This window comes from Tachypleus tridentatus, chromosome 4, assembly GCF_004210375.1.
Source record: "Tachypleus tridentatus isolate NWPU-2018 chromosome 4, ASM421037v1, whole genome shotgun sequence".
Taxonomy (NCBI): Eukaryota; Metazoa; Arthropoda; class Merostomata; order Xiphosura; family Limulidae; genus Tachypleus; species Tachypleus tridentatus.
Genome location: NC_134828.1, coordinates 89,054,702 through 89,198,880, shown reverse-complemented (window position 1 = coordinate 89,198,880; position 144,179 = coordinate 89,054,702). Strand labels below are relative to the sequence as shown.

Below are 144,179 nucleotides of genomic sequence, written 5' to 3'. Positions count from 1 at the left end.
ATGCCATGTATTCAACATACAATTCACCACTACAAGAAGCTTGGTCTTGTTTCTTTTCTCTATTTCATTTTTTTGAGGGTTACTGATGCGAGGTGGATTTTCTCGAAACCGGTACAGCTTAATAACAATTATTCGAATCATAGACTGGGATTTATATTTATGTTTAGTATCTCTGCTTTCTAGTTGATTAGTTAGGCTTTATAGACCAACAACCTAAAGGAATAGCCTTCAAAGAACTATTTTGTTTGAAAGATCATTTTAGCATAAGATTAGAGAAAGAGCACATTGTAATAAGTTTGGAAGAAAAACGTTTGTAAATAGTTCTTGGAGAGGTTGTTTGGTATTAACTCAGAGTTAAAGCATTCTAACGTTAATTTTAAAAGAACAGAAGTCTTGTAAGTGATTCTACTTCTTTAAGTTTTAAATTTCAAAGTTCATCCATCCATATTGTTAAAGTAGCCTATACTCTATTTGATGCCATCATTATAAGTATTTTGTAAATAAACTGTATTACTTTTGAATTCTGGTAACTGTGTGGTTGTTTTCTCTGTGTACAATAAGATGTTAACCCACAGATATCTTTCTAACTTCTTAACTACATGATTTACCTTGTTCTTATTTATACGTAATTGTTAAAGTAAACAAACGTTATTTATAGAAGTTGAATACACGAGTTATTAATACTAATGAAGTGTAACTTTGAAGACATATTAATATTAACGTACGAATTGGCATCGTGACCTTTGCCCCTCAGTGGCGAATTTCTTGTATCTTTGTTTCTGTATACAAATTAGTTATGCTAACCTCCTAGTAGCACAGCTAGCTCATCTGGGCAGAGCACAGATAGCTCATTGTGTAGCTTTGTTCTTAACCTCAAACACAGAAACTGTTACGTTAAAGCTGGTAGCCTTAAGTAATATCATTATTAATCAGAACAATAGAATGTATATTTGAGAATAATGAAGGTGTTCGTTTTACACTTTTATAACTGTTTGTCAATGTGTGGACCAAGCTTCACTATGCAGGTAAAGAAGCCATGCTTTGGATGGGCTGAAATCATTTGTAAAGTTAAGATTCAAGTTGAAAATTATATTTGTTGAAAGGCTGTAGCTCATGATTTTAGTGTTGCCTCAAGAAATGAAATTACGAATAGCCACTTGAACTGAACAACATGACTGGAGTCACTTTAACTGAACTCTCATGGCGCATAAGCTACCCCAAAGCATATAACACGTTTGAACAAGCTACAAACCATAAATTATCCAATTCATAATGCAAACGCATTCACGTCTAGGCCATGTCCTACCAAAATAGTAATTGTTGTTTAAAAAGGAAAACTAGCATAACTTATAACGTGTGTGTTAAAGTTTTTCATATTTTTCTTTGTAAGACACAGTTTTCTACAAGTTACGGTTTCGTCACGTAAAAAAGGGTTTTGTGTAGTGCGTTCCTCTATTTAAACTACAGGTTCTGACTTGTATTATATTCGTTATTCAATTCTGTTTTCTCCCCTTTGTACCAAACATGCTCGCTCTTTCAGCGGGGCGTTATGATGTGTCGGTCAATTTCATTATTCGTTGGTAAAATATTAGCCCAAGAGTTGGCGGTGGGTGGTGATGACTAGCTGCCTTTCCTCCAGTCTTACACCGCTTAATTAGGGACTCCTAGCACAGATAGCCCTTATAGCTTTGCGCAAAATTCAAGAAACAAACAATTCTGTTGTCAATTAGTTTCGTTTTTGGCCAAGTGTGTTAAGGCGTGCGACTCGTAATCTAAGGGTCGCGGGTTCGCATCCATGTCGCGCCAAACATGCTCGCCCTTTCAGCCGTGGGGGCGTTATAATGTGACGGTCAATCCCACTATTCATTGATAAAAGAGTAGCCCAAGAGTTGGCGGTGGGTGGTGATGACTAGCTGCCTTCCCTCTAGTCTTACACTGCTAAATTAGGGACGGCTAACACAGATAGCCCTCGTGTAGCTTTGTGCGAAATTCAAAAACAAAACAAACAAACAAACAAGTTTTGTTTTTTTCATTACGAAAATATTTAGAATGTAGAGTTTCTATGTTCTCTTGATAAATAAGTATTGTTTGTAAATAAATACACGAACTATACACTACAAACAAATGAAATAACACATGAACGTGTGTAACTACTAAAATAATGGAATTCTTTACGCAAATGAAATAAATATTGAAACAAGTATTTCACTGGTTAAACATAAAAAATAAAGCTGTTTTGTGCATTAATTAATCCCAGAAAAGCTGAACTAAATTAAAAAAAAATGCGTTACCTTTTATATATTGAGCAACAAATATTGTAATTTTATTATGTTTAATATGCATAGGATAAATTTTCTATAATTTCGTCACTAGTCTAGCTCTGACAACGTTTTATCGTGGAAATAGACTATGACAAGAACAGTACAAAGAAGTCTGAATAAACTTGTATTTTTTTGTTGTCATTTTCTAAACGTTTTAATGTGATCAAGTCTTCATCGAGACTCAATTCAAAGGTATAACAGTAATAGCCACCGTTCCTGTAGCAAACGATGAACATTAACACTTACAATTTGTTTAAATATGAAAGTACGGAGCATGTTCGTTAACATTACAACGCGAATTTTAGACTTGCCGATTCGCAGACCGAAACGCTAACTACTAAGTCACGCATGTCTACGCAATTATCGAATTCTCTGACGTAAGTTCAACCAAAAAATATATATACTAGAATTATTTACATGATTATAAAATTAGTTTCTTCACATCTATAAATAGATACATTTCTTACAATCATCCTGATTCTATTTCCTTCAATTATTTTCTTCTCTAAATAACACTATTTTGACTGAAGTGTTCCCTATTTCATTGTATAGATTTTGCTTTGTATGAGAACTGTGCTCTAGTCACGATACGTAACGTCTGTTGATAAACAGTTTTTATTTAGTTTTGCTAGTTGTCGAGAGCCAGTTAGTTGGTCGACTCTAAGTACACATTTTTAACCAGCGGCCAAAGTCTATCAACGGCTATCGCTGGATTTTCTACGATGATGTGTTTGATCTCCAGGTTATGAAGCTCTCCCTGTCTCTCCGCATAAATTACATTTTAGCAGAAGGCTGTTCTATAATGTTTTTCGCTGCTGGTATTTTTCAGTTCGTATAAGACTTTGAAAATACTGACTATGGCATTCTTTACAATATCGCTGGTTTTCACACTCTCGTTCTAAATTTCTATTTTAATTGTAAAATAGTTTTGACGTAATTTCATGGAAAGATATTGTGTAATATATTATCTTCACTTTTAAACTTGAAAATGCTAATGTTACGTTGTACTGTAAATTGAGAGCTGATAAGGGTTAGAGAGCTAGCCAGCTAGACGTAGCATGAGACAGAGTGTGTGATATCAGTCTTTTAATTCCACATTGTTTGTCGTTTTTACACTGTACTAATTCTGAGTATATAAAATCGATCTGTAAAAGTCCTGAACTGGAGTGATTATCATCACAATTATTTCTGATTATAGTCAGGTAGTTGTATAAACAAAGTTAAACTGTCAGTACCCGTTTCCATAGAAACGACGACTTGTATACGCTACAACTATCACTGTAGGTTAGAAGAAAACGTAACAACAGGCGCTGTGTACTAGGTGACAAGGAAATCTAAACAAACTTTTATTTGCTATCATTACTTCGTTTAAGTTAGAATAGTTTTTATTTTTCATTGGATACAAAAAAATGTAGTAATGAGATATTGATCTTTGTGATTATATCTTACTGGACAAAATAGTGGGATTATAAGAGTACTCCTAGAAAATGTTTTTGTAATCAATGAAAGACATTAATAAGATATTTAGATGATGTCTAATATCACCAGTACGGTAGTTTAACGATGGAAACCTTCAGAAAATGAAAATTTGCACCAACATTATAAAAAAAAAATCTTTGTCGCATCACTTCTTTTTACAGAAAAACGTTTAACAATTCCCTAGGGCCCAGCATGGCCGGGTGGTTAAGGCACTCGACTCGTAATTCGAGGGTAGCGGGTTCAAATCCCTGCCATACCAAACATGCTCACCCTTTCAGCCGTGGGGCGTTATAATGTGACGGTCAATCCCACTATTCGTTGTAAAAGAGTAGCTCAAGAGTTGACGGTGGGTGGTGATGACTGAATGATTATAACTTACAAGGAAGGTTAAAAGTTTATGGAGTTGTCATCACGTGATATGATGACAAGAAAATTTAACTTCAAAATTTAAAAGTCAAATTTGCAAGACTTTATTTGAGAGTTGTAAGACTTAAATGTAATTAGAATTGACAGCTTAGGACTTTTGTGTTTTATGTTTTCCTTCTTTGTTAAAAAGTGTCTTTTTTTGAAGAAAAAAGAATGCTTTCCACTTATAAACTCACATACTTCAAAATGCATATTAGATTTATTTTCTCATTCTATAACTTATATCATTATTAACCCTGGTATGGTGAGCTTTATGAAATTTTGTTTTAACAGGTCATGGGAAAATCATATTGACCAAATTTGGAGCGACATCAATAAACATTTCTATTCGGTCATGTCCCTGGAGGGGACAGCGGTAATTTTATGGACTTACAACACTATAACAAGGAGAGTGATTCCCTGTGGTGGATATAGTAGATGTCCTAATTTTGCTTTACTTGTTTGCTTTTGTTTCCAATTTCACGCAAAGCTACATGAGGGCCATCTGTGCTAGCCGTTCCTAATTTTGCAGTGAAAGACTAAAGGAAATGCAGCTAGTCATCACCACTCACCGCCAATTCTTGTGCTACTCTTTTACCAACAAAAAGTGATATTGACCGTGACATTATAACGCCCCCACGGCTGAAAGGGCGAGCATGTTTGGTATGACGGGGAATTCGAATCCGCGACCCTCGGATTACGAGTCGAGTGTCTTAACCACTTGACCTTGCCAGGCCGTTGCTTTACGTAAAAACAAACTTATTTCATCTTCATCCCGATGGACATGACACTAGGTTCAAGGATTACTATAATAAACAGATTGGTGTAGGGTACAGTTTAGGCATTCGATTTATTGCCATATGTAAACTTGTAGAAAAATAACAATAGTGCGATCAATGTCACTTACTTTTTCCTTATTGAACGGATAATCAATATGATTTAATGGGTAGTGTAACAAGCGAGTTATTATAGAGTACATTTTAAGCATTCGGTTTATTGCTATGTGTAAAATTGAAATAAACAAACATAAATCAATGTTATTTACCCTTTCTTTATCGATTACATAGTCAGTATGGAGCAGAGAGTGTAGACGTCCGATAAGACTTGGTTTTTTAAAAAGAGTCGCTAATCTACAAAAACAGGCAAAAAACAATTACATATGAATCATAAGGTACAAAAAATTCAATACTTATAAATACACAACTATCGAATTTTTATATGACGACGTTTAATTCATGTCATAATAATATAATACACACACACATCTGTTTAAGATCTTAATACTTTAACAAATTTTGTGCTAATTAACCAAATGAAGTGGATTTTTTCTGTGCGATTTTACTAATACAAATGTGTCAAGTAAGACAGTTATCATACAAATAACTAGTGGTCAAGTTGTCAATTGTGGGAAGTTACAGTTTGTGAAAGATAACCCATGGGTTGTTGTAGTTTTTATGGGAATAACCTAGTAACGATCCCCCTCCACACAAACACATATGGTGGGATTGACCATACAAGCTGGCCTAGGGGAATTACACTTCTTGTTTATAAACGTGAAGTATCTGTATATTGGGGATTATTGATGAATATACATAGTGCCTTTCTGTCAATGGTGCGACGTTCTTCATTCGCACATGATGTCACCATATTTGAGAAATCCTAGACGTACTCCATCTTATCTAATATAAAATTATGTAAGCAAAGTCAACTTCTCTTGTCAGGCCATATTAGTTTGCATTTTTCCAAAATATTGTTAATTTGTGGTCTGTTTGTTTGGAATTAAGCACAAAGCTACACAATGGTCTATCTGTGTTCTGCCCACCACGAGTATCGAAACCCGGTTTTTAACGGTGTGAGCCCGAAACATACCGCTCTTCCACTGGGATGCTGTATGTTCTGTTTTTAGATGTGGATACAATCTCACTAAATAAAAGAAATATAGCTACTTCAAAATGTCCCCCTCTCAAAAGTTTCATCAAGAAAACCAGAGAGAAATATTTTCTAGGTCTTAATGGGTTTTTAACTTAAGTTTTATATACATTTCATTTTCACTTATTAGTCTTTAACAATAATTATTTCTCTTGTCTTTTATCTTTTAACAAGGCCCGGCATGACCAGGTGGTTAAGACGTTTGACTCGTAATCTGAGGGCCCTTTATTCGAATTCCCCTCGCACCAAACATTCTCGCACTTTAAGTTATGGGGTGTTATAATGTGACAGTCAGTCCCACTATTCATTAGTAAAATAGTAGTCCAAGAGTTGGCGATGGGTGGTGATGACTTTTCTATAGTTCAACATTTCTAAATTAGGGAAGGCTAGTCATTTTGTGAGGAGATTTCTTAAATGTGTATGTATATATATATATATTTATGTATACAGGCTTGTTTTGCAAATGAAAACTGTTAATTATAATTTCATAGTAAATGTACATAGTGAAATTCGTGCAACACCCATGACACTTTTACAAGAATATACATCATAAAACTACATGATGTGTTTGCTGTTAGGTTAAATAGTACAAGCGCTTAAGTACAATGTTCAGTTTTTAAAGCTCCTATTGGTTTATAAATAAACACTTAGGTACAATGTTCAGTTTTTAAAGCTGTTATTGGTCCACGAGGAAACCCTTAAGTACAATGTTCAGTTTTTAAAGCTGCTATTAGTCCATGAGTATACACTTGAGTAAAATGTTCACATTATTAAACAGCAATTGGTCTATGAAAACAGCCAACTTAAAGTATTACCTTAACAAGAAGTTCAGCTGGGATTTGATTCTCGAAAAACAGATTTGCATTATTTGCAGAATATCTGCAGAACTGTCAATATGTTGCTATTCCTTCAATATGAGTATTTTTTTTTATGTTCACAAGACAAAGTTAGAATACTCCGCAGGTATATACATGAACTTAAATTAAACCTGTCGCACATAATTATCGACAATTTTCTATTCTTTTATGTCGTTAGTAATGATAACCCTGACAAGAATTACTGTATTACGATACTAAAATAAATACACAGTAGTTCATGTATTGTGCACGTTCGCTGTTCCAACACATTTTCCTCCGAATATTTGAAGATCATGAGCTTTATTTTTTAATACATACAGGTCAAACACATAAAATAACTTTTTGTGGATTCCATTATTCTTGCGAAATGTTCCAAACATGTCAACTAAAGAGTTACCTATCGACATTTTTAGTTTGTATATCTGACGTTGGCGTGAAGATCTTACATCAGGTGATTATAAAGTACCTGTTGTAACAATTGTACTGGAAAAAGATCTATCAGTTTTCTTATAAAAATTGTGTTTCATAGTTTTATTAAAACTTAATCTTTGAGGTTTATTTTAGTCACTTCAATTCTTTTACCACCACTGAGCGAGATGACTTACCACTGGTAATATCTCTTTGTCTTTGTAAATTATAAGCTCGGACAAGTAATAACATAAAAAGGATAATAAGAAATTACAAAATTTCCTATTCACAGCGTTTGTGATGTTGATAAAACATGGGTTAGTCCTACGGTTGAGCTCTGGATATCGGACCTAACGAGTAGAGTTTCAATCCACGTGATACCACAAACTATTAATCTCACTTTAAAATGTATTGCGTTATAGGAATAACAATCGATTCCTTAGCGTTAATGGTAGTATGGTAGTGTGCTACTGACTAGCTTTTTTTTTTCTCTTGTCTGTAGTTCAGTATTAGGCCTGGTGGCACTTATCCTTAGTAGCTTGGCCGTAAATACAAATTATGATGGAAACCCTAATCTTAGTACTATAAAAAAGTTTGCGTTTTAATATAGGCGTAAGTTACTGCAATTCATTGGCTTGTTATCCGATACAACTCATTCACACTTTCTAAGTTACTGCAGTTCATTGGCTTGTTATCCGATACAACTCATTCACACTTTCTGAGCAAGCGATGTTATTTTCGTTATTTTCAGAAATTCGAAAGGTTTTCTCCTTAGAATATTTCAACAATCATTTAAAATTATTTTAGGTTGTTCTAGTTGGTAATGCCTTTTATTTGAAATATAAAAATATTTTAATACTCCTGTTCTAATACGGGCGAACTTACTTTGGTAAGTCGGGCATTTTTTCCATGCGTTGGTTTCAGACATGAAGGATATTTGACAACATAAAAACATATAACAGAACTCGTTTCGCGCCATGAGTGTAAGAAATTAAACCTACGAAAGAATTAATATTGATCATGTTAATCTCATGATGAGTTCCTGCACGAATAATAAAACAATAAAAACTAAAACGAAGATTAAAATTTCAAGGCTTTTTATGAAAATGCAGTCACTCAGATTTTGGTAGAATAACGGTTATTCCAAGTTATATAGAAACATATATAGTTTTGTTTCCGTATAACTCATGAGTTGGTTAACACCCTATTTGAATTTGTATCATATAAAAACTTCCATAATGATAGACAGTGCTAATCAATCGCTCAGTCGTGTTTGAATTAAAGGCTTGACAATCAACCAGTTCAAACTAATAATTTGTTGCTTACCGTTCAATAAAACATGGAGATTACTATCTTGTAGTCCATAGGTGGAAGTCTTAATTATGCACTTAAGTATCTGCTACCAAAGGGTTATATCTTCACCTGTTGTCATTCTGGCAGAATCTCCATGACAATAGCCTCTGACATGATTTATCTACGATTTTTCCCAGTCACACAGAAAATGCTCGCCCTTTCAGCCGTGGGGGCGTTATAATGTTCCGATCAATATCACTGTTCGTTGGTACAAGACTAGCCAAAGAATTGGCAGTGGGGGGTGATGACTAACTGCCTTCCCTCTAGTCTTACACAGCTAAATTAGGGACGGCTAGAGCAGATAACCTTCGTATAGCTTTGCACGAAATTTAAAATAAACAAACAAAGAAAAGAGGTTCACACCGGTCTGAAACAAAAGAAGTTGATATAGGTCTGAGACAAAAGAAAATGACATGGGTCTGAAACAAAACTTAAAAGTGGTAGTATCGTGTCATTGTAATGAAATTTCATAATTTGAGGATCGCGGGTTCGAATCCTCGTCGAACCAAACATGTTCGCCCTTTTAGCCGTGTTATAATGTTACGGTCAATCCTACTATATGTTGGTAAATGAGTAGCCCAAGAGTTGGCGGTGGGCGGAGATGACTATCTGCCTTCCCTCTAGTTTTAAACTGCAAAATTAGGGACGGCTAGCGCAGATAGCCCTCGAGTAGCTTTGCGCAAAATTCAAAAAACAAACGTTATGAAATTTATTGCTAACTCAAAATTATGCAACAGTTTTGTATTCAAAGCGTGTTATTTATAATGTTGAAAACCAATATTCTGACTGTGGTGTCTAATGTTAGTTATTTGTCAACAGATATAAAACTCTGACAAAAAGTAAAAATGTCTACTGAAGGATAAATCTATAAAATAAAATTATAACTAATCAAAGGTCGCAGTAAGATTATAAACTAGGACATTTTGCCATTTCAGGTCACTGGCTATTAGCAGTACATCCAACCTCTACCAATTCCAATATTTAGTAACAGCTTTTTACATATTTAAAATTGCGCATCGAGCTAAAGCAAAAAAAAAAATCAAATTTATAATAGAAACAAGATACAAGATAAGAAGAAATGAATTTGATAAAGTAAACTGTTGCCCATCGAAGTAATATGTACATATCACTTATTAGTCCTCGTTATATCATCTGTACAAACAAAGAAGCAAGACTGATATAAGATATTTCCCAATGTTGCATGCAGCAATGTTTGTTTTTGGGCATTCGTGTGACATTACAAAAGGGTTTTTTGAACTAACGTTTGTAATTTTGAACAGTTCGACTAAATTAAAAGTAGCCAACAATATTGGAATATTCTCGTGTGAACGACTAGTTGCAACAATATTGGAATATTCTCGTGTGAACGACTAGTTGGATTTGACGGTTCCTCTTTATAACATAAAAACAGTCCCAAAGTTCCCGCAATTTTACGGGGAAGGAAGGCGAACGTGTTACTTTGGATTAACACTCCGAAACGATAACCGCTATGCTACACCCACCATACAATGTATAAGATGAAGGAGGTTAATCGACGTTCACAAGGTTATATAGAAAGCCTTATCAGTACTCTTTGGACATTTGTTGAGATCTGCTGTTTACTCATACTCATTAAAACAACTGAAGAGAAGCAGGAGATTTTGTATGATGTCATAAAATGACTCATGCTCTAGAAGAGCTATACTAAGGTTCATGTCTGAAACAACAGAAAGTATATTGTTCTTAAAACGTACAAACCAGAGGGAATGTGTAAAGTTTTGTTCCAAAATTTGAAAGATATAAATTACGCGAAACGATAGCAAACTACCGCAAATGTTGTTAATCATATGTGTACTTTTGTGTCAAAATAAAGCTAAAACGTTTACCGGCTTCAGTGTTTCACGTACTGTACTTATGTGAGATCCGTATAGCAGGTTTCTGGACGAGCTAACTCTCACAACCGATTCTAATTTTGGGTTTTAAAAAAAATTGTTACTTTCAGATATAAGCAGGTTACTAAAGTCCACCTTTTGATTTTAACTATGAAACTTAAGGGTAAACATTGATGCTCAAAAGTCGCGAAGCTGCTGTTTGACCAAGAACTACAGACAAGAAAATGGAAACCAGGTGTGTCATACATGGTTTATGATAGGTTCTCTCTGTTGCGAGGAATATAACTTCCAAAAGTTAACATTGCGTTTTTGAACAGTACTATATGTTATGATATAAAAAAGCTTTTGGGTACAAATTATTAATTAGTTTATCTTGTGAATGAATATTTTATGATTGTTTACTTTTTATTATAATAGAGTTAAAAGCAAACGATTATTGGAAGTTGTGTTCGTAACTCGTTGATGTATAATACATAGCAAACAGACGATTAAGTAATAAACATGTAAATGATATAAGATGAGTGCGAAAAGACAAAGGCAGAGCAGACGAGAAAGTAAAGTTATGAGAAGAAACCCTGCCAAAGTACAGTTAAACATAAAGTTAACTGCTCTAGGATTGAAAGGCCTAACTATTAATATATTAGAAGAAAACTAACAATATAAAAGAGGATTAGAAAAAGAATTTATTAAGTTAAATCGTGGCTCTAAAGTAACTGAACTTGGCTGAGTGCACTTTGACAAAATGAACAGGGGATATTTTGAAGAGAGAAGAATAACCTGTTACTAGAAGAGCGGTGTACAACTGCGGTAACTCGCGCTATAATTCTAGGTGAATGATGCACAGTATACTAGTGCAATAGACATACGAAAAAGTAGTTCGGCTTGTCAGCTGAAATTCTAAAGTAAACTGAACAGACCTATGTGAATTTTGTGACAAAACTATACGGTGTTTATGATATTTCTGTGATCTCTGAAGTGTAAATAATTTGTTGTACATATATTAAACTAGTTCCGAACATATATATTATTTTAAAAACACGTAGAGTGCATGGTGTTCATTTATCTTTGAATGTATCATCAACAAGTCACAGACACCTACCGTAAAAGAATCCTAAGCCCAACAACAATACAGTATATGTTTATACTGTTAGAAAGTATAGATAAAAGCTTTTAATTGACAATTGGCGAGCTTAACATTTGACACTATATTTGTTTTTGGTTTTAGAATCATAATCTGTTATTTTAAAAGCTCAAACTTAATATAGTAAAGGCTTAGTAGCTTGCAAAGTAATTTAGTTTTAAACGCTTTCCAGTGATAAAATGATATATTATTGTTTTGTAAACCGTAAAGTTGTAATTGTATAATCATTACTAAATGTCATTCGTTTGTTTAAATGGCATCTAACATCTATACCCTCGATTAAAACCTCAATTAAAAGTCTTTAATTTTCGTAGATCATAATTTTTATGTGGAGGAAAAATACACGGGAAATAAACCGTATACAGCAATTTAATTCATGTGATCACTCTGGTTATTTAATATTATTATACATGAAATAGCAATTTGTTTACTTGACTCAGATACTTGTACAAAGATATACAAACCAACCGCACTAAACGTCCCTAATTTTGAACTGATAAATTAGACGGAATGTAGCTACTCAATAGCACCCACCGCATGTTCTAAAGCTACTTTAATAAAAAAACTAAGAATTCGCCGTCATTATTATGAATCACAGTTATTTGTTTATTTATTTTTTTTGGCATTGAGACACAAGCCATGAACTCTCGGATTCACAGTTTGGTATGCAAAGAACTAGGTCACACTTGACCCTAGAAACAATTGAACTAGTTTTTTTTATTGTTTTTTTCCAACTTGCATGGTGCTTTATGCAACACATGAATAAAACAGCCAGATTAGAGACCACAAGGCTCAGACAAAACTATCCCTTGTCTGGAACAACTTACCAGAGGAAGGAAACCAGCTGTAAGAAACAGCTGCCTACACGCTATTCTAAATGCAATAACAAGTTTAAATATCAAGTAATCAGCGAGATACCGAGACTCGAACCTTGGACCTTTTTATTCCTAGCCATGGATGTAAATCATTATGTTATGCCTACAGAATGAGTAAGAATATTATATAAACATTTTGGTACGACCAACAAAATATATTATGGGACCTATTTGTTTTTGAATTTCGCGCAAAGCTACACGAGGGCTATTTGCACTATTCGTCCCTAATTTATCAGCGTAAGACTAGTCATCACCACCCACCGCCAAGTCTTGGGTTACTTACTCTCTTACCAACGAATAGTAGGATTGACAGTCACATTATAATGCCCCCACGGCAGAAAGGGCGAGCATGTTTGGTGTGACGGGAACTCAAACCCGGTTATGGGACCCACTCTACCTAGGATAAAAATGTTTTTTGAAGTTACATAACTGATCAGAAGTCTACAGTAAGATGTTAGTACTTACTTGGCTTAGCGACTTGCTCAACTTTTTGAATTATCTCGTCTGTTCTAATACTTTATTTACATATTACTTTACATAACTTGAAAGCGGCAAATGAAATTAATCAGTGAATTAATAAATGAAATTAAAAGTTAAAACCTTTTAGGAGATCCATGCGTCATAATCGCGTATATTATTATAATTTACTGGAAACATAGAAACCCATTTATTCAAGTTAGTTATCTGCTTTTAAACCCTTCATCTTAAGCTGAAAACAAATCTGGCATTATGTGAGTGTCAAGAGAAGCTACTGACATCAGAAAATAATATACCTGTTTTAAATAGGAACGAGCTACAGTCGAAGTACTCGATTTGTAGTAACCAAAATCTTGAGAAGAACAGAGCAAATATTTCGCCAATCTAAGTCGTTTCAGCTGCCACTGAACATTGTTTGAAATAAGAGGCATGCTGACACAAAGCAGCTTAGTTCGTGTAGCTACCTTATATAGCTGTGTTTCTAAAGGATATGCCAAGTGTCACTGGTGTGTTTCGCAAGTGCGCTGCCTAAACGCTATTTACAAGAAAATACGTTCTGGATAACAAATTAAATGCGAAGACAGAGAGATATGCAATCGGAAACTATTTGGTACACTACTGCCTGATTTTTAGGTGTTTGAGGTGTGGATTTATAATCATTTTTCTGCGAGCACCACAGGTATTGTCTTTTCTCAAGTTGTACTTTAGTAATTTCAGGTGTTCCATGTGAAGAGAAAATTTCGAAAACGCCGCTGTATAGGAATTACAGAGAATGAAATGTACAGCTTATAATAATTCTTCCAATCAGTTTACACGAATTAATAGCATTTTTTAAAATGAATATAGTGGATGAGAAAGTAATGAATCTTTCCGTTAATTTATTTATATATTAATTTCTTATCATCATTTTTACATTATAAATATTATTTTAACATACGAAGTAAGAGTTAGATTAAAAGTAACACAGTTAAATTTTGATATACAGCAGTAAGTGTATGGATTGCTGAAATCAAGGGCTTCAATTCTTTTTGTGGACAGAGCAGATAAATCGATGTGGCTTTCCACGTTCTATATATAATGTGCAAATTTTATCTTCTATCCTGCAGCCGTATTCAGGCTAATCCTTTACAAATTAAATAGAGTTAAAATTATGCCCAGACTAATAACAAACAAAGCAAGAGAAGGGTTAAGTGTTTGCCCAATAAATATGGAAAGTTAACACCAAAACCAAAGTTCCTTATTATCATAATTTATCTCTGTTTTACACTAACAAATATATTTTTTTACTTCGCGCCCGGCATGGCCAAGCGTGTTAAGGCGTGCGACTCATAATCTGAGGATTGCGGGTTCGCATCCCCCTCGCGCCGTGGGGGCGTTATAATGTGACGGTCAATCTCACTATTCGTTGGTAAAAGAGCAGCCCAAGAGTTGGCGGTGGGTGGTAATGACTGGCTGCCTTCCCTCTAGTCTTACACTGCTAAATTAGGGACGGCTAGCACAGATAGCCCTCGCGTAGCTTTGTGCGAATTTAAAAAACAACAAATCTTTTACCTCGAATTACTAGATGTCGACGTTTCTCAAAACAAAACAAAATGTATGTTTTTGTGATCTTCCAAGAGAGAAGAAGAACGGTATTTTTGTAAAACATAATAATACCATATTCAAATATATTTCATTTATCGCGGAAATATTTTTGAAAAAAAAAATGCTGTATTCATTTCACTTCTGCCGAACCAAAAAATAAGAACAACTGTGTATTTACGATTATATTATAGCGAATTATATTTCTCCGTTCACGCGCTTTTGAAATTTGGCAGATAAATACTAAAATTAGAAAGAGAAATAAAAGGTTTTTTAATATGCGATATACCAAAATAGAAGTTACATCAACATAATTTCAGCCAATTTGACCTTATGATTGCTATTCCGAAGTATTTTGGTGCAATCTTTAATTATAGACGAAATAGCATTCTATTTCGCTTTCTAACACACGGTAATACATTATCAAGGAACATGAATATAGTGTACGTTCTTTAATATCCTCTTTAATCAAATGTTATTAAGCGTAATGTTAAAAAAATGGAAAGAAGCTATTTTTTCATGATACAATTACTGAAACTGCTTCATCACAGGCGAGGAAGTTAATAGGCCTTGATTTCAAAGTGCTGGAACATTGCATGCTAATAACTTCTAACTAATTAGGGTTAGATAGTCATGAAGATAGGGTAAAACCGTGCTTTAGCAACTGACTAACTCTTCTCAGGTCGAAGATTGAAATTTTGAGCAAAAGCGTCAGTTTTCCTTCTCCTTGATATTATATTGTTCTTATCCTCCGCTGGAACACCAATAAATCTACTGGTTTAGAATGCTAAAATCAGGGATTCGATTCCTCTCGGTGGACACAGCAAATACCTCGATGTGGCTCTGCTGTAAACAAAACATACATACATTGCCCTCTTCACTTGCCTGAAAAGAAAAAAAAAACAGAAGAAAGGCGTAAGAAAGGTTGTGAGGGTAGCTAGTAAGGAACTAAACTTAGAAACATCGTGATCGAGTTAATATTTTACCTCAGTAAGAAAGCTTGTTTACTTTAATTACCTGTTTATTTATGTATTTCATTTTTATTCTATATATATTAACAAATATCTGCTTCTTTGTTAACTATTCCGAATTATTTCAAAAGAATGCTGTAAGATGACTGTGAGGGCTAATATAAGATATTATAATCAGCTGAAGTTTCAAGTAATATGATAACGTATCAAATCGCTGTATTATAATTGCTGAGAATCATTTCTAGCTTTTAAAAGAAATATAATAAAATCATATTCACTGAACGGAAAACTACCAACGTTTATAGAAAAAAAATGCTATTACCGTCGCTACTAAGGTTGTAACTTTTAAAGTAATGAAAAACTTTCTAGGGTTTTCTGTTGACTAGCAGTTACCATAATGTACTGTGGTTGCTAAGAGATGTGCCACTATAGCATATTTTCAGTTGCTAGGAAACTGTATGAGAAAAAAAGCTCATTTCTAACGCTGAAACATTAAATCAAGGAAAAATATTCGCTATAGAACTTTAGCCTAACGACCAACTTCCGTGTGTTGAAAAGCGTTACTTTTCCGGTTGTTTGGAAGCGATTCTCTATAGGAGCTTTATTGTATTGCTCACTTGTGCAGCAGTACCTTATTGTGTTTAACATATATCTTGTTAGTAATAAGTATATAATACTTTCAGTTTACTAAGCAAATATATTTATAAATAAGTGATCCTTTGACCTCGTTATGCCACAAGATAGGAATCCAGTATTCATGACACTTTGTTCGTCGTTTACTAGTAGATGATCTCAGTAAATTAAAATTCTAAAAACAAATCACCAATGTCGGTAAACGCCTAGATTTTGGAAAATACAATCATATATTACAGTTCCTGCCTCATATCCATATGCAGCTTTAAGCTTTGGTCAATGTTCAACATAAAGCGCTTATTGGATTTCTGAATTATTATTTTTTCACTTGCTTTTCTCCAAAAACTTTTTTACCAAAATGTAAGCAGTTTTTACTTACCTCAGACTTAAAATAATGTAACTTTATTACAATTTAATACTTTATATCTCTACTAGGTTACACTGAATCACTCTAAGAGTGTTTAAAATAACTTCGTTCTTACTATTATAAGCAATTATCAAATTAAGTTGCATACCCTCTGTTGATATTGGTTTATCTTTATGGGAAAAATGTAGTAGCGATATATCTTTCTGGACAAATTTTAAAATATACCACTAATTTTATACTAGAATAGAAAACTGTACAGTCTCGAAACGATGCAACCACGGAGAGAAAACCCTTATGGACTTCTATTGACATTGCTTATATCAACATATATAAACAATAAATGATGTATGGAACAGTTTTTAATCCAATAGCAAAGGTACGGACGCAAACCACATCATATCTAATCAGTCATGGTGTATTAGTACGTGTGTGTGGGTGTGTACATACCCATTACACTAAAACAAAATGATATTTACAAAGTGAGTGCTCCCTTGATCTCACATTGTAGAGATGTTCATTATGCTCGAATAGAGGTCATCACACGTTAGATAACATAAACAATAGGTTAAGGTTGTAACGTACATAGGACAATAATTATATGTACAATAACTCATAAAATGTGAGTTTAAGTAACGAAGCAAACCCATACAGAAAAAATATATTTTTGAACATAAAATATGTTTCTTAATGAAACTTTAAAACGTATTGAAAACTAGTTATAGTTGATATGTCGTTTGAAAGAATGCATAACACTTCACACTTAATACCTGTCTTATAAAATTACGTTTTACGTGTCATGAAAAATCATACGTTTTACCTGTCATTGAAAAATACATGATTTGCCTGTCATGGAAAATACGTGTTTTACCTGTCATATAAAAATACACGTTTTGCCTCTTATGGAAAATTACACATTTTACCTGTCAGAGAAAAATACATGTTTTACCTGTAACATAAAAATACACGTTTTACCTATCATAGAAAAATACATGTTTTACCTGTCATAAAAATACGTGATTTACCTGTAATGGAAAATTATTATCCTCGTTCTCGTCTTCAGGTTTGATCATTCGTAAACTTACTGTTTCTGAGATATTTTCTTTGGTTATTGTTTCCCCACAATCGTCTGACAGTGTTAACTTTTGGCGGTGAGTTGTTTAGGTTGGTTTATTGTTTCCCACGATTGTCTGATAGTGTTAGTTTTTGACAGTGAGTTGTTTAGGTTGGTTTGTTGTTTCTCACGATTGTCTGATAATGTTATCTGCTGGAGGTGGTGAGAGAAGGTTTTGATTATTCTTTCCCAAAATTTTCTGATAATATTGGCTGATGCAAAAACGGCTCGTTTGGGTTGAGAAAATATTTTACATAGAAGAGCGAACAACGTTTCGACCTTCTTCGGTCATCGTCAGGTTCACAAAGAAAGAGGTAACTGACCGAAAGCTGACCACATGTTTGAAAGGGGTTGTGTAACTGTGTGTCGAAATGTAGAGGGCGGTATTAGATGTTTGAATATATAATTTTATTTATTTTATTATATTAATATAGGTATAAAGGCGTTCCTTTATATTGGTTTATTTTTGGGTTTAAGTTGTTGTATAAGTAAGGCTTCTTTAATTTTGCGTTTGTTTATGTTTGTTTCTTTATTTAGTATTTGAGTGTTTTCTATGGTTATGTTGTGTTTATTTGACTTGCAGTGTTCGAAAACGTGTTAAGGTGACTTTTTATGTTCTTTGAATCTGGTTTCCATTTTTCGACTTGTTTCTCCAATATAGAAGTCGTGGCAGTTATCACATTGTATTTTATAAATAATGTTGGTGTGGTGTTTGTCAGTGTAGTTTTTACATAGTATAGACCTCAGTTTTGTGCCTGGTTTTTAAATAAATTTGGTATTAACTGGAATGTCATATTTTGTTACTAATTTTTGCCAAATGTTGGTTATTTGTTTGCTGATGTCAGGAATATATGGTATATAGCAGTATATGGTTTCGTGATATTTTGATTCGTGAGCTGTATTTACTTTAGTTGGTTGATTTTGCTTTCTGTCTAGGTGTGTGCGTATAATGTTTTCTACGGTTTGCGAAGGAAACTTATTGATGTTGATGAAGTATTGTTTTATTTTGTCTAATTCATCGTTAATTTTATCTGGTGAGCATAGTTTTATGGCTGTGTTTATTTGGTTTCTTAGTATGTTGAGTTTTTGTTTTGTTTCATGTGCTGAGTCCCAAGGAATGTATAGTCCAGTATGGGTGATTTTTCGGTGGATTTATGTTTTGAATTGTGTGTTAGTTCTTGTAATTTTGAGGTTAAGAAATGATATTTGATTGCTTTCTTCCTGTTCACATGTGAAGTTAATGTTGGGATGTATAGAGTTAATGTGATTGAAAAAATTAAGTATGTGTTCTGTGGATTTGAATCCCGCAACCGTGTCATCTACACATCTGTACCAATATAGTGGTGGATGTAATGCTGTGTTAATTACGTTTCAACTTGTGTCATAAAAATATTGGCTAGAACTGGTGATACTGGGTTGCCCATGCTTAGGCCATATACAAACAAATGGTCAGCTTCCGGTCAGTTACCTCTTTCTTTGTGAACCTGACGATGACCGAAGAAGGTCGAAACGTTGTTCGCTCTTCTATGTAAAATATTTTCTCAAACCAAACGAGCCGTTTTTGCATATAAATGGATTAATTATCGAACATCGTTAATAAAGCTCATTTATTTGGCTGAATGTTGAAAAGATATTCTTTAGTGTCGTAAATGACTTCACACAGCATCAAACATTTCATTTGGATTTGTGTTGGGGCCACCCCGTAATGCATAATTATCACTGAATACATACACATTTCATGTATTATTCAGGGTTGTGGTCTCTCTGTCAGCGGTGAAAGAGTTCGTGTTTGGAAAACCAAAGATGAACTAGATATTCGGTGCAACATCAATGAATACGATCCACTTAGGTGATTGTTCAATCAGTACAATTTGTCTTTATGCAAACTAATGCCTTTTATCACAGTTAAGATAACGTGATGGTCTACTTTTAATAAAAAAAAATTCAGTGATTATGGATTACTCTACAAGAATTATTGATCTGTGTCATATGTAGTATTTCTGTGACCTCTTTGGATTCTATAAACTTCAGTGTCAGAGAGTTTAGTGTTGGACTAATTGAAGTGGGGCAGAATCTGCCTATTTTTACATGTATGCTCAACAGATACAGAGGCTAAGCCAATGACAGAAGGCTTGCACTCCTTATTCAGCATCTTTCCTATTTGCTAAATACGAATCTTTCACAAAAGATCAGTCATAATATGATTGTTTGGGGTTTTGTGATGCTTATAATGCACATCTTTTAATAAGCTCATTCATCAACTATAATCACTAAGCAGATAGTGTTTTTAAAACGTATTCGTATTTCCCACTCAATTATTCACTTGGTTGTAAACTAATGTAACTAAAAAGTCAACCTTTAATTTTTGGAGTATTTTATAAACGTGTGATAACATTTGAAGTGATGAATTTTATATAATGTAATAAATGAAGAAATTAAAATAATTTTAAGTAAATAGGTAATTAATTAAATAGTTTTATAAGGAGGAAATTATATTTCTCTAATAACCTCTGAAAAATAAGTAATGAATATTATAAAGTTTAAATAACCTCTCAGAAAAAATAAATTAATTATTTGCAAAGAAATTAAATCATATAATATCAATTCTGAATGAAATGTGTGATATAATACAGTCTCTGACTTTGAAATAAGAGCTATGCAAAAAGACAATAGAAATTATTTAGTAATTAAAGAAAGAAGCACTGTAAACCCCATAAGCATGAATGGAAGATTCGAGAAACGCAGTCTGTAATCGTTATAGGAGAATGGTGCAAGGACAAAAGTATAACTTCTGGTCTTCACATAAAAGAAAGGTGCGTAAAACACCTACTACCTTTATGTATGCAAAAACGGCTCGTTTGGGTTGAGAAAATATTTTACGTAGAAGAGCGAACAACGTTTCGACCTTCTTCGGTCATCGTCAGGTTCACAAAGAAAGAGAGAGGTAACTGGGTAGATTCAGTCCATATTATGACGGTTCTTCATAAAAGTACGACCCAATAACAAACACAGGTGTGAAACCATGTATAGTGTATAAACACTGAGAAATACGAAAATGTGTTTTAATTATTTTTAGTAATATACATAATCTAACAGGTGGGATTAAATATGCCAAAAATTGGACCAGCACATCCAAGAACTCTGAGAAGAATTAAAAATACCGTTTTCTTTAAGTGAATTAATTATGTGAGAAATTATTTTTATTGTTTTTGGTATTTTAGCGTGTACCTAATTTTGTAAGTTACATATATCACACATAGTATGATTATTTCACAACAAGTTTTAAAAATTTACAAACATGAAAAATATTAGTTCAAATATCTTTATTGTTAACTACTACGAAGTGAATTTATTTTGAGCATCGAGTGTAATAGGGCAAATTACAAAAACTTTCACACAAGCTATTCTTAAATTTTATCTATCTAGGAGAGGATCTTCATGGAAAGGAGAAATTATTTAATGAGAAAAAAAAAGCCAGGAAAAGTCAATTCAGTTGTGAGGGTTTACAAGGGTTTTAATTTTTGTAATTGTGTCTTTTGAATAAATTAGTTTCATGAACTATTAGATTAAGAAAAGTGTTTGTAGATAGAAGAGAAATAATAATGTATAGGAACAAAAAAGTTTTTCAGTAAAGTTTGTTTGTTTTTTGAATTTCTCGCAAAGCTACTCAAGAACTATCTGAGCTAGCCATCCCTAAGTTTGCAGTCTAAGACTAGAGGGAAGGCAGCTAGTCATCACTACCCATTGCCAACTCTTGGGCTACTTTTTTACCAACGAATAGTGGGATTGACCGTCACATTATAACGCCCCACGGCTGAAAGGGCGAGCATGTTTGGCGCGACGGGGATGCGAACCCGCGACCCTCAGATTACGAGTCGCACGCTTTAACCCACCTGGCCATGCCGGGTCTTTTCAGTAAATAAAACGAAACACACGTATTAATATTTTGAAAATGTGCAATAATACATGTACCTTTCCACTTCTCATTATATTTCACAAGACATTATTGTCTGAAAGATGTATTAGTAGTTTTGACAGTATAAATATATCGTTGTTTCTCTTAATAAGCGGTCCCCCCCGCTGGTGCAGTGGTGAGTCTACGGATTTACAATGCTAAAGTTAGCGGTTCAGTTCACCTAGGTGGACATTACAGATAGCCCGATGTCCTTTTGCTAAAAAGAAAACACTTAATAAGTGTGTTACCATATTGTCATGCCAATCGAATTAAAGGACTATAAAAACTTTTAAACTGTCAGTATATTCTGATGATAACCCAACAATTATGAGATGCAAAAGCCTTGTCTCTCTTAAGTTTTTCTATGGTTTGTCCATTGACTCGAGCATGTTGAATGTCGATTATCGACCAGCCAAGTTAGCTTTTTCAAAAGCTTTTCGTTTCCGTCAAAAAGCCATTTGAACGGTAACTAATTGTGCGTGACTGTTCCACACAGACAACAATGCTTCACTATGGACAGAATGACTCAATATAATCTATCGTAACAGAACCACATTCTTTCTATCTCTATTGTTAGGTTATTATTGTTCTATTTGTTCGGTTATCTGCCCATGCCGCTTTCGTTTATTTCTACCTCTATATCTGTGTGTGTTCATCTATTCGTCTATTTGTTCACTTGTCAAATTGTTCAGACGCTAAGTGTTTTATACATTCTGGGGCAAAACTACTAGCATACTTTTCTATCCAACCAATGTCTGTCGATTTCATAATTCGATAAGATTTATGCTATTACTGAGGCCATTTAGTGTTTTATGTAAAGTAACCCGCAGAATACATCTATTGATTACATATTAAATGCCCACGTGCACAAGTTCTCCATTAAAACGCACATCAACCGAACATGTTTATGTGATTGTAATGCCATACTTCGGTACATACTGTTCAGAATGGGTATATAATTCTCTGTAGTAAACACTAGTATACACTTTTTCGCTCCGTGGATTTAAACAACAATAACAAAAACAAACAAAAAGTATTCTTACTGAGAAACCTTCATTATTTTCCAAGGGTTTCTAAGAAACTTTTATGTTTTGTAAGTCTGTAACACTAGTTGATTCGTCGTTATGAGCGAGGGAAAACATACAGGAAGTGTAGTGCTGGTCAAGCCGATCAGGTGGGCACAGGCTTAAGGTTAGTTTCTCCTTTTAGTCTGCGAGCGTTGTCACTGATTGTTCAAATATTAACATTGTGCTGAGAGCGATATTTCTGTCGTTAAGAAACGGATCCAATAGGGCTCAACACATAGATTCAGCATCAGTTATTTTCAAGGCTATTCCGTGTGTTTGTTCCGGAAGATATGAGAGATTCGTGATACTAGACGGTAAACCTTTGTCAAACTTCTCGTGGCGATTTTGTTTTACGATTTTATAAGGAGTGATCCATAAAAAACATATGTTTCAAACCATCGTTACTAGAGAGAATTTACTCTTGTGACAGAAACTTGAAATAAATCAGAAGAAATTGATATACCCGCCTATTAATTCATTTAAAAACATATTTAATTTTCCGAAAATATTTTTTTAAACCAACAAAAGGAAAGAGAGGTTGTTCGCAGGGTATTTTTGTGACAAAAATTTCAGTTACAGTATATATAGCATATTATTTTGATGTGTGTACAAGATTCTACACAATAATTATGTATGCTGCCAAACCAGTTCAACGCACAGGGAAGACATGTACGTGGGTGTCAAAAGTAAGTCAGATCCAAATTCAGACTTTTATATGTACCGAGGAGTGTACAAATATTAAAAGTGTGTACCACTTTCAAGTTAAGCGACCATGAAAGTGTATTCTCAGACTCCCATCATACATAAATAATTTTCCTGATGCTTTTATATATCCCTTTATAGAATGTCACCGAAATATGGATAGCGACACCTCCGAAGGCATTCCGAGTCCTTCTGTCAAGTTTGGCTCTTCTAGCTTTACAACTGTCGGAAGAATCGGCGTACAAACAAATAAATCATAAATGTTTATACTCAACACGAATTAACATAGAATATCAGCTTAACTAGTTTTAACAAAAACTCAAAAGTATTCGGTTTTGTTTTTTAGTTTGATAGATGTTAAAGTTGTGGCAAACTTCTGCCATTTTTTTTCCCAGATCAACAAATATTCACCAAAACTTCATCAGAAATGATTTGATAAAGTACAAATTAAGTCTTCGAAACACCTCTCCCAATGGGTAAGAGGTAAATTCACGAACTTACAATGTCAAGAATTGGGCAGATAGTCTGTTGCGCAACTTTGTAACTAAATCTAACAGAAGAAGTCGTGAAAATATAAAAATTACATCTTTGTCCAGAAAAACATATATAACAATCTCGGCATGCACACCTGCCGGGCATGGCCAGGTAGTTAGGGCACTCTGAGGGTCACAAATCTGAATCCTTGTCACATCAAACATGGTCGCCGTTTCAGCTGTGAGGGCGTTATAAAGTGCCGGTCTATTCTACTATTTGTTGGTAAAGAGTAGTTAAACAGTTGGCGATGGGTGGTGATGACTAGCTGCCTTCCCTCTAGTCTTACACTGGTAAATTAGGGACGGCTAGAGCAGATAGCCTTTGTGTAGTTTTGCGTGATATTAAAAACAAACATAGTTCTTTATATATGTCACGATGTGCATCATTCTGCTGATACGGTGAAATCGCTTTTCTCTTTAACCTTCCAAGTTTGTAGTGATAAACACTGGGAAACATAAAGTTTGTTTGCACACACACACACATATACACAAATGGCACAGTGTAAACGATGATAATTAAAGAAACTGTTATCTGGATACAAAGTTATAATAATCTAAATTTAATAGCTAGAACTACTTCGAAACAACCATAGTACTGTTTATCGGGTACGGAAAATAAGTCTGCTTTTCAAGTGCACAGTAAAAATCCTTGTAAACACGGTTTTTACTTCAAATATTTGCATAATGATAAAATAAGTATGGGGCCTGGCATGGCCTAGCGCGTTAAGGTGTGCGCTTCGTAATCTGAGGGTCGCGGGTTCGCGCCCGAGTCGCGCCAAACATGCTCGCCCTCCCAGCCGTGGGGGGCGTTATAATGTGACGGTCAATCCCACTATTCGTTGGTAGAAGAGTAGCCCAAGAGTTGGTAATGGGTGGTGATGACTCGCTGCCTTTCATGTCGTTTTACACTGCTAAATTAGGGACGACTAGCGCAGATAGCCCTCGTGTAGCTTTGCGCGAAATTCAAAGAACAAACATATATCATAAAGTAATTAATAAAATGAAGAATTCTAGCTACCACATGAAATTATTTACGACACAAGTGAGCAGCGGAAATGACGTTTATTCTCTTCCGTGCCAGTCTTGCTTTGTAAACAAACTAAAAAAATGCAGGTTTTATATTTCGTTCTTTGACAGCCTATACTTATCTGTTAGCGAAACAGAAGTTATTATATGATCCGTTATCGTATTTCTGCACAATAGACACTCTGTAAATAAATACTGCTTTCCTGGATATGCTTTATGCCTGCAAGTAGGTCTGCCGCCTTTTTACGCTAAACATTGTGTTTCCGTACCCGTGGTGAACACAACATAGATAGTTCATTGTGAAGCCATACGTTTAACAACAAACAAACGACCAAATCTTTACTTCCTTAAATAAGCGGAGTAATACCTATCTTAAATAGTTCCTTCATTTCTTGTGTGTGTGTTGTTGTTGTTTTGTAAAACAGTAAAATCTTATATCAAATAATAAGATAATCCATTAAAGATAAGCTAATTAAAAGCACTTTAAGGTGATCTAAATGTTCCAAAGAATCTTGCTGTTTGCACAAGACAGAATAACTGAAACTCCTTACATGGTAAAATTGGTAATGTGCATAATATTCTCAGCACGACAAATTTAACACATTTACCACCTAGCGACTGTAGAGAATATGTACAGTAATAAATTAATCTCGTATGTTGTCAGTTTTCAATCCTGCCGCTTCCCTTATCTTCCTAAAACAGTTGTTTGAAGAGCTAATTCTGGCCAGTATGTAAGGTAGCAGCATACATTTTCAAGCTCCTCTTTGCTTAGCTCTAACACGAGTAAACATTCCTTGCACATTTATCAAATTATGTACTTTAATTGCTTCCATGCAAACTGTTAAAAAAACAGAGAAAACAATGAAGTTAAGATTTGTTTTGTTTTTGAATTTCGCGCAAAGCTACACGAAGGTTATCTGCGCTAGCCGTCCCTAATTTAGCAGTGTAAAACTAGATGGAAGGCAGCGAGTCATCACCACCCATTGCCAACTCTTGGGCTACTCTTTTACCAAAGAATAGTGGGATTGACCATAACATTATAACGCCCCCACGGCTGAAAGGGCGAGCATGTTTGGTGTGATGGGGATTCGAACCCGTGACCCTCGGATTACGAGTCGCACGCCTTAACTCACATGGCCATGCCAGGCATAGGAAGATAAGAATTTATTCACCGAACACACAGCTAACTATATACCTCAATTTTATTTGCAAGTAATTGTTTCTAAAGTATTATACCTTCAGTTTATTTTCTACCATAATAAGGCATGAATTTTCTGTTCACTCAACAAAACAAGCCTTCAGTGACTCGACGGCAAGTGTAAAGGCTGATAACGCTGAACACCAGGTTTAGATACCAGTTATTGACACAGTATACGTAACCTAGTTGTGTTAAACAAAAACGAACTTTATTATTTTTCTTCATCAAATAATTCACTCATACCAAAATTTATCATTTATAGACTGATTTGTTTTCTTCCCGTCTGTCGTCTGTTCATTGTATAATTTTAGTTCAATTTCATATTTACTCTTTCCCATTTTTTAAGCCAAGTCTCATTCAGTTCGATAAACAACGTGTGGATGAAATAGTACATATATATTTCAAAATTTATATGAATTTCCCATTTATTGTATATTTTATAATTTTTTTTTCGCATCAATACAATTTTATAGGTTTCAAACATCGTCTTTTTTCTCTTTTTCCATTAATTGTTTGTTCAGTTCTCCTGTCTGTGTTCTGAGTACAATCTGTACTGTTTATATGCAATTAGTTTTTCACCTGTATCTCCTCCGGTTGTTGCGTTTTTTATTTTGTTTTATTGTAAGTTCTCCAAGTATCATGTATCAAAAACGTACCGTTAGATAAATCAAGACATTTGTTACGCACACACACGTTCTACACGCGATATTTTCCGTCAGAAAGGATTTTATTTGGTAATCACAGCTATCTAGACCCTGCAATATTTCGTTTCGTATATCTGTTGTGCGTTTCCTACCCGTGCAATAATTCACTTTAAAATACGAAATACATTAGCGAAAGGTACAGTACACTTTAGTATACATTGTACACACACTTTTTGTATTATTTTGCGATCTAAGTTAATCATAAAGCAATACTGCAATTCATAACGGTTCAATTGCACGTATAAAGGTATTTTACGACCTATTCCCTATGAAATCATTGCAATACTTGAAAAAAATATTTTGTATTTTCAGACCGCCCTTCGAGACAGATTTAGTACATAGACAGATGTAACCAGTTTATTCAACAAAAGCAACATTCTCTTCGATATAAACTCTTTCTAAAATTCATAAACAGAAATTAGCTTTATTTACAGGCTTCATGGTACTGAAGAAAAGAAAATCGAAACAGCAGGAAAACCTATTCAGAGGTAACGATTGTGTAAAAATACCTAAAAAAACATACATATGTAGTTAAATATACGAGATAATCTGAGAAACAGCTAAAGAGTAAAATATAAATATGTTAAAATGACGAGTTAAATAAAATTGAAATGTAACATAAGTTACTATTAAAAGAGCAAAATATATTTATATATACATAACAATTAATCACATTTATCAAATTAATAATTTATCAATTACGAATCAATAAATACAGCTATCGTACTTTAAACATGCTCCAAGTAATTTTAGAGTACATGTGTGAAATAGCTGTTGGTTGCGACAGCAATGTTTAGACCAATACTAAAATGTTTTGAGCTTTCAGACGTGCTTCGTAATAAATAAACCAAAGGATGATATTTAACTTCCAGTTTATATTGTCAAATCGTTTTAAAACGTTATTTAGAGTGTAAATAATTTCAAATGCTTGACAAGAACCTTTCTTTCAAAGGCATGTCTATGCATAAAGAGTAATTCTTATTTTCAGCAAGTACTGAAAGCAGTGCTGTCTTTATTAGAATATGTCCTAAAAAATACAAAACATCCGAGACAGTAGGATCAGCTATGACTGATATCAAAACTTCTTTCTAGCATCAGTCATAATTTCTTGCATGTTTTAAAGCGGTGTTTGTCTAAAGCAGGTCTGATCTCAAGGGGAACGAGAGAGGAGGAAAAATAATATATGACAGTAATAATTATGGTTTTAGTTGAACCTATAAATGTGTTTTATGAGCTTTGGGATAGTATGCAACACGAAGAGTACATTCTTTTAAGATATGTTTTATGCTCTTTATGGTCCCCCATAGTAGGTCGCCTATAAGTTTATAGCACTATATTCTAGGCCTATACTTCTCGGTAGTGGAAAGATCAGATCACAGATATTTATAGTCTGCTGTGTAGCACTGAGGAAAACAAAAGAACCTTACATGTGTTTAGCCTAACAAAGTGCTTCCCTAACATTTTACAGTTATGACAAAAACTGTTCGTACCCCTGCGTCGTGAGTAGTTTTTTCCTTATAACTTAAAAAGTATCACGATTAGACAATGAAAGTAAGGTATATTATAAATATTATACTAACTCACATCTACATAGATTTGTATGTAAATTGAACGACAAATAAACTGTTTATAAACAAACAACCAAACATAGGAGGGGTAGACAGTGTTCGTGCGTCTACTTTAATGGTCAGTTGGGTAGCTTTTTAGGTGAATTACTTGGCGCAATCTCTCCTCATAGCCCTCCATGATCGTTTGACAGTAAGTGTTTCAAATGACGCTAATGAACCCTGGTCTTCAATTCATGCCAAACGTTTTCAATTGGGTTGAGATCGGGTGACTGTGATGGCCACTCCATAACGCTTATATGGTTCTTCTGCAACCAGGATTGCACATATTTCGATGTGTACTTAGGGTCATTGTTGTGCTGGAAGATCCAACGACGCCCAAGCCGCAAGTTCCGAGCATCATTCTTGATATAAGTGCCTAATAAATCGACATACTCTTCTTTTTTCATGATTCCGTTGACGGTTGCCTACACCAGAAGATCTGATTAAACCCCATAGCATGATCGAGCTGCCTCCGTGTTTAACTGTAGGGACGATGTTTTTTTTGAAAGATTTCGTTCCCCCTTCTTACGGAACATATAGCGGAGCATATATCATTGTGGCCGAAAAGCTTGATTTTAGTCTCATCTGACCAAAGAATACTCTTCCAATAGGTAAAGGGTTTATCTACATGCTTTCTTGTATACTTCAATCTTGAGTGAACAGGCTTTAAATATAGAGTTCTACGAGGACGGCATGCTTTGAACCCAGAAGAGCGTAACATGTTCGTAACTGTTGAGGTGCTCACTTCAACACGTTTCCTTTACCAGTTTCTGCATGTTATTGCGTGTTAAACGAGGATTCCTACTAACTTCTCTGAGAACCTTCCTCTTGGTTCTCTCTGGAATTTTGGTGGGGCTTCCGGAACTAGAGAGGTTAGTAGTTTATTCTGTAAGCTTAAACTTGGCAATTATGCTTTGAACAATAGATTTCGGCACATTAACTTGTGTAGCAATACTGGAAAGAGACACACGAGACTTGTATTTTACAATAATTCGGTTTTTTAAATCACTGGACAGTTGTTTCCTGTTCGCCATAATGAACAAGCAGATAATGACGGAGACGGCGCTAAATTGCCGGAAGTACATTTTTTGCTGGCTAAATTCCAATAACTATGAACCCTGTGTCTAGTTCTGGAATGGTATAATGTAATGTATTCACCAAACTAAACAAAATTTTTATGGGAATATCAGTTTTTTACACGTTCTGAACTGTACGAACACTTTCTGATCCTCCTATTTTTGGTTATTTGTTTATAAACAGTTTATTTGTCGTTTAATTTACATAAACATTTGTATAGATGTGTGTTAGTACAATATTTATGATATATCATACCTCTATTAGCCTAAGCGTGATACCTTTTAAGTTATGAGGAAAAAAACTACTCACGACGTAGGTGTACGAACACTTTCTGTCGTAACTGTACGTTCGAGGCACACTTTTAATGTCCCAATTGTTTTGCAGCACATATAAATACGTCCGTACGGCAGGCCTAATATCACTCCACACCCCCTCTGAAAAAGACAGGAAGAAATTATTGTTATACCATGTATTAAACATAAAAATTTAAAAATGGATTAACTTGATTATAAATTTACGTTACGAAATAAAAATAATTTAATAACTGTAGAAATTCCATGACACACCTGAGATACTTTCACATCACACAGTTTGGGAGGCACTGGTCTAGTAAATAACGAGATGTTGTGATATAACTCAGTCATCGGATAATAAGACCATTTGTCACTTTTTATAATATTTATATAAACTTGTAAGCCATCTTTGTTTCATAGCGGTACGTCTGCAGAATTATAGCGTTAAAAACCGAATGGAGGCGGTGCGCAGGTAGCCCATTGTGTAGCTTTGTGCAATGTTTAGTCGAGCAGAAGTTTAACCCAATAATTACTGAAAACACGTACTGGCAACGATGAATAAACAATATGCTGTCGTTGTTTATCTTAGCACAAAGCTACACAATCGGTTATCTTTGTCTATTTTAACAGCGAATTCCAGAATAGGAAAGTCCCATGCTGTACTAAGTTTATATTTTATAAACGTGTATTAAATGGTAAAGCTAGTAGGTAGGTTGTGGGGTTCTCTCTCCACTTTTGTGGTTATAGTCATTATTTTATTCCAGTTTAATGAGATCTTTATGTAAACTTATGTACATTAGATACACACTGATAAAGTCAAAACATTTCAAAGTGGAAATTCTAATGTTTGATAAAAATGATATGCAGCTAACTGCGAAACACAACACTCTACACACGTAACTAGATGAAGTGAAAAAAAATGATGAAACTTATAGATTTGACAAATATTTTACTTTGTTTTTGTTTCTTGTTAAGCGCAAAGCTACACAATGTGCTGTGTGTGTCTGGGATCTGCTCACTGCGGGTATCAAAACCAGATTTTGAGCGTTAGAAATCCTCCGACGTACCGCTGAGTCACCGAGGAGGCTACTATTTAAATTATTTGTGAAAAGCTACACAATGGATTATTTGCACTCTATACAACGGGAAAATCAAGTCCCGGATTTTAGCGTTGTAATTCTGTAAACTAACTGGTAGTTTCAAATGAGTTTTTAAACACGCTAGTAACTTAAGCGTGCTGGTAATCTAACGTGTCTTTAAGGTAACATGCTAGTAACTTAAGCATGTTAGTAGTGATTTAACGGCTGAAAGGACGAATATGTTTGATATGACGGGAACTCAAACCCCCCACCCTCGGATTACAAGTCGAGCACTTTAACCATCTGAATAAGCCGGGTCTATCGAACAAAGAGAAACTGGAAATAGTTTTTAGTATCACTTTGCGTACATTTTACCAAAATAACGTTAATTGTTTTAGAATTTGGGAAACAATGTAAAACAAAAGACCATTTCGCTATATCAATGGAACAACTTTAACTAAGGCAAATGTAAATGTAGCACAATGATCACTAATAACTGCGATATTGTGGACGTTTCTCTACGGGATAGAAAGATAGCTTATCGTGTAGCGTTGTGCTAAAAAACAACATTCAAATAGTCACTGGTGCCACGTGTTTGGAAAGTCGCTAATCCAAACAATAAAAACAATCATAGAAGTGCTATATAGGGTGACGCAATATCTCCTTTATAGGAAAGTCACAATCATAAAAATATCAATAATGTAAATATTTTTATATAGATAATTTTATGTTGTTACCAACTGGCTAATAACAATGGATAATGACAATATTATTACATTTTATTGATCTGTACCATATAAACAATGACAACGTTATTTTATTGATCTATATCATATGGATAACAACAATCTTATTTTATTTTATTTATATAGATAATGACAATGTTATTTTATTGATCTATATCATATAGATAATAACAACCTTATTTTAATTTATTTATAATGACAATCTTATTTTATTGATCATATAGATAGATATAACAATCTTATTTTATTTTATTTATATATATAAAAACAATGTTATTTTATTTCGTTGATTTGTACCATATAAAGGACAACATAAATGCTCTCGGGCTTCATCAGTAACCTTCAAAAATCGGTACAACATTAGAACCAAACAGTTTTACAATAAACACTGAGCAATAAAGTTACTAAACATATAAACCGTCATTTATATTCTTTAGTTCTCACAACATAATATATAACGTAAAATAATACTATCAATAATTAAATACTTGTGATGGAGAGTTAATGGTTTCTGACATGCATGAGACAGGTTTGGTCACATTTAGAAATATCGATATTGGTTTTTTTATTCCAAAATTCAAACTTAATTATATCTTGCTTGTCCGATTTTGCAATGGAAATTCAATTGGGATTGTGTAAATAAGTTGTGTAGAAATAACAATATATATTGCCTGCAGGGAGGAAACGTATCAGAAGTGTACAGAATCGTTGATTTCATTCAAAGACCAGAACAATTAGTTGGGCACAACGTTTTCAAAATTACGCCTCTTTAGTTAATAACAAAAACAACAACAACAAAAAAAACAGGTTCGTTGAAGACAACTGAGAATTTCCAAATTCATTACGTACGTCTAAATTACTAGATATTTCTTCTTTATAGGAGCAACGAATATTTTATACAAGTATGAACTTTTGTAGCGTCGCAAATGATCTTTGCTGAATCAACTTCTTCCGGCTAATAGTTTATTCACCACTAGAGTGTGAAAGCCGATTCTGTGTAGATTTAAAAACAACAAAAACAGATCAGTTACCATGAACATCATACTGGTAACTCTTCCACACTCATTGTTAGGTAGTTTTTGTTCTAACTTGGTGCTCCAATGATCCTTTAGAAATTGGATGTGACTTATAAGTTTCTTTTGAAGCTTAAAGAAACTAATGTGGTGCAATCGTAATGGAATAAAATATGGTTGCTACCAGAATTACAGACAACATGTAGCTTTAGAACAAACATGTATAACCGGAACTGAATATGTAATGTATGGTGTAGTTTATATATTGTTACACACTATGCTTTCACTCACACGTTCTTAAAAATACTTCATTTCAAAACAGTTAATAGCTTTAAAAAGTGGTTATTTAAACTTATTAAAGATATATGAAAAGTTATATGATATGACGACGGTTTACAATGAAATACTACATACAGTTGGAGGAAAACTGAAATTGTTAATCTAATGAAACTCCTTCTGAGAAACGAACCTATTGTTATTTGTCTTCCATATAAAATTAAAATGTTCCCAAACAGTTCTGAAAAAAATATTAACTTATTATCGTATATTTATTCTAACAGGATGAATAGTTCAATTTGCCAAGATTCTGTTCCAAGTAAAACTAGTAGGTCTGTAGAAGAGTTGGGAATAGTGGAAGCTGTATACTTTATTCTTACGTAAATCTATGCAGTAGGCTATTTACGTTCTTTCCGCCGTGGGTAATCAAACTCCATCTTTCAGTGTTGTAAGTCTAGAAACTTTTCGTTGATCCATCGAGGAAAATGTAGTTAACAAAATCTTAAGAAAAAAGTATACATATATATATATATATAAGTCAGTATTTTTCTATTTGGTTTGTTAAGTATTTGTATTTACTTTAAAACAACAAGCTTCAGTATAATTCCTCACGACTGTTCATTGGCCCAAACGTTTTAATAACATTTTAAACTAAGTCCTTTAAAATACTTTCTGACAAAAAACTTCAAAGCACAAAAACCGGATCAATAACAATAGCTCAGGTATCCAGTGCCCTTTGCTTGTTAAAGTCTACTTTCTTAAAATAAGAACGACTTAAAACTAGCATTTTTAAGTAAATCGACTTACCGCTGTCAGGTGAACCGTTAACGTATAAATATGGGTTGAAACAAGCCAAACTGTAGTGTTGTAATTAATCCTTAAGATGTGTCTTAGAATCATTTCTGCGAGAAAACTATCAATTATAAACTCAAGACTCAATTATTCTGCGCATGAAAGCAGCGTTTATTTGAAGAATTAAACAAGTAACAATGATGTGTGCGATCATTTCTCCCGCTAGGCACCTGACTAAATGCACTCCACTGTTAAACACTTGATCTAAACAACACTCCTTCATAAAACTAACTAATCCATGTGTAATTGGTATACACGTAATTCAATAACGATAAATCCGAGTAAGTTTTATTCACATAACATAATAAAAAAGGTCGTACCTGCAAAAATGCTTAAATATTTAAATTTTGAAAAATATACAAAAATATATAAAAAGTACAGTTTTGTGGTATGTTGAAACATCCATATTGTGACATAAGAAACATCAATAATCGTAAATACCAAAATCTTATCCCCTAGTGCCACATTGTTATGTCTGCGGGCTTACACTGTTAGAAAGCAGGTTTTGATACCCTTGGTGAGCAGAGCTCAGATAGCCTTTGCTTACTACCAAACAAAAACAACAAAATCTTTAGGGTTGTTGTCTAAATTTACATTGAAAGAGTTTTGTGAATTTTGAAAACATGAAAGCAAGGTTAAAAAATGCACGTGTTTAGTACTCATTGTGAAAAGACTGAGATTTTGACATTAATTTTTGTTGTCTATGAAACGATTTAAACTATTGTCTTTTTCTTCGAACAGTTTTTGCTGGGACTCTACTTTACTAAGTAATAAACTCGTGTTTGACGTTAATCATATTTTGAACTAACACTAACACTTCGTTCATTTCAATTATTCATTTTCATTTTCTTCATTTGTTCACTAATTTTATCTCATAGAATCTGTTATCTTGTTGAACTGAATCTTTTTACCATGGTTTGAAATTATCCAAAACTGTATTTACTGTTTAAATGCTATATTATGAAATCTGTGTAGAGCAATCCATAACTGCAGAGGGTTGAGTATGTTGTATCAGCTGTTATAAACTCACTGTGGGATGGAATGTATCAGAACTTTATTTGACATTTGGCATTTACAATGTAATGTGATGCCATCAAAAATGGATTGTTTTGGGGAAGATATGTAGAAGTCCTTTTCGACTCAAAATATTTGTACACTCAAATTATAAAGATCTATAATTATCGTGATTTTAGAATTTTCGAGACGAGGGTATCACTTGTACTTAATATCATTAAAAACAAAGGAATATGTATCAACATAGGACGCCAAAACTATTCTGAAAGAGACCTGCAACAAGTCTTTCAGGGTAAGCAAATTATGGCATCTTGTAATAGACGAGGATCTAGGAACACAATATTCAGTGGCAACATCCCTACCTGCGCCCCAAAACAGTATCAAACGTATAAAAGAGAATCTTTTTTTCTGTAAAAGTAATATAAGTTGTTTCCGTGACGTATCCGTTAAACTGTTGCATACTTCAAGCCGTTGAACAATGAAACGAACAAATCATTGGACACGGTACCTAAGGATTTCTGTGTGATCGGGCTGTTTAAACAGTATTGGTAATCGTCTTCTCCTACATCACTTATAGAAACATTTCAAGAAGGATGAGTACCCTTCAGGTATGACAGCTTTATAACAGGGATTTTTTGACGGAATCTACGCTGCAGGAGTATCATCAGATAGAGCGTATTCGGACATGCTGACATTGATTATTTGTTTGTGGAACTTAGCACAAAACTACTCGAGAGCTAACTGCACTAGCTCTCTCTAACTTTTTAAAGTGATACACTTGATAGAAGGTAGCTAATCGACACCATCCATTGCCAATTTTTGAGTTACTCTAACTAAATAGTAGGATTTGATGGTCACTCTTGTAATGCATCTACAACATCAGTTTGCTAAAACATTTTTTTCTTCGTAACGGGTCACGAATCACTCACTGAACATCAGATCCACAGTCCGGCATACTACCAAATGAACCACGCTCGACCCATGGTTTTGTTTTTATTTGTTGAATTTCGTTCAAATGTATGTGAGAACTATTTCGATAGGCATCCCTAATTTTGAAGAAATAGACGAGAGAGAATGCAACTAGCTAACACCATCCATTAACATCTCTTGGGCTACTCTTTATCAACGCAAAGTTGGATTAACCTTCACGTTATAACGTCCCCACATCTGAAAGGATGAGCAAGTTTGATGATGGAAGTTAAATCAGGGACCCGATTCTTCTTTACTTTAGTTTATAAGTAAGCGTTTAAAGTGAGAAACTCATTATTAATTTGTTTATATGAAAAAACAAACATTCATTTCATCTGTAGAACATCAATCATAATTTATTTATTTGTAAGACTTTTTTTCAGTCTTCCTGTTCAAGGTTTGAGAGGACTTGAAAACAAGGTAAAATTTAATGTTAAGGTTCGATTATTTCTACAAATATCAACTTCGAGATATCATTTCAAGCTTAAATAAACACAGGATATCAATATTAAGTATTCTCTAGTGCTTGTAGCGAATAATCGTGCTTCAAAACTACAAAGGTAAGTACGTCATATTAATTTAATAACTACGCGAAAAGAGCTTTAGATTAGCCTTAGTTCTTGGCGGACAAGTTAACAAGCTTGTTGTCCTGTTAAACGCATTATATATATATATATATATCAAGAAAATCATCTGTTGCATAACCCTTGATTGTACTCACTCACAAAAATGATTACATTATAGCTCGACACCTTAATTATCCTTCGTAACAATCTTTTCTATATGATGATATCATCCTCAGAACTATAGAGTCTCGTGATCTCTTGTCACTTTTAAATAATCTTTATTGTATTTCAAGAAAGGATAAGCCCACTTTCCTTGTATTTACATTTGGGTTGGAGGGTTTTCTTGCGTAATCATAACCTTTATTTTGTGGAAAATGGTTTTGCTCCAGATTGGCTTCTGCGTTCATTATTGTTTTTAACTTTTTTATTTTATTCAAATTTTTCCAGTTAAAATATAGGACGTTGTAAATACCGACTGTAGTAGCACGCAAAATGTGATTAACACTGTTTAACGGTAGACAGTAGATGAAACACATAAAAACATTAAACTTTTTTCATTAGTTATACTAAATACACTTTGATCGTACGAAACATTTAAGTTGCGCATAGAATATACTGAGGATAACAGTATGAAAATTAGCTAAGTTTATATTATTTCCATATTGAACACATTTTTGTGTTTTGTGTACCATACAGTTAAAACGACAATAAAATAGAAAAAAAAAACAACTTGTATCACTAGAATAATTATTTAATAAATGAACTTCAAGGCAATCAGTTGTGTCTTTACTTCAGTCCAACATTTGCGAAGTTAATGAATATAAAGTTATACATTTAGAGTCATTCATTGAATTTTGCATGACCAGGTGAGTTAAAACGTTCGACTCGTAATCTGAGGGTCGCGGATTTGAATCCCCGTCGTACCAAACATGCTCGCCCTTTCAGCCGTGGGGGCGTTATACTATGCGGTCAATCCCACTATTCGTTGGTAAAAGAGTAGCCCAAGAGTTGGCGGTGGGTGGTAATAACTAGCTGCCTTCCTTCTAGTCTTACACTGTGAAATTAGGTACGGCTAGCGCAGATAGCCCTTGAATAGCTGTACGCGAAATAAAAAAAAACATTGTATTTTATCACCATGCATATCATACACACTTTATCTCAATGCATTAACTCAATTATCAGTTTCTATTGTAATAATAGAGTATAATGCATAATTATGTTATAACTTTTCTTAAATTGAAGATAATACAGTATTTATTAACATGTTCCAAGTTAAATGAAAAGGTTAGATGCTTTAAAAATCGACAAGAAGAAGGAAATCTTTATTTACTGAGATCTTATTTATCTATGCTAAGAATGCTGGCAATATCTAATTAGTTTAATGTTTCTAAATATGTAAATATATTTTTACTGTTACAGAGAGGTTAAATTAATCATTAAATAAACCATTTAGTGAAAGTTTATTTTATGTCTCTGGTATTTTCAACTTAGAGGATGTTCTAATGGACAAATAGGATAAACAATCATGTCAGAGACGAGAGCTATTCCTAACTTTGAACTAGTGACCAATTGGAGGACAGCCAGCCAGTGGATGCATCCACAACCTAAACTGCAACTCTTAAAACTAATAACAGGGTTAGCTGTTACGGTCATAACTCCTCCACATCTGAAAGTGCAGGAGGACAGTAACACGTTGTGGCTCTATATTCCAACACGAAACCATTAAGCTTCGTTCAGAAACATGATAAACGGTAATTCATAAGACAAATACAGAAACATGATAATGATAACTTATAAGATAAATACAGAAACATGATAAATGATAATTTATAAGATAAATACAGAAACATGATAAATGGTAATTCATAAGATAAATACACATTTGGGTCATGCTAGTTTTGGCTACAAATCGTAGTACGTAGTGAGAATATATATACATTTCTACCGACTAACAATGAATCTAAGAAATCACTTTATGCTAATAGATGACAATACGATATCGATTACTAGTGTTATGTACTGTTATCCAAGAATTGTATTAAAGAGGAATTATGTGTATAAGTTCCAACCTTTTAGTTGATGTTTATAAGTACATCTGTGCCAGCTTCTTACTTATATAGAACGTGCTCTATAATAGCAGAAATAGTCATGATTCAGGTAAACTTTTCTATAAGGATCGGAATTCTTAAACATTATATTTCGTGTTAGTTGTATGACTATTCTCACTATCATAGCTGTATAGTAACGCTCAGAAAAAGAAAGTTTGATTTGTTTTTCATGTTCATTTCTGTACTTACTAGGTTAGGTATGTAGGCCTAGAGAAGCTGAAATACAATTTCACGGTGAAGTAAACAGCTCAATTCTATCGCCCACACCAGTGAGTAATATTTTGGGGAAAACAGCCTAAGAGTGTTACTACGCTATAGACGTTTGCGAATTCACTGCAAAACTTTAAAGTACTACTAAAAAAAAGTCTTACATAACACTAATGGAATTTTTCTTCTCGTACTAAAATAGAACTTTTTTATTAGAAAACAACTGCCTAGAAATTTTCAAAATAATCCATACGTTATAAATATAAACATTAGATTTGTTCAGCTGAGCTCGAAGAAAGTAATTTCAACACATAAAACTGAATAGTGTTTCGATCATAAGAACACAAGCGATAAATTTCAAAATCGTGATATAATACCGGTAGATTGAGTAAGATAAATACCTGGCTATTGCTTAATTTCTACACAGTAGTTCTGGTATATCACAAAAGTCTGCTTGTATTTTTATGAACACTTTGTTTAAGGTTATATTTCTAAACTGTTTATATGATAACAAGATGGTTTGCTATTTTTTTTCGTAGAAAATATAACATTACGGACATTAAAAAAATGTTGCTTTTTTAAAAATATCATAAATGGTAGCTTGTAGGAATATCATTTTTCAGGCCTATGTTTCTCTAAACTTTAGATATAAAATATGCTACTAAGTTTAATTACTGAGCTTAACCTTACGTAAAAGTCACCGAATTTGAAACCCTGATATAAACAGTGTAGTTTTATGCTTGAAATTGGAGTAATTTCATTCGAAACCTTAAGTGCTGTTTACTAGTTTACTCTGTTTCATTCTTCACGTAGTAAGATAGCTTGGAGTAAACGAACTGTTGTATGGATTCTAAGTGTGATGAAACACAACTTACTTTCACACACCAATTACTAAATAAACTTTGCTAAAGATAATGATTAATGTAACGTTCTGAAAATTGTATGTCAATTAAAATAATAAAATCGAATCAAATTCTAACCAACTGTGCCTGTGTTTTGGAGTGTTTGTTTTTTGTTGTTTTTTAAGTTCGCACAAAGCTACTCGAGGGCTATCTGTGCTATCCTTCCCTAATTTAGCAGTGTAAGACTAGAGGGAAGGCAGCTGGTCATCACCGCCCACCGCCAACTCTTGGGCTACTTTTTACCAACAAATACTGGGATTGACTGTGACATTATAACGCCCCTACGGCTGAAAGGGCAAGCATGTTTGGCGCGACTGGGATGAGAACCCGTGACCTTCCGATTACGAGTCGCACGCCTTAACACGCTTGGCCATGCCGGGCCTGCCTGTATTTTGAATCACTTGTTTGTGGTGTTAAGAGGAATATAGATAAAAGCTATTATAATTATTTACTTCTTACTAACATATAACTCTATATACCTTCTATTCAATGGTAGAACGTGTGACAAATAGTATCTATTTTTCAAAATTGAGTAAAACAGCACAAGATCACAAGCCACTAATTCCCGAAACTAGGAGACAGCCACGTAAACATGGACGCTTTTATAACAACAATAACAAAATAAAACAGTTTTCTAATGTCTCTTAGCAAACGAGGAAATGCAGTAAAATAATAAAGAAGGCCACAACACTTTAATCTGAACCTTCAATATAAAAATGGACTCGTCGTTTAGCGTTTTTATTTTATGTTCTCTAACCTGTTGGCACAAAATCGATTTTGACTTATTCTAAAAAACGAGGTTGGCCTAGAAGGAACGAGAAATGTATTAATCCTGATTAAAGAGCCATTTATGACACTGTAGTCTTTATGGGTTTGTTTCAAAACGCGTAAACATTTTCAACGTAAGTTTAATTTCTTATGCTTACGATCGCATTTATTCATCAGGTAAAAAATACGAGTTTGTCCTATTTGGGCAAAAATTTCATCCACTAAAGTAATACTAAATTTTTTCACAAATTACCTTCTGTAATTCTCCAAGACTTAAATGCGTCTTAAAAAATAACACAATATTTAGTTAAAGTAATAAATTTTCACAGCTTATCTGTATTACAGAATTAGTTTGATGTTTTCACTTATTTCGGTTTGTTTAGCCAACGAGCAAGCGAAAACAGATTTAATATCCAAGAACTCTGTAGTAAAATAGTTAAGTAATAATAACAAAGTTAAATTATTATTGTTTAACATAAGAATAATACAACAATAATTGACAAGGCGTTAACGTCTTTTAGAAGCTGACGAAACATGACATAATTAATTATACTTGCTATAAGACGTTATGTTTCTTCTATTACATTTTTAACACTTCATTTCTAATCTAGGCTATTACGGAGTTTCTAGAATTAGAAGTGATGTGCATTTGAAACACAATATGGATATGACGAATATTGTATGATTAAACTTCCGTTCTCATTCAATTTTCTAATTTTTGAAAACCCATAAGAGTTGTTGTTGTTTATTATTAAACACAAAGCTACACACTAAGCTATCTGTGCTCTGCTCACCACAGGAATCAAAACCTTGTTTCTAGCAGTATAACTCCGCATTTGTCATTTGGAGGAACTAGATTTGGAATGTAGTGTTAAAAATATAGTGTCTTATGACAAGAATAATTTATTATATAATGCTTCATCAATTTCTAGAAGGTGTTCACACATTAGTTTTATTTTCTTTTTATGTAACAACTGGCCTGTACAAATAGTATTCGACCACTATTATGTTCCTTGTGTTCAGCCAACCTGGGCTTGGCATGGCCAAGCGCGTAAAGCGTGCGACTCGCAATCCGAGGGTCGCGGGTTCGTGCCCGCGTCGCGCTAACCATGCTCGCCCTCCCAGCCGTGGGGGCGTTATAATGTTACGGTCAATCCCACCATTCGTTGGTAAAAGAGTAGCCCAAGAGTTGGCGGTGGGTGGTGATGACTAGCTGCCTTCCCTCTAGTCTTACACTGCTAAATTAGGGACGGCTAGCAAAGATAGCCCTCGAGTAGCTTTGTGCGAAATTCCAAAACAAACTTATTAAGTGTTTTTTTTTTAGCAAAAGGACATCGGGCTATCTGCAATGTCCACCTAGGTGAACTGAACCGCTAATTCTAGCATTGTAAATCCGCAGACTCACCACTGCACCAGCGGGGGGGACCGCTTATTAAGAGAAACAACGATATATTTATACTGTCAAAATTACTAATACATCTTTCAGACAATAATGTCTTGTGAAATATAATGAGAAGTGGAAAGGTACATGTATTATTGCACATTTTCAAAATATTAATACGTGTGTTTCGTTTTATTTACTGAAAAGACCCGGCATGGACAGGTGGGTTAAGGCGTGCGACTCGTAATCTGAGGGTCGCGGGTTCGCATCCCCGTCGCGCCAAACATGCTCGCTCTTTCAGCCGTGGGGGCGTTATAATGTGACGGTCAATCCCACTATTCGTTACTAAAAGAGTAGCCCAAGAGTTGGCAGTGGGTGGTGATGACTAGCTGCCTTCCCTCTAGTCTTACACTGCTAAATTAGGGACGGCTAGCAAAGATAGCCCTCGAGTAGCTTTGTGCGAAATTCCAAAACAAACTTATTAAGTGTTTTTTTTTTAGCAAAAGGACATCGGGCTATCTGCAATGTCCACCTAGGTGAACTGAACCGCTAATTCTAGCATTGTAAATCCGCAGACTCACCACTGCACCAGCGGGGGGGACCGCTTATTAAGAGAAACAACGATATATTTATACTGTCAAAATTACTAATACATCTTTCAGACAATAATGTCTTGTGAAATATAATGAGAAGTGGAAAGGTACATGTATTATTGCACATTTTCAAAATATTAATACGTGTGTTTCGTTTTATTTACTGAAAAGACCCGGCATGGACAGGTGGGTTAAGGCGTGCGACTCGTAATCTGAGGGTCGCGGGTTCGCATCCCCGTCGCGCCAAACATGCTCGCTCTTTCAGCCGTGGGGGCGTTATAATGTTACGGTCAATCCCACTATTCGTTACTAAAAGAGTAGCCCAAGAGTTGGCGGTGGGTGGTGATGACTAGCTGTCTTCCCTCTAGTCTTACACTGCTAAATTAGGGACGGCTAGCACAGATAGCCCTCGTGTAGCTTTGTGCGAAATTCCAAAAAACAAACAAACAAACAATCCATCCAACCTGAAGAATCGGGATTGAGCGAAATGCATTGCTAGCAATGGTTATGACGAATGTGGTATGGTTAAATACTGTTATTTCACACTCTTCTACTTCTTAAAAATCCCTAAGGGAACTATATGAGGATTGTATTATTAAAAACATAACAGGACTAGCATAATGTCTTATGACATATATAATTAAAAGAAGGATACCGTTTTAGTTGAGTCAGTTGATAATAAGATATTATTGTTAGGCTTACCATATATTTAACGCGACTTCTTTATTCAGAACTACAGTATCTTCCAAGAAGAAGAGTGTGCAGTGGTATTTCAACCACTTTATGTCCATCACATCCATAGCTGACGACATTTTTTGCTCAATTCAAAGCTCATCAGTAGTAACACATAGTTTGAATAAATAGTCTTCCGACCACAGCTGTATTTGTTGTGTTTCAGCCGACCTGACAAATTCTAAATTGAGCAAAACGTGTAGTTGACAATGGATATGACACATGTAAGATGTTTGAAAAATAATTATAAAATCTAACTCTTTATGGAAATTAGAGTTTATATACCCTATCTCTGTAGTATTCTGCTGTTATTAGTGTGTTATCAAACTGAGATAATGTGTTTAATATTGCAATCTACAAAAGCGAAAGGTTAAAACTTATACATGCTGGATTTAGTTGAAGAACCACACAACCATTTTTTTCATAATGGTAGATATAATATTAGATTTGCAAATGAAACGTAGTACTACTTGTTTTGTATATTTAGTAAGTCACTCACGCATGTCTTCCAGGAGAGGCCTGAGCTGCTTTTATTTTTTGAGGCCACTGGCTATAAAAAAGTGATACACGAACCATGCTGAATTTACTTTAAAACCTCTGCTAAGGCTATTGTGTTTTCAAAGATGTTTTAAAAATAGCTTTTAAAGCAAGTAATATAAAAGATACTTTGGTATGACGCTCTTATCTCGGAAGTTTGCAGTAAAAACTGAATTATTTTGTTGATTTTACTTAGTAAAATAAAGTAAGCCTTTTTATCTGATTTTTCTCCTCAAATATTAAATGGCGTGAAATACAATCCACATAAATAGACTTACAAACATAACTATTAGACACCCGTAAAAAAGACTGAAGCATTAAGGGAGCCATGCATGGAGAAGATTCTTAATCTGCCCAGATCACAGAAGTGCATGTTAGTCGTTGCTTATTACTCGACTCCATCAACAAGTTCATGCATTATTCATTGAAAGGAAATTTGCCTTTTCGGTTAGAGGTAAACTATTAATGGCCTCGTACGACTAAACTAGATTCGATTGGTGGGTCATTGATTTATAGCTCTCTGAAACCAGTTTTAACTCTCTACTAGTTTCACCGATAATGCGTTTTCAGTTTCGACTGCGTGACATATTGCAACCTGTTAAAAATATTTAAATGGTAATTTGGTAAATGAGATTATACGTTATCAGCTGCTACGTTCACAAGGGAGGATTTCTGTGCTAAGTTCGACGTTTTATTTAGACAAACTCAACATTTGCATTTTGGTAAATATTCTTATGAAACTCACAAGTTTTCAGTTAAAAGCTGAAAAGGTTAGAGCTGAACTAAACACTAGTTAACTTAAACAGTACACGTTATATCTCTTGTAATTATCGCCAGTTATTTACTTAACGAATATCTATAAACAATGGATTTCATCTATCCTCTTCCTAACCCCTACTTCCTCCTTAAAAATATTTACAAGATTTATACTTCATTGTTAATTGAAGATATTGTGCATAAATCTCATCAAACGTTTTTTTTTTTTTTTAATTGTGTTCTGTGCACAATGTTCTAGTTGTTTCATATTGTGTTTTAGCATCCTTAGTTTTAGAACATGAGTTACATTTGTGTATGTGTTTTCTTCTGGTTAAACCACGTTGGGCTATCTGCTGAGTCCACCGAGGGGAATCGAACCTCTGATTTTAGCGTTGTAAATCTGTAGACTTACCGCTGTATCAGCGGGAACTATGAGCTATGCATATTTAAGCTAAACTATCTACTGCATGCTGTAAGAAAATTTCAAATTTCACTACTGTTATGAAGCACACTCAAAATCCGATAAAATTGATTACTTAATCAAATTGTAGTAGGCTTCTAAAATGCATTATGCAACGTTTGATTTTTATAATAATAATCTTAACGTATCGTAACCATTTGTAAAATGTTTATTTTAAAATAGTTTGCTTCAAATAACCGTTCTAAAAATAAATTGAATAGAATATAAAGCTTTTTCAAGTTTGATAAAATAAACGAAAAATACTATGCCCTTTTATTCTTCGATTTCCTTTATTTTTACCACCCACTCATATTACATGTTTCAAATTTACAATGCTGTTTTCAGACATTTTCTAAAATTTAGCACGTGACTTTAAGCACAATAATAACATTTGTTATTCCACTCAATTAAGGCAAGAAAGTTGAACTATTAATAAAATATGATAAAAGGTAAAGTAACTACGTACAGAAGAGCTAAAATAATTAAAATGTGATAGAAGGTAAACTAACCGTGTTAGTAGAACTAATATATTTAAAATGTAATAAAATAATGAATCAATATATCACAAAGACTAAAATCTATAACGATTGGAATGTATCTTCCCTGTTAACGATATTTTAGAGTGTTCTTTCAATGGCATTTAAAAGGTTATGCACTCGCAGAACGCACATAAATGTTTATTTTGTGTTGAGAGCTACACCACTTACCAATACACGGAACGTGCACACATGTATAAGCGTTCATGTAATTATAATATTGCACATCAGCCACCTGTTCATTTAATCATACGGATATTTGGTTGCAGTTTCTCAGATAAGCATCACATTTCTAATCAGTTCTTGGGACGTTATCAAGATATCAATAAAAAACTAATTTTGTGATACTCGCTATATAAAGTCAGTTAGTTTGACATCGCAGATAAACGGGTTCCGGAATATGTTACGAAACAAATATCCACTCCCTCCTAAATTATACATGATTAAAACTTCAGGAAGGTTATTTATGCATCGTTGACCCTAATTTTAACCGAAAGACTAGGGGATGACAGCTATTTCACAGCACCTCCCGCTAACACTTGCATTACTCTTATCTGACAATTAATAGGACTTGACCGTTACTTTTATAACACACTGAGAGTCTGAAAGTGTAGAGAGCGTTTTTATGGCGTTATGACACGAACCGTTAATTGTGAGATTCACAGCCCCGTCTCGCTAAATATAAGCCATGCCCTGGCCACTAAAGCTAGCAGTGAACATCTGTTTTTGAAATATATTTTAAAAGATTATGCTATTATTGTAAGCATTCCACGTGGATAGAATTGATCGTGTGCTTTTTCATCACTAAATTATTACTACTTAACTAAACCTCTACAATTTTCTATCTCTGCAACTAAAACTTAATTATATGCTCTTCACGACAAGAAACCAATTGGAATAAAAATGTATCTTAGAACGGCTGGTATGGGTATTAACACTTATTAATAAAGCAGAGAACAACGTTTCGACTTTCCTTGGTCATCTTCAGGGTAACAAAGAAAGAGTTTGCAACTGGCTTTTGCCAGGCACATGTCTTAGGGACGAGAATATAATGGGTACGGGATTGTAGGGGGCGCTGTAGTTAGATGCTAAGTTATACCTATACTAATTAATAGCCTAACATCTAACTGCAACGCCCCCTAGGATCAGATACGCGTTATATTCTCGTCCCTAAGACATGTGCCTGGCAACGGCCAGTTCCAAACTCTCTCTTTGTTAACATGAAGATGACCTAGGAAGGTCGAAACGTTGTTCTCTGCTTTATTAATAAAAATGTTAATACCTATACAAGCTGTTCTAAGATATATTTTTAATTATATACTATATACTAATATTTTTCCAATTGAATCACATTTGCTGAAAAAACATTATTCACTTGTCCTGTTTTTAAATTGCAAAATGTTTTAAGTTGGAAACTGTTTGAAGGGCTTTAATTATTTTAGACAAAGTAATTTGGCTGAATTTGGCTTCATAAAAATAAGTAAATTTACTTCTTAGTGTCAAGTAAAAAATCTCCAGTTATCGAAACCCCTGCCATCGAGCGAGCAAAAATGTAAATATTATTTTAGTAGACAAAATACTACAAAAGGTGAAAAAATAATTCAATTTTTGTAACTTTAAAGCTACAATCTTACCCTATTTTTCAATACAGGTAATCTTGTGGATAGTCATGAGCGAATATTTAATTTTCCTGAATTAGTAGCTGCAAATATCACTCAACTTCGTCATTTAGATTATGAGGTTATCCCTCGTTTACTCCGTGAATCTACAGTTACTGCATTGGTGTTGTTTAGTAATCGTTTATTTTAGTATTTCCTTGCGAAATATATTTATTGTTTTACATAATAATTTTCACCGCCACATGCCGCATCAGTTTTGGAGAAGTGCCGTACCTGCTACCGAGTGGCAGTCTACTTGGTAAGGTCCTTTTGATTCTTTTGTTGGTTATCAGTATTGTAATTTAGATTATCTTATTTTAATTCATGGAGGTTAAGCCCCCTGGTTTCTCCGTCATTTCGTGGAATTGTCAGCATTGTGTCCGCAACGGGAACCAAATTTTGTATTTTTGCACTAGGGGACGCTATCAGTTTAAATTAAAGTTGTTGTCTGTCGTTTTACCTCTATAATGTTTAATTATATTACCCGGAGTTTTACGTTACCGGATGTAATTAACTATAACTTCCAAATCAAACACTCAAAATAGAAAACTTCACGGTTAGCATTCATTTAAGTCAACGAGTGTCTCTTAGTTGTTGAATAGGAATTTTGTAAAAATGATTTCAGATGTGAGAAACTTGATTCTATAAAATCGCCTCAGAATGGTTTGCTTATTTACAATTTGTTATTCGTAACCTATCCGTCAACTCCTGAACCGTGCAATCACCCCTTTTCACATCCATACTAAACGTGTTACATACGTGTAGCAGTACCTCAATCGTTGAAAATATATAACCGATTTCCTGGTTCAGAATATTTGGGCGAAGCTAAACAAAGGACTATCTGTAGTATGTAGCCGTTCCTATTTACGAAATGATAGACAAGAAGGAAAGCAACTATTCCACAGTACTCACCATCGGTTCTTGGTCTATTTTCCCTTAATGAATAGTAGAAATTGAGCGTCACTCTTATAGTGCACCCACAGCTCCAATAAAGCATGTTTTTACGGTAGAGGAAGAAAACCACAAATCCTCAGATCCACACAGCACGGGAACGTTATCCATTGGTCCACGCCTGATCCTCGTTTAAAATGATGCAAACACCACTCGATACGAAATTAACAATAATGTATGTTAGGCACGTTATATTTTATGATATATAAATAATATAACAAATCAGTAAACACTTACATTTACCATTAAAGGAGATGATATATACTTTATATGGAAATCAAATAAACCAGTTTGATTACATATACTTTTGTCATGTAGGACTACATAAGAAAGTTTTGTGCTAATAGTTTAGCTCTTTTTTTTTCTTTTTCATTTCATTTGACGTTTCTAATTTGTGATGTATTTTATTGATTGAATATTTTGTAACACACAAATGTATTTTTAAAACGTTTGTTTGTTTGTTTATGAATTTCGCGCAAAGCTACTCGAGGGCTATCTGCGTTAGTCGTCCTTAATTTAGCAGTGTAAGACTAGAGGGAAAGCAGCTAGTCATCACTACCCACCGCCAACTCTTGGACTACTCTTTTACCACCGAATAGTGGGATTGACCGTACATTATAATGCGCCCACGGCTGAAAGGGCGAGCATAATCAGTGCGACGGATATGCGAACCCGCGACCCTCAAATTACGAGTCGCACGCCACAATCCACCTGGTCATTATTTTTAAAAAAACAACACCATCTTAATGAAGTTTTTCCTTGTGTGATACGATTTTGTTACTAATAAAAATTAGTCTGAAATAGTTGCTTTGCTAAGTGTTTTAAACTATAACTGCATAAAAAATCACAACAAAATAACTCGAAAGTTCAATGATAAAGTGATAAAAATTGTCAACCAATTGAATTTTGAAGTTTTATTTTTAAATAAAAAATGAAATAAATACATAGTACAATATATCGATAAAACATTTAAGAAAAACTACAAACACTGATTTTAATTTGATATCTTTCAGAAACAAATACAAGCAATTTCAATGTTATATTTGCAATAAATAATGAAAAGAAGCGAAATTATTCGATGTGTAATATGTTTTAATATCTCTTGCTAAGTGGATGCTGTTTATCTGAATATTAGGATTGTTCGCACTTACAAATTTAGAAACACATGAACTTATATCTGTTTTCCTAAACATTCAGGTGGGTTGACGGCAAGTTTATGGACCCACAGTGTTAAAATCCGGAGTTCGATTCCTTAAGCTAAATAAACCATAGTTAACCCATTTGTAGTTATGCACTAAAACAAACAAGTAAACATAGAAACGGATCTTTTAACTGTTTTAACAGTAACAGTTTTAACTATAAAAGTAGAGGTAGACGTAAAGAATCTAAACTCAACAAACAAATTTCTAATTTCACATGACGTTTTGCACTTGAAACTTTCTACAGTTAAAAGTGGCCAACAGGAGTGGAATGACGAGGTTTTTATTAGCATAACCGATCTTCATAGTTTTTGGGTCTTGTTTGGAAGTGAAGTGTCATGATGTTCGAACTAAGAGCTCAATTGGAACACGACAGAACTCACTCTCGTCCACATGTGTGTATATATATATATGTCCGCTTATACTCTACGCTATTCCTAGGCACTCGACTTGTTATCTGAGGGTCGCGAGTTCTAACCCCCGTCACACCAAACATGCTTGCCCTTTCAGCCGTGGGAGCGTTATAATGTTACGGTCAATCTACTATTTGTTGGTAAAAAAGTAGCCCAAGTATGCATATGAATCATAAAAATGTCAGTGGTTAGAACGGGAAACATTAGAGGATATACAGATAAAGTTTACAAAACGGTTATTGAAGTGACGGATATGACATTAATTAATATTGTGATGAAAGGATTCCGGAATGCAGAACATGTGACAACTTACGATAAAAAAATCACATAATTTTGAATAAAAGAAAGGTAATGTAGAATGAGAAAGATAGGTTAAAGGTTATTACATGTTAAAAGATAAACAAGAGGTAAGATAGTGGAAGGAAGTAAATGTAGTAATTAAAAGGTTAGGAATTTATAAGTGTTAGAATAGTAAACTGACAAAGGTATAAGAGGACATTGAGTGCTAGGTAAGAAGTACTGGTCGACAGGATATAGAAAAATATAATGCGATGTCAAGTTATATAGTAGAAGGTGTTAGATGATGCAAAAAGCTAAGAAGAGAGGGGAATTAGGGAAATATCTGTGGAAGATAAACCTGAACCGAGAAAATTATAGCAAGATATATATGTTTCAATTATGTAAGGTGTAAAAAATGCTGGTTAAATAAAGATGAAGAAAAGTGTAAAATATGTAGGAAATAGATGAAAACAATGGAACATGTGATGTTATTCGTCCCTGGCTAACTGCAATCTGTCCACTATGAAGAATTGAGCCCCGGATTTCTACATGAATTTAGCGCTGAACTATTTGGATGAAATGGAGAATGGATGAGAAAAAAAACAACTAGAAGTAAAACAGGCCCGGCATGGCCAAGTGTGTTTAGGCGCTCGACTCGTAATCTGAGGGTCGCAGGTTCGAATCCCGGTCGCGCGAAACATGTTCGTCCTCTCAGCCGTGGAGGCGTTATAATGTGACGGTAAATCCCACTATTTGTTGGTAAAAGAGTATCCTAAGAGTTGGTGGTGATGACTAGCTGCCTTCCCTCTAGTCTTACACTGCTAAATTAGGGACGGCTAGTGCAGATAGCCCTCGAGTAACTTTGCGCGAAAATTCAAAACAAACAAACAAACAGAAGTAAAACAAATGTTAGGAAAAGAAGTAAAAGAGGTGGAATAGCTCACAGGTGTACTGAAGGACTGGAAGAAAAGAAATGACGAACTGTTTGATTTTCAAATGTAGTTTGTTATTTATTGCATACAAATATATTGTGTTGTATTATTATATTATTTGTTCAAATCTCCTTACGTGAAATACTAGGGCTCACATACGTTGGAGACAAATTATAAGATACACAAGTGATAGTCTAAGTCTTACAACTGTTTTTATTGAATGAGATGCTCAGCCCTATATATGTCTTTTTGTCTGAACATTTTCTCGTGATTTGAAAGGGATTCTTTTTAGTTTAAGTACTGTACCTGTTTTATAAATCAGACATGTTTCTCATAGAAATATATATACGTGTTTTATTTCACTTTATTAGGCTTTGTAAAAACATTCACGATAGAAATAAATGATAATTCTGGAATATTCTCAGAAATATTAGTTAAATTCTAATAATAAAACACGTGAATGTTACTGGAAAACCTCAAATATATGAAATAATTACTTAGCCTAACATTTATTGTAATGGTAAATTTAATACTAAAAACTATTAATAAAACTTTAATGCATTGATAAGCCACATCGTACAGTATATTGTCAAACTAGAAAAAACAAAACAAAAAGCACTAGAAACTCACCAGATGAGAGCTCCTTCGTGGCCGCATTTGACTTAGGCCTGAAACCGTAACGTTATGTATTAAAATTAAACTAATGAGTACGTTTAATATTCTTATATTTTAATATTGACTTTCTCATAACAAGTAACAGTACAACAGTAACGACTTTGTTCTTCAGATTCAACATTTGACCCAAACAGTGAAACAATTGGCAAATATTTTAGTGAATATTCACAAACGAAGCTTACGAAATTTGAAAATGATCAAGAAATCAAAATATTTTGAAAACAGCGGACTTCTTACAGACGAATGAATACGAGCTACTGACTTGAAACAAAGCATAAAGTGTGAATTAAAACCAAAATTGTATTTCAGATATATCACAGCTACTGAATAGTTCTTATTCAAATTAGGCTTAAGTGATGAATAGAAATTATTATTTCTGGGGTGCTCATCCAGCATAAGCTTCTGTTGATGTTTCTCAAGCACAAATGTTAAATTAACAACGTTTCTTTATACTCACAATTATCTTTACTTCAGTACTTTAATCTAAGCGGAGTTACTTTTTTCTAAGGAGCCCTCCAATGGCTCAGCGGTATGTTTGCGGACTTACAGCGCTAAAAACCGGGTTTCGATACCTGTGGTGGGCAGAGCACAGATAGCCTATTGTGTAGCTTTGTGCTTAATTCAAAAAACAACAACAACAATTTTCTAAGGTTGAGGGCGTGATGTATTCTAAACCCTATCAGGTTTATGCACATCAAGAAAAGGTTTTTCAAGTAAGCTCCTCACCTAGGTGGGAATCTTGTTTTAAAGGGAACAATTACAATGTAGGAGAGAAAGAAAAGATCTTAATGAAATGTAATACCTGAAGTCACAGAAGGAGACACAAGAACACCTTCTAGTGAGCAAATAAAGACAATCAGTAAAATATATCCGATTGTTTTTAAACTATAATTGAGAGAAATTTAAAATAATACAGTCTCATAAGCCATTTCATCCCAAGATGACCAGTAATACAAATATAAATTAAACACAACTCTTATCGACACTGTGATAATGAAGTAAACACATTACCATCATAATTTACTTAAAATGCTGGAGAAAGAAAGAAATCTGAGTAAAAGAACTTTGATGCTGTCAAGCCAGAAAATTACGAGAATATAAAGGGGAGAAGATTTGCCAGAGAGATATTAAAGTAATCTCGGACTCTAAAAGTAAATTCTGAAAAGAACGTGTTCGCACTCTCAACCATGGAGAGATATATAATGCAACGGTTAATCCACTATTTGTTACTAGAAAGGTAATACAAGACCTGGCGGTGAGTAGTATTGATTAGGTGCCTTTATTCTACCACTACTAAATTAGGGATGGATAGCGCAGGTAACCATAGTGTAGCTTTGTAGTGTAGCTTCAAACCAAACCAAAAAACTCTAAAGAAACAAAGCATTAAAAAGAACAACAACAACGTAATGCAGTCTTTCCAATCGATGGTTCGTGTGAATTATCAGTACAAATAATGAAGTGTGTTTTTCCTTGTAGCAAAGCTATCTGCTGTGTCCTCCGAAGGGAACCGAACTCCTGATTTTAGCGTTGTAAATTGATAAATATATCGCTGTTCCAGCTAGGGACTAAATACATTAAAAGAAACTCTTGAAAGTTCCCAGCGTGAAATAATTAGTCAAGCAATAAAATCGTATCATATATCCGAAAAAAATCAGGGCTTAGGAGAATAGTTCAAACTGTCAAATAAACTGAAATTGTATGTTAATATGCATAGGATGAATATTGTGAAAACACTTGAACTTAATTTAAAAGAGCGTGAGGTTGTTTATTAATTTGTTTTGAGGGCTATTCAGAGTAAGGCTATAAGTAAACACCATCCATAGCCAACTCTTAGGTTTCTCTTTAACAACAAATAGTGAATTAACCCTACCTCAAAACATCCCAACGGCTGAAAGAACCAACATGTTTAGCTATGGGTTTTGATCTTTGGACTCGCAGATTGCGAGTTGAGTGACCCATGCTACAAGGACATTCTAGACCTAAAGAAAACTCTGAAGAAGGGGGCATAGCTTCTTATTTGCTGGATTAAATCAATTAAAGGATCCATCATATATAAAAACAAGATCATACATATTCAATTCTAAAAAGCGTCGTTAGATTAAATATTTACATCTATATCACTGGATCCCCGCTACAAAGAATGGTGTGCTTTAGAAGTAACACCTGTTCATATAAATTGATATCAACATCCTGAACGAGTCAGATGAACTGATTAGAATATAAGCTGTTGGTTTTTCATTTTATAGGTTTCTTATAAGTATTTATTCTGGAACTTTAATACGAGTGATCATTATGAGAAATACCACGAGTACGTAAGTAATTATGAATATCTTGCGAATCCAAAGAATTGTATTTATTTTGTTTTTCAGTTGCTATTGTAAGAAGTGTGACACGCACAAAGTTCAGAGTTCAGTAAGCTAATGAGTAGGAAGTGGGCCAGAACCTTAGATCCAGGAAAGTCACTGTAAATTTCCAGGAAAGAAGTGTTTGAAATATTTAGTTTTTGTTGAACTAACAGGCCCGACATAGCCAGATGGTTAAAGCACTCGAATTGTAATCTAAGGGTCGCGGGTTCGAATCCTCGTCACACTAAATATGCTCGCTATTTCAGTAGTGAGGGAGTTATAATGTGACTGTCAATCCTCCTATTCGTTGGTAAAAGACTAACCCATAAGATGGCAATGGGTGGTGATGACTAGCTGCTTTCTCTCCCGTCTTACACTCTTAAATTACGGACGGATAACATAGATAGCTCTCGTGTAGCTTTGCGCGAAATTCGAAAAACAAACAATGGAATTAAGGTGTGTTTGGTGGGTTTTTTCGAACTTAAACTTTGTTCTGCTCAAAAGTGTTCAATATAGATGGTCTTAAGATTGATAGGATACTGAGTGAATATTTCAGAATGGTCTTTTTGCAACTGATACACCTTGGAAGCTTAATAGTATAATAATTATGTTTATAGGAAGCTCCACGCTTAAAGCACTCCGCATGTTTTTGATCCGTAGACATGTGACTAAAATGATAACATTGATCAGGATGTAATCCGTTCAAAACTGTCAATAACAATATGAATGAGTAACGTCATGCCTGCACAGATAACCATTAAACCCCATTTACCTATAAGTCCTATCTTCACCTTTCTAGCAAAGCATATAGAGATCTTCCTATAAGCCCACCGCACTCACATCTGGATACACAGAAGATATTTCGTTATTACATTCTATCACAGATTTAGAATGTTATGTATATATAACTCAATCCAGACAAATTCAGTTCTGTTAAGCGCTAAGTGTAGTCTGAAGAGCTGACATCAGTAATACTGTCTCTTGTTTGTTTGTTTGTTTTGAATTTCGCGCAAAGATACTCGAGGACTATCTGCACTAGCCGCCCCTAATTTAGCATTGTAAGACTAGAGGGAAGGCAGCTAGTCATCACTACATACCGCGAGGGCCCGGCATGGCCAAGCGCGTAAAGCGCGCGAATCGTAATCCGAGGGTCGCGGGTTCGCGCCCGCGTCGCGCCAAACATGCTCGCCCTCCCAGCCGTGGGTGCGTTATAATGTTACGGTCAATCCCACTTTTCGTTGGTAAAAAGTAGCCCAAGAGTTGGCGGTGGGTGGTGATGACTAGCTGTCTTCCCTCTGGTCTTACACTGCTAAATTAGGGACGGCTAGCACAGATAGCCCTCGAGTAGCTTTGTGCGAAATTCCAAAACAAAACAAACAAACATACCGCTAACTCTTGGGCTACTCTTTTACTAATGAATAGTGGGATTGATCGTCACATTATAACGCCTCCATGGCTGAAAAGGCGAGCATGTTCGGTGCGACCGGGATTCGAACCTGCGACCCTCAGATTACTAGTGAAGAAAACGTTAAGAAATAATAATAAAAATATCCTTACGTTAACATTACTGAACTTAAAACTATCGCCAATTACCTCTTTTTTGAAGAATACCCAACTTAGTTGCACTCAACATACGAGAACACCATATAAAGTGGACGGTACTTTTAAAAGCAGCATCATTTTCACAACCAGAATACCCAAAAACTATAATTTCATCAATAAATTTAAAAATTTAATGACAATTCCCTTATCTTTGTCATCGTTGTAAATCAATAAATAGCAAAGGTCCTAAAATTGAGCTCTTAGGTATCCCATTTGCGACATTTACCCAGTTTAATCTAACCATATTTATAAACAAAATTCGCTTTATTCTATTTAACCAGTTTTTTGCCCAATTAATTATCTTATCAACTACACCCACAAATATAACTTTTTAAACAAACTTTTCCGTGGCACCTTTTCAAATGCTTTCTCAAAATCCAGATACATCAAATCTATACCAGTAACCTCTTCAAATAATCTCAAAACATTAGTAAAGCAAAACTTTCTCCGTATTTAAAATACGCCAACTATCCAGCAAAATTCTAAACTTTGTTAAATGAGCTTGCAAAGCATTTTTTATCTCACTTTAAACTCTCCCCACCATTAATGTAAGACTAATAGGCCAAAAGCTGAAAGGCAAATTTTTATCGCCTCACTTGAAAAGAGGAGTAGCATTAGCCAACTTCAAATCTTTTGGTTCCATCAATATTTAAGGGCTTAGAAAAGTAGTAGTAAGCCAGTTTTTAGCCTCTTTCATAATACTTGGGTGAATTCTATCTGGACCAGTAGCTTTATCATTCCTCAGACATTTCAATATTTCCTTAATGAACTCAGAATTAATGCAATCAATTTTTTTTCTAGCAACTGTTTGAGATAAGGAATATTCCTTAAATTTCACAAGGTAAAAATTGAAGAAAAAGTATGATTTAATAATACAGACACGCAATAATTATCAAACATCAGCCTTCTGGCAGCAGCCCTCAAAGGCCATTGAATAAATCCTTAGCATTAGTTTTTACATTTTCAAGTAACCTTTCTTCGTTTCTTATTTCCCGTTTGAACAAGTTTATCAATCTTTCATGATCCTCGAAATCTTCCATAACTACTGCCAATTTAAACTTTCCATGTATGGAATGTTTCTCCTTAATTCTACCCTCTGTATGGGGTAAGCTGGCTTTTTACTTTCAACCGCCTTTCTTTTCGTATGAGGAACGTGTCATACTTGAATATTTAATAATTAATTAAACAACATTTCACACTTGATCAGTCTATTTAACCAACTAATTACCTAACTTACAACTCATAATTCTTGTCTCATCTCTTCAAAATTTGTTTTGAGACTTATAACCATAATCGTATTATTATTTATCTCCATTTGTAGCAAAACATCAAATCTAACTGTGCAAGAATCACTTGCATCCAGATGGCCCATAATTTCCGTTCTATCAACCACTTCCTAATTAGAAGTTAACAATAAATATAAAACAGTATTGTTAGCAGCAGATTCCTTAACCAACTGTTAAAGAAAGCAATCTTGAACAGTTTTCTAAAAAAATTTCTTCTTTCTGATTTGACTCTTACATTTCTTAACCTTTATGCCTGAATTTACAGCCAATGATTATAGCTTTATTAACAGTTGAATTTTTATCTTACCCCAAATTTTTAATCAGTTTCATCTAATAGTCTGTAAAATTTCAACAAATTGTCTAAAGTTACTACTAAAGTACGAAATACGGATGCAATCTGTCGCACAATGCTCTTACCCAGCCAAAACCTTTTATTTATGCGAAAACTTTCTATTTATACACTTTATATAACAATTCAAAAAACTTAAATGTATGAATTTTTCAATATTTGATGGTACATTAGGAAGCTTATTTTCAATTTCTAAGTTATATGTTGTCGATGTAGAACTCATATGTCTGTGTCGTTTAAATATAATATACCCAGATTTATACTTAGTCTAACCTCTTGAATGTGTAATCATATTGACACGTGAAGAAATGACAGTATTGTCCAACATTTTACAATTTGGGCTATGATTTTCAAATTTAGCTGAGAGGTAATTTCCTCTGACAAGTTGACAGCTCGATAACACATATTATTTAGAAACAACACAAACTGGAATATGTATGGATAACCAAGGTTAAATTAACTTTTATAAAAGTATTGTGTTATATCACTTTTTATATAAGTTAGTATACCGATTTTTACAAGACTGTATGCAAAATAAACTTGAACATATATCTATAAGAAGTTGATAGAATGCTAATTGTAGGTCAGGTAGATTTATTCACATGACAATGTGTAAGTATAATTTGTAGAGATTGACAGTGATACTTTAGAACAGTTAAAAGCTGTTTTTCCAATCACCTTGTTCCAAGATTTTATTTTTTTCTGTATTTATTTATTTTTACTGAAGCAATACTTGATTAATTGCATAGTGTTTATTAAACGTATTGGATCAGGTGCATGGAATAAGGAGTTACATGAAGTGTTAATAGGACATCCTTAATATTGAGATCCACGTCCCATGATGCTCTTGGAGCTACGTCATTTGTCCGGTAGCGGATTTATTGTTATGTGGGTCCAGGAAGTAATAATTTTTGTGTGCCTTATATCCCATGTAATTTTACATAGAATAAAATTATCAATGGGCCCCGATTAAGACCATGGGCTGTGGGAGCTGAGTCCCCTCTACCTAAATACGCCATTGCCTTTGTACTTAATCTAGTTTACACTGATGACGATGATTATATCACATTTTCCATCGTAACATACTTCTGCAAAGATCAACCACAGATACGTACGTAACCTGACAAATTAACCCATCCCCCTTTCCCATGGAAAGCAATTAGTAATCAATTGAAGAAGGACATAGAATGATCACAGGTTTGATTTCTTCGTGGTTTCAGATTCTCTACTGTTCGTTCCACTTGAGATGTGTGTGCCTTGAAGTTTAGTTATTTAATACTTAATTATATGAATGCGTTTGTTTACAATTATTTAACATTTAACTATACGGATGTCTTTCTTCAGAAACAGTTTTGACGCCATCCTTCAACTGTAAGCAATGCATGGAAGAACTCGAAGTGAAACACCATTACATACTAAATTCATATTTCTTTCTGTATTGAAAGCGTTATTGATTAACCTTTTAAACTAGCATATACATAACATTTGGAATGTGTTTATCGGTACAAATGTAAGAAAGTTTTACCACGGTATTCTTGAGCTACAATAATGAAAATACAGTAAGAATTCAAATACTCTTCTTGTTTTGTAACGAAAAATTCAACAACTGAAAGTAACGTACTACCTGTCTGTCATAAGAATGTTTATTTCCTTCTTAAGAGCTCACATACGCTAACATTTTGACATACAACATAAGCGAATCGCAGTGAAACGTTCATGTGTGAAACAAGACACATCAATTATTTCAATAAGTTGATAATTGATAATAGCTTTTTTTTCCCCATTATTAACATAATAATGAAACTTATTGACATGCCTGAATGGTATTTATGACAGTTTTTTGTGAGCAAATGCAAATGTGAGAAAAACATTGAAATATTTTCAAGTGAAAACAAAACGGACCGAGTCAGAATATATAGTGTACAAATACATTTTTTTAAAGATTTTTTTTTTTTTACATTTCGTGTCAAGAAGCGCTTATCAGCAGACGCTCTTTGCGTTGTGTATAAACATTATGATGTCAAACTCTGTATACACTACCTAAATATATTTCGTTTTTTCTATATAACCACTTTCCAAACAAAATAAGCAGGCGCTTCCACCTAGCGGATACACTAACCGTAGTTTCCTCCATGCCGGATTGCACTGTTATATGTAATAACCGATAAGTACAACCATCATTTACTTTTCAATCTACAAAAGGTAAAACTTACGTTTTCATCCATTCAAAATAAAACAACCAAACTATCTTAAATTGACCAAACATATTTATCCACGATCTCAACAATAATCACAAATTATTGGCGTTTATTTCAATCACGTTAAAAGAACACAATTCTAATTAATTTTTTTTATCTCAACAAGAAACACAGACTTTTAATTTGATTCAGAACTAAGACAGAAATACATAATACTGATTTGTTCCATTTTCAAACAATAAAATAAATGTTCATAACAGTGAAACAAAGTAAATAATATACTTTCAAAGAAGCTTTATGAAAAAACAATAATTCTAGATTGTTTCTTCATTCCCTAATTGTAACTTAGGTATTTGGAATTTAGCTATTGGTGAACGCCGAACTCTTTAACTTGTAATAGAAACAAAACAATAGCTAAGAAATGTTTTCAAAAACAGTTCATCAGGAAATAATATACGTCTGAGTTTAGTATTTAGTAATATAAGCTTCAATAAAGAAATGTTTACATAAATATATTTTTGACGGTACAGTTCACACATCTTGAGTGATCTTCGAATCTACTGTTCGGTATCTTATCGATACTTGAAGAACCAAACACGACAGTAATTACATTTATAAGAATATATATAAGCGCTTATAAAAGACAATAATTTGAAGTTTTAACATTAGTAAAATATGATTTGAAGGAGAATCGAGGGACAGCTAAGTAAAACTAAGAAATTATATAAGAATATACTGAACGTTGTGTGTGTATATATATATTATAGAACGATACACTTGGGTGAATAACAATCACGTTGTATCAAACCCAAGCTAACATAAAACACGTCACAGACTTTGCGAGCGCCCCATATAACAGTGCTCGGAATACACTGTCAGTTTAACAATGTCAAATTATAATAGTTGAGTAGATATCAGAATGATGGACTAACAATAATTATATTACAATTATATCATTCAATCATAGGAATTTCTGCTACAAATATAACAGATATACGTTTTGGGCATGCAGTAATTTAATATACACAAAGAACATATTACATTGGAATTTATTGCGTTCTTTCGTGAACCGATTTGGAAATACGTAATATATATATATACCATGCACGAATACAGCAGCATATACATGTATGATACACGAATAATTACATGCTTACGTACCATGAATATATGATAAAATAAAAAAAGAACTAACTTTTCTTCGACGTTTCGGGAGGTTTAAAAAGAAAGAAACGGAAATATAAAATATATAACTACATGCAGTAATCACACACTGATAGCAAATGAAACAAGTCGGTAAATATTCACAAACGTTTGTTTTTCGCTCATTTATTGTTTCTCTACGTAAAGCTCGAGTCACGTAACTTTAATAGCTCTGAAACATCATACATAGATAATATTTATATATATATTACAAATCAATTAACACAAGCTTTTAACAACTGAAACTGATGAGGTAGACAAAACTTATACCATGATGCCTCTTGAATTACTTGACAAAGCGTAACCGTTATTAATAACTGATTTACATACCTTACATACAAGTATATACGACTTATCTGTAATTTATGCTCAATATGAACATGTATTTAACACTCTACATATCATAAACACAACAATATTTTTAATTAGACTGATAAATACGGTAAAAACTTAGAATCCTGTTAAGTAAAACATCAAGGCTGAATCGTCACTAACACTTTATGACATCAAAGAGTCGTTGGTAATTAGAAGAAACTGTAATATAAAAATAAAGCTTGGAGTGGCTTTATTTCCTTTCGTAGATTGTTTTGTTGATAAATATATTTCAAAATTTATACTCATAATTCGTAAGTGGAAAAATCAGTCTTTAGACGTGTACATGAAAATACATTGATGTTTAAATACACGTTTAAAGCTTAAACTAAACAACGATTTTTTTTCCTATCAAAACTGAAACCTCAGGTACATAAAATGAATGAACTTTTATCAGTCACTTGTAAAATTAGATTAAAAGAAACAGATCACCTTGTCTGTGATCAACATGAAACTTGCACAATGATGACTCAAGAAGAAAATAAAGACAATTCATAAAAAAATTCTAAATGGAATAAGAATATTTTAACCTTTTATTCACATTGAAAATAAACCTAGTGACAGATTTTATGTTAAATTATTGTTTATTATTTCCTTTATCAAACAACTGGAAATGACTCAAGATCGTTTACCTACCAATTTTGTGTTGAAGATCTCTACATTTTTGGTTCCAAATTAAAATGATCAAATATGTGAAATTATGGTCTGAAGTCAGAATAAATTATTATTAGTTCCTATATGACTAATTTATTCACAAATGGATTAAATTCGTTGAATTTGTGGCACCCAAGTCTGAGCTTTTTAATAGAAATATGTGACGGATGCTTTAGCATTATCCGAATATTTATTGTATAAAATACACAGTAACATTAAAAGAACACATTATCTGAAAAATATATTGAGTAACGAGTCACTTGCAACACTTTTAAACTTATTCAATTGTGCATTGTTGTTACTTTCGTATCTACCATATCATGTTTTGCAACACAGATTTGTTTTTCGAGAAACTGTTAAGATTCATACGCATACAAAAGGAATAAGCATCTGGCTGACTTTCTGAGTTTGAAAACTCCTCGGTTGTACTTTTCAAGCTGCTTGTTAAATCTCAGGATTACAGGGCAAGTAATTTGAGTATCATATTTATAGGAAACAACTCAGCAATGCTGTTATACCTTCTAGTCACTTCACAGTTCATCACTCTTCCACTTTACACCTAAAATAATAAAGTGTAAACCGAAAAATGATCTCTATACCAACTGCATGATTAATTAGGAAATTTAAATATTATGTACCTTCAGTATACAGTCTAGTGACTTTTATTCGATCATATTTAATACTTTTAAAATTATTTTTATACAACTGATGCATCTGATGTGTGTTGTATGATCAAACACCACCTCTCAAACATTCTTACAACATTTCCTAAACACTACGTTTAGTACATGTATGAGTAACAGTAATTTTATCAGAATAAAATATTTTCAAAAATTCAAAACTAGACATTTTAATTTTTTGAGCTCAAACTAAGGATTATGGAGAAGAATCTTTTTCTTTTTGTTACAAATTTCAAAAACATGAGAAAAAAACTCAAAACTCATACACTTTCCAATAGATGACTGTTCTTCTTCAAGACAATAAAGAGCATTTGTGTCAGTTACAGTATGGGATAACACACTTTTCTGCAAATGGAAAAGTTGATTCTGTAAGTTTTAGTATGTAACGTGAAGGAAACATGCTAGAAGATAAATAGTAAGCTATATATCTGTAGTTAGAATGAATAGGGTGCACGTGGTCTTAAATAAGAAAATTAAAAGTAAATCCCTAAAATAGTCCTATATGTCAGGTTTAGCAACAGAACAGGAATGGACAAAATATCAACATCATGCAAGAGAGAGACATACTGATGAAATCTTGGACGTAATTACATTAAGACACAGGAGGAAAAAGTGATCGGCATATCTCACGCAGGTAGAGTCAAGGCAATTTATTTTATACAGCAGTACCAGCTTTGGCGACAGTGAAAGGCATCTTTGTACAAAGGCTATACAAACAGCAACAATCTACAATTCCCTTGTTCAACAGAAATTTTAAATTAAATTGGCTTGTGTCTTGAATTGCCACCAAACTACGTTAAGTCTTCAGGCTGAAGTTTACAAACCACTTGATCACCATCCAAAACAGCCATTACTACAGTATTATCAATAGGGTGTTTGTTTTGACCTATTAAAATGTAACTATTACTGCAGTCTTTCTTAATGTTCTCCATTAAAGCTTTATCACTACAAAAACTCTCTGGGTAATCTAGTACTGCAATATCACTAGGATACCTTGTTTGGTCTGTTGCAATAAAGCTATGGCTAGGGTAGCAGTCTGATCTTACAACATTGTTACTGGCAATGCTGAAACTTGAGTCTGTTGTTTCAGTTTTATCCTGATTGTTCATGCTGGCTGTAACAGCTGGCTGATACCTGTGGCAAAACTGACTAGTTTTTTGTCCATCACTGAACTCACTGCTTGGGGTGGTGGAATGAGCAGGAAGAGTAGATGAGGAATAATTTCCTTTATTGTCTAAAGAACTGCCTGATGAATTGTCAGAATCTGTAGGACTCTCCCTTTGGTTAACTACTTGGCTGGGAGAGACCTTGGGTATAGAATGAAGCATTTGGCTAAGTGTACAATCTTGATTTACAGTCACTTTTGTCTCCATCAGATTAAAGGGAATCAGTGGGTGCTGATCACAGACAAAACTTGATGTAGATTGTTGAGTGGGACTGTACTTACATCTAAAGTGTCTATCAGATGGCATGTGTTGATAAGAAACTGAAGGTGGACACCAATCAGTGGACCATGACAGTGGTTCCTGCTCAGCATCAATAGACTCATAAATATGATCCATAAATGAATTCATTCTTTGATCATAATCAGACAAATGTGTGGCACCTCGTTGTCTACACTGATCATATGCCTTCATTGGGTTCTTAATCACACTTCCAGGAACTAAAGGTCTGTTGCATTTATTTACTGACCATTTTCCTTCCCGTTCTATTTGATCTTCATCAAGAATATGATTTCCGAGTGTGTTTCTTAGATGAAACTTTTCAGAGACACTCTGTGAGGACACTGTGCTGCTTTTTGAAGATCTTCTGTCCTGGTTTATTCCTCTGGAAATTATAGGATCTACAGAATTAAAAATACAAGGGTTAATCACAAGCAAACTTACTTACCTACTGGGACATACATACACTATGTCATAAGATTTATACTGTAATCCAGTATTTACATTTATTTTGATTTAAAACATCTTTTGAAGCACAAAAAGTAAGTTTTAATTATTAGATGATCATTAATTATTATTTGACTAATGGTGAAATATAAGTGATTTTGACAAATAGATATAATTTTTTTTAGTTATCCATAACAACTCTTTACAAGTAAGAGAAACTTCAGGAAACTGATGATAAATATTTTTCTTACCTTGCACTGTGTTGATTACAGATGAAGTTACCAAGGGTTTATCATGCCCTAAAATTGTAACCCAGGACTGCAGAGGGGACTAGACACAAAACAGAAAACACATTTATAATAATTACTTATTTTAATTAATATACACAGATATAAGAAACAAAAGTTAAGAAATTTTGCAAAAGTAGTTAATTATGAGCTTCTTGAGCTAAGTTTAATAAACACAATGTGTATTAATAAGTCATATACAGGTAAAAAATATTGGTTAAATTGAGGGAACTCCAATGTGTGATTTTGTTTTTCTTACAGCAAAGCATGTTGGGTTATCTGGTGTTTCTACTGAAGGGAATTGAACCCTGTCTTCAGACTTAGTGCTGTCCCACCAGTGGATAGTAATCCATTGAAGAGATAATGCATTTTGATTTTTATGAGTAGGAAGGTAAATACCGTATTTTCCGCCTAATAAGCCGATTTTCTGGCCCTAAATTTTGGACCTGATTTTTGGGGGTCGGCTTATTGGCCGATCACTCCTTTCGGAAATTTCTTCTTCTTAGGAAATGTTTTCTTTTGAAAATTACCATAGGCGGTAATTTTGTCCCATCAGCAAAGCACGTTAAGACTACAGTGAAACGTTGTTTCTGGAATTTCATTGGTTACCTAATTACAGTGAGTGGAGCCAATAACGAATGACATATTGATTCCATCTCTGTCTCAATACGACACGTTCTACTTTACTACAGAATGCCAATGATCACACACAACATGCATGCTGACGCTGAAACGAGACTAAGAAATCATTTTGAAGAAACTTGTCACTTCTTAAAAATGGCTTTGGTTTATTGGGCGGTAATAAGCTAAAACCCTCATTTTCAGAGCTGAAAATTGGCCTCGGCTTATTCGGCGATTTGGCTTATTAACCGGAAAATACGGTATATTTAGTTGGCTACAGTCATTACCAAGGTGAATTTAGTTTTCTTCTAAGCAGCTAGTTTGTTCTGATCAGAAGTTAATATTCATGCAATACTGTGTGACTATAGAGCTGAAGACAATGTAAGAAACAATACAAAATAGCTTGAGGCAAATACTATAAACTATATTTAAAACCACAATTACATTAACTGGAGTGAACTAGGAATTAAAGTATTAAAGCAAACCACTATGTGGCAAAACATTTTCAATAAGTTGCTTTTATTTTGACTTCCTAGGAAGAGAAACAAGGAATTTTTTTTGAACTTCCTGTTGTTGTAGAACCAAAATGATAAATGCTAATTAATTACATTACAGAAAAAAAACACAGATGAAGAAAAAGGAATAATAAATACAATATTTATTGTAAGCATAAAAAAAACATTATTTTATCCCAAAAATGTAATGTTTACATGAACTACTAACTGTAAAAGAACAGAAACATATGAAATTAAATATCAGTTCAGGGTTAATGTTAAGTCATATTAATTTAATATTAATACCAAATTATATAAACATGCATATTTAAATATTGAAGTTTATGAGCTACAAACAAGATGAGGTTGCATCTTTCTTTAAGATCTATGGCTAGTGAATATCAAACTCTCATGAAGTTGTTCAATTACGTGAACATGCAGATGAACAGGGTAGATTAGTTTTGATATATTAATTTTTTTTTGTTCAGAAAGATTCATTGGTTTATATAATCAGAAGATTATTAACATTAATATTTTATCATTGATCTGCTATTCCAATAAAATAGGTTGTTTGTTTGTTTTTGAATTTTGTACAAAGCTACATGAGCACCATTTGTGCTAGCCATCCCTAATTTAGCAGTGTATGACTAGAGGGAAGGCAGCTAGTCATCACCACCTACTGCCAACTCTTAGTTTACTCTTTTACCAATGAATAGTGGGATTGACTGTAACATTACAACACCCCCATGTTTGGTGTAATGGGGAGTTGAACCTGGGACCTTCAGATTATGAGTCGAGTGCCTTGCCATGAGAGATGGGTTCTTAAAATCACTGTTCATATTTTATAAAATGGCAGAGTACAAAGTATTCACATACTATATTATTATTGTGATTCCAGATAACTGTTATATGGCTCTTGATTTTAATCAATTGTATGAGTAAGTTTCAAGTTTGACAATTTATCTATGATATCTCAACATGCCTTTAACATTGATTCCTTCATGCATGTTATGTCATAAAGGAAATATTCATGGTATGGAGAAACAAACTTAATTTTGTGCATTTCGTTTGCTAAATATTTATGTAAGATGCTCATTTTAAACTGAAAATCTGAAGCCACCTTAAAGACTTCATAATCACCACAATGTAACATTTTACCAAGTATGCAAGAAGTACTAAATCTCTATTGTTAAATCACTTATGATGTGGAAGACACAATTTGCAATTAACAATTAATCAAATTTAGTGACTGACAAGTAACTAAACCTTTTTATGTTTTCATAATTTTTAAAACTGAGAACACACAGAAAAGCAGTTTAAATAAAGGAATAGAAGACACAACAAAGGACAGACAGACAACATAAATTAACATGCAAAAGGAAATATTTACATATTTTGTGCTTGTATAGTTTCATCCCTACATGTAAAAGAAGAAACTAATTTATTAAGAATATCTTACACTGCGAGAACACACTGGTTGTGTAACGGATGAAGTAGCAACACTAGAATGCTGCTCTTGTGACCTTTGTCTGCAAAGACAATTAGGAAGCCAATCTGATTGGTGAATGAGATTCTTATATTCCTTCTGTACCTATGGAAGGTAATTTATGATAAATATACACTAAAATAGAGTATATATATATATATATGGTAAAGTGTGGTAATTATATAATTTAGTTTCTTAGGCAAGTATGAAATATTACAATATAGATATTTGGTAATATAGATCAAATACGGATGACTAGTAAAACAGTACAGATATGCAGTACAATCAAATCAAGCATGATCTATTATGATCAATGTATACAAGATAACTAGTAAAATGATTTTTTTGTAAGCTATGTACAATTATGGTATCATATAGAAAGTTTATTTTGTTATAACTAAAAATTACATTGCAATAACTCTGATTCACTCTTAAGCTTCAGGTAATCATATAATCACCAAGTTTTTAAAATTACCTTTTCATTCCTGACACAGTGGAAAAGGAAAATGAAAAGCCCTTGGAGAATGTTCAGTATAGTAAAAACATATGCCATGATGACAGATTCTTGGTTCAAGTAGAGTAACCCAAAAGCCCAGGTTAGGCCTAACAACACAACAAGCACCAATGCTCCCCGAATCCATACCCTATTAATAATAATACAAAGTATCTTGTACAGTTCTAGATCTTGCAAATGTTATTAAAGTTAATATTGTTTCTCAAATATAAAATTAATAATTAAACATTTCAAAAAATAACATAATTAAATTGTCAGCATAACTGCAAAGCATAACATTATAAAAACAATGAAACTAACACTCATATAATCTCATGCAGAAAAACGTTAATAATGACATGTGAATAAATACTTTATCCCAAAGATGTTTATTTATATACTGTATATTCATGAAGAAAGTAAAGGAAGAAACTGTTTATACTTAAGTTTTATTAATTTAAATAATAAACAACTTAATATACCATTCATAATATTTTTAAGCTTTACAAAAAACTAACATATACTACACCTTGAAATTGTCAAAAGTTGAAACATATATTTATACATCTCATTTTCAGGTAAAGAAAGAAGTTTAATAAAGATGAAAAAGGATATTGCAATTTTTATTTTGAGGCTTGTAACTGAAACAGTGCAATACATAGTTTCTCAATGATTAAAAACATGCATAGATATGCTTTGATTTTTAATTACTGATTTAATATAGCATACACAAAAGAAAAATCTGTCAGCAAGTGCAACCATGAAATTAAAAATAGTGAAAATGAACCATAGAATTAAGGTGTGTGTAATCTAAAACATGCTGAGAACAAAACCAAGCTTACGCAATTAAAACCTTACGGTGAGATGGGCCATCCTCATCACTGAGAAAAGCATATAACAGAGACAAAGTTTAGATATGATTGTACGATTATTTTAAATGAAGAAATGTGAATAAATTATAATTATGTAAATATCAATATTTTTGAAGTTACAAAAATTACAAAATAGGGGTATGTGGACTGGTTAGAGATTTGAGAAAGAAATTATTCCTCCAAAATTATTTTGTACTGATTTGCTCTAAAATAATTTAATAGAATAATCTTTCTATTCCTAGAGTATGTTGCTAAAAAAACAGAAAAATCACAACTGTGTTCTAAATATAAGCTTCACTGATCAGTCAAAGTTTTCTCCTTAAAATAGAAATTGGAAGACTTACTCTAATAATTAATATAAATGTATATGTCTGACTACAAATATTCAACAATAAGATTTCCTGATTATTACACCATTTTAACAGAAATATTCTGACATAACGATATCACTCATCAGTCTTTTCAAGCTTCTTTAAGATGTATCCAAATATTGCCCATGAAGAAAAAAAAGGTCCAAAGTGCTCAGGATATAAATTATCATATTTCTAAGTTAAACTGAATTCTTAAACCTACATTTTTTCTGTCATAATTAATCCAAATGTTGTTTTCTATGTAATAAAACACAAGTCCCTGTGTAAATACTATCACAATATATATGAATATAACATAACTAAATTGATAAACATCATTAAATGTGGATTGGATTAAGAAGTGAAAAATGAAGTTAAATCATTGTGATATATTACTCAAAACAATTAAAATATTTTGTTATAACAGAAAATTTAAAATCTAATAAAATAAAAAATAGGATAACTGTTTTGTGAAAAATTCCAACTTTACAGTTATTAAAAAAAGAAAAAATTAAATGTAGGAAAAAAGGAAATGAATGGAGATATAATTAACATAAGTCTTCTAAGATCATTGTAAGAGAATAAGCTTCACAACATAGTTGTATACAAAAATCCTTATATTTTAACGTGTTTAAACTTTGCAAAATATCACAAAAATATCTTACTATTAAGAAAACAGTCATTCTTTCACATCAATCTGTAGCATCATTAGTTTACAAATTATAGATTTGTCCTCGTGATTGTGTAGTGATGTTCTTTTCTACTGATGAAACTACATGTTGTTAATACTAACAGATTTTAGAAACAGCATTGGTATTACAAAACACTATCTCATCGCACAGTATCCAACAGATTAAGTTTAATTAGTCTTGGAGCTAATTTTAAGCAGGAAAATGATACAAAACATACCACCTGAACTGCTGAATACATCTCTAGAGGAAAGTCAAAAACTGCTGATGTAATTAGTTATGAAATAGTCAACTCATGAATCAACATTAACTCATTCAACTGAAAATATGCTGAATCAGTTGAAAAGTAACATTATGAAAGAGAATCAATAAGTTAACTAATCTAAAGCACCTTTGGAAGATTGTATCACAAAAATGGATGCAATTAATACTAGCTGAAAGGCTTAAGAACCTAGAAGAATAAATGATTAACTGATGCTAAAGGAGAACATACTGTATATTGAATATTCAGCCTTTTCTGATTGCAAAATTTGTTCTTTACGCTTATTACATTACATATAATAACTAAACACTTTCTTTTTTTTATGAACTTTCTTGTAAATTTGATAATTAGCTCTTTAGGCTCAGAATTATAACTTGTACCATATGTTATATTGTTGTTGTTGTTTTGAATTAAGCACAAAGCCACTCAATGGGCTATCTGAGCTCTGCCCACCACGGGTGTCAAAACCCAGTTTTTACCATTGTAAGTCTGCAGACATGCCGCTGAGTCACTGGGGGGCATATATTATATTAAAAGGAAGTATAATATACATGCCACACACATTTAAAAATGTATCTTAGAATGGCTGGTATGGGTATTAACACTTTTACTGATAAGGAGAGAACAAGGACATTTTAAAACAATACTTTAATAATCCTTTGCTCAATGGACTTCTTTTTCGAGATTTCCATTGCAGGATGGAATTAAAGTGTCAAATAAGTAACTTAGCCAGCACTTTCTGTATTTGTTTAAAGGCTCTACAACAGAAAGATGGATCTTTCTTTTCCTTCCTAATAATTTTTTGTGTGATATATATAAAAACATAGATTATTTTCAATAAAAATCAGTTTTATAATATAAACACTGAAAACATAAAAAATTCTTTACCCTAATTTAGTTAGCCTAGCTTGTTCTTTTGCCTTCACAGAAGTTTTTAAGTTTCCATGATCACACATAATGAATACTGCTATACTCAAGAACACCATATTAGCCTGTACCAAAAAACAAAGTTAAAATCAATTTGCCATCGATAACAGTACTTATAGATTAAAAATTCATTAAAGTACATTTGTTGATTTTCTACAATACATTTAATCAATTATTTCAAAATCAGTTAATAAGAGGTAATGAGCAAACAATAATTTTAGTAACAAAGTAAGAATAAATAACAAAAATACTAGAAAAATGATATAATCATTTCAAAATTATCAATATTTTTTTGGAACTTTGTAGATTATTAAAAGACGCTACTTGCTTAATACTAACAATTTAACTTTGCTGATAAAATTTTAAACTTTAATATCTACAACTGAGTGAATTTTCAGAAAACATTTATGTAAATTACCATATAATTTAGTTTGTACACAAAAATAAAACTTTATATGACATTTTCTATATTGAAAAATAACAAATAATGGTCAAAGTTCATGAAGATTCTTTTACAATATATTTTCATACTAGAAAAAAAAATGTATTAATCAAAATATATTTATACATACCAGATCTTTTACAGGCATTAGACAATTTATAAACCATTCTTATAACAGATTAACATAGTAACTAATTACCAGCAAAACTGCAATAACTGGTCCTACAAAGCTGAAAATAAAATAGTTGTCGGCCTTCAACCAACAATGGTAGTCAGTGCCATAGCTGTGAGAATCAACTGCTGCTGAAATGCAAACAATAAGAGCAGGCACTCCATATCCCAGCAAATAAAACCACTTCACTCGAGATTTCTCTGACTCAAACACGTCAACCAGCATTATGTACAAATGGAAGCCTTCTAAAAACATCCACACAAAAGCAGCCAAAAAGACGTAATGCAAAAGTCCTGCCACAATGCTACATAGTATTGGGACAGCTGTTTGGTTGATACCAGCTACAAACAGGACTTCACCCACCAGGAGACAAAGACACAAGTTTTTGTGGATTGTTGTTCGATCGCTCTGCAAGGACCTGTATCACATAAAAAGACATATTGTAGTAACAAAATCAACATTTGTTATTTGAACAAAGTTACACACTAATAATTTATTAATTATACAATTTACCATGCTTTCAATTTACTTGCTAACCCCAAGCAGAAGAGTGTGTGAAAAGTAATGAAAGGTTTTGTGGTAATCATTCTTACATAGGGGTCGAAAATTAGACCTATAATAATAGCTTTGCTATAAATTCTAACACCTTAGTATTCTAGAAAGCTGACTGAAGAAACATCTGACTAATTAGATCAGGTCTTGAAAATGTTTTCAAATCTAAGAGCCAGCCCCAAAACTCAGGAGACAGGTGTGCCTAACCTACCTTCACTACCATTTGGGTCAGAAAAATGGAACTACACTAGTGGCTTAATTATTTGTAGCTCCATTATCTGTGTGGTGTTTTTTTATTCCACATTTTCTCTAAAAGAATTGTGCCATTACAATTCCACACAATAATTTACACATTTTGGAGAAATTATTGCTCAGAAATTAAATTAGATTGCAAAGGTTCAGGTGTTGCATTATAACTGGGGTTTTCTGACATGCATTGAAATTGTTTTTCATAATAATTCCAAGCATAGATTACTTTAAGTGTTGACTTACTTTTTACAAGTATTCATACAGTGGAAATGCACTTCTGTGTCTACAGCAGAAAAAGTGATGAACTTTAGGAGCTATTTATCCCTACTTGAGAATTAAACTAAACTAAAACAGGAACAGGCAATCAAAAGAGAAAATATTATAGATGAAAAAGTGGAATTGGACTTATGTAACTCACGAAATTTCAAAAAAAAAATTGAGTGGAACTGATTGACTGACAAACCAACACTTGGGCTTCTATGATTAATGAATTGTGATGACTTTTATAATTTTGCATGATAATGTGATTAAGCCACAGTAAAAAGATTACAATCTCAAGAAAAGAATTTATATATACTTAGAAATTTTATTTGGATTGAATAATGGGCTGACTAGTGAGATACACTTGTGTCTTGATTAACCTATGTTTATGTTATCTATGATATTTTTTGCCTTTCCTATATCAGTAGAGGTAATGAAGGCTCAAGTGCATATTTATTTACTTTCACAGTAACAAGTGCATGCTAACAATCACATATATCAACAACCCCTTGATAGTATTGCCTGAACTAACTGCCTTTGGTCCCATAGGAGTCTAAACATGTATAGTGATTGGTTAAATTGAGAGAAAGAAAAAAAAAAAATGCATGAAATTAGTAGTGTGTTTTGCAATTGCAGTGTTTCATTCCTGATAAAATATGATGAAATGCTGAATTTAACATCAAAATCCTAGAGACAAAGTTCAACTTGGGACTCAAAGAATGTGTAAATAGTTGCAGACTTCCAAAAATCCACAACTGCTGTTAATTCAAATTCTATTTAGCGCAGCTATACATACAAATAAAATGGAAGAAAATACTAGGTGCCATAGTGAAATTGATAGTCATCATGGCAACTTAGTACCTAGATTTGTTGAGGCCTGGACTAAATATACGTGCAGATGTTCTAGTGTTAATAACACAGGCAATCTCCTTCACTTAGGTACATAAATCAAGTTTTATCTCTCAAGGAATAGATTCTCATACATGTTTTTAATGCAAGAAAAGTATTAATTTATCCTGCTTATAGCACATAACTGCATATCTGAAGCCAAAACCCAAGAGAATAAGATTATTCTATACACACAGAACCATTTTAATAAAATTTTAGAAATTTTCATACCTAAAGCATTGAAATGTGATAACTGCCAGAAGAAGAGAAACAATGGAAATAAAGCAACCCACAAACGTGATCATCGATAACGTTCTGCTGTACTCGGAAGGCAGCTGAAAGAAAGAGATGGCAAGTTATTCATATTTATCCAAAGATATTCTGGATAAATGGTTTCATACTTCGTATGAATACATTACGTCAAAATTTTCAAAAGTACAAATATTTATGTAATTTAGATATAGTACATGATCATTATTGATAAAGTAAAGTTTATCTATGCAGAAAATTTTTTATCCACTGTGACTGATATGCTCATCATGCTTTACAATCAGCTTTGGGAATATATTTTTTTTAAATTAAAGATGTGATAAAAATATTTAGCCAGTTACAGAGCTTTCCTAGTCTACTCATGTTACCCTTGATATTAGAAAAGACATTGCAGCACTAGTGAGAATATACAAATTATGAATTATTCTGCCAAAGAAAAAGTTTATAAATATAAATTATAATTCATATTAATATTCCTTTTTGAGTCTAAATTAACTAATTTATCTAAATATTAAATTTATGATTTATTTGTAACCAAACACCAAAGTTGGAAAATATAAGTTATTAACTCATAGCAGTACTTTTGTAAGTAATTTCAGTCTTCAGACAACATTATTATAATACTTGTTTACTTTTTTCATAACTTTGCATATTTCACTTTACATATAACCAAAGAAAAAAACAATAATAACAATATATGTTATAGAGATAATGATGTACATTTTTTCAATTGATGCTATATACTATAAATAATTAATATTACTGAGAGTTATTTGTACTTTACAAGAATGATTTGCATATGTTACTGCACTAGTATGCTGCCATAAAAGCAAACTGTGACATCACAGTAATGTCTTCGATCAATTGACTGTGCAATACCACTACTAAAAACTAGTGAAAGAAAAACTTGACTCAATTTTTTCTAAGGACAAATATTCACATAGGGAGATTTTTAAACATTCTACTTAATGTGTTCTATGGAAACAGATTAGCTTCCACACGAGATCATCAAGGCACCATTAAGTTTCTAAACTACATTCCAAGCTAATACAAAGCCAAACCCTCTGGGATTATTATGTTACAAAAGTAAATGTAGAATTAAAAAAAGCCATTCTGAAGAAGCTGGACATTATTTACGATACCCTTAATAAAACAGTAAATAATTGTTTGTAATTTACAAAAGCTCACCAACCAAAATTTTACAAGTTTCTAACCACATTTTTAAATCAATGAATTCTTACAAGAAATATGGCTTCAGTGGACTTTTAGAGTGTTGCTCTGCATAAATGTCATTTTAAAAGATGATACCTATTAAACAATGGAAGGTCTGTCAAAAGTTTATCAAGATGTGTAATCTAAGATTAACTTCACAAGTCTGCAGAAAAGTTTAATGTTATGTTTGAAACTGTGGTGTTTGGATACAATGTGAAATGATGTCTTTCAAATTTGGCACAGTTCAAAAGTGAGTGAAATAGTTCAAAGAAGAGCACAGTACTTGAAACATCATTCTTATAAAGTTTAATAAGCCTCATAATAAATCTGAAAACTTACTTCAAATGGTTTGATGGTCATAAGAACTGCAAAGTTTGTTAGATGCCTGCAGGAACAAACAGTGTGGGACCTGTTGAAGGACATAACACCACATCCTCGACCAGACCAGTCACTGTTGGAAACAAACTATCAGGATTTTCTTCTTTGCAATTTTACTGTGTTCATGAGCATAATCAACAGTTTTGTGCTTTGAAGAGGTTCTTTGAAATCAAAAGATTTGTACAGTGGAACCCCTCTAAGCAGCCACCCCTCAGATTCAGTCATCCATTGAAAGCAGTCATTCAATCAGTCCCTTTTTTTGTTTATATAATCCCTTATTATGTACAGTGGAACCCCTCTAATCAGGCCAGTTTGTCTCAGTCCCAAAGGTGGCTGCTTTAGAGGCGTTCCACTGTAGTTTATTAAAAAATTTCTATGAATTAATAAATTCAGTCTAAAATAACTTTTTACAAAAATGAATTTCTCCTAATATTTTTCATACCTTTAAATAAGGAAATTGGTTTTGCCTTTTTAAACCTAATTATAGGGGAGCTTCAAAAATAAAACATTTTTTAAAATATATGACAACAAATGTTTGTTATTGCATAATATGTATAATTATATCATTAAGCTGAAAATTTATTTATTTAAAATAATGCGATTTTTACATAGAATGATAAAAAGAAATGAATTTCCCTAAAATATTATTGATATTTTGTTAGATAACTAAGATATCATTCATTGTTGTGTAGCTATAAACTAATTTCTGTTTTAAACTGATAATTAAGTTAAAAACCATAAAGTTAATAAGTTATGAACCTACCTCTAAATATTGTTCATAATTTAAAACAAATACTTAACAGACAGAAGACACCTTTAATTGCATAATTACTTTACACATCTCTGAAAATGATATATTTTGATTTATCATACAATGTAAAAGAGCCACAAAAAACTTTCACCAAGTTAAAATAATTTATATTTAATACAATTACAGAGAAACAAACAGTAATACTTAGTATCAAAGTCCCAGAAAACACAGCGAGGATCTGTGGCATTGTTTCGATGTAAACTTGAAAATGTTAGAATAATAGGTTCAGGTAACCACGTAGACTGAACATTCCCAAAAGACACAGATATAATGCGACTATTCACGATTTGTTTCATTTTCTGTACTAAATTTTTATGTTGACCTTGAGATGGGTTATGTTGAATCAACATTGACTGTGATTTAAGCATACTCTCAATATTGTTGTATGCCACAAATATTACACTGACATAGCCTGAAATAAAAAGAAAAGCAGACACAAATTATTGAGAAATACATCTGAGTATTTTCCATAGAAATAAAAAAATTATTTTTCACATTGACAAATTTATAAAGGATGTTTCTTGTTAACTGAATAACTTAATTAACGATCACTAAGTTACAATTAGAAACAGAAAAAAAAATCTTAAACCCTTTAATATTTTCACTTTAACTTTAATTGTGGTAATTAATTTACTTTTGGTAATTTCTAATGAATTCTACAAAATTCATTGTAATTTCTAATGAATTCTACAAAATTTATCTGTTTACTTATATAATTACTATGAGAAAAACAGATAACTGTTTTTACCGAAGACATTACATAGGCATGTCTATATTACAAAGGTACAGATGTCAAACTTTGATATATGTTTAGTTTTCCTCTGAAAATCTAGTATAATTATTCAACTGCAATAATCTATCATCCATAACTTCACACAAAGCTTTAACTTTTTATATCAAATGCAAACTATCTTCTGTGTGAATAAATCAATTATTATATAATAGAATATGAACCATTAGTGAGAAAATTGTGTTACAGAACATGGAATAATATCATTGTATTACTGAAATTTTATGACACAAAACTTATCTCAACAGGACTAAAAAAAATGCTGTAGTACTCAAATTCACTTGACTCTATTATTAATAAAATTTATTTCAAAATAATTTGGAATAGTATTGTATATTTCAGCTGAAATCTAATAACAGAAAACTTTACTTCAATAAAGCCTGAAACAATATTGTATTATTGAACTTCATCTAACTCGAGTAGTACAAATATTTATGTAGAGGAACCTGCAATAGTGCTCAATTAATAAATGTTAAGTCTAACAACAGCAAAACTCACTTTGAAAGAAGTTTGAAGTGTTGTATTAATGAATAGTGGAAAACATGCCTCATTTGAACTTATGTAACAGTAAAACGTATCTCATCTGAGCTTATGTACAATGAAGCATACCTCATCTGAATTTACATAGAGCAAAACATACCTACTTTGAGCTTACATACAGCAAAACTTATCCCATCTGAGCTAATGTACAATAAAACATACCTCATCTGAATATACGTACAATAAAACATACCTCATCTGCGCTTATGAACAGCAAAGTGTATCTTATCTGAGCTTATGTACAAATAAAATATACCTCATCTGAATATATGTACATCAAAACATACCTCGAGAAAACCTGGAATAGTGTTGAAGTACCGAACCAGGTATGTAAACTGAATCTTCCATTCCCACCCATGTTGTGCCCATGATATCCCTAGGTTGTGGAAATACCATGTAAGAAGTATGCTGAGCTTTAACAACTTGAACTGAAGCCACTGAAAAAACAAAACTAATTGACTTACTTCAACATTAAAAGTCACGGAAGCAAAATATGACAAGCTAACAGTAAAATGTCGCCACATCTTTTAATCATACATTTTGTCATGAACTCCAGAAAACTGTATAAAAATAGAAATTTTTAATCTCACAGATTTTATCTACTATGCATAAAAAATGTTATCTACTTTTAATTTTTGTATGTAGACTTTTGAATTTTGTTTAAAAGTGTTGTGATGTCAATGAACTTTCTTATTAATAGCAGCTACTTAGACATTGTAATGTCATTCAATAAAACAAATGTTTTTAATTTATCCAAGAAGATAATGAAATAACTAGATGTTACAGTACTTTGCAATAAAATGGTTTAATTTGAATTTGAAACAAACAGTGTTTCACAGTTGTCTCAGAAGGTTAAATAACACATCATAATTATTTACAGAGTCAAAGAAGTGGCTCTGTGAACTGTATAATATTTCATCTTTCTTACTTTATGAAATGATTATATCATTCTATTTTTATAATTAAAGCATCATTCTATTTTAGTTTTCCTTTCTGGGGAAGAGGATTACAACCATAATAAAAAAACTGACACTACTACTGAAGTAAAAATTACACTAAAATATCTTCATTACAAGATATTTTATGTTTTAAGTATTTATAATACAGTTTATTATAATGATATTTTTATATGCATAATTATATTGTCAATCACAGAACACAGCCAAAGAAAAATGTTAAAAACACCTCATTGTATATTTAAACAGAATGAAAGAAATATAAACTTTACTGTTAACTTACAAACATTTTCTTCTGCATGTGTAAAATAGTCTCCAGTTCTCTGTGTTTCTGCAAGGGACAATGCATTCTCTTCTAAGTTCTCTAACATTGTAGATGCTGAAAACCTTCTTTCACTGAAAGTTAAGTCCTCCCAAGATTCTGTTTGTTTTCTATCTAACAAATTGCTGCTGACTTTCACTAAAGACTAAATAGAATATTTACAACACAAATAAAGCATTTACAAATCATTCTGCATACACTTAATTTGTAGAGTAAAATAACCAGTACAGTTATCCCTTGTCATTTGTTGAATATTCATGATACAACCACAGTTCACCCCCAAAACCAGTACAAAACTTGCATTGTGCTGTACTGGTGCCACACACACACTGCAGCATCTCACATGTTCTTGGTCCTTGTTCAATCACAGTATTAATCCATTCCCATGGTAATAGTACAAAAAATGAAAAGTAAATGAAGGTGCAGTGAGTACATTGAAAGTTAAAAACATAAAGAAAGTGATGACTTTAAATTGAATAAGTATATAAAGTTACTAGTGGACTTATTAACGACAAGATAAATAAAAATATTTTAGTTTAAGATACATTTATTTTACATTATTGTACTATATTTCTCTACTTGTTGTTTTAGCATGCATTACTGTAGATTGTTTTTTATTATAAAGTGTGGTTACTGTACATACTGTATTTTATATGTTGAAACCTACATACACATGTATAGTTTATTTCACTAACAGTATTCATGGTTTTAGCATTTGCAGCAATTTCTAGAACTTATCCACTTTGAATACCAAGGGATAACTGTATAGAAAAAAGGTTACAAAATTGTTTTATAACAACAAATTAATATTTAACACTAAAAAGATTTAAAGAACAAAGTTTGGAAATGGTTTGAATGGGTAGTAAAATAATTTTTATTACAAAAGTACAAAATTTTGACAAGCTCAAACCATCATAATCTTGAGGCCTAACATTCACTGTAAAAATTACACTACACTACTTATTTATTTTGACATTTTCTTTCAAAGAAGAAGAGGGCAAAAAGAGCTTTAAAAATCATTTACCCTTGCTACAGACCTCTCTAACAGTGGTTTATAGAAACAAATTACATTTTAAATTTTATATCAAATATCTTTTATATGAAATACATATAGACTAATTAAGGAGAATGTGAAAAAAAATATCACTTTTACATGAAAGGATATTAAGTTATTTAGATCAAAGGAAGGCAACCAGAATGATTACAGGGATCGAAGAGTTTTCTAAAATAAGTTTAAATCTCTTACCTTAATTTTTTATTACATTTAGGTAATCAATAACCTGAATTCTTTGTGCTATATTCTGAACAGAATGACAGAATACAAACTTAAGATTTGGAAAAAAAGAATAAAATAAGTTTCTCCAAAGTGTTTTGTTTTTCTGACAGGACCATTGACTTACATAATGAGTTACTGTCAGCAGTGTCAAAGTTTGGTACTTTACAAAAATTTAAAAACATAATTGCCTAAATGATAATTGCCTAAAAAATAAAGATTGGTTCAGAGTTTTCACATTCTTTTCCTTGATGTGTATGTGGAACAGCTTTGAAGGAACACACAGTCCCCTGTTAGTTATGTTTTTTCTATCATGAATATTAGGCCTACTGATTCAACTGCTTTAGCAGCTTTCAGTGTTTTTACATGAAAGTAAATCTTATTTAAGTACATCCTTTACAATAAGTTTAATACAAAAAAAAAGAAAATCCAACAGTTAAATTCATAACATAAAAATGTAGCAAATTTTAAATATTTTTACCCTAGAAGCAGATATGAATAATCAAATAACATTGCAAGACTTGTGAAATTCTATTATCTTCATTAAAAATGTTAACAATTATACATATAACAAAATGAAATAGCAAAAATTTAAATATATTTAGTGTAGGGTTTAGAATAATAATAAAAGAAACAATAAGTACTGTGATTATATATATTTATTAGAATATTTAGTAGTTAAATACCCATCACAAAAAGAATACCATTTCTTCTCTATAAGTTTAAAAATAAAGATAATTTCTAACCTGCATAAACTCTTTCTGCTGGTTCTGATTATAGTAATATGACTGCTTTTTGGTGGCTGAGACAAGATCTCTCATAACAAAAATAGCTTCTATAATATCTTTACCATAAAGCCTCCTCTTTGTAGTCCTTTGAGCCAAGTCTTCTGCCACATTCATTACTGATTCATCTTTACTGATCTGGAAAGTATATTCAACTACTTTAGTCTATTGCCTTGTGTATTTATTATACATACTGACAACAGAAATGTAGAACAAATAAAAAATATTTATCAGAGTACTCCAGAATTAAGTAACTTATTATATAATATTTATGAAATTAAATACATTCCATGTAGTTTAGTTATATTTCAATAAGCATATTTAAAACTGAATTGCATTATAACAAAAGGGATTAATCTTTGTTAATAACTGTCCATTTTTATGACTACTAAATCTTTTCAACAGCATTATTTAAAAAGTGGAATTTGAATTTATTGGTATGTGGTTATGGTACATTTTTTATTCCATTATAACAGGTGTATTCCAAACTATAATAGGTTAGTATAAAATGTAAGTGAGAATTTACACAAATTACTGTTTGTACTTTTGAAGATACATTTCATTTTTATTTTGGAAAATTAATGATTATTTGTGTTTTAAATTATTATTATTTTTTATGTATACCTCATTGGTATTATATCGATGGTTGTGGACTTGATCATGGGTGGAAATTCAAAGAGCAGATATAAAAATATTTGAAACCACATTTTGAATTATAAGCAGACGAGAATTAACTCACACCCACTACAACCAACCACAAACGGTAAGAACCCTCTGTGAAGTCTTTCTTATTGACAAGAAACCCACTTGAAGTAAAAATGGATCTCAAGACAGCTGGGTATGGGAATTAAAACTTTTAATAAAATAAAGTAGAGAATAACATTTCGAACTTCTTAGTCATATTTAGTTTAGCTTGAAGGCAAACTAAGAAGGTCGAAACATTGTTCTCTAATTTATTTTAATAAAAATTTTGATATCCATACCAGACATCTCGAGACACCTCTGTAAAGACTGCATCACACATAATCAAACTGAAGTAAACTTAATCCACAATGAAGTCCCAGGATCATATATAAAAAGAGTACAGTTTCCCTAGCACCAATAGACCTTAAGAAAGGTTATAGTACATATCCCAAAATGTTGTCTCATGTAAAAAAAAAACTATGCAGGAGAAGTCCATAAAAATAACTAATTCCAAATAAATGCACTGCCAGAACCAAACCCAGTTTAAACTTTTATCCTGATTCATAGCATCTAACTGTAAGTTTGATTTTTACAGGGTATTATTATTTATATTTTGTATAAAATATAAATTACAGAAATTAATCTCATGTGCCTGAAAACATAATCTAGACCAATAAATTCAAATAAAAAAACTGTCATATGACCACATTTACAGGCATCATTTGATATCATGAAACTGCATCATACGAGGTCTGTTAAAAAAATACACGGACTGTTTGAATTGCGCGGCTCCAGTTGGTTCCAGGGGATTCCGCTTGGTGTCGCTAGATTCGCACAAATCAGCTTATTACAACGTCATTTCCCGATTGCAGATATCTTCATTTGTTTATTAGCTACGCGGTTTTAAGTGAAGTGCAATTTTTTCGTTTGGCGGATTTCAGAATGAATGAACTGAAGAAGCAACGACTTGCTGTGAAATTTTGTGTTAAACTTGGAAAATCTGCGACTGAAACTTTTGCTATGCTTAACATGGCTTACGGTGATGTTGCTATGAAGCGTACGGCATGTTTCAAGTGGCATGAACATTTTAACGATGGTCGACAGTCCATTGAAGATGATGAGCGTCCTGGACGTCCTTCCACGTCAACTGACAACCCACACGTTGACAAAATCAATACCCTGGTGCGGGCAAATCGACATCTGACTGTCAGGGAGCTTGCTGAAGAGTGTAGGATATCAGTTGGATCTTGTTACGAGATTTTGACCAAAAAATTGAAGATGCACCACGTTGCTGCGCAATTTGTGCCTCAGAACTCGTGAGTTTTTGGCCAAACACTCGATCACTGTTCTTCCCCACCCCCCTACTCACCTGACCTTGCTCGTTGCGATTTTTTATTGTTTCCCAAACTCAAAAGACCCTAGAAAGGAAGAAGATTTGAGACGATTCCCGAGATTAAGGCAAATGCGACGAAGGAGCTGGAGGACATTACAAAAGAAGCGTACCAGAACTGTTTCAACAAGTGGAAACACCATTAGGATAAGTGTGTGCATTGGGGAGGAGAGTACTTTGAAGGGGTCCCAGAACTGTAACTTCTAAATAAAGTACATTTTGTTTTATGACATCAGTCCGCTTATTTTTTGAACAGCATTGTATAATAATAATAACAAAACATACCAACATAACAACAACAGTTTATATTACTCTACAACAATACACTTACTTTTTTAAACAGCTTATCTAAAAACACTTTTTTACAGTTATGTTACAATGAGAAACTACATAGTTTCTTCACTTTCATCTACACATTTGTTTTAAACACTAACAACAAATTTACTCTTAAATTTTTGTAATTGATAAAGCAAGTCTAAATAAAAGGTTTACTAGTTTTATTTACAAATAATTAAGAACTATCACTGACCACACTTACTCTATGCATCCTTTCATCTACAAAATTACCAAACCACAGTGAACTACAATTTCCAAAATTTGGTTTTTTAGGGTACCAGTAACTGGTGGAGCTACTGCAAGTCCATTTGGCTTTTCCTATAACAGAAAAACAAATTTTAATTGTTTCTTTACATAAATTATATATATATATATATATATATACATCTTAGTTTACAAGTGCAGGCCTTCCCATTTGCTCAACAGCTAGTCCATAGGTTTATATACTCACTACAAAGAAACAAGTACAGTATACTTGATTTGACAATAAACTTTTGAGTAAATATATTATCTTCTTTTAACAGTACAACGAAATTTTATTTTTAGGTAGAAAATTCATAAAGTTAATTAGCTAATTAGGGCTTGGTGAAAAACTAGTTTACAAAATAATAACTGGTTGTATTTAACAAAAATATATTCTACTTTGAATATTAGTTTTCTCCTACATTCAAAAATTATTTGCTTACCATATGCGCCATCTGGACAATTCTGTTCTACTACTTGTCCTATGCGAGTCCAGTTCCAAAACAGTCCACGAGATGTCACTGGTGGGCAGTATTTAGTAGCTGAATTATTTGAGAAGGTAATTATAAGAGGATCTCCTAGTGGAACATCTGGAAATTTTTTTTATTTTGTTTTATTATCAACATAAATATAAGTAGCTTCAATAATGAGACTTGAAAACTAATTTTCAGTTTGTATTATATGATTATTTTAGCTCAAAGTAATATCACTCTAACATTTACTGATGTGTAAGTAAAAGTGATATGTTTCTTTGTTAATCTTCACCTTTCACTCAGAGATATCTTCTGAAACTACAGTGGAGAAAGTACGTTTTAAAACTTTTGTTATTATGTGTTTCTTTTTTATTTATTCTGAGTTTTATTTGACACTGACAACTTTATACAGTATCTTATACACTATATACATATATATATATATATATAATTATACAGAAATTATATTTTATCAGAGGTAATCATATCATAGTTAAGCCAGTTTGATTAAGAAGTGCCATCGCTATTTTAATAAGCAGTAGCATACATGGATTTAATGGCTACAAAATCATAACCACAGATAAATTATTTATGTAAAACTTTAAAACACCAAACTTATTTTTCTAATATAAAACTTTTTTCAAGATTAACATCATGATGTTAACATCAGGATGTTCACCTGTTCATTATTAAGCAGGACATCAAAAAACTACGGTCTAATGTTTTAAAACATTTTAGATCAAGCTTCAAATGTTCTTAAATTGAAGCTTCCAAAATTCTGCAAACCTATTCAATGGGTTACCTGTTTTCATGCACAGTTAACACTGGATTTTATAGCTCATGTAAATTACAATATATTTCAAATATGAAATTTACATCCTAATATTGATATCTTTTAATATTGTTTATTAATTTATGTTTTCTCATTCTTCATGAAGCTACTTAAATATTACAACATGGTTCCAGATTTATGTCAGAAAAAAGATTGTTATCAAGTTGATAATTGTAACAAGTGAATGGAGTATACATCAAGGAACACAGTAGTTGAAGACATCATATTAGAGTTTAGAGCTTCACCACATCCTATCATGTTCTGACTGTTATACATCTTGTCTGTAGTCTTACCTGAACATAGTTTTTACTGCAAAAGAATCTGTCTCATGGCTGTCATGTCAAAAACACATTGCTGCTTCACACATACTTTCCATTAAATATCTAATGTATATGTGAGGATTATAGCTTCCCAGTCCATATCTTAACAGTCTGATTATATGTAAACCTACATGCGATTTAACCTGCATTGAGATGTGTGATGGTTGGATGGATAAGTGAAAGTAGCAACTTGGATACACGACTTGTGTTGCTTTTTCAGATGGAGTTCTTTCTTGATTATATTGTGTACTTTTGCCTCAGACACATGGATAGCTTCTACCACTGACCTTTGTGTTCATGGATGTTCACCTGTTACAATATGATGTATTTGGGGTAAAACTTGTTGTAGGTATCTTCATCAAGTACAACAGTAGGAATAATGATGAAAGAAAATTGTAGCCGTCAAAATTGTTCATTTAGAACCACCTTTAAAATAGCTAATTATTAACAGTGACTACTTCACAGTATTGGCTGAGGAAAACTGAAGCTTACTGTACTTATAAAGCTGCCTAAATTGTGTGGTATGGACTGAATAAAACTTTCATTATTTCAACAAATTTTTCATCTAAATAAGTAGGAAAATGACTTTTCCAGACAAGGACACACAAAAAATGATAATCACTTTAGCTCTTTCACAGAACTATTCTATCTGGGATACTAATGATTATTTTCTTTTATGAAAAGGATGCCACTATATATGTATATATATATACATAAAACAGATGATATGATACTTTGGGCACATGATTGTACTTGAGAACATGTTGGTAGCGATCCCGACGAGTAATACAACTGAAGCAGATATATACAGAGTTTGGTATTGCTGGGGCACAAAAATGTAGCCAATAAATATGAAACAAAGTAGTATAATATAACACAATGAAATGCTATAAGAGATAAGTAAGGATTGATATACACATGTAGTCAGCTAAAATAAGAGAAAGTTTTAATGCTAGAGAAAATACTGAAATAAGAAAGATGAAACTACAAAAATTTGTTTGCTTAAAATTAAAATACAATTATCACAACTTTGGCTAATTACTATAATAATGTTATTCTGAGCCAAGGTATAGATAGATAAAACTGATGATTCACACTGCTTTGCTTTCCAATGCCATTAAGTATGTGCAATACCCTCATTTTGGAAATTCTAAATCTCCAATCTGAACACATCTATATAATCTGAGTATTATAAATATCTTATAATATTATAATATAATAAGAAAGGGCTACTACAGACACTGCCAGAAAATGATAGTTTTTTTATTGGCATACAAAACAACAAACAATGTTAAAATATGATCCCAACACATTTCTACCAGAACTGTATATCAGCTGTGACTGTCACGTGACTTGCTGATTTACAAATTCAAAATCATTTTAATATTAAACACTCATCCATCTGTATGATGCAGTATGTTCATTGAATTATTTAAAATCTTAACTAAAGCTAACAGCAAATGTACCAATTATATTATACTGGGTCTCCTTACCAACACACTGAGATCACAAGCTCATTCAACTTAATTAAGTTTTGCCTTAAGCTACAAAATAATGCTATCAGTTTTATAAATTGTTATTGAGTAGTTTATTTAAGAAAACAAGCACCTGTTAAGATCACTTGTACTGGAATTCTCGTTGGTTTTAATGCTGATGAAACAGTTGTTGTTGTTGTTGTTGTTGAATAGGATGCCTGTGTAATTGTAATAGATGTTTTTAAAGAATTTCGAAACTCTGTTGTTGACTTGGTGTTTGGTGGCCGAGTTGTTGGAAAAAATATTTTCGGAGGTGGACGCCTGGTGGTTGTTGAAATAATTTCTAAAAATCAGAATTAAAGTAATGTAAAGTTACATGTTATTTTCAGAAACTACTATTTGATTGGTAACTAATTATAAACAACACAACTTTTTTTCAAAATAAATTATTCAGTTCTTCTTTTTTACAATTTAAATAAACCTGTATAAGGATTTCACAAAGCATATCACAGAGACAGTTATGTTTGAGCCATTTGCATTCTGTACTGTACTCCTGATTTATGTGAGTGTTAAAATCATGCCTGTTTTTTAAGAAAGCTTTAATTTACTAGTAAACCCTCCAATGTCTTCAAAGGGTCAAGAGTTAGAAAGTTGTTAAATTTTGTGTAACGTTGTTAGAGGGCTTTCTGAGTTAGCCATTCGTAATTTAAAAATGATAGACTATAGAGGGTAGCAGTTAGCACCACCAAACACAAACTCTTGAGCTGCTATTTATCAGTGCAAAGTGAGATTGACTGTAACATTACAACACCACCATGGCTGAAAGGACAAACATATTCAGTGGCTGGCTTTGAACTAGCATCCTGCAAGTTGTGAGTTAAGCACACTGACCACCAGGTCAGGAGTTAGAATAAAGTAAAGCTATTACCTTCTTCATCAGTATAGTGAATCTGTTTAGCACTGTAGTTTTTGTGCAAGAAAATGTCATATTTAAGTTCAATATATTATGCATGACATGAATTACTTGAGAACTATTCTACTTGCCCATTCATTTAAAAATTTGTTTCTCATATCGTAATCTTTTAAAAGAACCATGCTAAAAAGTTAATGATTATAAACACCTGTTTCGGCTTGGTAAAAATCATAAAATAATTGTAGGCATTTCAAATAATTTCTTAAAAACCTGTTTTAGTTAAATTATTTATAATTTGTACAGAAGAAAAAACACAGAAATCTTGAAATTACAGCAGAAACATATAATAAGATTATTACTAAGACTTATTGCTTTGAGCACATGCTCAATCTAATCTAGTCATTCAGGTATTTGAATGAATAAAAATCTAGGAACACATATACCATTGAATTTTATTAATATACATGAAATATCCTAGCAATATCATAATACAAGTTAAACCAATGCTAAAAAACACAACAAAATCTGTAGTTCATATCACTTTTAAAACAATTCAGTGAGTGTTCCCTCTGTTGCCATATGCTAAACAACATAGGTGTAACGTAATGTAAACATCTAGATATTTTTACATTATAGTACCTGGCACACATCTGTACTGAGCCTCCAAATACTTCAATGTTCCAGGACAAGGATCCCCAAATACCAAGCTGGATGCTGGTAGTCCACAGCTGTTCTTCATATTACATCTTAAGAAGAATAAAAATTTGTTGTTTCTCATTATATAACAGAAACATCAGTTTCAGTTATGTCTCTGAGAATGAGATGGAATAACTTGATCATTGATCTGAAGGAAACTTCCCAAAATTTTGAAATTTGACAATTGTTCAGAGATAAATATATGGTAGTAGATAGCCACAACAGGTTAGAGTTGCAGCTTCAATTACAACTTGACTCAGAGCTAAAAGAAGAATTGAAATAAATAAATATTAAAGCTGATGATGAGAGGCACCATAGCAGATTGAAATGTTACCTACAACGATGTGAATAAAGATTGTTAAAAATTTCTTACATTTACCATGAATATACTAATAATTACTGACAACCCCTATTCTATAAGTAAATATTTTTACAACTTAAGTTTCTCAAATGTGAAACAAAACCTAAACCACGCATATATTTGTATTTCTACATATTAAGTCCCTTGAAGTTGGGTGTTAACAAATATATTAATAAAACTTCTACTTTGCAAAAGAACTTCCCAACAAATCAAAAACAACAAAATGAAGGTTTTGTTAATTTTGCTTTGAATCCATCTAAAATAACTAAAACCTCAAAATCATTTGATATAAATAAAGTAGTAAAAAATGAATAATGAACATTAACTTACCTGTAACAGTTATATACTGCTTATAGATATACTGTTTGTGTAATCATTTATTGTGATAGATTTTGTGAAACATTCAGTGTGTAATTGATTTTTGTATTTCCTTACCTGTAATAAGTAATGGATGTTTATTTAATGTTTACATTGACTTTCTAAATAACATTAAAACGTTTATTACCTTTCACATTAATTTTTCAAAAGCCAAAATAATCAAACTGTGACGTCTGTGAAACAAGATTAACGTGAAAAATTCAAAACATGTAGCATTATGCTCAACTACAAACAAACAAAAAAATTCAAAACTGCAAGGATTCTCACCATTCTTGACAACCACTTTTTATCTCACTGCATAAACTGATGTTAAGAAATTATTACTCTACAGAAACGGAATGCTTCGTAGAAAAGACAAAATATCACATAAAAATTAAAGGAAATACAAAATGCAGTTCTAGAAATGGCAATTGAAGTTTCTGGTCCAGTAAAACAAATGTTAAAATCCCACGACTGGGACGGTACGAATGCAAACGGAAAGACTGGAAAGAAATAAAATAAATAATTTAGGCAAAGCAACCACAGTTTCTTCCGCATGCTACATCAGTAGATTTCACTTTTCTTTATGTTAGTTTTATAAAGTTACATTATTTTAACCGTATTTACTACAATCGATCAACGCTGACCATTCACCTTATTTTCTTCTCTTTTACCTTTTGTGAAAAAATTCCAATGAAAATATACTATTTTTCCTAAAGCCCCATAATAAAAATAAAAACTTATTTTACCAGGATATTACAATATATTTTAAAATCCTTATCGAAAGTTTCACATTATATGACGTACATATACAAACAATTTGTCATACATTTACAGATTGTTCTTGGCTCAAAAACTACTTTATATTTCTTTGGATTAACATGCAGTGAAGTTAAATTCAATATCTGAGATACGAAAAATAAAATAAAAATGTCAAATCTGTTTTAAAAGCAACAGAGTGTAATGACAGTAAAAAATTCTACTAATCTTAGGTCACATTTCAACTAAAGCCTTACCTATCCTGCATTACACGGGAGGTTATTTTAGACATGCAGTCCACACTCCAATCCAAAGCACCATTTTCATTGCAAAGAGCGATGCTGAACCTGCCAAAGTTAGCACGAATCAAATTGATACGATATCCTGGTTTACAGGTAATGTTGAGATCGCGTCCTTCGCAGGCGTACGCAGTTCTGTAGTGAGCTGTAACTGTGGGTAAAAGGAATGTTAAAACAAGGTCGTAACTGTACAAGGGCTATTTTAACATAAACAAAACTGTATATAAGAAACACAAATCTCCAAAAGCGGAGGAAGATTTAGCTTCAACACTTTGCTTTTCCGTAGCTATTAGTAGCCTTCTAACATGAATTCTTGGGAAAACTAAACATCTCATTAGAAAACTAAATGCTATCTCGTCATAAGTTTGTATAGCATATAACACTGTTAGTAGATACAATAAACACACATAGAAAGTAATTTGTAAACAACGCATTTTACAGAATACAATTTTAAGTTTTACTAATCATGAACGACTTATTACTTTCACAACATTTTATTTTTCACTGTATAATAATATCAATTAAATCGCAGTAGTTATAGGAATGTATACAAAGACAATAGCAAAATGATTATTTTACTTGTATACAACTTGTATAAAACTTAGATTCTTAAGTTTTGAAATTGATGTTAAAGTTAAAATAGTATTATACGTTGATCTCTATGTTTAATTAAATAAACCATAATAATATGCGCACAAGAAAAAAAAAATCTACCAAAATTATTAGATGGCGCTTCGTTGTTTCGTATCTGTGAATAACTTTTAACTTTTTTGAGGTCGATGCCCATAAATTTTATCTAACATTTTGCATTTTTTTGTGCGTTTAAACGGTGGTAGATGGCCACGGTACTATACTCAGTCAATAGATATAATAACTAAATTTTATTGTCAGATAACCGATTGTGGACTATTGTATACTTTTTATATTTCTTATACGCAACTCCTATGCAGTTTCAAGATAAATAATAAGTAATCAAATATTGCACACTTACCATAACCTTTATGTATAGAAACCGTTACCTGTGAAAGGTTTGGCTAGAGACGGTGATGGTGTAACAAAAACACATATTTCTAGTACTACTATGTACGTATACACGCAAGCAATTATATATAAATATATACATACTGAGGCTGTTTAAAATATTTTTATGTTTCCACTATTGATGGAAAAAACTGAAGTTTGTCGTAACATTCTGGAAACAGAAGGTAGGTGCAGCTGAAAGTCAGTAACATTTCTGTCGCGCCACACCACCGAGCGATATAATGTTAATCGAAAGCTTCTGCTTATGTTAAAGTAGCGTACAAGTATAAGAACCCAGGCTTCCATATCACGCAATATGGTTGTTAAGCGTCATAAGCTCTATATACACTCGCTTGCATTATATAGCTTAAACATATCCTTAATTATTATACGTTTCCAATATACATATATGTTTTGTGTGCATGTAACCGGATATTCTCCAACGAGATTTTAATTTCTTTGCCAAAATCACGGATGAGTTATATATAATTACATAGATATTTTGGTTTCGTACGCTGTGTTGGATATACAGCAAAATTACTGAACAACCAGACACGAAAAGACGTGATGTTTTTAGTCAGTATTGTTGTATTTCTATGCTCGCGAATTTCTCTACGAGTAGTCAGTTTAAGAAGTGGTACTCGACTTCTTTAAGGCGCTCTTCCCTTTCTAAACATGCCTTTTATTACCATCCCAGGAATATCTAGTTTATATATATGCTGAACATGTCCGTTTCTTATGTTAATTGTTGTCACTATGTTTCTTAATAGTAATAATGTTCATACGGCAGCTTTTAAAATTTCTTTATTTTAAATTCGCATTTTGAAATGTAATTTAGATGTTCTTATACTCTTTGTGCTTCTCTTGAGGTATATACCCCGCAGTTTGCATATCAGTGAGCTAAAGAACGTTAACTGGAGATTCGAAGGATACTGAGTGTGTATCTGTTTGCCCTTCTACGATAGGTACATTCACTTAACAGGGAGCTAGCTAGCTCTTGCTCTTCAATCTTCATTAATCACACGTCGAGTTTGTTTTTTTTTACTGCTGAAGTTATATAATGTTTTCATTAAACTGTTAATGACCGATATAAATCAGGTAAAGTTAAATAGTTTTGTAATGTTCGAAATTTATAAACGTTTCTAGTCAATATATCTGAGCTACCCAGTGGTACAGCGTTATGTCTGTGGACTTAAATGCTAGAACCCGGGCTTCGATACCCTTGGTGGGCAGAGCACATTGAGTTGCTTTGTGCTTAACTTCAAACAAACACTATATCTGTAGTTCCCGACGAATAAGCGTTAATCACATATATTGTTTCCCAGATTTATAGTATACAAACTATAGCAAACCAATAATATATACTGTCTTTTGGCTTGTTAATTACATTTACAGGCGTGAGGAGAGTTTCTAGAAATTTCAGCCTGCACAACAATATTGACGATACACTAGTGTTAACGTACATACATTATACGGTGGTGTCTCTTAAACGTGAAAATCTTCTACATGTTTAAATAATAGGCAAGAATTCCACAACGCAAATTTAACAGTTCACCTTATGTACATTTCTAAATATAAATTTAACTTAACGATATTTAAATAGATATATAATAGTAAATCCTTCACAACTGACATCAAGGAAAAGAAAGTTGTCTTTTCTGACAATAAGTGGACGAAGGTCACGTGCAGAACAGGTTTTGTGTGCAGGCCTGGCTTAAATTGTTATCGTATGCTTTGTGTTAAAGTTCAGGTTCTTTCATATTTGGTAAATTTTTCTACAACTTCACTTTTAGCAGATGTAGAGTTGTTTTTGTTGTTGTTGTTAAGGCTAACATTTTTGTTTATTTAGTCTCTTTTGCTGAGAAGTAAATGTTGTTAATTTTCAGTTTAATTTTTGGAATCTTTTGTATCTTTGTTTTATTTTCACTTTGGCTTTGGATTTATTTGTATCTTATGACTTTGTTATAATTTGATTTACAGGGGGAGCAAGATGCATACTTCTGGTTTTGTTTTCTTTTTCTCTCTATCGCCCTTGCTTTATTGTTTTGTGACTGTATTCTTGTTGTTATTTGTAGTGTAAATAAATATCATTTTTGTGCGCCTTTCACGATTCAATTCTTTTTTTCTGTTTAACTCAAATACAAAGTTTAATGAAAACGTTGTATAACTTCAGTGGTAAAATACTCGATGTGTGATTAGCGAAGAGAGGAGAATCGGAGTTAGCTAGTGAATCGTCCAAGTGAATCGTATCTACATCAATTCGAAATTAACTCACTCATCGTTAACTCTCAATGAAACGTCAAGAAAGTTTCAGACCAGAAAAAAAGAAATACTTACTATTGTTTGTAAGTGTCTAAAACTTTTCTACATGTATCATTATTTGTAATAACCATTATCGTAAATTGTATTATTGTTTGTCTATCCAAATATATTTTTATTAAAAAAAAAGAAACTGTGTATCTCAGTATGGTTGGGAAATATATACGTTGGATACATATCGACATTTATTTAACTTCTAAATCTAAATTACCATTTAACTCAGTTTTAGGTTATTTGAAATTGTAATATGAAACAAATTGCGATCTGCTCTGCAAGAAAATCGGTTAATTTCTAATTATTGAAAAAGTCTCAGGCAGATCTAGAAAAAAAACAAAGTTAAGATGTGTTAGTTTGAACGACTTTATCATTCAATCTTAACTGAAAGAAACTGCAGAAAAAAATCATATTAATCAAGAGAGAGTAAAAATCTCACAGTGCTGCTCTGTATCACAATGTTATTAAAAGCTATAGGCAACTCACAACCATTACCTATAAATGTTCTTAAGCTCTCTCCACCTAACATGTAATAATTTGAAATCTAAAATTATTATAACTGAGTTGGGGTTTGTTTTCTCATGGTACTTATTATAAACAATAGAGCCGAGAGTGCAGAATATGCAATATGCCTAAAGCTGAATGTGTTTTCCTTGTTAACGCTTTGATAGAACAAGTGCAGAGGCATAATAAGGCAGCCTTTGAAATTGTTTACCTATTTTATAGACTAAAAATAACTTTTAAAATCTGGAGTTTACTCCTTTAACTTCTCAAATTTTTAGGCTTATAAACTATTGTTTATTAAGATCACCACGCTGCTCCTTACTGAACATGATTGAACATATTATAATTGGCCAGAGCGTAAAGATTAAAGTAGAAATGTTTTAATAAAAGTTTATTTAATAAAATAAATAAATGACTAAGTTTTTGCCACATTAACAGTTTCATCTAGAACTTATATCTTCTTAAAATATTTATTCGTATCGTCTGCTAATTCTCATAATTTACAAGTATCTAATCTAGCAGTGCAAGGTCCACCTGTTGAAAGTTTGATGGACAAAATAATATACTTGAGGATGAATAGAATTACGAAAAACAACTAAGTTTTGCACGACCTAAGACTACATAAAATATATTTATTATCAGCTAATTTACTCGCGTTCCTAAGTAAACATTTTACTTACTAACATATATCTAGGTTGAAAGTGTCCATTTTAACAAATTGGGGGCTATAATTTTGATAGTCACTAAGGTACCACTTTTTTCCTGAAATTGTCCAATTTTGATCTTCATCTTTGACAATTTTCTTTTCGAAATTGGATTTCTGAAATCCATTTTGTTTTCACCTTTAAATAATTGATGTGTTTGTTGATCTTTCTTTCTCTCTTACTAGTGTATACCTTGTTCACATTCATGAATTTTATCAAAGTAAAAATAAATGTATTTAAATAAGTCTGTACTACTATAGAACTGTGCAATAACTTTTACCGCAATGATAAAATAGAATATTAAAGGTCTAAGATTAGTTTCTTTTTTATTAAGTGCAAAATATTTTAATGCACCAGCCTTTAGAGGTAGGTACAATTATACAGTTTGTAAAATATATGTAGACTGACAGACTTCCGGAAAAACAGAAGATATGCGAAGTTTATCACAAACGACCACATAAAACGTGTCTGTACCGGAATAAGAGAAAGCACTAGGTTTATTTTATTCATATACGAATATCAGTATCTCTAAAACAGAGCACAGTGTATTTCTTTTCAAATCTGAACAATTTTTACCACATCAATGATCTTGATTATGAATAAAAGTTACAAAACTGGAAGAAAACGTTAGCTTAGCGGTTTATCAGTTCCTGCATCAATGATCTTGATTATGAATAAAATTTACAAAACTGGAAGAAAACGTTAGCTTAGCAGTTTATGAGTTCCTGCATCAATGATCTTGATTATGAATAAAAGTTACAAAACTGGAAGAAAACGTTAGCTTAGCAGTTTATCAGTTCCTGCATCAATGATCTTGATTATGAATAAAATTTACAAAACTGGAAGAAAACGTTAGCTTAGCAGTTTATGAGTTCCTGCATCAATGATCTTGATTATGAATAAAATTTACAAAACTGGAAGAAAGCGTTAGCTTAGCAGTTTATCAGTTCCTGCATCAATGAATTTGATAATGAATAAAATTTACAAAACTGGAAGAAAACGTTAATTTAGCAGTTTATCAGTTCCTGCATCAATGATCTTGATTATGAATAAAATTTACAAAACTGGAAGAAAACGTTAGCTTAGCAGTTTGTCAGTTCCTGCATCAATGATCTTGATAATGAATAAAATTTACAAAACTCGAAGAAAACGTTAGCTTAGCAGTTTATTAGTTCCCGCATCAATGATCTTGATTATGAATAAAATTTACGAAACTGTAAGAAAATGTTAGCTTAGCAGTTTGTCAGTTCTCGTGAATGATAATAAAATAACAATAATAATAATTAATAAATATACAATGTTAAAAACGAATGATGTGCCATTAATCATTACCTAAAAAAATCTCTTATTTGCAAATGACTTAAATACAGTTGATAGTTATTACAATGCAATTGCATAATCTGGTTCACACCCTAATAGTTATTGCACATAAAAAGTTATGGTATATATATATATATATATAGTACCTGGAACACAACAATTTCTGTCGTCTCCCAGCCAGATTGGTGAACTCTGGTGTTGAGGTAAATGCGTTGTAGGCACTGAATATGGCAGGTACAGTATGGTTGACATGTTTTAACATCTATACCTTTCATTTATAAGAAACAGATGCAATTTCTAAATAACCATACATTTACCAGATTTTGAGGCTTCAATACTTAATAACAAGTTGATAAACAACAATGTAAAAGCGTTATGAAGAGATATATTTTGGGGAGGACATATTGCATGTTTTGACAGAACATTGTTTATTTATTTCAGGTATGATCTAGTATGTTTCCTCTCAAAATATATCACTTTATTATGCTTATAAATCATTTTTTGCCATATTATTATTATATTACTATAATCTGATTTCTTATTCAAACTTCTATACTTACCACTAAACGTTGGACCAAATCAGAATATAGAGCGATGCAAAATCTACTGTTTTATGATTGAGAATACTGGGACCTACACCTAGAACTCACTAGATTCTATCATCCATACTTTCAGAAAACACACAATTGTATTTTGTGAAGTGAAAAATAAAATACATTTTTGTTACAGAGAAAAAAACAGTACAATGGACAAAATAAATACAATGAAAATGGGATGAAGAACTGACTTACAAAAAACACTTTAATTAAACATTAAATGTTCCAAAACCCACATTATCTGAATATATATGTACAGGGTGGCCCGTAAGTCCTTACCCATCCATATATCTTATGTACCAGTGTATCTATGTGCTGTCCCTCATTCTCGCTGCATAATATTATGCGACGCCATGTTCTGTGAGACATTTTACTCAACATAGCAGGGGTTATTGTTCCAGCTGTCTTCAACTCATCATTAGTATTATAACGTTGTTTATAATAACATATGGATGGATAGGGACTTACGGGCCACCCTGTAGAATGTAGAAAGAGCTATATTCAATGCCTGTTTGATTTTTTGTTTTCTGAGTTGTTTCGAAATAACAGCCCAGGAAAACCATAATGCCAAAATTTTAAGTTGCACCTATTATTATTTAGTGTATGACTGCCATACGTCAGACCTGCCATATTGATAAAAAAATTATAGTGGGTCTCTTTCACCAATCAAAATGTTTCCCAATTTATTCACTCGAAATGACTTTTAGACTTTAGACAAACATTTCATGAAACGTTTCATAATACAGGAAACTTTACATAAAGAAAAGTTTCTTTATATCACTGAAACTTGCTATGTTTTCAAACAGTTTTAGGTAATTCTGACTATATCTGTAAAATTTCCCAACTCTTAATCAAAACAAACCAGGTCTAGAAGTAATGTGTGAAACAATCAAGTACGTCTATTTATTATTTAAATTTTATGTAAAAAACCAGGTCTAGAAGTAATGTGTGAAACAATCAAGTACGTCTATTTATTATTTAAATTTTATGTAAAAAACCAGGTCTAGAAGTAATGTGTGAAACAATCAAGTACGTCTATTTATTATTTAAATTTTATGTAACAAACCAATGCTTTAAGTACACTGCCTCAAGAAAACACTTTAGTTATACATAGGTTTTACACAGACAATGTTATGTTTCCTGGGATACGATTTTCTGATTTCAATATATATGCTGCTTAGATTAATTGATTTATGATAATTAGATGTAGCTTGTGTAAAATATGTACTGCTGTTGCAGTGCCGAAGCATAAAATAACCTCAATATTCCAAACAGATTTTTAAACCTCAGTATCAATACCCACACTCTTTCATGAGTTTTTTTATCACCCATATTTGTATGGATAAGTAGTCAGGATAAGCTTTGTTAATAACATTCAAGATGAACTATATTTAAGCACCCAGAATTAAGTAAAAGCCTAAAACAGGTATATACAGTTCACGGGGAATTTACCAAAAACTAGTGTTAGAATTGTCTTCTTAATCCTGATAGCATGATATAGGTTTGGCACAATATATACATATACACAATAACAACATAGTTTTAGTTGTTGTTAAGTGCAAAACTACCCTATGGGACATTTGTGATTTTCTCACCATGGGAATCAAAACTCGATATTTAGTGCCGTAAGCCCACAGACTTATTGCTAAGCTACTAGGAGAATAAAAGCATACTATATACCATACAACTTTGTATTTCAGAACAGCTGGTAGAAACGTTGTTTTCTCCTTATCAATAGAAGTGTTAATACCCATACTAGCCGTTCTGTTTGTTTGTTTGTTGAATGTCGCGCAAAGCTACTCGAGGACTATCTGCGCTAGCCATCCCTAATTTACCAGTGTAAGATTAGAGGGAAGGCAGCTGGTCATCATCATCGCCAACTCTTGGGCTACTCTTTTACCAACGAATAGTGGTATTGACCGTCACATTATAACGCCTCCACGGCTGAAAGGACGAGCATGTTTGGAGCAACCGGGATTCGAACCCGCGACCCTCAGATTACGAGTCAAATGCCTTAATCCACCTGGCCATGCCGGGCCTCCAGCCGTTCTAAGATACATTTTTATTTCGAGTAGGTTTCTCGTCATCAAGGACCATACAACTTTGTTGATGTAAATTATCTATCCATCTGAAAAATAGTCCATACAGCAGCAGTTTTAAAAAAAAAGAATTATTATAATTTTATTTTACATTGACATTCGTGCATTAAACAGACATTACTTTTAGAACTGTATATACATGTAATTAGTAAGCTTGCTTTATTACACAAGATTTTCAAAAATAAAATGATAGAAAACGTTTATGTTTATTGTAGATTACTAAGCAATTCTAGTGTTAGAAAGTGACCTATGCCTTTTTTTTTTTACTTGCTGATTTAATTTTCTCAGTCAAAAATGATAAGCTGTCTTCTTTTGTCATGCCTTCGAACTTCTATAGCTAACTGTATGGGGTCAGTAGTTCTATTCAACTATCAGTGTAGACATCAAATGTTGTTTACTGACAAACTGAAGAAGAAAAATAAACAAAAAAGTGCATCCAAGCTATAGACAACAATGATGTAACTCTATAAATTTAAAAACGGCCCGGCATGGCCAAGCGTGTTAAGGCGTTCGACTCGTAATCCGAGAGATAAACGTGTTTTTACTCATATTATACCAATCCAAGTTTTCCAGTGCTTGTATTCTTAACCATAAAACAGGCATTGTCGAATGTATTTATAAATGAAATAATAAAAAACATCGGTATTATACAAAATTACTGTTTAGTAAAACTACGCTTTTTTTAAATCGCTTGACATTGCATTCACTCTATATAAGTTCTCGATACTGTTTCTTAATAAACCTGTCTTAATTATACATCATATTAGTGGTGTGCTGTCAAACTTTTTCTCTTTAACAGTAATAATGCGTAACGAGATATTTTCTGTAGTCTTCAATGTTTAAAATTGTAACAGATTTACTGTTATATATTTATTTTAGTGCCTACACTGTGTACAGTTTTCTTTTTCGCATACGAAGTATATTCTTGACTGTGTAATGCGCAAGTCTTGCCTGTTCTTGAAATTTCTAGAAGATTCTTGAGTGTCAAAATCAACAATACTTGTTTGACGAAAATGCTGATGTGCTCGATCATTTTTGAAAATTCTAGAAATTCGCGTGATTGGTGTGTAAAAACCGACGCGTCGAGAGACAAGAGAATATTATTGGTCAGCTACAGTCAGTGTGCTATAGGCTTAGAAAGATATAACTGTGAATAACGTCTTTTAATTGGAAAACTACAGAACTGGACCAAGAATGTTTGTAGATTTCGAGCATTACAAACCGTTCAACTTCAGAGAATTAGTTCGGACATCATTATTTCTACGAGGACATTAAATATCATTATTGGTAAGAAGTGAACTTGTTAGCGGTGTGAAAACAATAAGAAACTAGTCTAGTCTCTCTGGTGTTTGGGTATATTTATGTGTATACCCAGGAGGGTCAGGTACACTCGACCTCTTCCTTCTTCCATGACTTTGTTGAAGTGGCCAGATTAATATATATTTTGATTTAAATACAGAATGGCTGGAGTGATATCATAAATTTAGTCTGGTCCTTTTCAGGACAATGTCCATTTATATTCTTCTTTGATTTTTTATATTATTGATATTCTTATTATTTAATAAGTCTAGAACGTAGGTGGCCTGTTTTATTTTATCTATATTCTAATACTACTATTATTATTTTAAATGATTTTGTCTTAATGATCTAATGGATAGATTTAACGGGGAAAGGTGTTTAGGTCTCTCTTTATCATATTTGCAATACCAGTCTAGCTCGCATAGCAACTCAGTTTTTCGCCAATTTTTATCAAAATATTTTATTGTACTCTGTAGAAGTCTATCTGGTATTGTTTGTGTGTTTAAGTAATTATGCATGAACTTTGATGAAGTGGTTTTAGGTACTCTGTATGCTGATGTAATTAGTGTATTCTGTAATGTTTGGAGTTTGGTTTGAATTTGATTTACACTTACATTGATCCATGCAGGAGCTGCATAGTCTATTACAGGTCTAATGTATGACTTGTATATTTTAATGATGTTTTCTGGTGTTGTTTCGTAGTTTTTACCAGTTAGACTCCTAGCATAGTATATTCTTCGCTAAATATTAGTTTTTATGTTACTTACATATTTTATCCATGTAAGCTTCGAATCATATGCTAATCCTAAAAATTTTGCAGATGTAGCAGTCTGGAGAAGTTCCCCATTCATATAGATTTGGGGTTGAACTTTTTGATATTTCGTAGATTTTGAAAAGATTACTAGTTGCGTCTTCGCTGTATTTATTTTGATTCTATATTTTTCACAATATTCACATAATCTATTTAGTTGTGGTTGTAAGTTAGTGGCTGCTATTTCTGGTGTAGGGGTACTTTTCCAAATTGCTACATCATCAGCGAACTGAGACGCGTATCCATGATTTGGGTCTTTTAGTGGCATATTACTTACATACATGATGAAGAGAATAGGGCTAGCCACCCCTCCTTAAGGGACTCCAGCTTCTGGAGTGAAGAACTCCGAGAAAGTTCCCTCTACGTTTACTCTACATTTTCTATTTTCCAAAAAGTTTGATAACCAGCGAATAATTCCTCGCGGTAATCCCATTTCATACATACGGAACCGAAGACCATTGTGCCATACAGTGTCGAATGCTTTCTCGATATCGAGAAAGCAGGCAACAGTACATTCTTTATTGTTAAAGCTGTTTAATATTGTTTCAGTTAACCTAATCAAGTGATCTATTGTTTGTCTATATTTTCTAAATCCGTTTTGTTCTTCTGGTAATTTTGCTTTATTCTCCAAAAATGTGGAGAATCTATTGCTTATTATTCTTTCGAGAATTTTGCCTACACAGCTGGTCAGGCTGATCGGTCGATAATTGTTTGGTTTATTTGCTGGTTTTCCTTCTTTGTGGAACATTAAGATATTTGCTTGCTTCCAAGAAACTGAGATGTATCCAGAGTGTAGAGATAGATTAAATATTGCTAATAGGTGGTCAAATAAGTTTGGAGTGCCTTTTTTGAGAAGTATTGCTTGTATTCCATCCTTGGAATGGAATACAAGCAATACAATAAGAAACGATATCTTGTTTTTTTGGTTTTTGAATTTCGCGCAAAGCTACACGAGGGCTATCTGCGCTAGCTGTCACTAATTTACCAGTGTAAGACTAGAGGGAAGGCAGCTAGTTATCACCACCCACAACCAACTCTTGGGCTACTCTTTTACCAACGAATAGTGAGATTGACCGTCACATTATAACGCCCCCAGGTTGAAAGGGCGAGTATGTTTTGATGTGACGGGAATTCGAACCCGCGACCCTTAGATTAAGAGTCGAACGCCTTAACCCACCTGGCCATGCCGGGCCAAAAAGTGTGATAGTGCAGAGTATCTTGCATGGTTGAATAAATTTTAATATCATAAAGTCGTGTTATAATAAGAGTCAGTTTTCCTCCTCATCAAATTCAAGGAAACAGTTTTTTTTTTTTAGTCACTAATGAAGAATAGTCCCTCGCACACTTACGTACCTGAGATTTAGGAGGCAAAGTTTTTCATGTTCTCTAACTAAAGCTTTATCGTAAACCTGGCAATAAATTTCCTACAAATGGCAGCGGTACTCTTTTCCACAACAACCCGACCAATTAATGAGACAATGGCATGCGAATGTTCGGAGACCGCGACTGCTATATAGTGTAAACGTCCGATATATTAGAAAAAGAAACGTGAATCCTCCATTAAATTCTGCTCTCTTGAAATAATGTGAGCTATTAGACTAGCACGAAAGGCATTACGTATGACGTAAACTCAACTAGTCAAAGGAAGAATGTGGACGCAAGATGATCAGTAACAGTAAAGTACTTGAAGTTGGTAAACTGTTCAACTGAGGTAGGTTGTCCAGAAATGCGTAAGCTCTGATAATGCGACCACAGTCGTGCAATTTACTGAAAGTTTTCATGTTATTCGAAGTAACAAAAATATAATGTCATTACCTCAGATTTCGAATAAGCTTTAAAAACAGAATTTATAAATACTGAAGAAATCGCTAGGATTGGATATTCAGTGAATTTGAAGGACGTATATGCAAAGTTAGGACAGTGAATGATTGGTTTGTCTAAGAAGTGTCAACTGATGGAAATGTGGCAATTATTTATAAATTGAAAAGTAGAATATAACAGAAAAAAAAACAACAACTATTAGAATAACCCGCAATTTTGCAGCATGCTAAAAATGTCTAACGTATAATAATAATAATGAACTTGTATGGAGTTTCGATTTTCTTAGTAAAAGTTACAACTGAGTACAAATACGAAAAGCAATTTCAACTTTGAATGCTCTATAAAAGTTAACACTAGTAATTTAAAAAAAAAAAAAGTTCAATCAAGTGTTTTACAATGTAGTCCCCCAGCTGGGGTTAGCCTATTCAATCAAGACAAATTGATCTTGGGTAACGGCAGTTGTTAACAGCATATAAATCAACTCAGCAATGGTTTTTAAATAGATCGAAATTTACCGTGAGAAACTCGTTGTCTCCAGTACTAGAAAATTAAAAGTATTTTTGCAGTCAGTTAACTGAATTCCTTACAATCAAGCCTCATACTAAACTTCTAAGGCACGGCATGGCCAGGTGGCTAAGGCGTTCGACTCGTAATCCGAGGGTCACAGGTTCGAATACCGTCACACCAAACATGCTCGCCCTTTCAGCCGTGGGGGCGTTATAATGTGACGATCAATCCCACTATTTGTTGGTAAAAGAGTAACCCAAGAGTTGGCGGAGGGTGGTGATGACTAGCTGCCTTCCCTCTAGCCTTACTCTAGTAAGTTATGGACGGCTAGCGCATATAGCCCTCGTGTAGTTCTGCGCGAAATTTACAAACATACTAAACTTCTAAGTTGAAATATATGATGAAAAAGTTAAGTCATTGTCAGACTATTTAGTCTCTTTGGTTAATGTGTTGTGTGCCGTGTGTGTGTTTTCTCATAGTAAAGGTACAGTGGGCTATCTACTGAGTCCACCGAGGAGAATCAAACTCCTGATTTTAGTGTTGTAAATCCGCAGATTTACCGCTGTATCAGCGGGGGACACTCTCTGGTTAATACAATGACAACAAGGAACGAAATTTAAATGTACTGTGTGGTGTATTAAGTGATTTATATTTACTATCGCAATTATGAGGAATTGAATACAAGAAACATACAGTTTACAAGCGCTATAAGATAAAAAGGTAAAAATATAGCTAAACCATAAGAACAAAATGGCCCCATGGTTTATAGAGAGAAAAATGATTAACTGTGTTTCTATTCTAGGATATAATAATTTATTCATTCGTTCCAGAAGGGTGTATCATCGTGTTGATGTTTCTCAAGTGTTTTATGTCGGGCGAGTTACGTTACGTAACAGGTGTTTCTAACCAACATCTCCATTCGCATAAAAGAAATAAGTGCTTTCGACTTATTTCCTTTCATATAAATCCAATTTTTATATCTAGTCTTTAGTTTATTTATAGGCACACACACAAAAACACATATTTTGAGAATTAATTACATTTTATGAGAACAGTATTACAAATCTCATCTTGCAGTTGGATGGAACTACTTTTTGCTCAACACCGCAATTTCAATAGCTCTTACATGACCTGGTGGTAAGGATACTCGACTTACAATATGCAATTCGTGGGTTGAAACGTCGTCACCGAACATACTCGTCTTTTCAGCCGTGGTTGTGTTAAATGTGGTGGTAAATCCCATTGTTAATTGGTAAAACTGTAGCCTAAGAGTTGGAAGTGATTGGTACTGACTAGTAGCATTTCCTTTAGTGTATCCCTTCAAAACTAGGGATGGTTACGAGAAACTTTGCGCAAAATTCCACAAACCAGCAAACGAAAACGATTTCCATTGCAGCACTGAAGCATGTGTCTTAGATCAACCTTAGACCATATTCTGATAAACGTACCACAGACCAGAAGCACAAAAGCTCATTGCAGATGCACTGTGGGACTTGACAGAAATGTAGTATGAGATTGCTGCTGTTCTAGTTTCCTAAACCAAATCTTTACAAAAAGAACTGTCGATTTCAAAGTATGGAAGAAATCTTTGATTTTTTTTTGCTAATGAGTTTTTGTCAACTCTAATTTGTTGTTTGGTTACATTTCCAACGGTCCTATGAAATGTACCCAGCTTCATCGTCATGCTTTCTCGAATCGGTGGGTTATTTCGTACGCGATTCATTTCGTAAATGAATATGTTGCTTCTATTTGGTTTGCAGTATATGTACAGAGCATGTTGCTATACTAAACACTTTGTTGTTTGAATATTTTTCCATTCATACGTGTTTTGTTCTTGGAACTGTTGTGCCGTATTGGCTGTACATCGCTTATCCGTCTTTCTATAGAAATATTCCTCTTCAGAATGGGTTGTGATACACACCTCGAGCTACAAGTCTATCCGTCAGACAGTTACATTGCTAAATTTACTGTGAACCAAACACAGTAGTACAGAGATAAGAGCCAAACATAAGCACACGAAGTCTTTCTTATAAACGTAGCTAACCCTTTGTTATTGATTGAAAAAATGTTTTATATTCAAATTACATGATGGCTAATCATACCTAAATCACGTTTTGTTGAAGAATAGAGTTATCAGAGAAGATTAATTATACAATGAGCTATTTACAAGACCAGCCCACTCAGTAAGTTTTTTGTCGACTTCTGCTTTGCTTGCAAGGAGTTTAAGACAATGGGTAATAGACTTTTAAATTAAAAATTAGTCAGTAACGGCCTCTAGTAATTACCTTTCAAACCATCTAGGGCATGTTTTCTTCTAGCGTTGCGACCTTCTTATTCAATTCAAAGACAAAGGAGTATTCACTCTGTTGCAAGTCGAAAAGGTCATAATTGAACGATTCATCCTACTCAGTGTAAGGTGTCAGTGATTTATATTTTTACTATATTAGTTATCTAAGTAGGTGGTCTGCCAGAAGTTCAGATATCTCGATGGCTGAGTCTTTGGAGATTTATCTTGGTTTATTTATTTTCTTCTTGGTCTTTTGTGATTGTTTATTAGGGCAAATCTACATATGGCGCTATATGCGCTCTGTCCACCGCATGGAATCGAACCCTGGATTTTATCATTGTAAGTCCGTAAACTTACAGCTGACACACCACGGGACTCCCTTCGTTCAAAATAATAAAATATATGGATCAGTTAAAGCGCGTGAAAAGTCTTGAACATACAGAATACCACAGAGACAGTGAGTGACAACATTATCTTTTGTAACGAGGGGGGTTAAGTGCCAGCCCGGCATGGCCAGGTTGTTTGGACGCTCAACTCGTAATCTGAAATTCGCGGGCTCGAGTTTCCCCGTTACTCCACAAATTCCCGTCATTTTAGCCATGGTGACGTTGTAATGTGACGGTCAATTCCACCATTCGTTGGTAAAAGAGTAGCTCAAGTGATGGCGGTGGGTGGTGATGACTAGCTGCCTTCCTTAGGCTAAATTAGGGACGGCTGGCGCAGATAGCACTCGTGTAGCTTTGCGCGAAATTGAAAAAGACAACAACAACAACAAATCGCTAGATTTCACAACAACTATTTTGTTTTATAGCTGTAACAGTTTCACTTTCACAAATTCTACAGAGATTATGTTTTGTATTGTCGAATAACTGTTAAAACGTAATGTTAATGACCTTTGTGACACAGAGAAATGTAATACGAAGAAATGATGAAAAAAGGGTAATAAATATATTGTGATCAGTGAACAATAAAACTTGATAGTGTTAAGGATCATGATGATAACATTTCATAATATTTAATTGTTCATTAGTTCTTGATATTCACGCAAGGTGGAAGCAGTGAGATGAAATTAATCAAACATGAAATATAATGATCATTTTTACTCGATGCTGGAGAATGGCTTACTGTATATCTAGACGCTTTTTTGTAAAAACATTACTCATCAAAATGTATACCATCTGATTTTTTATTATCATTTTCTATAACAACATCGAAATGTTAACTGTTTAAAAATAACAATCATTCATTTGGGAAACGAGGGTTATTTGATAACGCTGTGTCGTAATCTGTGAAAAAACCCACAAATTTTCCTTTTTGAGCTTTGTAAGAGAAGATAGATAAAGCTTTTCCATTATTTTCTTTTGCAGCACCAAACGTTCCTTTGCATTCACTGATATCTTGCTGTTCAAATGATGTCTTCTAAAAGCCAAAACACGGTCCGTCAACCACAATACAGAATTGAATATGATACAAAAGGAAAAATGACATCAAAAGTGGATTGAAAATAAACCAAATCCACCGACGTGTGCGAAAACCATTCATCAATAACATCCCTAGTATAGGAAACACCTCTTTACCGTCAAAAAGAGTATCAAAAGAAAACTTGAAAGACAGTGAAGAAATAAGGAACTAGACATTAGAGTATAACACGTAGTAAAACTTTTAAAATAATATTTTATCTGTACGTATCAATACACTGTTAGCAAGTATACTAGTATCATATATCAAAAGCTCAAACATTAAAATGAAAAACTTGGTACTAGGGCTTATCTTATAGCTTTTGAAATACTATGTGAGTGGTTAATACTTTGAGATCAATCTTTTCTGCCTACGTTTATTCGGAGTGTAGTTTCAACTTGATATAAGACAAACGAACGCTGAGGCGTACACATACTCAAACACAAATAATATGTCCATTGTTACATTTCTTACCTATGAGATATGCGTATGCATATGTAGTAATATATACATATCCAAAATGAAAAATACATACACACATATTTGCAGGTGTGGACTTTCCGAGCATAGTTGGTCAATAGAAAAATATATCCAAAGCACTATCAGAATAACAGCAAAAAATAATAATTCATATGGATTGTATGAGGAATGTTCAGGTCTATCAAGAGAAACTTGTGAAGCATGTTCAGGTCCTCCAAGTGCGACTAACTTTTAACATATTCTGTTTAAAAAAATATGGAAATTATCTAAACGTCGTTTTCGGTACGGTTTATTATTATTCGTGATTGGTATAGGTGGCTCCTTCATAACCACTTGTTTACTTCCTCTGCTCGGTATTTTGTAGTTTTTTCACGATCTTCGATCTCTTTGTCGCCTCGGATTTAAACGTGATTCCCATCTCCTAAGCAGCAAGAGCTGTAAAAACTGAGATAAAGAGTTGGCCCCCTAGTGATTGCTAGTAGGGTATTTTTTTATAACTGAACTTACTAAACATAACTACTTTTCTCTCATGTTTATATGCATAATAAACTCAGGTCGGCTCACTCTACAAAAAGCAAAATAAATTTATATTCAATACAACTAGTTGAGGAACCTTACAGCTTGGAGAACATAGCCAACCTAAATATCTTAGTTATTACTTTACTATTCAACCCCTACATTTTGTGAGGTTTTTAGGAGGTAATTCACACCAAATTCGTTCAACGTACCTTTAAAAAGGATATTTGAAACCATCTTGCTGGGTATATTAAAATACTTTCAGGCTTTATACAGCGTTATTAGAGAGAGCATTCATGAGGTATACTAATTCTTCCAAATAGTTTTGATAATAAATGAAGTGCACAAAGAAATAAAAACGGACAAGCTTAGAAGCTATGGAAACAACTAGACACGCGAAGATCACAGAGAATAATGCATTCTTATAACACGTTGTTATATGCTTTGTCGGACATGCTTTGTAAGCTAGTAAAGAGAACAGAGGAAATATATCTTTTCGTATTTATGAAGCTTCATTTAGTATAAACAAAAACAATAGAAAATAGGAATATTTATCTCATATTTGTTCTAGTTTAAAACCATACACAAACAAAACTCTTGACTGCTACTTGATGAACGATCTACAAAGCAGATATTTACCAACTCGTGTTGATTACACCAATGGTTATGTGATCTGCTTTCTTCCCACGATTCTCAGTAAGAAGAAACAAGTTAACGCCTTCTACTCTCCACTCCAGTGAAGACAGTGAATAACTTTAACTATCATATGCCCTGGAAAATTATTTGTTGAAGTCATACGTAAGCATTCGATAACCTAGTAAAAATAAACAAACAGCAACCAAACAGATAACTGCTTTTTCGCAATTTCATTAAATAAAGTTACGTTTTGTGTCATAATTAATTATCAAAGACGTTACCGATGTATAATAAACTTTTAGAAATATTTTCTTACTATATAGTTTTCTCAATATATTTGTATGTTTTATAATTCATGAAACTAGAGATAACAAAGCTCGAGTATTTAAGCAAATACAAATCAGTCATTTGCTGGTTGAAAAATAAAAACCAAATGTTGAATATTGAGCTGTGAATGGGCCGAAATCAAGTAATCATGTCTGATGTAGATGGAAATTCTAGTGTATGTTTGACTTCATCTGTTGCATTCTTCTAGTTGTATTTCACTTATTAGAACGTTATGGATATTCTGTGTGGGTTTAAAATATTACAACCATTACTTAAAGAGAAAGCAATTGAATGAAAAATATTAATGAATAATTTCAAACAACTTTTAGGGTTTGTGTACATAAGCTGTTAGTCCAAATACACAACTAAAGTAGAATACACATATAATAAGTCTTCTTTATTGATATCTCTTTTAAATAAAGATATGAATAAAACATTTATACTCGTGAAATATTACGATATTTTTTAAACAATGCAATTACAGAAAGCGAAAGAGGGTCCATATTACATCGGATGTTTCAAACACACTGTTCTAACTTTACACCAAATTATTTATTATTGCAAAACAATGATATTTATATTATTTATTAATGCAAAAATATAATTGTTTCCCGATAATAAATAACTGATTTACAAGGTGTATCATTTTTATAAAGTAAAACTTATACAAGTTTTAATCTTACATATATTGTGAACTCTAATGTCTTTCCAACCGTTCGTCTGTCTCCCGTTTGGAAATGGCCCGGCATGGCCAGATGGGTTAAGGCGTTCGACTGGTAATTGAGGTCGCGAGTTCGAATCCCCCTCCCACCAAACATGCTGGCGGGAAAACAGACACGAATAATGTTTATGGCAAATTTTATTTTCCAAACGGGAAATTCTACACTAAATTGTTAGGAATTATTCCCATTATCCTAAACATTTCAAAATGTGACGTAACTGAAAAAATAAACATTTTGATTTACCACGAGTGAAATACTCAACAATTAGTTTTCGCTATGAGCGGTGTTATACGTAGCTCAGACTAATAGCTCTGAGTGAAATCAAGAGTGCAACACAATAAACCTTTTTAGAGTCCATGAAATAATTTCAACTAACTGATTAAACTAACCGTTTCCCTCACCGAGGACGGCTACTTTCCTAGATTAACGTAACCGTTTCTCTCACCGAGGACGGGTACTTTCCTAGATTAACTTAACCGTTTCCCTCACCGAGGACGGGTACTTTCCTAGATTAACCTAACCGTTTCCCTCACCGAGGACGGGTACTTTCCTAGATTAACCTAACCGTTCCCCTCACCGAGGACGGGTACTTTCCTAGATTAAGGTAGCCGTTTCCTTCACCGAGGACGGGTACTTTCCTAGATTAAGGTAACCGTTTCCCTCACCGAGGACGGGTACTTTCCTAGATTAAGGTAACCGTTTCCCTCACCGAGGACGGGTACTTTCCTAGATTAACCTAACCGTTTCCCTCACCGAGGACGGGTACTTTCCTAGATTAAGGTAACCGTTTCCCTCACCGAGGACGGGTACTTTCCTAGATTAAGGTAACCGTTTCCCTCACCGAAGACGGGTACTTTCCTAGATTAACTTAACCGTTTCCCTCACCGAGGACGGGTACTTTCCTAGATTAACGTAACCGTTTCCCTCACCGAGGACGGGTACTTTCCTAGATTAACTTAATCATTTTCTGCTACTGTGTGAAAGATAAAACTAGAATCGAATCCAACTGGAATTCATAAATCATTATATCTATAAACTAGTTAACAAAGGTCTGAAATTACATTTACTACCCATTCGTTTAATAAAAATAACTTTGTTAAACTGCTTCATTTAAGCTGTGTATCAATATTTGCACATATATATTTTAAATTATTAAAAGAATGATGGTGAATATCCGTTTTAAGATATCCCCCCCTCTTTTAAACAAACATGAGAGGAAATAAAAATTACTTTTTGTCACACTCTGTCGTTTCTACACAAAGAAACCATTCATAGCTTGGCTGTCATGGAATGCAATGTTACCGACTGCTTGACGAGTACTAAAACGAACCAATTCCGCCCTTCTCAAGTCAGGATGTTAGGATAACTATGACAAATAAACAGTTTTATATTATGCCCCTAGACCTTTGGTAATCTCCCTTTTATGCGACAGCTCTCTAAACAACTTCACGGACAGGGAAGATTAAGCTATTGGCTGTATTACATTACGACTGGTTTGTTTGTTTCTTCTTTGAATTTCGCGCAAAGCTACACGAGAGCTATCTGCGCTAGCCGTCCCTAATTTAGCAGTGTAAGACTAAAGGGAAGGCAATTAGTCATCACCACCCACCGCCAACTCGTGGGCTACTCTTTTACTAATGAAATAGTGGAATTAACCTTCACATTATAACGCCCCCACGGCGGAAAGGACAAGCATGTTTGGCGCGACGGGGATGCGAACTCACGGCCCTCAGATTACGAGTCGTACTCCTTAACCCACCTGGCTATGACGGGCCTTCATTACGAATGGATAAAAGTCATAAGAGAAGTTAGACAAGTAAGATTTTGTTTTTAGGATGGTGTATAAATTAAGATGTTTTTATAATATATGAAAGCAAAATGAGTTAATTGCCTTATGTATTTTGACTATTTGCTTCTTGGTTTTAAGTCACTAAGCAAGAATCCACGTAAAAGATCTGTGGAAGCTGTGTTCAGCTTATAAAATTTTGAATAGTTAGCCACATGCCACTGTCAAGTAAGGTAGCAATTATACATGTTGAAGGTAAAATCGAAAATACAAAACAAGTCAATACTGTCATATGAAACCAGAACAACTACAGGAACAAACGATAAACAGACAGGTAGAAATTGACATTGAATCTGGGAACTATTTATGAACAAACTTACCATCAACAAACAACATATAAATAACAAATAAAATCATAAATTCTGGATGAATATCTTCCATGGTAATAAAGAATTGCAGAACTAGACGGTTCATTCGACAACTGTAGCACAAGTTAGTACAACTAGACGGTTCATTCAACTACTGTGGTACAAGTTAGACTACAACTATCTGACGCAAATACTCGTGAAAATATTTATTTACGAAAACGTAAACTTGCCAAAGGGATCAGACAATAATTTATAGAGCAAAGTAAGTTAATATAGAAACTTCCAAACGATTCACACTTTAACATTTAAAGGTAAATATATTATAATATCATGCTTTCTGTATAACAGAACACTGAGTGAGAACGAAGTAATTCCAACAAACGAGCGAGGCTGAAGATAATTAGCCAATAAATCAGGTTTATGCAATACTATCAACATACTGGGAGTACACGCTATTCATCTGAACTGAAATCTCTAGCGCACGTAGTTTCACTACTGCTAATTAAGAAGAAAATTATAAAAAAACCGTTAAAGAATGGTTCGCCAATTTTGCGAACGTGACCAAAGTATGTCTACCACACAGTAGCAGTAAGTGTACTTTATCTTTCAAAATGACGTTTCATTTTCTCGCAACTAAAGACTTCAGACAGGTTGCTGTATATTTTCCAGAAAGTTTATTTGATTTGTTCCATTATCTTGCCGTCCATAAATTCTCTTACGAATGATCGTTTTGCTGCTTTCATTTTGAACACTGTTCGCTGCTTCAAGAATATATTGCTCTCTTTTGTTGGTGGAAACACTCTTTTCTGTCTCTTTGTTTTTAATTTTTTTACTCTGCTGTAGAACGTGCGTTGTAGTTCAATAATAGATGATAAGAACAGGATAGAATGATGAAACATGAGGGCGCGAAAAACGTTAAGTGAAGACAATATACTTTCTATGTAAATAGTTTGTCTAAATAACCCATAAAACAGAAATATTCAAGGTAGAGTGTCCTACAGGTATAAATGGATAAACATATTACTAACGTATTTTCTACACACAACAGATGCTTTTATTGCGTGTTATCGCTGCAGGTGTTAAGGTTGACAGTAAAACTGTAATTTTTCTCTTAATACTTAACAGAATCATGTTATTGGTTTTAAAAAGTTTACAAAATAGGAATGAACTTTTAAGTGCTAACATCGGCTCTGAAACAAAAACGATCAATCTCAAACCTCTGGATGTGAGAGTATTGTTCAAACATCTTATTTTGCCATCAATAGCAGCGTTCCAAACCAAGCTAAGAAACTTTATAAAATATATAATTCGCTCTGTGTTTTATGTTTTTATTAATTCACTAGTTTAAAATGTGAATAATTTCAAATATTCTCTCGTAATAATGATTAATGATTTTTTTAAAACTAAATTAATATTACATTTATTACAGAATCAGCTGGTGTAATATTATTCGAATACTAACCTAACAATAACCTTCAATAATTTGACTTAAAATGTGATACAGGTAGGATTTTTGTTAGACGTTCACATCTGACTTATTTTAACTAGTACCTGCATTTTTCTCGTAACGAAAAATTCCAGACTAAGTCCCCTTCCCCAGCGACACAGCGGTATGTCCGAGGACTTTTACTGCTAGAAACGGGGTTTTGATAACCGTGGTGATCAGATAGCCGTTCGTATAGCTTTCTGATTAATAACAAACAAAGGCAACAAACAAACTAAGTGATTTATAAGTTGGCCTTTTTATACTAGTGGTCATTATGCAAAAACGCTTATGCGATTAGCGAAGAGTAGAAATCTATATATATTAATTCCTTATGTGTCTTCATATTTGTCTCATGTATTGAACTCCAGCCAGTCTTGTTGTATTTAAGTTAGCGGCTACGGAGAGAACGTTTTTAGTCTAGAGTATCACAGCTGTTTGTTTGTTTTTGAATTTCGCGCAAAGCTACACGAGGACTATCTGAGCTAGCTGTCCCTAATTTAGCAGTGTAAGACTAGAAGAAAAGTAGATAGTCATTACCAACCACCGCTAACTGTTGAGTTGCTCTTTTACCAACGTATAGTGGGACTGACTGTAACATCATAACGCTTACGCGGAAGAAAGAGCGATCATGCTTGGTGTGACGGGGATTCGAACCCGTGAGTTAGTGATAGGTAGTATTGACTGACTCTATCCTTTGAACTAGGATAGGACATCGCAAATGATCCTCAAGTAGTTTGGTAGAGGGGCAGAACATGGTCAAGGGTTAGTGGACCGAATTGCGGGTCTCATTACCGATCGAAAAGAAACTCTACTCTGCACCTAGAAACCATTTCTTAGCTATAAGACTGGTGGTCAAGTCTCATTCTCCTGTCAAACAAGAGTAGTCAATAGCTCAAGAGTTGGCAATGGGTGCTGTTGACTAGTTGCCTTCCCTCTAGGCTTTGCACGAATATCTGAAAAACAAACAAATAAGGCGAAACATCGCACAATCGCGAAGACACCATATGTCTCAGGCAAGCTTCATTATTTAAAAAACAAAAAACGTTATTTTGTAATTTTAAAATTAAAAAACCTCCATCTAATAATTTTTAATACGTATTTTAACAATGAAACACTACATTATATAGTAATTTCATCGAAAATTACACAAAAATTCAAAATGATTGATTTCACATTATGTACTATGTTTGTGATTTTATTTTACCTAAGGAATAATGAAAACTACCAGCGAGTAAATTGAAAAGCATACAGAATATAAAAACAGGTGTTATGCCCCAATAAAATTAGAACATATAAAATGTCTCGCAGACCAGGCCTTGGCATGGCCAGGTGGGTTAAGGCGTTCGACTCGTAATCCGAGGGTTCGAATCCCCGTCGCACCAAATATGCTCGACCTTTCAGCCGTGGGGGCGTTATAATGTGACGGTCAATATCACTATTCGTTGGTAAAAGAGTAACCAAAGAGTTAACGGTGGGTGGTGATGACTAGCTGCCTTCCCTCCAGACTTACACTGACAAATTAGTGGCGGCTAGCGCAGATAGCCCTCGTTTAGCTTTGGGCGAAATTAAAAAAACAAACAAACAGTCTCGCAGACCAAGCTGCATTTCATGATCACAGTGATACGGTTTTATAAAATAGCATTAACGTAAAAATCAAAATCCTACTAAAAGTTCAATAACTAATGAAAACAGATACAAGTGTAAACTTTTGTATTTTAATGCGAACGTATTGTCACCCACTACCCATCCGCTTCATACTGATCTATTGCTTTGCACTAGTTTGGGGCTGAGAATGCGCTACAACAGTGACGGTTAAATCCTACTATTCGGTTAGGTTTGGTTCTTATCAGCATGAACGTATTGTTTTTCTGAGTCAGCTTTTGAAATTAGTTAATCCATGCGTTTCACCTCCATAAATCTATTGATTATATTATTTTTTTCTGATAAAATAAGAGAGAAACAAAACAAATAATACTGTTGAGATGCACCAAATTTGGAGTATTGAATAAAATAAATATACACATATATTTGTTATTTACGGTTAATAAATACGGTTTGTTGTTTGAATGTCGCGCAAAGCTACACGAGGACTATCTGCGCTAGCCGTCCACAGTTTACAAGTGTAAGACTAGAGGGAAAGCAGCTAGTCATCACCACCCGCCGCTAACTCTTGGGCTACTCTTTTACCAACGAATATTGGGGTTGACCGTCTCATATAACGCTCCTAGCCTAAAAGGGCGAGCATGTTTGGTGCAATGGGGATTCGAACTCGCGACCCTCAGTTTACGATTTGAGTGCCTTAACCGCCTGGACATGCCGGGACTGATACAACTTAGAAGTCTGTGCGACCAGTTGGTAAAAAGGAGTTGCGTGACACACAAACATAAACACATTAACTCTTATTATATAGATGTGCTATGAGCTATCACCATTGGCAAAATTCTGTTAATATCGTTTTTGATAAACATAAACCCTCCTGTCTGTTACCATTGATGTGCTAGCAATGGTTAACTGTTGGTAATAAGAATATCAAAAAGAAAATGTTCATTTATTTGTGTATTTTTGTATTTTGTATTCATGGTAAAACTAATAAAGATATAACTATCTATATATATATTTAAAACTATTGATTAAACGGAAACATTCAGTCAGCATCCTATATTCTTGTAATGCCCTCACAACTTAAGTACAGGAAACACATAGTGATATTTAAGAACACGAAACTGAGGCACTAAACATAGCGTGTTTTTTCTTCACCACAAAAAAAAATTCTAGTAAATTAGTCAAATGCGCAAAACAATAACAACAAAACGTTCGAACCACACCCAGCTTACCTCCTCTTCTGGTTGAGTCTGTGATGCTAAAGATAGAAAACAGTAGTAACAATAGTGTTGTTGTCATGTTTCTAATCTAGTACACAGGTGGCGTAATATCTGCAAAACAAAGAAAATGATTTAAAAAGTGATGTTTCAAAATTTACCGTAATTCACTAGAACAAATGGAAATACATATATATTTATAACCTTTTAGACTCAACTATATTTACTAGAATTAGCCGTTTTTGATTAAATAAACATAAAGTCAGGTGATTTGCGAACAAAATCTTTTGAAAACCACTGCCCTATGTTAATTTCATCCTTGTAAAACGCCGGGAAGTGAAAGAAACAAGTCGAGCTGATACACTAAAATCAGCTTATAACACATTACATTTGCTTTATTTTACAATGGAAAAAGCACTTATTTTTACTTGAGATTTTTCAAGTAAAAAACAGTTTACATATAATAAAAGTTTTCTTGAGGATATGTTTTCTACCGAAGATAATGAGTAAGACCAATCGTTATTTTTTGTTGCTGGGGTACATTGTAATGAAACAATACGCTTTAACTCCACGTGTCTTTGACAAAATACAGGGTGTATACAAGGCAAGTCATATTTTGTTTTCAATACCACAAAATCAAAATATAATTATATTGTGTATTATGAAATATGGATCGTGGCATTAGATATACTTTATCTGAGCTTTTCTTCTGAAAGTCTCGTAAAAAAACATTGTAACTGAATTTATCGAACAGTTCGTTTTTTCTAGAACTTTAAACCCTTTCCTCAGTGTGTTTATACCATAATGCGTGGTGATGTTGTATTTTACGACATCATGAAATTTGAACTACGCTACATACATAAAAATAATTTTTATTAATCACAAACCTCTTACTAATTATTCCCCTAGTGGCCGCGGGAATAGCTATACTTTTTCTTTTCAGTTATTTATTTGTTCCCTTTAAATCCGTTTTAGTAAACACCGAAAGTGTAGCTAACTAATGAACTTGCCCTCATGGTTTACATGCGACCAGTATATTGCAATTCGTCTACAAAACTAATAAAATATCTTGAAATACATAAATCTGATAGCACTAGAGAGAACACAGGTGTTGTCGATACGGTTACTGCTACCTATGTTAACGCCGTCTTTAACGAACAGTGAGTCCCAAATTATACCTACTTAGAAAAAACCGATAACTCATGTTAATGAACCAAACAGTGTAATTGGTAGGAAGTATCCAAGTACCCCTGCTGAACGCTGACCATAGAAACAGTTGGACAATATTCTTGTTCAAATACGGTAATAAAGGTTCAATCCCTCTCAAATCATGAATTAGACTTAACATTAACAAAGCTCGGTAATTTCTGCGAGAACTTCCTAATCAGTTCTTGTGACATGTCTACTATTGAAACAACTGAACTAGTAGTGCTGACAAAATTGATTATTATAGTCCGATATTTAAAATGGATCAGTTGGCTCTGTTTGTGTGGCGTATCTGATAAGGACATAAGTTTTGTTTGTTTTTGAATTTCGCGCAAAGCTACTCGAGGGCTGTCTGCGCTAGCCGTCCCTAATTTAGCAGTGTAAGACTAGAGAAAAGGCAGCTAGTCATCGCCACCACCGCCAACTTTTGGAATACTCTTTTACCAACAAATAGCGGGATTGACCGATACAATATAACGCCCCCACGGCTGAATGAGTGAGCAGGTTTGTTGCTATGCTTTTTTCTTCATGAAGCCAACAGGCTAAACCAGCGATGTCTTAACTATGTCTTTGAGAAACAGACAGTGCATGAAGATAAGACAGTAATTGTAATAAATATAAATAACTACATTTGTTTATTGCTGATTACTAATAAATACCTCGAAATAAACACACATGAAGAAAAAAAATTTAATAAAAAATATATTTGATAAAACGATGTCTTGGTTTAATGCTCCAACGGCTGATGGGCGAGCATGTTTGGTGTGAGAGAGATTCTAACCCGCAACCCTCGGTTTACGGGTCGAGAGTCTTAATCATCTGACCATGCCGGGCCAGAACATAAAGTATATAATGTATATGTAACTACATAAAAACTACGCGATGTAAAATAAAAAGCCTAACATCAAAGTAAATACTCTTTCGTAGTTAGTAATTTCGTACAATAAAGATACGTATCATTATGTCTTTCAGTTATAATGTTAGATATCTATAATAAAAGTTTTAACCGAACAAGTGTGTGTATTCCATAGAAAATGTCTTGAAGTTCTTTTTCCAAAACTGACAAAATTATGATATGCATGTTAGCTACTAGATGACTCTGTCTTCAAAGTATTGGGAATTATCAAATAATGTTTCAGGCGTCGGAAAGGTTTCTACATACCTTTGGCGATTGACTTTTCCTTCAATCGATTGAAACACGCCGTCAAATTAAAGTATGCATACAGTCAGTCACTTTTATACTTTACTTACAAATAAAAATACCTAATTGGTTTTTACTATTATGTTTAAAATGCTTCAAGTTTATTAATTTACATTAGAAAGTTGCTTGCGGCTGATACACTTACGATGGGAGGGAAGTAGGCATGCTATGAAATAAGCTAGTAACTAGGAATGAAAATACACCAGATGGAAGTTTTGTTTTGTCACAAACGAATAAAGGAGATACACGAAAACTTACAGCCATGAAATAAGCTAGTAATTGGAAATGAAAACATATTCTAGATAGATGTCTGTTTTCTCTCAAACTAATAAAAGCAAGTGTCTTCAACCACGAAACAGCCAAGTAACTTGAAATACAAGTGCACCACAAAAGTTACCAAAGCACGTGAACTGCTTTGTGAATGTAGCTGTTTACCACAAACCGTACCATCTCTTTGTTACAATTTGTTAACCTGATGCTTCAGTAAATAATATTCAATATTATAAGTTCACTTTCGTTTCTGTAGCAAATTAGGTACAGAGAACTGGCATTAATTCCACCTATAAGACCCTCGCTGTAATAGCGGTAAATCTACGGACTTACAGCGCAAAAATTCGGGATTATGTTCTATATGGTGGATACAGCATATAGATCAATGTGGCTTTGCTTTAAAACAAACCTAAGTTAAGAATACGTCAAGTGGTGATAGATGGAGATCGCGTGCCACATGCAGCTACTGACGGATAGATATCACAGTTTTTAAAAACTAAATATTCGGAACATTTTTCTTTCTAGTTTTGGATATAGTATTCCTTTCAGTAATATATTCGATGACCGTGTAATAAAGGCATTTTTATATACACGTCTAGTATGTTTTGTTACCTCTTGTTTCTTTCATTTGATATATGAAATAATAGTTCTTATTATGGATTTCCTTATCTATCTAAGACCACATACGTAATTAGCAATGGGTAGAAATATAACTTTAAACTATATTAAGTTGTAAAGCTTAACCCGCGATTAAAAGTGGCAGAGAAACGTAACAAAGCTTGTCGATTAGCAGCAGGTTAAACAAAATAACATTGATTGTTTATACCCTTGGGAAATATAGAACTATGCTCTAGATAATTTGTTTACGAACACTGCTTCAACAAAAGGATTAGTAAATGAAACTACATTTCAGTGTTTGACAAATCAGGTTTTCCCTGAAAAGCTTAAAGCATTGTACAATAGCTTAACTAGTAACTGATATGTGTAAGATATTTACATATAGCGTATTTTCAAATATGAAAGCTGTTGGCATGTCTGTTAGGTACTAATATTTAACACACATTTATCAACGTTTCTTCACATTTAACACAATCCTACATTAAAATTACGTAAAATTCAAATGTACCGTATGCGACTAGAAATATTAGATTCATACTGGATATATATATATATATATTTGCTAAATTGAGTAGAATATATGATGGAAAGAAATAATTGGTATACCAACCTGTCCCCGCTTCATGAAGACATAAGTATAACAAGCACTTGACAAAATGTGTCTAATCATTTTATTTCAACATCTGTATTTTTGTTGTTGTTTTTCTATATCAAGTTAACAGAATATTTTATCTCATATAATACTGCTTGATACTCGGTGTCAGTTTCTTTCAATCAATGTCTAATCTTATTAGGCAAATAAGAATTAGTTACATATATGGGGTCATCATATAATGAAGATTGTATATATATATATATATATACACACACATAATATACGTACATACACAGAATATATATATAGATATGCAATTTCAGTAATGTTGTACAATACCCACACGTATTAATCCAGCTTGTGCAAGAATCAATTTTCGTGACTAGTTATGTTATTCACGTGACGTAACAGATATCAACCTGTGTTACGAGGCGCCTGCCGTGTGATCACGTGCCCCCTGGACAGAAAACTTACACATAACAGCGGGATTACAAATCAAACATGACAACTGTCGATCAATTACGTTGACAGAAGGGTCAATTCAACAGCACGCTGGTATCGAGCGCTTTAAGTCCACGACAAAGTCCGGTCTTTCGTAATAATAACATGACATTTTGCAAAGCCCTGTCTTTCGTAATAATAACATGACATTTTGGTGGTTACTTTTCACTAACTCGGGACAGAAATAATAGGAAATATGAGAAGTGCTAAACAACATCGCACGGGGTGTAATGGTTATATCACGATATAGCAACTTGGTTTATGATACAGGAGGTGACTACACGTGTATCCCAACCCTGTTGTTCCCTGCTCCCTTTCAGCTTTCCTCTATATTGTTTCCTACGCAGAGAGCATGTGCAGTCGCAAAGGAACATTTATCAATATGTCAGACCCTCCCGTTTCAGGCCATCCAGTACAGCCTGCTTGAGTAAACACCCTACAAACATGATGAACACTTAGAATGAGAGTTAAAACTAATGGTTTCGTACATGGTTGATGCTACATTCAGGAGAAACCGACAGACCCTAAATCACATGGTTCATTCCGTCGTATAGTAATAAATATAATATTATTCCGTCATTTCAAATTAATATGATCCATTTTCACGCACCCACGTAGGGTGCTCTGTAAGGCTACGATAATTTTTTTTTTCATGTGGCATTTAGTAATGTTTAAACTTTTTCCTTGAAGAACAAGATTATGTTAACGTTCTGTCAACATATTTCAAGATTTATTTTTAACAGGTATCATAAGATGTCTGGTAAGACGCGTTTAATAATTACGGAATGAACAAATAAAAACATTTTTTTCTAAGAAAATGGCTGTCGAAATATCTATAATAAGTATTCCAGGTCAAGAAATTTCAATTTGTATTCCCAAACACTCGTTGCAGAAAAGCCCGACTTATCTACCTTCCCTGACTTTCTCATTTTGCTACGAATCACAATCAAATAGTAATTACAATTAAGTTCTATTAAGCTAAGGTTACGATTGTAACAACTGACAAAGTTACGTAGTACATAGTTTGAATAACCTAAAATAACATTTGCAAGATGCTCTTATCCTGATATCGCTGTAAACATCCTACCATAAATATTCGCTTCTCAGAACTTAGAATTTTGCCGTTTGAAACTGGCTATGAACACTCTCATAAATCTAGTTTTCAAATTTTTTTTTACCTGAATATAACTGTTTAGTTCCAGCAATCTCAACATGAAGAAGGCTATAATCACTGTAACAATAAACGAATGGTTGCACAATTCTATAGTTAATGGAATAACTCAACTTTAAGTTTACTCTGTTAACGTCACGACAATTGTTGTGTAATTTCAAAACAACATTTTGTATGAACTTCTAAATGGTTTCACTAAACTTTCAGTAACATCACAAATTTAAATAAAATTACATAAGATGACAAAACCGGAACATCTAAAACAATACAGTTGTTTTTAGAAAAGAGGGAATTAATAGTTATCTTGGAGCAAAAGTTGCTTTCCTTATGTGATATTGTAAAAAACACAGAAATACCCATAAAAAACTGTAAAGCATGAAGATTTTGTGAAGATTCATGCACAAAAGATGAAGTAGTGGCTAAAAATCACCCATAAAAAGAGCAAATTGCAAAACTGAAAATTTGTATGTACCTGTATACCAATATGGTGAAGATCTGTCCACACTCTGCAAAGTAGTTGTATGGACATACAACAGACAGTACTACTATATTTATATTGATTTATAGGCGACTTTTCGAATTATTGGTAGATATCTTAAAGCTCAATTATGAATATTAGTTACAAGTATATGGCTGAGAAGTCACTCTTCAGTGCTTTAAAACTTTATGGTGTTATGGATGGTGTTATTTTGCAATATTCTTATTAAAAATAACTTTTCTAAAGAAACAGTACAAACTTTGTTACATGAGAAAAAAGAAAAGATACCGCCATTTATATGGTGTACTTTTTGCTCCACAAGCAGCCGTGTACGCCACATTCCTTTACAGTACTTGGAATTACTTTGACTGGAACAATTATACGATGTGTACCGAGATATGTTGCAGCGGCTCTTTCATGACATCCTTAATGATACAAAATCCTGTACAGCAGACTGGCAGCACTGCCTAACTATTACACGTGTTATTTTCCTGGACAGATTTGTCATAAAAATGATATTTTTAAGCATGTGTTTAGAGTTTAGAACACATAACAAGCTAGATAGGTTTATTTCTCTGTACCTCCTTTAAAATGCATCTTAAATCAAAGGATTTTGATTTAAGTATTTTTTGCTTGTTTAAGTAAAACTAATTTTATAAACTAATACACGTTTATCATTTCAATTATACACTTAGCAAATTTGCCCTCGTAAACGTAAATGTCCTAAGAATTAGTTGTTTGTTTATTTTTACTGCAACTCATCAGTGGGCTGAATGCCTGCGATCTGTCTGTAGCGGGGAACCGAATCCCAAATTTTAGCGTTGGAAGTTCTTAAACTAACCTTACTGACACATCATAAATATCTTGATTACATTCTACATTTGAGTTGTTTAGAAGATCAGTTATTGAAATATAACTAATCTTTTTATGGTATTTAATCATACCATCAAATGGTCTTAATGCTTTAAGTAAGTGACACTTTAAATAAAGACTTGTTATAATTGGTATTTAGAAATATTAACAAACATAAACACAAATCCGTACACTTATGGATTGTATTAGAAACAGAAACATGACAACTTGTTTCACAAACTACTATAAAGTTCCAAACCAAGTCACGTCTCAGCAGCACAAATAAGTTAACACAGAGAAAGTCACCACGTTGGAGTTAAACGTGTAGAAATGAATTTTTCAGTAGTTAAGATTGCTGGCACAAAATCGCATTTGAGTTATATATTAAATTAATGAAATGATATTAATTTTGTGTAAGCCTTTTTTAAACATCAGTCTTTGCCTTTCTCAATAATTAAATCACGTTTGATGCTGTTTAACACGATTCTACACTGAAGTTTTCTTTATGAGTTATTATATCAGAACACCAGATGTAATAGAACTGTAAATTTGAAGAATGAATATTGTGAAAATAGTATTCTAGTAATAATATTGCTAAAATTTGGATTTTTCTACATTTGATGGTAACAGATGAACCATCCAAACTTTTTGCAATTTTATTTATTTTTATTAATTACAGTTATTAAATGTTTCTTTTTTTCTCTGTTAAAAGTAATACATGACTAATTCATAGTAGCAATATCGTATTTTATTACTACAGCTATATCAAATAGTTTACGCTGTCCCTCGCTGGTACAGCAGTAAGTCTACGGATTTACAGCGCTAAAATCCGGGGCTTGATTCCCCTCGGTGGACTCAACAGATAGTCAATGTGGCTTTACTATAAGGAAACACACATGCACAGTATACGCTACGTTGTGAAGACTCAAATCCGTTTATGGCAAGTTAAAATGATTGACTAAGTAGCTATAGCACTTAAATGTGTCTTATAGTTATATCTAATTTATGTATACTGTAAGATCTGAATTTCGAAAATTGATCACTCTTGATTATAAAGCCTGAAAATAATTCTTGAAAAATGTAATATATTTGAACAGTATATATAAATACATTTGATTTATTACCACATACGTGATCTCACGTCTTCTTGAAAGACATCGACCATTTGAGAAATATTTTTATGATTACACAAAGTTGTTCTGATAAATTCGTTGTTTTAATCTACCTTTTGTTTAACTGTTTTCTTAGTGATCCACCAACATATTGAAGAACTTAAAAGATTTTTGTAAGGACGTGTATTAAATACTGACTTGTATTGTTGTAGGAAAAGCTAATACCAAAGATAAAAGCATTAACTCGACTTACCTAACACAATAACAGCAAACAATGGTATTTCATAAGATCATCACAACAAAAGCCCCAAGCAGCCTCTCTGAGACGTCCTTATCAGTCTGTGGCGCCAATTTACAAAATGGATCATGGTATTGTTCTTCAATTGTAATGTTATATACTAGCATGCAAAACAACTAACATTAGCAGACTATCCTGCTAGTAACGCCAATCCTGGGGCCCTTATGTAAACGTTCTACTGCCCTATTGTTCAAGGAGAAGAATAAGCGAATAACTCAGCAGCACCGATTTGGTGCAAGTTTAGAGCAACATCAAGTTAAAGGATTACATGTAGAAACCACCTTCTGCTCGCTTGTTTCGCAACTTCACATTGCTGTTGTCGATCCTAAACTGTTGAGCGACACCGGCGAGCAGCCGATGAAACTTTCATCACAAGCAAATGACAACATCTACGTTTCTATTGGCTACAGGCGTGGGCTTCTGATAAAAGCGCCCTCCAAGTGAAGCTTTAATTACCGCTGGAGAGTCTTGAGTTCCATTGGCGATTTTCGTTTCTCAAAAACACCACAATTACTTTTATTATGAAAGATTTTGCTAAAAAAATGTCATAATTTTTTTCCAGTCATTCAGCTCGTTCTTATAAAAAATTAAGACACATTTCCTAAAGGCTTTGGTCAAATTACTTTAGTTGTATATCTGTTTGTTATATCGGAAACCTTCATAACGTTCTATCTAAAGCAAAGATTTTAAAAAGACTTCATAAATGTACTGATCATTTCCTTTCTCCACTGTAACGTACAATATACGGCTTGAAGAACGATGAAAACTGAAGGATTTCTCTAAATTTCAAAAACTTATTTTCTTTCTCGTGTCCGTTACATTTTAAAAATATAAATTAGTGAGTTCTGATATGGCGACACTTATTGAAAGATTTTGCTTTATTGCGTTGAAAGTTCCTGATACTAAGGTAATGAGTTTTTCTGATACTTTGGTTATGAGACTTTTTGATATTATGATAATCATAGTTTCTGATCTGTGGTATTGGTAGTTTTCAATACCAATGTGATACTGAATGTGATTAATCCGGAGAGGTTGTTGCAGCATTGAAATTTAGTGATTTTGGGCTTGTGAGAATTTTCTCATTATTTTGTGATTGAAAGCTTATGATATTGTGTTAAATACTATTTCTAATACTATATTAGTGAGAGCTTAAGATACTGCAGCGATGAATTTTATGATAGTATGCTATCGGAATAGATTTATACCACTATAATGATTTAAAGTTATAGTACTGCGACATTGAGTTTCTAGTGTTGTGACAATTAAAGTTTCTAATACTTAAAGTATCTGGTTTTTGGTATTAAACATTTAGGGTACCGCGGCGATGCTTAATTTGTGATACTTTATTCACCAAATTTGTTGTGAAGATTTGATGGGTCCACGCGGAGATATATGAACACTTACTGTTTCACATTTTATGTTTTACGGTTTTTATGGACGAGTTTTTATTTTTCTTAATAATTACATATAAAGGAAGCAATTTTTCATATTCTAAGATAGGCGTTCATTAATCTTAAATTTTTGTGACTTCCGTCCAGGAGACGAATAGTGAAGCTAGTAGCTAATATTATTATATTCAAAGTCTTGAATCATCTAGTGATGGGTGTTTCTGATACTGTGTCAATGAAAGCTCTGATTTTGTGTTAATAAAACGTTTTGGTACGAATTTAATGAGAGTTTGTAACCCTGTGCCGTAACGTATCTAATAACGTGATAATGATAATTTATAATAGTGTTGTAATCATATTTTTTAAATGTTTGCTATTGGAAGTTTTGAGATTAATTGTAAGAGGTTTTTAATATCAATATTCGGAGAATTTCCAACGTTGTAGTGACGAGAATTTCTGCTACTGTATAGTTTATAATGCTGAAATAATGACAGTTTCTGATTCTGTACTGTAGAAACATTCGATAGCACTGTTTTAATACGAGTATTTTACGTAATAATATTACAAGTATTGTGAAATATTGTAATAAGTTTCTGTTACTGCGTTGAATAGGGCTTCTGATGCATAGGTTTTGGTAACGTTGTTAAATTTTCTGGTTCTTTTGTACTGGGAATTTCAGTATTGTGATAAACAGAGATTCTGATACTGCGGTGTGGAACGTTGAGTACCATGTTATTGAGATTTTCTAGTTATAGAATTGTTATAATATCCTTAATCTAAGACTTCCATTATTTTAAATATAAATAATTTACATTTAATTTTTAGGTGTAATTAATACGTTTTCAACAAAAATATCTATATTATTGTAAAATGTGATGAAGAAAAGCTCACTTGAGATGTTCCTTATGCACCAGCTGTTTCACAGTAATTGTCTTCCAAGAAGTTTGGACAACGATTGGATTGTTACGGTGATTTGTGTCTTTTTTATCACACAGTATTTCAAAATAACTGGTTCCTGTGGGATAGAATAATTTTACCCTCCCTCCCTCTCACTATATAAAATTTCATCGTCTTATTATATGATGGAAATTACAAGTAAGTACATTTTATGGTCGAGAAGCTGTAGTCAACGAGAAGTGACCCAGATATTTACAGTTACTGCCCGGCGTTCGTCGACGTTTTTGAAAGAAATTTCTGGATCATATAGCACACAGAAAAAAAATATATAAATGTCACGTGATATTGCATATTGTGATTAATCACACCATGTATATAATAATGATGTTGCAAGTCCCTTGCTGCTCTCGTAATCACTTCCTTCATTGGTGAGCATATTCATTCTGATTATGTACTATTGCTTAAGACAGTACTTTCAATCATAACAAGCTTTTGCGATGGATAGCGAGGTAAATCTTGTGTTGCGTTTCTGTTTGAGGGTAACTGTGGCAATAAAGTAAAACACCTCTCCCCCTGCATTAGGGACTTTCTCTGTGGCAATAAAGTAAAACACCTCTCCCCCTGCATCAGGGACTTTCTCTGTGGCAATAACGTAAAACACATCTACCCCTGCATCAGGGACTTTCTCTGTGGCAATAACATAAAATACCTCTACCCCTGCATCAGGGACTTTCTCTGTGGCAATAACGGCACCTCTATCCCTGCATTAGGGACTTTCTCTGTGGCAATAAAATAAAACACCTCTACCCCTGCATCAGGGACTTTCTCTGTGGCAATAAAGTAAAATACCTCTACCCCTGCATCAGGGACTTCCTCTGTGGCAATAACGTAAAGCACCTCTACCCCTGCATCAGGGACTTTCTCTGTGGCAATAAAGTAAAACACCTCTCCCCCTGCAGGGACTTTCTCTGTGGCAATAAAGTAAAACACCTCTCCCCCTGCATCAGGGACTTTCTCTGTGGCAATAACGTAAAACACATCTACCCCTGCATCAGGGACTTTCTCTGTGGCAATAACATAAAATACCTCTACCCCTGCATCAGGGACTTTCTCTGTGGCAATAACGTAAAGCACCTCTATCCCTGCATTAGGGACTTTCTCTGTGGCAATAAAATAAAACACCTCTACCCCTGCATCAGGGACTTTCTCTGTGGCAATAAAGTAAAATACCTCTACCCCTGCATCAGGGACTTCCTCTGTGGCAATAACGTAAAGCACCTCTACCCCTGCATCAGGGACTTTCTCTGTGGCAATAAAGTAAAACACTTCTACCCCTGCATCAGGGACTTTCTCTGTGGCAATAAAATAAAACACCTCTACCCCTCCATCAGGGACTTTCTTTGTGGCAATAAAATAAAACACCTCTACCCCTGCATCAGGGACTTTCTCTGTGGCAATAAAGTAAAACACTTCTACCCCTGCATCAGGGACTTTCTCTGTGGCAATAAAGTAAAACACTTCTACCCCTGCATCAGGGACTTTCTGTGTGGCAATAAAATAAAACACCTCTACCCCTCCATCAGGGACTTTCTTTGTGGCAATAAAATAAAACACCTCTACCCCTGCATCAGGGACTTTCTCTGTGGCAATAAAGTAAAACACTTCTACCCCTGCATCAGGGACTTTCTCTGTGGCAATAAAGTAAAATACCTCTACCCCTGCATCAGGGACTTCCTCTGTGGCAATAACGTAAAGCACCTCTACCCCTGCATCAGGGACATTCTCTGTGGCAATAAAGTAAAATACCTTACCCCTGCATCAGGGACTTTCTCTGTGGTAATAAAGTAAAACACCTCTACCCCTGCATCAGGGACTTTCTTCAATGATTTCCTTGAAAACAATGTCCCGTGTAAAGAAGAAAGGAAATAATAATAATAGAAACAGAGAAGTTTGAGAAACGCAGTTATATTTTTTAATTAATACTTTATAAGATTTATATTTTCGCAAGAAACATTTACTGAATATAGTATTCGATCCAAAACCAATTAGTTAAAACGAATTAAATTTACATTACGCCGAAGTGAATTGAATGTGAATAAAGATAACTTAAAATCAATGTTAATCTAAGCTGAAAAAAGGAAATTAAAACTTGTGAAACATTTGAATGGCGGAAGAATAAAAACACTCATGACAAGTTCTCATCTTGAATCTCTTAGTGCTAACGACTATAACTCAAAAATAATAAAGTCCAAACCTAAAACCACCAATCTTTCGATGTACAAACAATCCCAGTGAAAAGGAATTGTTGAAAATAAAAGACCTAACCACACACCTCAGACAGTCTATAAGTAATATCACACTAAGAGAGTTTTGTCTATTTGTTTGTTTGTTTCAGATATTGGAGAAAAACTATAAAAAGGCTACCTCCCATAACTCTTCCCAACTTTATAGTGATGGGCTAGAGGATAAGCGGGAAGTAAATAGTACTCCCCTCAAACTTTGGGATTACTCTAATCGAATAGGGGGATTTGAATGTCACTCTTATAACGCCACAAAGTCGGGGGCGCAATTTTTGTGGTAATAGAACGCGAACCACACAATCTTAAGTTCACTCACGCTGGTCACAAGGCCACGCATGGTCCTCTAAGAAAGACTAAACAATATCTATATATAACTTCCAAAGAAAATAATTTCGAATTTCCTAGCAAGACAATGTATTAGACATTATCCCCCGAATTTGAAAAGTAAGCTGGTGAAGGAAAACTCACAACTGTGTCTCTCTCTTTTACATTAGACTTGTCCTAAAATCAACTGATTTAAACCTTAAAATTCAACTCAAAATGAGCACTTTAGTTCTTAAAATTCACGCACGAATATCACAGTATATTTCTTCGCATCCTAATTATATCATCTGTTATGTACACTTACATAATTTTACCAACGTACACTTTCAACGATTTCGAAACTGTATGCAAAGTATTTCATGTTAAATACATTCTTGACTATACTCTGTATTGTACAACTTCACTCATATTATAACAGGACATTAGAAAGAAAAACAACCATAAATCGAATTTTTTTATGCTTTGTTTGTTTTTTGAATTTCGCACAAAGCTACTCGAGGGCTATCTGTGCTAGCCGTTCCTAATTTAGTAGTGTAAGACTAGAGGGAAGGCAGCTAGTCATCACCACCCACCGCCAACTCTTGGGTTATTCTTTTATCAACGAATAGTGGGACTGACCATCACATTATAATGCCCACACGGCTGAAAGGGCGAGCATGTTTGGCGCGAAGGGGATGCGAATCCGCAACCCTTGGATTACGAGTTGCACGCCTTAACACGCTTTTTATGCTAAAAATGCAGTACAGAACTAATGACACCTCTATAATTCATGTCAAATTTTCGTAGTGAGATCCATATTCCCAATATAAAATGTACATCTGACCGCACCCAAGTAGCACAGCAGTGAGTATGCGGAATTATATTGCTACAAACCAAGTTTCGATACCTGTTGTGGGCAAAGCACAGATAGCCCTTGGTGTTACTTTGTGCTTAACGACAAGAATAGATCTTACTAGAATACATTATTTGTTTATCCTTTTAGAAAATCAGATATCTCAGTACAAAGACTCACTGCATTATTCAAATATTACCTTTTAACTCACTTAGTATAAAATATCATTGTGCAATATATAGTACAGCATAATAATTGAACCCGTAACTGAAAAAGGGTCTGTGTCATAACATTTAAAATAGCATATAATTTTTTTGAGAATACAGTAAAAGCTTGGCCTATATAATACATTTTAACATCTGTCACATAAGCCAGCTTTGTATGGGTAAAAAAAAAGTGTCATTCCGGAAAAGTTTGAGTTGTTTTGATTGGACACAAAAGAAAAGAAAAAAGACGGTTGGCAGTATTTTCGAGATCAGGTCGCTGACCTAGACCTATGACCTGACCCGAGACCAAGAGAGCCAACATAAAGAAGTTAACTTGTGAAGATAAAGTAAAACGTACTAGTTATGGAATATTCCTGAAATGTTCTAGATGTGGTTGAGAATGTGATGGTTTAAGTATAGCTATTAAGTTAAACAGTGGGTACAGGTCGAGTGAGAGAAGAACTTATTCGAAGATATCCCAATCGATTTGAAATACCAGATGAATATGAAATTTGTCAATTGAATTCTCTACTGACAACGAAACATAAAAACGACAACAACTGACACAATATTATCGTTATCTTCTTAAACTTGGATGAGAATCATGCATAAGAAATCATTAGTTTCAATGTGCTGAAGTTGAATCAGATGCACGATACATTACAAGATGGCGTCCCTAGAGATTTCCAGATTACAAATGTCGTTTCTGCAATGAAGAGTAAATATTAGAAGGACAGAGTAATTAACACCAAGTATGGTACCATCATAGTTTAATTAACACCAAGTATGGTACCATCATAGTTTAATTAACACCAAGTATGGTGCCATCATAGTTTAATTAACACCAAGTATGGTGCCATCATAGTTTAATTAACACCAAGTATGGTGCCATCATAGTTTAATTAACACCAAGTATGGTACCATCATAGTTTAATTAACACCAAGTATGGTACCATCATAGTTTAATTAACACCAAGTATGGTGCCATCATAGTTTAATTAACACCAAGTATGGTGCCATCATAGTTTAATTCGTATAGATTTTATCCCCACCACACCAAACATGCTCACCCTTTCAGTTACGGTCAATCCCAGTATTTGTTGGTAAAAGAGTAACCTAAGAGTTGGTAGTGGGTGGTGATTACTAGTTGCCTTCCCTCTAGTCTTAAACTGCAAAATTAGGGACTGCTAGCAAAGATAGCCCTCGTGTAGCTTTGCGCGAAATTCAAAAACAAACCAGTAGATTTCATCTTGTCAAATTTCTACTAACGTTCAGCTTCTTTTAATTTTAGAAGTTGTGCCGAACTTCATTCATCGAGTTTTATCGAAATAACCTTAATTCAAAGGTTCCGGAATAAATTCTCAGTTAAGCTTCCCAAGCTCAGTGCTAACGGAAACTGGGCTGGATCGTGTGGTAGGTGTTAAAACAATTTTCTATCACTTCAGATCTATACTTTGTGAATCGCAGCCTACATTACAAGCATTATAAAATGCAACACAATAAAAAAGCTAAACTCAATTTGAAAAAGAAAAGAACAGTATAGAGAGAAACATAAATCATACATAAGTCAAATAAAAGTGTATTTAAAATCAAACCAACGTGTCTAGAGGATTAGCTCAAAACAAAAAAAACAGAGAGAATTGAAATGAATAAGCTATGTATTAACACAACTTAAAGTGATAATAAATAAATATACAACTAATTAGTTTAGCTCAGTTTAATTAAAATCAAACTCGTAGAAAACACGCACCGTTAAGTAAAAATAATCAAAGTCAAGTAAACGTAATAATTTGTAGCATAATGAAGTTTAGCTTTAACATCTAAACTAAAAGAATCAACACATAATTAGTCAAACCCTGAGAAGTACATTATAAAACATAAGATGGTTGTTAAAACTCAAAACAGACACAGGTAATTAGGCGAGAATAATTTAAGCATTGTAGCAAACTTACAGTGATTGTAAACAGTTTAAACTAACTCAATATCTAACCATAAACCACGTCCTAAGTGAAATCAATATCGAAAATAAGAGGGAAAAGTCAAAACTGAATCATAACGTATGCAATGGTTACACCTTATTCTTAAACCGTTGAACAAAGTACTACAACACCGTCAATACGTAATATTTTGAATAATTAAAGAAGACATTATTACAGTTCTTTAAAATACGCTACAGAAAGAGAAGAAAAACAAACTTGTGTTTCAGTCAAAAATTACATATCTACATCAAGCAAAGTATAGAGTACTGTAGATAAACCAGGTTTAAATCATGAGCGGAACAAACTACAAATATCACATCAGTACTTATATAAAATACCCAATATCGAATCCAACAAAAGAGTTAATATTATACAATCTTCTAGCTTAAACACTTTCATAACAACACGTTGGTGGCTCTGCAGAACATTATCATAACTTGCAATTGTTGTTTAGAACGAAAAAGATCTCACTATGCAATCATAATATTAATATAATAATATAATACTTAGGAATTCAATACATACTTTGAAGAATAGTATTGATTTTTCTCCTAAATTTCAATAAGAAATGCACAAGTTGAGCAGTGCCATAGTACATAATACTAAAGAGAATTATTTTTATCACAATTATTATTATCACATTTACAAATCAAACCCCTTAAAATCAGTTTAACTGTTGTACGGTTACACAGTTCTTGTCGACGTCTTCAGTTGATGAAAACAAAATGTTTTGGCGATATGATGGTGGCAACATAGGTTGGTCAAATGATGCCTCTGACATGAATGGAGACAGTCGTGATGACATCAATGTCATCGTAGTTGTTTTGGCAGCGGGCTGATGCAGTTCATCCTCACTGAGAGTTCTGTTTCGCAGAATAGTCGTTTAACTTTGTTTAATAGCAAAGTCGTCAGTGCTAAGTTGAAATGGCAGTTAAAGTTGAAAAGAGTATAGTCATGCAGTTCTGGTAATCTGTGTCTTTTTCAAATCAGAAGACAAAACTTGTATTCTGGATATAAAACTATTTATTACACCAGAAGTTTCCAAAACACGAGAAAAACTAAACGAAACAATACAACATATCTTGCTAACACTAACATTGTAATGTGTGTGTATGAAGGAGGAAGGCAGTCTTCATGAACAAAACAACAGTTGTAATAAGATTTTTTTGCTGATATGCATCCAGTAAGGATTTCTGTTCAAATAGAGTGTGAAATGAATCATTTATGTTGAGCATTGGCTAACTGGTGACATTACAGTAACTGACCCCTTCGTTCTGACCTTGACAGGCATCTCAGTGGTCGAAGGCATCTCAAGCCCTTTTGCAGCAGCAAAACACGTGATTAACATTATATAAAGAGTAAGTTCGCTCAAATCGTTCTCGTAATGCTCTGGGAAAAATTGCATACATTCTCACAACTTGAAAGAATTTAACAACTAACTACTGTCACGGCTACTAGTCTATACGGTCATCTAAGTCTAATTTGTAATTAGTTACAAAAAATTAAGTTTAAATCATTGTTTAAGGTACTAACAATGACAAAGATTAACACTCGACAGCTACAGCTCTAACATTTAGATCACACATTTTGATAAACTTTCCACAGACTGTCCATTGGTTGTAGACATTGATTTTTTAAGAAATGTCAACAGCTCAAAGACACACACACACACACACACACAAACCAAACTCCTTTGTAAATATACCAAGAGATTTCACGTGTGTGAGGTGAATAGAATTGTATTAATATCATTTTCTTTGGTCATCAATCTTGTTGCCGAACATTTTTGCCCTGTCAGCACTGGGGGTGTTATAATATGATGATAATTCTCACTGATTGTTGGTAAAATATAACCGAACATTTGTTCACTAACTGCTTTTAATGTGGATTATCACTTCAAAATTGGAGGTGGCTAGCGCAGATAGCCCTCGAGTAGCTTCAGTAGCTTTACGCTCAAGTTCAAGAAACAAATAAACTTAGGCCATCTTTTTCATGAAAATATCTGTTGAATTTACACTATAACTGAAAACATTTTAATCTCCACCATCTTGTTTACTAAACTGTAAATAAAATCAGAAAAGAAGATATCCTCAGCTTTACACGATGATTTTATGAACTGGAAGGTTCTCTTTCGTATCCTATTGCACCGTTCACTCTAAGTGACGCGTTTTAAAGCAGAAATAAAACTAACCTTATAGGTTTAGAGCTAATTAATTTGACCAGGCACAATGAATATGAATCGTGCCAGTTTTAGAAAACCATTGCTCTCTGATTTAATTAATTTGTTATAAAGTTAGGATTAAAACTACGTAATATATGTTTTATACCATCCAGGTATATGCTTTAGACATTAATGAATGATTTACGCTAGCTATTATATTTGAACAGGGTACATATATCGTTTTATGTGGCGTATTCCTGAGGATAAAGCTCGTCACATAAGTGAGATAATGAACAGACAATTTTGTTTTAGTTCTCAAAGTTTTGACTTTCTCATATTTTTTTGCTATTATTTTATAATTGAAAACAAAAATAGCTATATCCGTGTTTAGATTTGCATATTAATTTGTTTTATATACAGTGTTTTTGTCTATAGGCTTACGATGTAAATGTACCCAACCTTAAGAGTGAATTTCCAGTAATCCAATAATCAAGTTAAGGAATATGTCAACTACGCATGCAACAAAGTTCTATTTGAACGTAACATTTGAAGAGGTATTAGTTCTTCTGATTAGACAGGCGAGTTTGGTGGTAAGGGAAGATTCTACCTATAAAGATTTGGAGGGATAAATCTGCAATATTTTTATCACGCTGAAAATGAGCATGGCACTTCGGTGGTAAAATTCTGGGGTATAAAAGTAACAAATAGTAAATTCTACTTCCTATTTACGTTGCGAGAAGGATTGTTAAGTATATATCATGAAGCGTGGTAACAACAGAGACTATGTATAAGGTTTTATCTTATAAATCTTCATGAAACGGTCAAAGCAGACAATAAAAATGACAAGATAACCCTCTTTACAGCTTGTTCACGTTTTCTACCCACTTATAGAATAGTACTATACATTCAGGTTTCTGGGAATAACAACGAATTTTGAAGCCTGGACTATAACTTCAAAGCACTGTCATTAAAGTTGGTCGATACTGTCAAGCCATCAATTTCAAAATGCCACCACAGAGACAATTAATTAACTACATTATTTCACAGCTGCCTCATGTCTTCACGTTGTATAGTTGTGATTTTTAGTATAATAAATACAAGTAATTAGATAGCAGACCAGCTTTAGGGACCACAGGTGCAACTTATTACACTACACTTCTAATGAACACACAGTGTTCTGACGCTCAGGGAAAAATAATCCATACATGTCCTAGGAACAGAAGACCACCAATACTCTTTCCCCCTCGTCTGAATTATAGCATGCAGACCAACATTCACGTGTAAGGTATATTATTCAGAGGGAAAATGCCGTTTTATATATACTTGTGCGTTGAATTGTGTATGTGAGTTTTAAAATTTAGTAAAGAGCATCACAGACTGCAAATGGATAATGCTTTATTGGAAGAAATAGTTGAAAACAATTATAAACTAATGTGATTTTATTCCCTTTTCAAGACTTAATTTATTACTATTTTACTAATCTCTGTTTTAAAAAAAACGTGTGAATTGTACAACCCTCCATCTCAATAGTTTGTTTTGAATTAAGCACAAAGCTACACAATGGGCTATCTGTGCTATGTTCACAACGGGTATCAAAACCTGATTTTTAAAGATGTGAGTCCGCAGATATACCGCTGTGCCACTGGGAGGCCCATCTCAATACAGGGAAATAAAATTACAAATAACAAAACAAACGTTTTTTTCATGATTAAGCTGCACTTATTTTATTTAAACCAGTCTTACATTACAAATGCACGGTGTTCAAACTTGATAAAGTAAGTATTGCCACATGAAATACAAAGAAATTAGTATCGTTTTTGCCAACCCTTCATACGCCCCCAGAATAACCTTATCTAGCGAATACAACGAATATCACAGAAAGTTGGTTACTACACTTATTTGTTCATTTGGTTAAACTGTTCAAATGGAAAACGTTTTTTAAATATTAATAATGTTGAATAATTTATTCTACAAGCGTCGTATTTCAAACTGGTAGTATAGAAATAAATTTTAAACATTCATAACGTATGTATGCAGTAATCCAGTAAAATGCGTATGTGGCATGCTGATACAATTATGCCCCACAGTTAGATTACAAGTATCCGCAACAAGTAACTGATCCAGCAGGCAACTGTTTAATATGGATACCACGAGAAAACAAAAAGTGTATCCAGCTGAACAACTGAAAACACAATATTTGTAAACAACGGTGAAAGTTTGATGTTTCCAAGACAACTAGAGCAAGCAGAAAGAACAATATATTTCACAATAGACGACAAGAATTTTTTATGCCATTCTGTTAAGTCAGATCAAGGTTCTAATGTAAGTGTACTTAGACGACAAGAAGTTTATATACCAATCTGCTAAGTTAGATCAAATCTGAATTGTAGCTGAACATAGATTACCTGCTTCTTTGTTCACTCTAACTGTATATATTCAAATCAGATAATCACTCAATTCATACTAATTTGTAAATTCATGTAGCTCTTCAACTTGAGTAGGATATGCAACCCATGGGAACAATTATAGAAGAACAGGGCTAAATAGTGTATAAGCCTTTGGAGAAAGATGCTGTGTTATGTATTATTTCATTAACTTTGTTTGTTTGGAATTAAGCACAAAGATACACAATGGGATATCTGTGTTGTGCCCACCACGGGTATCGAAACTCGGTTTTTAGCAGTATGAAACCGGAGACATACCACTGTACAAAGGGGGCACCTTTGATTAAGACAAAATCTTAGAGAAAGTATAAGATTTTTTCAAATCCTATTTACGGGAACGTCAATTATCTAAACATATTTTGTCAACACAACAAATGTGGAAAATTTATCCAACTATACCTGAGTAAATAAGAATGAAATATAGCCGTTTTAAAAGTACAAAAATAGCGGGATTGACCGTCATATCATAATGCCCACACGGCTGAAAAGACGGGCATGTTTGGAGTGACGCTAGAAAAGTGCATCGTCTATGTTACCAAGACTAACCACTATGTGGTCAAGATCGTATCGAAAGTAATACATGTAAATGTAGAGTTCTAGGGCTGACTTCAAGTGAAGCACAACTGAATAGTTGATTAAATAAATCTGCGTATACGATAAGAGTGAATATGTTTATAGGATTAATATTTTTTAAAATCATAAATGGATTGGGTCTACTACACAATAACCTAATGGTCAGTCTATATTAAGACGTAAATCTATGATGTTTGATCAGAACCTAGATAACAAGAAAATAGAAAGGGATGCGGTGTCTTCTATATACAACATGCTTATCAACGAAAAACTTGAAAGTTTAAAGTAAGCCAAGCTCGGTGGTCAAGGCGCTCGACTCGTAATCCGAGGGTCGCGGGTTCGAATCCCCGTCACACCAAACATACTCGCTCTATCAGCTGTGTGGGGCGTTATAATGTTCGGCCAATCCTACTATTCGTTGGTAAAAGAGTAGCCCAAGAGTTGGCGGTGGGTGGTGAAGACTAGCTGCCTTCCTTCTAGTGTTATACTGCTAAATTAGGGAGGAATAGCGCAGATAGCCCTCGTGTAGCTTTGCGCCAAACTAAAAAAACAAATAAACAAAGTAAGCCATTGAAGCGCAAGCTTACCCCCTTACAAGTTTCAAAACAGCTCTGATGATGTTGTAGAAGTCCAACCTTACATTATCAGTAGAATAATCGTCGCTATAAATTACTGAAACATATGTAATGGTTTATGTAAAAGATCGATCTTAAAATAGTTTGATTTCTATGGTAACCTGAATTCGTAAAAATATTTGGTAGTTTACATTTCTGCTTGTTATTAAGAAAGTCTGATGCCTCATGAGAAGTTAACAGATGGAAATATGGAATCGTTATGTTTCACTATTTTTCTCGTCTTGTCTGATGGTAACAAAAGTTCAGCACTTTCAAGGAAATCAATCGTTAACATTATGAGTAATTGTAATTCTCACTACACATCTCATGAAATACGAGGTATAATATACAACATAGAATACATACATAGCTATTCAAACATGATGAGAAGCAATCGACAAAACCTTGTCGAAACGTTTCTTTCTTACCCACTTAGTCCGACATGGCAGAGTAGCTAAGACTACTAACATGTAGGTAGCTAATTCGAATTCTGTGCTCAAGCACGATTGTTCCGTAGTAATAGTAGTTCCATGAAAGGTATTCAGGGTTAGAAAAACCAGGGGTGCTCAGAGATAAGGCTATTCCTCTTGGCTCTGCTTTTGGTTTTCAAAATGACAAAAAATATCACACAGGAGAGAAAGAAAAAATGTAAGATAATGATATAAAAATGAAGAAGAAGAGAGAGGAGGCAGAAAAAGAGCAGCCGTTTCTGACAAAAGCTTTGCTCAGACGAATATCCACAACTATAATAAGGCTTTGGTAGTTCTGGAAACTTCCGACATGTTTGCCATTTCAGCTGTGGGGATGTTATAACACTACAGTCAATTCCATTATTCGTTGATAAAGGTTAACTAACGGCTAGCGGAGACAGCTCTCGAGTAATTTTGCACAAAATACAAAAAAAAAAAAAAAAATCGTTACCCGCTCAGGACGTCTCTAAGCTTTATTACATATAAGTATGTATATATGTGTGTGTGTGTATATATATATATATTATTTCTTACCTTTAATGCAAGTTATCTTTGCAAATGGCCTTGTTGGATTAGAAGCTAAAATAATAACCTATTTTCTATTGAACTTCTACATATATAACATTATCTCTCTATATTACTGGTTCGTGTTGTTCAGCAATTTAGATTTTTTTTTTAAATCCCTAATTTTAACTCTTAACTCCTAGTGCGATTTTTCCCAACACAAGTATTGATGATGAATCTCGGAGTCCATTCTGCATTATTGTATCTAAGTAAACATTTAGTGTAAATAATTACTAGTTTCTGAATTCATACTTTTATTTGGCATCTGACAAACTTATTTTATGACGTTTATTATTTTCAGATAACTCATTAACAGTGAGTCTTTGATGAATATTTCAAACTGATGATATTTTTCACATTCAACAGCTGATTTTGGTCAACCTGTATTTTGTTTGTTTGTTTTTTGCAGCAAAGTAGACACTGTATCTCTGTTGCTTTGGGACATGGTGGTTTTAATATATTTGTGTATTTATAACAAAATACTTTGTGCATACAGACCTCAAATATTTTATTATTAAGAAATCTACAAAGTCGTTTGAAGAGTAAAATATTGTATTAAAAACACCACTATTACACGAGAGAATAAACAATTCAGTATTATTTGAATAATGTAAACAATAACGTATTTTTTGGTATCTTATGAACTTCACCCTTGTGGTTAAAAACTAGCACCATTGTTGGTAACCTCTCCGGTACTGTGACAGATAAAGGAAGGGAAAACAGTTGAGGTACATTTGAGTATTTTTGAAAAATAAATTTCCAGAGATATATTTGTGGGTTGAAAATTAGATTGATTACCAAAACTACGTATAAACTAAAACTAAGCTTATACAAATAGGGGACGAACTAAAAAAAAAGACAATACAGATATTGAAACAAAATTCATACAAAAATCCAGATTAAAAATTAAGGTTTTAACAAATAAACTATAATATAAAGAAGGCTACACAAATGCATCTATGTATAAAACTAACTGTAAAAATTGGGAATCTCTGGGTATTAGTAAAACTAGTGGAAATCTAAAAACGAGAATTAATGAGGACTTAAAGAACCACATATAAGTTTAGAACATAAAAATGTTAACAATGAAATAAGTTACCAGAACATAAAAGTGTTAACAATGAAATAAGTTACCAGAACACAAATAACAAGGAAACATTATTAATAAAAATACACAAATCTAACATAAATATTTATAAAGGATGCCTCCCTTACCTCTATGAATGCTCTTTATTACACGTGACATCTGTTTACACGAGTTATGAGCTAACCTAAATTCTATGCTATCTCTCTTTTATCAGCTAAGGAAGTTTAGCTGAAAAAGTAAAGCGTCTTGGTGTTTGATTTATTTTCAGTTACCGGGAAGAGGTTTTTCACAAGTTTAAGAAAATAATAGAGCTCCCTCGTCAAATATAGTCATTTAACATGTACTTGCTTCCTTTTGTGGAACCTAATATAGAAAAAAGATAAGCCAACATCATCAGTGATATTTATACTGTTGTTTACTTATCAACTTAGTCAAGGTTTCAGTCACAACTCTGTATAACAACAAGTTACAATTACTTAAGTTTTACTTAACTTCTTTGTTGAATATTTTGTACAGTTTCTGTTGTTTCTTTCCCTTTCCAACTAACAATAATTTGATTTTTATCTTTCGTGAATCATTCGACTTCGTTAAGTTTGTTATTGCACATAGTTTGTCAATACATAAACTATTTTAGTTTTAGGTTTCCTGTATTTGTTTGATTTGTATTATTGTCTTTGTGCTTTTCAGTTGACTATTACCATTTGTTTAAAAATAATTAAGGCCCGGCATGGCCAGGTGAGTTAATACGTTTGACTCGTAATCTGAGGGTCGCAGGTTTGAATCCCGGTCCCACCAAACATGCTCGCCCTTTCAGCCGTATGGACGTTATAATGTTACGGTCAATCCAAGTATTCGTTGGTAAAAGAGTAGCCCAAGAGTTGGCGGTAGGTGATGATGACTAGCTACCTTCCCTCTAGTTTTACACTGCTAAATTAGGGACGGCTAGCACAAATAGTCTTTGTGAAGCTTTGCGCGTAATTAAAACAAAACAAGTTAAAAATAATTAAGCTCTTTTACATAAAGATAAGAAAAACACGAAAAACATTTTTTGATTATAACATTACATCAATATTTATCTCACTAATTAAAAATCTTAAATATAAGATACAGGGAAAAGATAAACATATTAATATACGAAGCTGCAGAGTTTATGTATTCTTCATCACGTTATGATGACTGTTAGGGAAGTCACACATATTTGATTTCCTAGTAAACTACTTGTGGTAAAAGTTAATGTGAAATATATACTACAGACTTTCAGCTTATCAGAAGTGTACTACTTGAGTGTTGTGCTCCACGAAATTTTGACACTAAGAACATGAATTATTTGCAGAAGAACTTTGAAAGTGACTACTGAAAGAGCCAAGTTTCACCTGTTACATTGTTCTCATGAATGTAAATATATAACCTATACGGGTAACGCGCTCATTTGTGTCCTTAGGGCTCAGAATAATTCATTTTTAGTAGCTCATCATCGTTAAAATCAATTTCACGTTGAGCCTGCTTTACCCTGGAGAGGGCTTTCCACTAATGCATTGAATTATTCTTGTCTTTAACTAATAAATTAAGGAGTGAGATTTGATACCTTCCCCACTTCTTTGTTTCAGTGGGAACATAACTGACACATTAATCAAATAAAATCTAATAGGTCACTGCCTGGTGATGTTTAACATAATGTAAATGGTGTCACAGTGTTTGTTGTTGATACAGATTGTATACTTGAAGCTGAGAAAGATAATAGCTAGAAATATGAGAGTCAGACAACAAATACATATTATATGCACCCACTTCTAACTCAACAACAAGATGAATATATACTGTAGGAATGTTGCTTCAGTATTAAAACATGCGAACTTAACCAAATCATAGATTACTTCATCACGATTATTTTATTTAATTACAATACTTTATTGTGCAGCCTGTAGTTCATACAACAAGAAATAAGCACTCTTGCATTTACAAGAACAGTTATAGTGAATGAACCCCTCTAGTTAGCTTCTGTGCCAAACCTTTTCAGATCTTTTTGAATGGTTTGCAAGTGCTTTTGGCTACAAGTTAGTGACTGTTCCAATGTATACTATATAAAAGACCACGGTCAATGATGCTCCAGAATACCTTTGAACTTTTTTAGACGGCATCTTCTTTGTTATAAATATAAAATACAGATGATATCACGCCAGCTTATTAACCCTATTGTTTCACCAGCGCTGGGTGTTTAACACCGTAACGTGGAATATTAATTTCAAATGTATTGAAGTTGAAACAATTGTGTGAGAAATATTTTATTTCATTTGCAATATAAAGCATTTAGGTTAAGGGGTAGCATTACTCAAATATAAATACAATTTTATCTCTATCTTAGTATCTCGTTTATGTTGCTAATATTTCATTATAACACACATCTACAACATTACATTTTGAAGATATATTAGTTGAGGAAAAATAAATAGTTCTCAAATAGAATTAATTCCAAAACTGTGAAAAATACATGTGTATTTATATATATATATTGTTCAAACAAAGAACAATGAAACTGTGATAGACATTCCACGATTGTTGATTTCGTGACGAAAAATAAACATTATTTAGAAACTTTCCTACAACACGTTTTTTTATTTGTAAACAGCTCAGGTCTAAACACTTAAGTGTTCGTCTGAATAAATGTTATAGAAGGAAGTTCTTTATGTAAGACATGTATTGTTAACGCACGGCTAAAAGAAGAATTATTCAGAGATTATTATGAATCAAACATGTTCGCCCTTTCAGCCGTGAGGGTTTTATAATGTAACCGTCAATTCCACTATTCGTTGGTAAAAGAGTAGCCCAAGAGTTGGCGATTGATGGTGATGACCAGCTGCCTTCCCTGTAGTTTTACACTGCTAAATTAGGGACGGCTAGCTCAAATAGCCATTGCGTAGCTTTGCGCGAAATTCAAAACATACAATACAAATTATTATAAACAGACTGACTCAAGAGGATGATTATAATACAAACAGAGAAGAACATGTTGATATAATACTGATTCTATTGGTTGAAGTGTCTTAAAACCACAGATAATAACACCGACGATGGTGAATATGCTATGGAAATAACCAGTTATGGAGGTGGAGATGAGAAACACGAGGGTGTGGATATTTAATCATCATACTATATTCCTGAACTGGAGTCTTACCTACTTTATAGGCAGCACAGGTATAAACGTTCATCTTAAAGTTCCAATTTTTATCTGGACATGGCTCTAAATAACCTCCAAGTCTTTTATCTAAAATATTATTGCCTAAAGGAGGATCGACTAAGCTGATATTATCGTGTAGCTTTTCCTGAAATCTCTTTTCAGTGTAAACGTTCCGTTATGGAAGGTTTACTGTCCCAATAGAAAATGCGATTTATGTGCACAATAGCATCCCTACCCACCGGAGAGTTCGGTGAAAGCAGTCGCCTACTTCAGTGTTTCAATTAGAACCCACACGGAATTTAATAACAAGAACTAAACAGGATAGTGTAATACAGTTCCTTTTCTGACATTATGTAATTCCTTGAGTCAAGTGGTCTGTTTGTATCAGCTAAGAATGGTACAAAGAAAAATAATACGAACAAATAAGTAGGGGGAATGTACAAATTTATCAAGTACCCGCAGGAGTATCATAATGTTTACTTTTTCTATTGTAGCCTAGTATATTTCCTTTTCACTATTGAATCAACTGAAAGAGTTTATGTTTATTTTCATGTTTAGAACAGAAGACATTATCGTTTCTATAGATTACCTTGTCCCTGCTTGAATTACTAAAACAATACCGAGTTCATTGCATCTAAGTTCGTATTCCTCCTGGGTTCCTTATACTGCTAACGCACAGTACTAAACGTACACAAACACGTGCATAGAAAATTACACAGCATCTCTGCGTACAAATTATGTATAAATATTGACTTTCTTCAACATTGTTTTGTTTACTGGTATCGTATGTGCTTGCACTTTTTTACACGAAATTAATACTTAAAGCAATTGTTAATTTAAGTAGTCTAATAATGCAATTCATATGAGATAAACCATACTGTGAAACTAAGAGTCCAGTGTGGCGAAGTGTTAAGTCTGCGGGCTTAGGTAAATAAAAATCAAGTTTAGATACCCGTGGTGAGCTGAGCAAAGATAGCTCATTGTGTAGCTTTGGGCCTAACAACAATCATAATGTTTTCTTTATAAAAATTGCATGAACCTGAATTGTTTCGAACGACCTTCAACTACAAACAAAATACATTATAATTTATCTTTCCATGTCACACTTTGACCAGGGAATGCAACTGCTTACGAAGCTCATTTAAACTAAAAACAAAGACGAGAGTCAGTGTTTTTATCTCATTTTCTGCATTTCAAGATTAATACTTTCTGTTTACCACTTTCTTAAATGTACACTCAATCAATTTTATAGTTTGAAATAAATTAAGAATAACTGGATCATTACTTTAGAAGTGAAAGGCGTCTTACTTTGAAAATTAATAACTTTATTTAACGACTCTTTA

General features: G+C 33.3%; 1 protein-coding gene across 5 annotated transcripts; it reads right to left on the bottom strand.

The window, feature by feature from the left end:
* Positions 1-59,470: 59,470 nt before the first annotated feature.
* Positions 59,471-124,150, bottom strand: LOC143249655 (adhesion G protein-coupled receptor L3-like). Of its 5 annotated transcripts, none has more exons than XM_076499910.1 (20): positions 123,778-124,150; positions 115,536-115,634; positions 89,600-89,792; positions 87,809-87,915; positions 86,390-86,599; positions 83,600-83,746; positions 83,116-83,231; positions 80,465-80,641; positions 78,407-78,590; positions 77,455-77,604; positions 75,982-76,249; positions 74,988-75,099; positions 73,398-73,501; positions 71,244-71,634; positions 70,564-70,667; positions 68,345-68,383; positions 67,485-67,653; positions 66,983-67,114; positions 64,373-64,451; positions 59,471-64,075 (listed from the first exon to the last, which is right to left on the bottom strand). In XM_076499910.1, exons 2-20 carry the CDS (start codon positions 115,600-115,602, stop codon positions 63,024-63,026), a joined length of 3,801 nt encoding a protein of 1,266 aa, XP_076356025.1. In that variant the 5' UTR covers positions 115,603-115,634; positions 123,778-124,150; the 3' UTR covers positions 59,471-63,023. The 5 variants fall into 5 exon arrangements, with proteins under 5 accessions (XP_076356025.1, XP_076356027.1, XP_076356026.1 ...); XM_076499912.1 differs by having other exon boundaries at positions 83,600-83,698; XM_076499911.1 differs by lacking the exon at positions 68,345-68,383.
* Between the last annotated feature and the right edge of the window lie 20,029 nt (positions 124,151-144,179).

Coding starts and splice junctions, on each gene's coding strand:
- LOC143249655 (XM_076499910.1), bottom strand. CDS start 115,602: ATGACAACAACACTATTGTTACTACTGTTTTCTATCTTTAGCATCACA. Junction 86,600..87,808: donor TCAGTACAGATGTGTGCCAG/GTACTATAATGT, acceptor TCTGATTTTTAG/AAATTATTTCAACAACCACC. Junction 83,232..83,599: donor TTGTCCAGATGGCGCATATG/GTAAGCAAATAA, acceptor TTTCTGTTATAG/GAAAAGCCAAATGGACTTGC.